At 35.0% G+C, this 121,896-nt stretch overlaps 2 protein-coding genes and 1 non-coding gene across 4 annotated transcripts; all 3 read left to right on the forward strand.

Moving 5' to 3' along the window:
• The first annotated feature begins 26,342 nt into the window (after positions 1-26,342).
• On the forward strand, positions 26,343-98,498 carry LOC136024821 (uncharacterized). The gene is made up of 10 exons (XM_065700300.1): positions 26,343-26,860; positions 31,808-31,938; positions 35,604-35,739; positions 38,249-38,389; positions 57,750-57,954; positions 63,646-63,791; positions 77,033-78,332; positions 88,030-88,141; positions 90,651-90,714; positions 98,293-98,498. Exons 1-7 carry the CDS (start codon positions 26,344-26,346, stop codon positions 78,073-78,075), a joined length of 2,319 nt encoding a protein of 772 aa, XP_065556372.1. The 5' UTR covers position 26,343; the 3' UTR covers positions 78,076-78,332; positions 88,030-88,141; positions 90,651-90,714; positions 98,293-98,498.
• Trnal-caa (transfer RNA leucine (anticodon CAA)) lies at positions 61,172-61,277 on the forward strand. The gene is made up of 2 exons: positions 61,172-61,209; positions 61,230-61,277. It is a non-coding gene; the product is annotated as a tRNA-Leu (tRNA).
• A 5,621-nt stretch (positions 98,499-104,119) lies between the features above and the next one.
• On the forward strand, positions 104,120-121,588 carry LOC136024822 (tubulin alpha-1 chain). Of its 2 annotated transcripts, XM_065700301.1 has the most exons (9): positions 104,120-104,316; positions 109,567-109,724; positions 109,996-110,043; positions 112,250-112,371; positions 113,345-113,589; positions 115,685-115,924; positions 117,261-117,404; positions 119,207-119,404; positions 121,200-121,588. In XM_065700301.1, the coding sequence occupies exons 1-9, from the start codon at positions 104,314-104,316 to the stop codon at positions 121,440-121,442; spliced, it is 1,401 nt and encodes a 466-aa protein (XP_065556373.1). In that variant the 5' UTR covers positions 104,120-104,313; the 3' UTR covers positions 121,443-121,588. The 2 variants fall into 2 exon arrangements, with proteins under 2 accessions (XP_065556373.1, XP_065556374.1); XM_065700302.1 differs by lacking the exon at positions 109,996-110,043.
• The last annotated feature ends 308 nt before the right edge of the window (positions 121,589-121,896 follow it).

Raw genomic sequence — 121,896 nt, forward strand, 5'->3', positions numbered from 1 at the left:
AATATGGTTGCTGCATGGTGATACATCCCCTCTTATTGCAGATAAAAATGTGTGTGTCACTAATATTCCAAATGCTAACTCCTGTTCCTTCTCCGGAGACAGTGATGCCTGTCTCCGGCATCTGCATGGTGATGTCAGTGATGCATGGTGCAAGCTGTAATATGGTTGCTGCATGGTGATACATCCCCTCTTATTGCAGATAAAAATGTGTGTGTCACTAATATTCCGAATGCTAACTCCTGTTCCTTCTCCGGAGACAGTGATGCCTGTCTCCGGCATCTGCATGGTGATGTCAGTGATGCATGGTGCAAGCTGTAATATGGTTGCTGCATGGTGATACATCCCCTCTTATTGCAGATAAAAATGTGTGTGTCACTAATATTCCAAATGCTAACTCCTGTTCCTTCTCCGGAGACAGTGATGCCTGTCTCCGGCATCTGCATGGTGATGTCAGTGATGCATGGTGCAAGCTGTAATATGGTTGCTACATGGTGATACATCCCCTCTTATTGCAGATAAAAATGTGTGTGTCACTAATATTCCAAATACTAACTCCTGTTCCTTCTCCGGAGACAGTGATGCCTGTCTCTGGCATCTGCATGGTGATGTCAGTGATGCATGGTGCAAGCTGTAATATGGTTGCTGCATGGTGATACATCCCCTCTTATTGCAGATAAAAATGTGTGTGCAACATAAAGTATGCACTAATGCGCACACCGGCACAGATGGTGGAGATTGAGGCATCATGAGTGCCACCAAAAAATTCCTCAAGAAGAGGAAGATGGCAAGTGCCACGTGAAACTTTGTTTCCGCGAAATTTAAAGGGAGATATTTCTCATTACCTCATTTAAATACGTTTTTTATATATTTTTTTTCATGAAGCGCGTTGAAACCCTTGTCCTCCTGCCGGCGTCCATTGGAGACGTAGCTACAAAATGGCTTGGTCTGAAAAACTCATCTTAAACCGTGGAAATGATAACCTTATAGTCAATTATCTATATTTTGGGCCCTTTCCGTCTTCCATATTTGAAGGGGTACACTTTTTCAGGAAGATTTTGTTTCTCGAAGCTTTGTTGTACGAATATTACACTTAAATGTAAAAAAAAAAACAGGGATAAAAAGAGGGAATAGTAGCCTCCCTCATATTCAAGAGAGCCTTATATCGAACAGTTGGCAGTAGTAAATTACGATTTAAGAGCAATAAAATATATTGTTTATCCTGATTCTAAATAAGAAAAATCTATCAATTTTAAAGTTTCTCTTCAAAAGTTTTTAGTGAATGAAAATTTGTACAATTTTGAAAAATGGAATAGAACTTCCCCAAAAAGGACGCGGTCTTAATGGAAATTTTGCAATTCAATTCAACATGTACGAGAACCCTAATGTGAATATGCACAAGAAGCAAAATTGCTTACTTCTGCAGAGAAAAGATGATCAAGCAAGTGACTATTCATAGTCTATAGTGCTAGATTGTTGAAATAGGTGTCGTTCGAATGAACACTTCAATATCTAGTGTCCTTTTTAAGCAACAAAAAGAGATCATGCCAAAGTAAATTGCCACGCTTCAGTATTTTGCCCGTTAAACAGTAATTTTGTCCTGAAAAGAGCCCATATACATTCTTAGATTCTAGATTCTGAAATCTAATTAAGGGGTACGGCCTCCCAGCCTCAGAGATCATACTGACGTAAAGTGTACCACTTATTTTCGAAGATAGAGCCAGTCCGTAGAAAAGGACTCTTATGATAGGTCATCAAATCAAACTGACAGGTTTAGGGTTTCGCGCAGTTGCTCATTATCTATTAGGGTGTTCGCCAATGGGTTTTCTTTCGGCGAGGGGTCTACTTAAGCCCGAAAAAGCGTTTTAGGTCCATTTTCTTTAAAACTTCTATGAAAGATGGCTCAGAGAATTGAATGCGTATCATCAGATTATGGACCTAACCTCTGACCTATCTTCATTAGGAATTTTATATGTATATATATATATATATATATATGTATATATATATATATATATATATATATATATATATATATATATATATATATATATATATATATATATATATATATATATATATATATATATATATATATATATATATATATATATATATATATATAAAATTGCTGAGGCAATTGCCATAAGAATCACCTCTTCGATCCATCCCTGCTTATTCATTGCGTTGCGAGAGCAACACTTTGGTCTTGTCGTGTTTTTTTTCCTATCACCCCGATTTCAGCTTATTCATAGAAAGTGGTAAGGGTCTAACCTCTGTATTTTTTACAGAAAGTGTGGACCTTAGGCCGGATTGATGAATATGACTTTGCATTTTTGGAAAGCTTCGTAGAACTCTTGCCTGGTGCCAAAAATCTATTGTTTCTACCCATTTCTGTTCGTGATTTCAGCTGAGTTTATCATTCGGTTTTTTGCACTAAGGATTGCGGTAGAGAAATGGTATCAGATGTGCCTCTTAAACTTTAAAAGTACTCTCATTGCTAAAGAAATTAGAGTCTATCCTTTGATCCTTTCTAAGTGATGATGTTAGAAACTTGGCCTATGGCAAAAAAGTCTACTTTTGAACTGACAGATGTACTTTTTTCGACGGCAGTCGATGGCTCTTGATGAGCTGATCAAAGCATATGTCATGGATTTTTTGGTAGAAAAATTCCTTCATAAGATATTCCAGTTTGAAAGTTTAAAGGGGATGACAACTCAGTAGTAAGGTACACACTGAAGCCAAAAATAGCCCAATACCAATTGTGAGAAATATAGGGGGGTTTTAAACAACAGTCGGCTGTTAGCTCATAATCACCTTCTGCAATGAGAGGTTCACAACTTTTTCTAGCTGGTGTACCTATTATTTGTTTCCGGTGTATTCGATGGTAAGACCAATTTGGTTCCAGTGGTAAGACATGTATGGGACTTGTAAGTAATAATCAGCTGTTAGGCTACAATCGCCTTCAGCGATTAGGGGCTTGCAACTTTTGCTAGTTGCAATGAGGTGTTTGCAACTTTTGCGAGTTGGTATACCTAGTATTTATTTTAGGATCCTTACAGATTAACAACTTCAGCATTGAATCGAAGCGAGGAAACAAAACTAAAGTGTTGCTTTCGCAACACTTTACTCGGCAAAGCCGAACAATGGTTGCCGCAACGCCTCACGTTGCCCATGCAACGTAGATCTAGTTTGTATTTTCTTTCAAAAATACGATTTTTGGCTGAAAATTTTCGGCATTCACGATTTTATCACAATACTATGAAACCTCAGCGTAAACAGTGGGGTGTTGATGAGAGGGTAGCCCCCTTTGTATGCGAAACGAAATAATTTCTATTTATTTTAAGTTTTCAATTTCGCTCCTTTAATTTTACTTGAATTTATTAAATGCCACCAAAAAAAAACATTTTTTGGTTCCTTTTCCCGAGTTGAGAGGGCTAGGATACAAAAAGTTCAACATTGAAATCAATATCGTTGGAGAGCGTTGAGCACAACTATAGCAATTGAAATTTTAAAACATTTTTATAAGATCAATTAGGTGAAAATAAATTTACTAACTTGAGCGGGTTCAAATGTAGTGAATTTTTCAAGGTTAAACTAAACAGTAAAAATTAATTATGGAAATGAATGATGAATAATCGTGGCTGCGGTATTAACTGCAACACAGAGAGTGAACCTCATCGCAGTAATTGAAAATCAGACAAGAGTCAAGAGCTCAAATGGCACTTGACGAGGTCAGATGAGCTAACATTTCGCAATGTTATCGTGGTAATGTTTTTTTTTGTTTTGTTTTTTTAGGCTATCATGATAGGCACCACTGCGTGGGATTTCTGCCTCTGAAGCTAAATAGCTTTTTCTATAAATTTTTGATCGCTTTAAATCCATTGCTTGATTTAGCTCCTTCTACGCTTGCTGGCTCATACTACAGCAAATTCCCGATTTTATCGCCACAGAACGTGATCCTATCTGATATTTTTGGAAAAATGTTAGCCAAAGCCAGACATTTCGAAAGAGGTTTTGAAATTAAACTAAAAATAAATACTAAAAATGCCAGAGTCAGAAAAAAATACTTTCGACTTTCGAAAAGACTTTCGCAGTAGAATACCAACAACGTAACCACTGCGCTATGCAGGCTTTCAAGGAACCGTTTTTTAAATAAATTTTCTAATTTTCCGAATTAACCGTCCCTCCACTCCCCCTTCTAGAGGGTTGAATCGGGGAAGTGACTATTTCTAATTTATTCCGGTCCGGTCCCTGATACGCCTGCCAACTTGCATCGTCCTAGCTTATTTGGAAGTACCCGAACTAGCAAAACCAAGACCGACGGACAGAAATTTCGATCGCTATATGGCACTTTACTGACGGACAAGTGCCATAAAAACGCCTTAAAAAATTCTAAAGATTAAGAAATTTAATTTAACACTGATTCAAGAAGGATGGCTATTATCAACACCAATTTGTTCCCAAATATTGCCTGCTAAGAAAAACGAAGTTCCATCTTAAATATTTGCATTGATTGGTTTAGTCACAGGTCTTATGCATGAAACTTTGACATTGTTCACCTCAACAAATCATGAAAATTTGCGCTGTAGTCATGTCTGGTTTTGATTTTATCTACAAGTCCGATTCTGAAGTAACCTATGCAGTATAATCTACTAGATCGTTTCTATCATAGCTTAACATGTAGATTCTTAGTCTTGCGTTCAATACAGCTTATTGTAATCGATCACAATTGATTTTTGTCATTGGCAGCCAATGAAAACCATTTTATTCTGCAAATAAGGATTTTTATTGGCTGCCCATGATGAAATCATTGCAATCGATAATCTGATGGAACAATGGCAACTGATCTACTAATTAGAGTAAGTGTAGTGCAATTGATTCTGCTGAACAATAAATTGGTCATCTGTAGTATCATGGAAAATCGCCTAAAAATTGTATCTGTTAATTTGCAACGGGAAAATATGTTACACTGCTTAAGTTTTTCCCACGAAGACATCTCTTCAAAAACAGTTACCCACTAATGCAAATGTTATTAGCGGTGAATTCTATTTTGTTTCAAATTAACGCCAGTTTAATGATTGCTTGTAATAGCTAGACAAAATTAAAGTTTTTCGTGGATATGAGTCGTAGAATTTCTTTTGTTGTGTGAATTATGTCGTCTTCTTTTAAGTTAATTTTTTGGGTCTTTTGTGAACTTACCTCTTCTATACAAGCTATTAGCCTAAGGGACAAATTTAATGACGGACCTTCGAAAACGTATGTCAATGGTAACGGTAATGTAGGTCAGTATTTATATGAATATACTACCATTTCGCGTTATTCTTAAGTTTGATACTATGTTTAGGAACATAAACCTCATCCTTTCCCTCCTTGTCATGAAAAATGAAACTTATTACGGACATATGTGTTTTGTCATAACCAGTTTTGTCAGTAAAAAGGTATTTTTGTGGGGTCAATGCCAACCACCTCAAAAACATAGAAAGGTGACCCATTCGGTAACATTAGACTGTGTGACTGTTTCATAAAGATAGCCAGAATGTCCTTTAGAGATTTAAAATTTATTTTAGTAAAAAAATAAAAGAGGCAAAATGCACAAAAATAGAAAAAAAACGGCACTTATCTCTAACGGCACACTCAAGTTCTTGGTCTGAGTAGAACCAGTTTTTTTCTGTAATTCACTATGTACTCAGTGATAATTAGCTTAGTGTGAGAGAGATAAACTACACAGAGGATTAATGTATATTTTACGTGGTATTTGTTAGGTCAAGTTAGAAACTACTACTTCTACTACTAATAGCTCAATGCAGCACCAACCTGCCTGAGGCCAACACAGCTACGCACACTCCTCCTCCATCTCAATCTATTCAAAGTCTCCCTCTTTACACTCTATCAGGAAGTTCCCGTTTCCTTTAAATCTTTCTTTATGACATCCTCCCACCCAACCGTGGACGACCTATTTTCCGCTTAGCCTTAGACGATTGGCCAATAAAGGCATTCTTTGGCAATATGTCATCCTTCATCCGCAGAACGTGCCCTAGCCATCTCAATCGTTCTCTCGCCCTAGAAAGGGGGATTGAACCACACTTTTTGTAGAGCCTACTGTTTGAAATAGGTCAGTCAGCCGGGTACCCAGAACAATTTATAGGCTATTTCTCTGGAAAACATCTAGAAACTCTTCATCCGCCTTTCGGAGCGCCCATGTTTCAGAGCCATGTTTGACCACTGCCATCACTTTAGCTTCCAATATATGATCCTGGATTGCAGACTTATCTTCCTATTCTTCCAAACTTTTTTTTAACTGTGAAAAAACACCCTGGACCTTGGCTATTCTACTTTTAACCTCTTCACTGCTCCCACTGTCTTCACTATTAATACTACCAAGGTAAGTGAAACTGTCCACCTGATCAATCATTTCGTTACCCAACGTCACCTTCTCATCTTCACTTATTTCTAGCCTTAATGACTTAGTCTTCGAAACATTTATTTTTAAGCCTATTCTAGAACCTTGAACTCGCAAAACCTCTAAAAGTTCATTAATTTTGCTCACGCTTTCATCTAGGTTGCTTAAATCATCAGCATAATCTATGTCCAGAAGAGTTTTTTCCTCCCCATTTGATTCTGTGGTCTCCCATTGTCTTTCCTGTAGTTCTTAAGACAAAATCAGTCAAAATGATCTGTATAATGGGGGATAGAACACAACCCTGCTTAATTCCTGATTTAATACGAAACCAGCTGCTAACCTCATTTCCTACGTCAACCGCAGCAGTGTTATTCTCGCATATTGCGCTAATCACTTAAATGTATTTGTCTGGCATACCATACAAGGATAAGACCTTTGCTAAAGCCCCTGAAACAACAGAACGCTTGCTCAGAAACAACAGAATATAATGAGTTCTGGGGGGGGGGCTGACTTCCATAATTCTTTGTTGCAGTTTACATTATTTTGTTACTAAAATATGCATTTTCATCATACTTAGGTTTTTCTTTGGGATTAATCTCACTTCACTTCTTGAGTGTGGTGGCTAAGAGATAAATACCAAAAAAACTATTTGGAAAATGTTTAAAATCTAAAGATGTCGAGGAGTTGGGAAGTATACCTCTTCTTCTCAAATTAATTACTCTTCGCAGTGACGAAAGTTCCAGAACCCTAAAACGTATTTTTAGTTCTCGGTTGTTTGAGTTTAAATATATAATCAGATTAGTAGGCTATCATCGTATGCCTGGTGGTCGCTTTCGTGACCATCATTAAAAAAAAGCTGGAGGCGTTGAAACATGGTAGCATACATAATAAAGGCATTTGTAGTGCAGATTTTTACTGTTAAAATATCAATAATTTCATAAAATATTTTTAAGCGGATAAAATAAGCACCTTCTAAAACAGGCTCATTAGTGCCTTTACTGGAAGCAGGCACACTTGATCAAGGCTATTGATTTAGTTTTATAGTATTTATGTCTTATATTCTATTAGTGTATATAATATTTAATATTATTACACATAATAATAGTATTGTTTAGTATTTATAGTTTTATGGTTCATATAACCTCGCCGTAAAGCATTCCACTCTAGCATAACTTGGGGCTTTATTCTTTTCCTGGTTGCTTAGATTTCATACACTAGGAAAATACATTAAAAAAAAAAAAACATTTTATTAGTCCTAAGTCTTATATAATTACAGACTGAAGAGTTGCATAAAAAATTGTATATTCGCTTCTTCAAAGTCCATATTAGCATAAATATTTACCTTTTTGGTTAAGACGCTGTTAAAAAAAAAGAAGTGATAATCAAACATGAATGTCTGAAGCCCTCTGTGCCCCTTGATTCTACTTATAGATTTACCCCTCTCCTACTTATTAACTATAGATTACCTCCCCTACTTGCTTAAAATTATTTAATCTTGTGAATTAAGTTTTTCAGACGCGAAGATAGTGTTTCAGTAGCGTAGGTTCAGTAGGTAGGTATACATTTATGTTACGTTAGGAAAAAGTTCATTACGGCAGCAGCAAAACGGAAATGCTTGATGGACAATCATTATATTTTGAAAATAAATTTATTTGTTTTTGCTAGAAAGCTTTTCACCGTTAATCAGGACTTGAATCTCTAGTTCACTCCAAATTGTTAATTCGTCAACAGTTTGCTTATGATGCATGTAATAACTTTAGACAGAGATTGTGATGGTTTTAGGGTTTTTTAATAGCCTTGTGTTAGTCTAGTGTGAAAGCACCCGTTTCTGCGTTATATGAGGCATAAATTGGGACCATGCCACCTTAGAACACCCCTCCCTCAATTATCGACCGGTTTTAAGCTGAAAATAAGAAAATTGTGTAGCACAAAAATTTTCGATCTTTATGATGAGAGGCACAAAGTGGGTACTTGGCCTTAGTAAGACAGCCTCTCATAATAACATTTTTGACTGAAAGAGAGGCAGCCGCTTTTCTTTCACGGATAGGCTTCACATTTACAGGACATGTACCCTAGACATGTTGGGATTGAGGATGAGTATTTTTATAAGTGCGCCCCTCTTTTCCGGCCTCTATTCTACTTGAACTTTATGGGGTAAGTTTTTTTTCAGCCGGTGAAATAAATCAGACAGATTTTCATAGGCATTCACCACTTATGAGCCCCACCTACCGTCTGCACTAAAGTATATCGTTATTCACTTTAAATTCGACATAAGGGTTTCTAGGGGTTTCCCCCGGAATAAACCCCCCTCTCATCTCGGAAAATTTCCCCCAGAAATTATTCAGTGGAAAATATCCCCCAAAGGAAAATATCTCTCGTGGAAAATTCACCCTCGAAAAAAAATCCCCCCAACAATTCTGTCACATGGAAAATTCTCCAACACGTAAAATTTAGCATCCAAAGAAAAAATACACAATAGGTACCTCAAAAGGTCGATCAGGTGTCTTAAGGGGTAACAAAAGGGCCAGATATCAAAAACAGTTTCAGGATAGGGGCGGATTGGTCCCTCTTAGAACTAATTCTGTATTTACCTGAAGGCTCAATGAGGGGTGAAAATGCTTGTATGACTTGTAAAAACGCAATAAAAATACATTTTTGGTGTGACTCCCCCCCCCCCGAAAAAATAACCCCTCATTTGAACAAAAATTAAAAGTTTAAGTGCCTCTTTATCTGACCAAACAGAATGGAGGGCAACTAGCCCCCTTCTTCTGCCCCTTTTTCCTCCAAAGACATTTGAATGAAACTCTGAGATAGCCATTTGTTTCATCATAATTGGAAGGTCCAGTAAATATGCCTCTGGAGATGACAAGACCCCCACAGCCCTTAGGGAATGGGGTGTAAGTTTTGCGATTTGTCCTGCGATTGAAGACCAACCAGCCCCTTCCCTAAAACTGCTTTTGATATATGGTCCTTTTGTTACCTCTAAGGACATCTGACCGACGTTTTGAGATGCATGTTTTGTAACTTTATCTTTGGCTGCTCAATTTCACGTGTGGGGGGAATTATCCATGGGGATTGGTAATTTCCGTGGGGAGAATTTTTCGTGGGGCAGGGGTACTTCTGTGGTGGGTGTATTCCGGGGGGTAAACACCAGCTCCCGCCTAAGTTTATGGAGATGCTATTCAGATAATTTTAAGTCATTGAACTTCACAGCTTACGTGATAGCAGGCTTCAAAATGTCATCGTTTGAACATATATCGCCAAAAGTAACTTGTCAGGTAAAGGTAAAGAATACGGCATTAGACTTTTCTCTTTCTCTTTGTTTGACCCTTTCTCTTAACTTTTCTTTTTAAAACAGTAAGAAACCTTAGCTTAAAGAGCGAGGCGTTGAGGAGGAAAAGTCCCTTTCATATATGGAGCAATTTCTGTTCGTTTTAAGTTTTAATGTCGATCCTTACTTACCGTTACAAAAACTTATTTTTTATATTTAATTTCTGGACGTTTTTGAATTAATGCATGTTTTGATCTTGGCTCTCCGCACATAAATAAACGAAATTTTCATATTAATTAATTACAATTAATCGGAAGATTTTGAGAAAAAAGAAGCGAAGGAGGAGGCCTAGTTGCCCTCCAAGTTTTTGATTCCTTAAAATAGCAACTAGAACTTTTAATTTTTTACAAACGTTTTCATTGGTAAAAAATATACGTAACTTACGAATTAACTTACGAAACGAACTTCTATATTCGTATGTTTTTATTGCGTATATGAGGGGGTTCAACCCTCGTCGATACCTCGCTCTTTACACTAAAGCTTAGATTGTGTCCCAATTCCTTAAGAATGACCTCTGAATCACAAAGGCCGTAGAATAAATAGTTGAAATTACTAAAAATACTTTAGCGGAAAAAGTGAGCTATAACGAGGAGGTAAACCCCTCATATGCGTAATAATTTTTGTTCGTTTTAAGTTTTAATGCTGCTCCTTACTTTCAGTAGAAAAAACTTTTCATATTTATTTTTTCATTGTTTTTTCAAATAAAGCTAGAAAATTCTATGCCCCCTTCATTGAAATTTTCTTTTACCATGAGAAGTCTCTCCATGGAAATATCCTCCCACGTAACCCCTCCCCTCAAATCTCCCCCCTAAACCAAAAAAATCCCCCTGAAAACGTCTGTACGCTTCCCAGTAACCATTACTATATGTAAACACAGGTCAAAGTTTTCAACTTGCAGCCCCTCCCACGGGGACTGCGGTAGAGTAAGTCGTCCCTAAAGACATAGTTATTAGGTTTTTCGACTCTGGTGAATAAAATGGCTATCTCAGAATTTTGGTCTGGTGACTTTGGGGGAAAATGAGCGTGGGAGGGGGCCTAGGTGCCCTCCAATTTTTTGGTCACTGAAAAAGGGCACTAGAGCTTGTCATTTCTGTTAGAATGAGCCCTCTTGCAAGATTCTATTACCACTCAGTCGATACAATCACCCCTGGGAAAAAAACAACAACAACAAAAAAAAAAAAAAAACAAGAAAACAAATAAACACGCATCCGTGATCTGTCTTCTGGGAAAAAATACGAAATTCCACATTTTTGTAGATAGGAGCTTGAAACTTCTACAATAAGGTTCTCAGATACGCTGAATCTGATGGTGTGATTTTCGTTAATATTGTTTGACTTTTAGGGGATGTTTCCCCCTGTTTTCTAAAATGAGGCAAATTTTCTCAGGCTCGTAACTTTTGATGGGTATAACTAATCTTGATGAAACTTGTATATTTAAAATCAGTATTAAAATGCGATTCTTTTGATGTAACTATTGGTATCAAAATTCCATTTTTTAGAGTTTCGGTTACTATTGAGCCGGGTCGCTCCTTACTACAGTTCGTTACCACGAACTGTTTGATATCAATTTCTGAGAGTCTCTGTAATTCAAGATTTTTCTTACAGAAGTTTTCGATTTTTAATTGACACTGATATACTGATGCTATATTTATTAATAAATATTGTTTTAACTCTTTACAGTTTACAACTACTGTACTAAAGGAAAAACTTATGTTTTTGCTAGTGTGTCGTAAAAACAATTAACATTTTTTTTTAAACACTAACAAAAAACATAAAAAATGAAAAAAAAACAAAATACACCAAACTCCTTCACATCATCACTTCCAAAATAAATAAATACCTTCCAACATCCCTTCTCTCTCCCTGCCAGTCCTGTCTTACATCCACCCGCTGTTCCCCGCTAATCCCCAATCAACCATTGCTCCCTACCACCACCCCAGATCAACTATCCCTCCCTACCAACCGACAAAAAATCAGAATTCAACCGTTAATATCAATGTTATAGTCATTCAAAAATTTAAAATTATGTTTGGTTTAATGTAAAGAGCAAATGACGCGATAGTCTCTAATAGGCGAAAGAGTGGCAGTAGCCATACTCGTGTTAACTATAATTACTATTCGTTTTAAGTTTAATTTGAATATTGAATTATATATTTGTTTATTTTTTATATACTTAGTTCTTATTTATTTATTTATGTATTTTATTCATATATACCAATATTTGGTATCCTTATGTTTGATACGATTATTCATTTAAATTTCTGTTTGTTTTGAGTTGCATATACACAGATACTTAAGGAGGAACCACAACGGAAAACCTACTGGTCTCGACTGACTTCAAGAATTGTGCCCGAAGCTTATTAAGAGCTGCAATGGGGTAGATAATGCCGAGTCGGTGCAGCACTGATGAATTCTTTGTATACAATTGTAAATTAAGAAGAAATTTATTATACTTAAGAAAAATCTGAACTCAGCTTACAGAAAAAATACTCTAAAATGTTGACATAGCTGAAATATGTTGTATAACCAAAGCCGGGATGTTTGGGGGATTAAGTCATCCCCATAGACATATTTATTAGGTTTTTGACTAAGCTAAACAGAATGGTTATCTCAAATTTTTGATCTGGTGACTTGGGAAAAAGGTGTGCGTTGGAGGGGGCCTAGGTGCCCTCCAATTTTTTCGTTCACTTGAAAAAGGCACTAGAACTTTTTATTTCCGTTAGAATGAGCCCTCTTGGGACATTCTAGGGCTTCTGGGTCCTAGGGTCCTGGGTCCTAGTACCACTGGGTCCCAGAAATGAATGCCCCTCCCCCGCCATATCCTGATTTACACAAGAAATTTTTTTATAATTTCTTATAGAATACTTTTTCCAAACAAAGATACAAAGAAGAAGGTAATTTTTAAACTATATGAGTCAATTTTCCCTTCCATTTGGTATCCCTGGCAATACTTAATTAATTTAAGGTATTTGCCGCAATAACGCCAAAAACTGTAAAGTTTTTCCGGATATTCTTTGTCAAGCAATGTCCAAGGGATAAGTTAATAATTATAACTTTATTTTTCGAATAATTTCAAATTTAAAATGCGATCGCTATTTGAATGTGAAGAATATGTTACAATATGATATTTCAGAATCTGTGGTAATACTTTGACGTTGATCCTGTATCTTTACTTAAACAACGCTATTGCGCTGTCTATATTAATGCTATTTAATAATATAAATCGGAGAAACCATAAACAAATCAATTTGATAAAAATCATAAGTAATACTTCAATAAATCACGTATATTATAAGTATAGTTCAAGAGTGTAGACAACACTCACCTTTGCCCTCCCGAAAGTTTGTTTAAGCCTTGCTACTGTCATCTGCAGCAGTTCACTGCTGATAATCAAAAAGTTCGTGGTAACGAACTGTAGTAAGGAGCGACCCGGCTCAATACGGCACAGGATTTTCTAGCATTATTAAAAAAACAAAACAATGAGAAAATAAATACAAAATTCTTTTTTCTACTGGAAGTAATGACCAACATTAAAGCTTAAAACGGACATAAAATATTACGTATATAAGGGGTTTTATCTCCTCCACAATATCTTGCTTTTTACGCTAAAGTATTTTTAGTAATTTCACCTCTCCATATGTCAACCTCCCCATAGTCCTCAGGGTATATAATCCGTCCATTATAATAAAAAATTATAAACTAATAAATTCTTTGGAAAATTCCTTGTACCGTGAGGGATCGAACCAGAGAACTCTCGCACACAAAGACTCGGCTGCTTCCACTACGCCGGTACAAGGTGGTTGACTACGTCATTTTGGGATATTATGATGTAAACTTGTTGTAAATATAGTGTAAATATGTATGATTTTGCTCTTGTATTTAGTGGAGGTCTGATTTATTTTGCTTCTCACCTTTGTACCGCGTTAAGCCAGTAAAAAGAAGTAGGCCTATCCATAAATTAACTCTAGTGGGGAGGGGCTAGGAAGCTAAGATGAAAAAAGTTGTTATGGAGGGAATTCTCTTGCCTTTCTTGTTTTTTTTCAACTATGCTGGGATTGGCAGTCCTCCAATCAAGGTTAATAGTTTCTTAGACCACGGTGCCCTGATTTTAATAAATTAATTTTGAAATGCTTTTCTGCAAAAACCATTTTATGGTTTTTCTTCCGACATCCCTTCTCTCTCTCTCTGCCAGGTCAATCTTCCATCCACCTGTTGCACCCCGCTAATATCCAATCAACCATTGCTCCCTACCACCACCCCTAATCAACTATCCCTCCCTAGCAACCGACAAAAAATCAAAATTCAACCGGTAATATCAATGTTATAGTCATTCAAAAATTTAAAATTATATTTGGGTTCAAACAGTTCGTGGTAACGAACTGTAGTAAGGAGCGACCCGGCTCAATAGTAACCAAAACTCTAAAAAATGGAATTTTGATGCCAATAGCTACATCAAAAGGATCGCATTTTAATGCTGACTTTAAATATATAAGTTTCATCAAGTTTAGTCTTACCCATCAAAAGTTACGAGCCTGAGAAAATTTGCGTTATTTTAGAAAATAGGAGGAAACACCCCCTAAAAGTCATAGAATCTTAACGAAAATTACACCATCAGATTCAGCGTATCACAGAACCCTACTCTAGAAGTTTCAAGCTCCTATCTACAAAAATGTGGAATTTTGTATTTTTTGCCAGAAGGCAGATCACGGATGCGTGTTTATTTATTTATTTTTTTTTCAGGGGTGATCGTATCGACCCAGTTGTCCTAGAATGTTGCGAAAGGGCTCATTCTAACGGAAATGAAAAGTTCTAGTGCCCTTTTTAAGTGACCAAAAAAATTGGAGGGCATCTAGGCCCCCCTCTCACGCTAATTATTTTCCCAAAGTCAACGGATAAAAATTCTGAGATAGCAATTTTATTTAGCGTAGTCGAAAAACCTTATAGCTATGTCTTTAGGGACGACTTACTCCCCCACAGTCCCAGTTTTGCACAATCCTATCCCCACTTACTCCCCAGTTTTGCACAATCCTACAAATAAACGAAAAGATCATCAGTCAATTTATTTGCGCTTGTTACCGAGAAGCAATAACTTATATATATATATATATATATATATATATATATATATATATATATATATATATATATATATATATATATATATATATATATATATATATATATATATATATATATATATATATATATTTATATTTACACAAGGGAGTTGACAATTTAGCTCCTTCATTGGAAGGCTAATCTCAAGCTATAATGTACCCCTTGAAATGAACTGATCTTTCAAACTGTATTCTACACGATTTTGGACTGGGAAAAAAGAATAATGACCAACTATTGATATGAAATTCGAACAAAAGATAACGGAAACTTGTGTATTAGGGCTATATCCAAGCTTTCAAAGGGAGTCGGGACACTTTGCACCAGCATTAATTATTGTAATTGGAAAGGGCGCAGAATACCAAATCGAACAATGTTTCAGCTTGGAATCTAATCAAACATTCGGCAAGTTTACCCCCTAAATCTGCTAGTAAGTTCATTAAAATTTTCTAATGAACTTAGGTACCTGATTTAATGTGAGTTTCTTTTTCTAGTTATCAATTTATTCCATATTGATGTTCACGATTCAAATTCTTCCGTCATGGCCACCTCAGTTATCAACGATTCATTGACTGATGATTTTAATAAAATATCGCAAAGTCTAAGTAAGTAATTTTTGTTTTTTGTTTTTACTTTTTCTCTTGATACTTCAGCGTCTATCTAAGATCAGTTCACTAAGTCCAATATGTCCATGTGATGATGTATTTGAATAAATAAATCTGGGAATCAGATGGCTAACAATCGTTACTTGAGGCAATTTCAGAAAAAAATGTAAATGTTTGTATTTTAAATGCTAATTTTCTAAATTTTTTAATATTTGAGGATGGTAAAAATGCAGGGGATGGGGAAGTATATGAGCCAAATATGGCCTTAGATTATTTACAAAAGTTGTTTTTTTCTCATCAACGCCCCGCTCTTTACGCTAATGTTTTTTACTGTTTTACAAAGAGAGTTGAGAGAAAGAGTCAAACTTTAGCGTAAAGAGCGGGGCGTTAAAGAGGGAGCAGCCCCTTTCATATATATATATATATATATATATATATATATATATATATATATATATATATATATATATATATATATATATATATATATATATATATATATATATATATATATATATATATATATATAAATATATTTATAAATATATATATATATATATATATATATATATATATATATATATATATATATATATATATATATATATATATATAGATTCAAAGAAATAAAAAAATTAAAACACATTTTATAATGATTAATATGAATTAAATTTTATGTATGCAAAAGTGAGATGTTGGGTTTTGCCTTACGAAGCCAAGCTCGCTTTAATACAAAGTCACTAAAAGTGCATTTTCCCGATATTTTTTGGGACTTTTTTTAAGTCTACAAGATTCCCAAAATTTCCTTTTTTCCTTTTGTTCTGTTGGCTATATCTAAGGAAAATGGAACTATGTAATGCATCAATGGATTATAGTAAATTTACAAGTGCCATTAAACTGAGATTTCGGTATCTGACGGTGTATCACATCAGCGAGAAAAAGAAATTGATGCTTGCTTTTGATTAAACTAACTTCAATAAAAATTTAAGTGTCACTTCAAATATTCTTTCCTTCTTCAACCAAGCACGAAAGGGGTAGAGTGACATTATCTCAAGTATTAGGGTGAGACTATTTACTATTAGCACGACACATGAAGTAACCAAATAATCTGCTTGCGACAGTTTTATTGACTGGCAAGCTAGATCAATGACGCTTCAATTGGTTGTCTAAACACCTTTCTTTGTAAACACAATAGTGCGGTCCTAAGAGGTCTTATGATAAAATTAAATAAAAAACGAGCTTTTTTAACTGCAAGTAAAGAGTGACATTAAAACTTAAAACGAACAGAAATTATTCCGTATATGAAAGAGGTTGTCCCCTCCACAAAGCCTCACTCTTTACGCTAAAGTTTGAATATTTGACACAACTCTACTTTTTAAAACAATAAAAACAATTTAGCGTAAGGAGCGAGGCGTTGAGGCGGGGACAATCCCTTTCATATACGGAATAATTTCTGTTCGTTTTAAGTTTTAATGTCACTCCTTACTTCAGTTAAAAAAACTTTTTTTTATTTAATTTCTGAACATTTTTGAATTAATGCATGTTTTGATTTTGGCTTACCGCACATGAATAAATAAACAAAATTTAAATTTTGTCAATACCTCTCTCTTTACACTAAAGCTTGAATTTTGTCCCAAATCTTTAAGAATGACCCCCGAATCATAAAGGCCGTAGAATAAATAGTTGAAATTATTAAAAATACTTTAGCGTAAAGAGCAAGGTATTGTGGAGGAGACAAATCCCCTTATATGCTTAACATTTTATGTTCGTTTTAAGTTTTAATGCTGCTCATTACTTCCAGCTGAAAAAATGTATTTATTTTCTCATTGTTTTTTCAAATAATGCTAGGAAATCCTGCACCTCTTTCATGGAAATTCTCTTCCCTCATGATAAATTCCTCCGTGAAAAGATCCTTGCACATAAACCCCTCCCCCCGACCCACCCCCACCCCAACGCGAAAAAGTCCCTCTGAAAACGTCTGTACACTTCATAATAACCATTACTAGATATAAACAACGGTCACAGTTTGTAATTTGCAGCCCCTCCCCCAGGGACTGTGGGGGATTAAGTCGTCCCCGAGGACGTAGTTATTTGGTTTTCGACTAAGCTGAACAGAATGGCTATCTCAAAATTTTGATCCGGTAACTCTGGGGAAAAATGTGCGTAGGAGGGGGCCTAGGTGCCCTCTAATTTTTTTCACTTAAAAAGGGCACTAAAACTTTTAATTTTCGTTAGAATGAGCCCTCTGACGACATTCTAGGACAACTGGGTCGATACAATCACCCCTGGGGAAAAAAGAAAAAAAAAAAACAAAGAAATACATCCGTGATCCATCTTCTGGCAAAAGTACAAAGTTCCGCATTTTTGTAGATGAGAGCTTAAAACTTCTACAGTAGTGATCTCTGGTACTGAATCTGATTATGTTATTTTCATTGAGATTTAGAAAGATAAATGGCTTTCTCATAGTTTTAATCGGAAGATTTTGAGAAAAAAGAGCGAGGGAGGAGGCCTAGTTGCCCTCCAATTTTTTGATTACTTAAAAAGGCAGCTAGAACTTTTAATTTTTTACGAATGTTTTCATTAGTAAAAAATATACGTAACTGACGAATTAATTTACGTAACGAACTTCAATATTCGTATGTTTTTATTGCGTATATGAGGGAGTTCACCCCCTCGTCAATACCTCGCTCTTTACACTAAAGCTTAAATTTTGTTCCAATTCCTTAATAATTACCCCTGAATCACAAAGGATGGTATTACGAGGAGGTAAACTCCTCATATGCGTAATAATTTCTGTCCGTTTTAAGTTTTAATGCTGCTCCTTACTTACAGTTGAAAAAACTTTTCATATTTATTTTTACATTGTTTTTTTAGATAATGCTAGAAAATCCTGTGCCCCCTTCATTGAAACTCTCTTGCCCCATTACAAATTCCTCCATGGAAAAATCCTCACACGTAATCCCATTTAACTTCTCCCCCCTCCTAAACCAAAGAATCCCCCTGAAAACGTCTGTACACTTGCCAATAACCATTACTATACGTAAACACAGGTCAAAGTTTGTAACTTGCAGCCCCTCCCACGGGAACTCTGGGGGAGTAAGTCATCCCCAAAGACATGGTTGTTAGGTTTTTCGACTATGGTGAATAAAATGCCTATCTCAGAATTTTGATTGGGTGACTTTGGGAGGAAAATGAGCGTGGAAGGGGGTCTAGGTGCCCTCCAATTTTTTTGGTCACTTAAGAACGGCACTAGAAATTTTAATTTCCGTTATAATGGGCCCTCTCACGACATTCTAGGACCACTGAGTCAATACGATCACCCCTGGAAAAAAAACAACAAAAATGCGAAACTCCACATTTTTGTAGATATGAGCTTGAAACTTCTATATTAGGGTTCTCTGATACCCTGAATCTCATGGTGTGATTTTCGTTAAGATTGTATGACTTTTAGGTGGTGTTTCCTCGTATTTTCTAAAATGAGGCAAATTTTCTCAGGCTCGTAATTTTTGACGGGTACGACTAATCTTGATGAAAATTATATGTTTAAAATCATTATGTTTTCATCATGTTAAGGTATATTTGATTAGGATTAACCTGACTTCACTTTTTGAGTGAGGTCACCATAACAGATAAGTACCATATAATCATTTGAGATTGACTTGTAGTTCGTAATTTAAGTTTAATTTTTTCAAGTTGATTGAATTCTGTTTCTACAATTAATGTTTGACTGACAGAGAAATGGCATTAATATGAATTTGTTTTTGTTAGGCTACTCTGCTTTAGAAGATTTTAGAAGTATTTTTCTTGTGAGGGATCTTTTATTAATAGGGAGAATGTTCCATGAAGGGGGGAGTAAATTTTGGTGTCTTATCTGCAAAAACAGTCTAGGATTAGATTTTAATAGTAAATTTTATCAATTGAAAGTAAGGAGTAACATAAAAACTTAAAACGGACAGAAATTATTCCATATCGAAGGGCTGTTCCATCCTCTGCCTGCTGCTCGTTACGGTAAAGTTTTCTAATGGTACTAGAAATTCTTATTCCATTTCACTAGTCTTCTTGTTTTACCAGTCATGTCGTAAGGGTAGAGGGGGGCTAAAAACCTTGTTTTTATTATATTTGACAATTAAGGTCTGACTCTTCAGGAGAGAATTTTCTTGGAGGGAATTTTTATTGGTAGGGAGAATATTCAATGAAAAGGGGGTGGGGATTTAATATAAGGCCGTATTTGCAAAAACAGTCTGGAATTAAATTAAAAGAGCTAATTTTCTCCGTTGAAAGTAAGGAGCAACAATAAAACTTAAAACGGGCTGAAATTATTCCACATGTGATATGGGCTCGTCCATCCTCTACCTGTCCCTCGTTGCAGTATAATTTTTCTAATGCAATAAAGAAATTAAGTGGCCCTTATTCCAATTCACTGACCCTTTTGTTTCACAAATCATTTTTCAAGGGAGGAGGGACTAAAAATCCTGTTTTTAGAATATTTTACAATTAAGATCTGACTCTTCAGCAGGAACTTTTTGGGGAGGAGTTTTTTATTGGTAGGGGCAATATTCTACAGAGGGTGACATTTGATGGGGAGTTTAAGGCCTCGTTTTTACAAACAGAGGGAAATTAAATGTAAAAAGCAAGTTTTTTTTAAAAATAGATGTTTGGATCAACTTTCATGTCCGAATTATCTCCAGGGGAAATAAAAAAAAAAAAAAAAACACAAAAAACAGATAAACCCACATTTTTGTTAATTGTCCTGACCAAAAAAAAATCCACATACTTTGCAGATAGGAGCTTGAAATCTCTACTATAGGGTTCTCTGGGTTTTCCGACAGAGTATTGAATGATTCCTCTCCCGATTTTATAGGATCATTGGTTCGATGCAATCATATCTGGCGAAAAGGAAATAATAATACAAAATGACAAACCCACATCCGTGATCTTTCTTCTGGCAAAAAAAAATCCGCATTTTTGCTGATGGGAGCTTGAAACCTCTACAGTAGGGTTCTCTGATATGCCCAATCTGATTTTGTGATTTTCATTAAGACAGCGAGACTTTTTGAGTGCAAAGCCTCGCTCTTTACGCTAAAGTTTGACTAAATTTTCCCAATTCTTTAAGAACGACTGCTGATAAAAAAAAAGGGCCGGTTAATTGGAATGAAAAGCTCTTTTATTGCATTAAAATATTTTAATGTAACGAGCGAGGATTAGAATCATTGGGTAGGCCTTCTCATATAAAAAATAATTTTCGTTTATTTAGCTTTCCTTTAAAGGAAATGCTTTTTAATCTCTGAAAAGTTTTCTTTTGATCTCTGATCAAAGATCATACTATTGTGTTAACAAAGAAGAATGTTTAGACAGCCCATTGAAGCATCATCAAGCCAGCTTTCGATTCATTAAAACTGTCGCAAACACAATATTTGATTACTTTGGCTAAGCATCAGTAGCGCTTACAGTAGTCTTATCTCAAGTATCAAATTATCATTCGATATTCATCCTATTAGCCATGATTATTCATAGGATTTAGCCCCCTCTCTTGGGTTTAGGTCTTACAAACATCACTTTAAATGGCAAGAAAAAATAAGAATAGACTGAATTATATAGAACCGAACAGGCAGTGCAAAAAGTAGAATATCGAAAAATTGGCATCAATTCAGGCTTGTTCAAGTTCTATGGAATTAATGTTACTGAGTCTATAAACTCTTCCTTTGCCTTCTGTGATTTCAAGCTTAATCGCATAAATGTACAGACGTCATAGGTGAACAGTACCTGAAAACATTTATATACACTGTAGCACACAAAGTGTCAACCTCTTTATTCTTTCTACCTGTTCATCCAGTTTTGAAACATTTCTTCAGGGCATGATTATAGGTCTGTGACTCATGCAGTGCTTCGTCATCCAGGATCCAGACTCTGAAAGAAGAAAATGAAACGAAACCAGGTGAACCGAGCACCACGATCTAGTTCTGGGTTTTAGTGGAATCTACTTGCATGTTCTGCGTTCCCTTGAAGCTCTTGAAGAAATAGTAATTAAAAACGTCTGTAAAGGAATCACAGTTGCCGTATACCAGGAACCGACCACAGTTTGTAATGCGTTGTGTGGCAATAGAGCTATTCTGCCTAACGCTTCCCTCGTGTAAGACTTTTCAGTCAGTTGGCTCTGATCTCTCTGCCCCTAGTAAACACAAGAAGACCGCCCTTTCCAGAATAACAGATATGTGAGAACTACTTGAAATGCTCTACTGCTTTCGCTTCTATTTTTAGCCAAGCTTAACTTTTTGACAGTACTTTAGGAGTTGAGATACCTTGTTTAAGAGGAGGGGGAATGAGAGGGAAAAGGGGGAATGATTGTGTGCCCGAATTATTCTGATCTATTTGCTCACTATACCAGTCACTCTGTTTATTCATCGTCTAGTCTAGTTCACGTGACAGTTGATAACTTTAGTTATGGATATCAAACTATTTTGTTGGTCTTGAACCTATTTCGTTCGCTGTAATGCATCGCTTTCCCTACATAAACCATAAAATAATTTTCAGATCTTAATTATTTTTGAACTTATCCTCTTTTCAGGCCGCCATTGTCGTATGCATTTCTAGTCTAGCCTCTCCATTTTTTAGTGAGCTCAATAAAAGAAAACTGACTCAGTCCAGAAGTATCAGCTAAAGACCCAATACTCCTTCCTCTTCAAATTTTCATTGCTTGCCACCTTAAAAGAAAGAAGGGATAGAATTCCTCTGTGCTTTACTTTATCCGCCACTTCTAACAACCAGCTTGAGGATGCTTCCCCAGAATTTTACAACCCTACTAGATTCCGTCTCCCCCACTATGTCTTTTCAATTGCTCCACATTGTTCGCCAATCCATGCTGTTCCTTATAGTTCCTAATAGCTTTTAAACGTTTTTAGTTCCCTTTGTTATCGAGCATCATGACAAGGGTTAATATCTTCTTTGGAATAAATAGGTATATTTCATCTCTTTTCTAGTATCATCGTATACAGTTACTTGTTTTAAACGTGTTTGTTTTTTTTCTCTCTCTCTCTTTAGGGCATCACAACGGTTTCATCATACTTGACATTACCGCATTTAACTTTTATCCTGGTAACTTTAAGCCCAGTTTCTTGTTGTTCTTTAGTGTCTGTATTAGTTTTAGGTTTATATAGTTTTGCATTTCTTGGCATTACTACATTTCCTTTCCTTTTTCGTTGTTCTTCCAGTTGTAAAATTATGTATCTTTTTTGTAAGACTTTTACGATTCTATGTGGCTTAGACCACAATCTTATACAAAGTGTTTAGCCCAAAAGCTAGGATAATGGTAGCATGCCCTAATTCTTTCAAAGACTTGGTAAGATCTTAGACTCAGTATAATTTACGACCTTTTTTAATTTACGAATTTATAATAGGTTAGATTGGTGAAGTTTTATGTTCTAAGCTGAAATTGTTTCTCCTATCTATTTCTCTCTTGATCGAAGTCTTCCTTCCATAGTAAACGGCTGGGTTAAGACGTTCACCGATGAAAGAACGGATAAATTAGTTTAAACTCTCCAAGAATTTTAGTAGAATTTGGGCTAATCGTAAATTTCTCAGTTCATTATTTATGTAAAACTGTCACTTAAGATGGGATTAATACAAGCCTTATCAAAAAGTGATTTTAAGAAAAGTTTTTAAATTTTCTATTATTAAAATTACAGGGTTAGATGAAAACTATAGATGTAGTGATTTTAAGAAAAGTGTTTACTAGTCTGAGGTCTTTAGAGCTCTGATACCCTGGGACCTTTGGTTTCTGAATTAAAGCTTATTAAACTCCGTCCGGTTTTCACACGTCCTAGAATTCCCATAGTATGTATGCCATGGGCAATTAAGGAATTTTGGTTGGATTCTAGAGTCTGTATTTTGATTAGCTTGAAAAACAAGAGGATTTTATAAGGATTTGCGCTTATAACCTTTAGTACCTGATCCCAGAAATTCTCAGCTTCTCATTCAACATAAGACAGTTTACTGTTACTTAAAATCGTCAGTCAAGGAGCGAAAGGAAAAAAGAGGGAGGGGGAAATTATAAGCTATATGTTGGCTTGAGGCTCGGTTTATCGACATATTGATCGGCCCAAGTTACACTCTTTGTAGAATTAAAGTGAGGGACTGTATTAAGAAAAGTAACACTCTCAGTGTGTTGCAAGGGAAAGACTTTATTGCTGAGTGTCCCCAAGAGGTAGAGTCTTAAAGGCCAAACTGAAATATTTTGACTTAGAAAAGCCAGCGCTTTATTAATTTGTTTTAAACTAGAATATCTTTATATCGAGAATAGTGCTGGTATTTCTTTTTAGAAGGGACTTGAAGAAGAGAAGCTGTTTGGATAAGAATAAGTGCGTAAAAAGAAACTCACTCGAGATCCGGTACTTGTAATTTTTTAATCAGAATTCCCTCCTCATTGCTCCTCCGACTTGGGTCACTTGAAGTCTGTGAAGGCAGGTAAATTCGCTATAATTCAATTTTGCGTTACATAAGCAGTGAACTCTACCGGTTTATGGAATAATGCGTCCCTTGTATTTTGCCCTCAATAACTTGAGAATTTATGGCTTCATGTGTTGCAAAATTCTTGGGTTTCTCCAATGGTACCTTCATATGGGTTTGTTTGTTATTTATTTATCCTGGATTTAAGTAATTTCAACTAGACAGTTTTTATTCAATCTAATCCTGTTAAAGCGATGAACATTTTTGAAAAGTTATACCTTTATAAGAAAGGCCCTATTTTACTCAGTGTTTTTTCGTCTTGAAAGTGTAAATTTTGCCCATTACGGCTTGGGATGGATTAATTTTGCTTAATAAATCTTCTTTTATCTTTTTTAGCTTCAAATCGTATTGGAATATCTCGTACCGGACCACTCATTCAAATTGTGCTGAATCAGGCTGTGGATCCTCCTACAGAAGATTTCGAAGACGAGCTTGAAGCCTATTCCAAAACCAACTCAGGCAAACCTGGTACTTCTGAACCGGAAATTCGACGAACAACCAACGATCTAGATTTACCAAATTCACCCAGCTTAGCTGACTTTGAAATAACTCTGCCATATGATGAGAAAAATTTTGTCACAGAAATCCCTAGGCCTATGTCCTTTCATTCTTGGTACCATGATCTTCTTTACAGTGACAAAAAGAAAATGACAAGTCGATACAGTGAGGATAGCATTATCGACATACCAAGGATAGAAAAACTTGAAAATTCAGGAACAAATAACGTTGAAAACAAAAACAGTAGTGTGGGTATGCAGGATTTGTTCAAAAATAATTCAGTTAATGATTCAAGCAAATTTAAAAGCAATCTCAAAGATTGGGTAAATCCAAAAGACTATATAAACACTAATTCTGAGGAAAAGATATCACATACTATTACTAAGATGCTAGACACTAAAAGAGACTTGTTTAAAAACATTGAGGTTGCTAGTATTGAGACAGCAAGTTCTGATTCTAAGATGCTTGGTTCTAACAAAGGTCCGTATAACATCTTTATGGCTGAAGATCAAGAAATTTCAAAAGTAACTAATACCAAAACACAAGATGTTACTACCAGCTCTGCATCCATCGATAATTTTATTGTCAAAAACGAATTAGAAGATACGGAAGATTCTGTGGAAAGAACATTCATGGGGGACACAACAGATGTACCTTTCATTGAAAATCTAAGCAGGGGAGATCCTAATTTTCTTGAAAAGTATCTTGACAACGACCCAAGTGTAAACGAAGATATTGAAAACTTTACTCTGAACATTGACTTTTCAGACTTTACTCCCAAGACTGATGCTAAAAGTACGGCCAATGAAATCACATCTCCTTATGCATCTTCTCCGGAAGGACTCTTAAGTAACGTCATTTCAGAGTATCCAAGCACAAATGAAGAAATTGAAAGCTCGACTCTGAATTTTGAACTTACAGATTTTGTCGTAAAGACTGATACCACAAGTTTAACTGATGAAGTGACACTTCTTCCTTATGTAGATCCTTCAAAACAGTTTTTGACTAATTCAACTTTCGATTTTGACAAATTCTACAGTGTATGGATTGATAAAGCCAATGAGCAATTTCGATCCAAGTTGGATAATCGTAACACTAACATTTTGACTTCAAGACCTCCGAGTTTCATAATGGAACAAAATAAGAGTAGTAACTTCGAAGAAATAGACTATAAAAATGTCTACGATGATGTACAAAGTATGACTACCCTGTCAGCTAAGCCACTCTCCCTTTATAAGGAAAACATTAACTTCAAAAACTATCCTGAATCAACTACTCCTTCTGAAATCATTGCAGATCATTCCAGATATGTAACTGCAACTGTGAGACCAAATTACTACCCTCCTTTAATGGATTATAATATTTACCCTATATTATCTGCGTCTTATTTTAGTGATGAATTGAACAGTCTTGCACAAACTAAAGAAACACCTAATCCTTCGTCATTGACATCAGCGATTAACATCCCTCCGAAAAAACTTTCGATAAAAAAATGGTCTTTTGACAAAGCAAATCTATTTCCAAATAAATTTTGGAAAGTAAGTAAGTTCAATTTTAATTTGACGAACCCCAAGAACACATATGGCAATGTAGAGGCTAATAATATTCTGTCTGTACTTGACAGACAGCGCACTGCTGATAATGCTATGGAAGCATCTGTATCTGATTTTACCATGCTGGAGAATAGTGTTCAAATGGAGAATAAAAATTCTGAAATTGACGCTGCTAAGACTGTTGCAGATAAACTGTTGCTAAGTTCGGAAAATACTTCAGCTGTTCTACCTGTTGCAGACAAAGAAGACGAACAAACTTTAAGCAGCCTTTCCAAAGCAGAACCTGTTACTTTAGGATTAAACATAAGCTTAGCCAATGACTTTGATAATACATTTCCGTATGCCATTAGTAAAATTTCTGGGAAACGTTTCTATCACCACTCAATCTAATCAATCCACCCCAACTCATTCAACTACAGTAGCTCCTAAAACAACAAGCCGGGTCAGTATTCTTGATTTTGTTTTCAAAACCATTGGAAACTCTGTAATTCTTAAGACCCGTCGAAAACCTCATCGCATAAAGCGAAGCACTAGAACCTTAAGAAGCAGAGAGAAAGCAAGATCATTTGGCATACTGGCGAGCATTAAGTCAGGCCTTCTTCCTCGTCCAGCTTTTCCCGTTGGTCTTGTTGTTCCTTTCCAAAATCCACAATCGAATCCGCCAGTATTCACCCTGCCAGCAGTGACTCAAGTTCCACCTGCGACGGAAGCTCCAGTTATGCCAGTCGTTTCTCCAAATCCATTGCCAATCTTGACCACTGTAGCTCCAACTACAGATGACTCTCCCTTTTTGCCTCCATCAACCTTAGAACCTGTTTTACCTCCCTTTCCGGCTACAGAAGAACCTGGGATTCCAAGTAAGTCTATTTTGTATTAAGGCACAATTTGGGCTCTTGGGAATAAAACTTGTTAAGAAAACATTTCCTACTCCATAATATGCAGACAAATTACAATTGATAAAGATTTGAAGGCGGTTCTGCTATACTTCACTCCCCTCCCCCCTATTGTGCAAATATATGGCCTATATTATATATTTTTCATTTGTTTCACCTTGTCTTGATTTCGTCAGCGTTGATTCAGTATACAGGTACTAAGCTGATATGTTCTTTTGCTTTCTATTAGGTTAAATATAAATTAAGGACTGGAATAGGCATGCTTCAAAATATTAATTTGATGAAGAGTTATAAAAAATAAAGGTGGAAAAATTTGGTTCCAGTTTAAGAAGCTTTGTTTATAAAAGTAAAGAAGTACTTGGCAAGAACACCGAAAAATGCATTACGTGAGCTTGCTTACTGCTTGGGAGACCAAAAATCAAACTATTAAAAAGGCAAATAAAGGAAATCATAAGTCGTAACATCTCAGACAGTGTTTCCTGAACAGCCCACGAAATATTAACCTCTTAACCTTTTCACCCCAATTGTCAGGAATAATACCCCCCCCACACAGGAGTAGAACTATACGTATAGAAACGTTCATTTTTCATCCGTGGTCTCCTAAAGTAATTCGGTTTTTTAACATTATGACTATGACGCTCAGCTACGGCCATAAAAACATTACCAAAATAGTCAGGCGTTTTGTATAAAGCCACGAAAAAATGCTTGAAAATAACATATAGCACGTAAGCAGGATAAAAATGGTACTTGCAAATTAAAATATATCTGGACTTCATTATTAAGATATATCCAGATATCACTAAAAACTTTAGTACATGTTGAAAGTTTAGGAGAAAGAGAGGGAGAGGGAGAGAGAGAGACAGAAAGAGAAAGAGAGTGAGTGAGATAAATTGACCCTTACAAAGCTCAGAAGTTTTTCATATAGTGCTTACGGTAATTTCGGTTACGCCCCAGACGACACCTTGAACTTGCTCGCTCCATAGCAATGTCCTATATTTAAAGTTTGGATTGATATGGCTGATTTCTACTTCAATGGAAAAGCGGTTTTAAATAATAATTCCGTTTACTTTGAGATTATTGCACACACCAGGTTGACCAATTTCTGATTAAAAAAGAAGATTACCACCCATCTTCAAGATTTTAAGATGTTCGCATTTGGAAGTTCGGCCTTACATATCTTTTACTGTTTTCAAATCTGGTTCATATTTTGTAAAAGCTGACAAAGTTGGAACTTCAATGACTGACCAATCAGAATTGCATGTTGAATTATACTTTAATAGATTCTGCGGTAAATGAAAAATATTTTAGTAATTATTGTACAAGATTGAAACACTTTTGGTTGTAATGTAATAAACATTTACTATTAAACCAAAAAAATAGTTACCATTTTTGAATAAGCAATAAACGATAAATATATCACTCGACAGTTTTTTAAGCTGTTTCTAAAAATAAGTTTGCTTCGGGCTACGGAACGCTCTTTACTCGTCGATACTGATGTGTTAGGATTCCATAAAAATTAAAGCGAAACGTTATTATGAGATCAAAGTAATGGCCTACCTCTGAATGTATTCAATTATTTATAAATTTTGCGTCTAATTAAGGTATAAATTCAAGGCTTAGGTCAAGTCCAACGATCTTTTTGGCATTTAGAAATACATTTACTAGCAGCTAGACTTGTGTCAGGATGCCTAACAGATGTTCAAATGCTCAAGCATGCTTGAACCTTCGGTTTGCTCAACTTTAAGTTATTCTTGACAGTTCTCGGCGTTTTAGTTGTTCAGACGTTCGAACGTTCAAACGCTCAAGCACACCTGAACGTCCGGTTGGCTGAATTTTCAGTTGTTCTCGACCTGTTGCAGCGACCACGGGGTATTAGTTGTTTTACTAGCTATACCTACGACTTCATGAGCTATCAAACAGTTCGTGGTAACGAGCTGTAAGTAAGGAGTAACCCGGCTCAATAGAACCGAAACTCTAAAAAATTGAATTTTTATACCAATAGATACATAAAAGAATCGTATTTTTATGCTGATTTTAAATATGAAAGATGCATCAAGTTTAGTCTTACCAATCAAAAGTTACGAGCCTGAGAAACTTTGCCTTATTTTCGAAAAAAGGGGAAACAATCCCTAAAAGTCATAGAATCATAGTGACAATCACACCATCAGATTCAGCGTATCAGAGAGCCTTCTGTATTTGTTTCAAGCTCCTATCTGCGAAAATGTGGAATTCTGTGTTTTTTCCAGAAGAAAGATCACAGATGCATGTTTATTTTTTGTTTTTTTTCGGAAATTAAAAGCTCTAGTGCCCATTTCAAGTGACCAAAAAAATTGCAGGGCAACTAGACCCCCTCCCATGCTCATTTTTCCCCAAAGTCACCGGATCAAAATTTTTAGATAACTGTTTTGTTCAGAATAGTCGAAAAATTTAATAATTATGTCTTTGAGGACACTTAATCACACAGGACAATTAATGTGCCCATTGTTTATGTATAGTTTTGGTTATTAAGAAGTTTACAGAATTTTTCAGGGGGATTTTTTCAGTTGGGGGGGGGGGGTCAAGAAGAGTGGGTATCATGGGTGAATTTTTCTTTGAAGGCATTTTTCATGGAGAAAGAGAATTTTCCTTGAAAGGGGTGCCGGTTTTCCCATAATTATTTAAAAAACGATCAGAAATTAAATGAAAAAACAATTGTGTTCAACTGAATGTAAGGGGCAATATTAAAACTTAAAAGGAACAAAAATTTTTACGTATATGACGGGGGTTTGCCCCCTTGCAAATACCTTGCTGTTTACGCTAAAGAATTTTTAGTACTTTTGAAAGAGTTATTTATTCTAATTAAACGGCCTTTGTGATTATTGAAGAATTGGGACAAAATTCGAACTTTAGTGCAAAGAGCGAGGTATTAGCGAGGGGGCGAACCCCCTCATATACGTAATGATTTCTGTTTATTTTAAGTTTTGATGCTGCCCCTTACTCTCAGTTGAAAAAATTTATTTTTTAGTTAATTTTGTGCATATAGGGTCAGGCCTTGGAAGGAAGGGAGGGGTGTAAGTAGATGGATTTGGGGGCTATAAATACATTAAACGACCTTTATACTTAAATTGTCTTTGAGGGGATGGGGTCCACCTGACCCATTTGCAATAATTCTCTGTTTCCTCTCCTTCCGATGTACAAGTAGGTGCACGAACTGTGGAGAAATTGTTATAAAAAACAGTATAACCCTTGGAAAATTCTAGAAGTTAAATTCCATGTATGTCTAACACGACCACTTCAAATAGCAAATAATTGAAATTCTATTTTAGAAGTCAATCAGCAATCATCATATTTTTTTATACGCTAGGCGTTCTCATTTCTTCTATATTACAACATCAAAATGTCTTGAAAGGTTAGAAAACGTTGGACTAGATTTCCTTTAACTGGTTTCTAATCTTAGGGTCTCAAATTAGTTTACCGATTTTAAAAAGGAGGTTTCTTTTTTCCCAAAAATTAGTAACAGTGGGATGGGCTTGCAAAAAGGAATTCTAGGAATCCAGCTGGAATTGAAAAATCAATGGAAATAGCGCACTTTTTAACAAATAACTATTAGTAGTCTCTCTTTTTCTTAAATATTAAATTAAAAAAACATTTTTTTTTTCAACTGAAAGTAAGGAGCAACATTAAGACTTAAAACGAACAGAAATTATTACGTATACGAAGTGGTTCGTCCCCTCGTCAATACCTCGCTCTTTGCGCTAAGTTCGAATTTTGTTCCAATTCTCTAAGGGAATGGCCCTGAATCACAAAGGCGATTTGACTAGAATAAATAGCTTTTTTGAAAGTACTAAAAAAAACTATATCGTGTCCTCTCGCAACATTTTAGGACACTGGTTCGATACGACCACCCCTGGGGAAAAAACAAAAAAAGAAATAAACAGACATCCATGCAAAAAATAAAAATCCCTATTTTTGCAGATAGGAGTTTGAAACCTCTACAGTAGTTTTCTCTGATACGCTGAATCTGTTGGTGTGATTTGCATTGAGATTCTATGACTTTTAAGGGGTGTTGAGAAAAATGAAAAATTCCAGTTTTTTTGAGTCGATGTCAAATTCTGAATTAACGATGAAATTTTTAAAATAATGTTAAGGTGTTTTTAACTTCACTTTTGTTTTGTCTAAGCTTATCTCGTTAAACCCCAGTCTTGATTAGTGTCTTAATTGATGAATACGATTAGTATTCTGTCTTACGACTATTTTCTGTCTTCTTTTTCTCTTTTTTCAGTCTTCTTCTTGTTTTTTCCTCTTTCTCTGTTTTCCTTTCTTCCTTCATCGGTTTAGTTTCATGTGTGTTGAGCAGCACGGTATGAACGTGGGTAATATTAGTTGAGCTTGGTTTAGATCCAGAGTCCCTATCTCCCTTATTACACTAATCAAGACGGATTATATATATATATATATATATATATATATATATATATATATATATATATATATATATATATATATATATATATATATATATATATATATATATGTATATATATATATATATATATATATATATATATATATATATATATATATATATATATATATTTGTATATATAGATATATATATATATATATATATATATTATATATATATATATTTGTATATATAGATATATATATATATATATATATATATATATATATATATATATATATATATTTATATATAATCGGCATTATATTTGTTGGGGGGAAATTTTATATTCTGAGATTGTCTGGCCTGAAAAATGAGCTAGATAGTTCATGAGTACATCAGTATTGTAATGCCGTCATGTAGTACTTAGAAAAGAACTTAGAAAAGAGGATTCTTCGTCATCTTATTATTCTTAAATCCAAACAGCCTTTCTTAATAAAAATACGCTATTTTATTCGGTGTTTTAGATCAAGCTTGTTGTAGCAGCACAAGATCGGCTCAAGCATATTTTTCAAATCCAAGATATCCATCTTCAGATGTTAGTAGCAATAGTGTATGTTCAGTCACTGTGATCCCACATTCTGAATCAATTTGTCAGGTAAGTTTAAGTTTTATTCAGCTCTCTAAAATACGAAGGATATTCCGATAAATAGGAATAAACTCATTGAAGTTCTGTTAAATTCCGGATCAAATAGTTCGTGGTAACGAACTGTAGTAAAGAGCGACCCGGCTCAATAGTAACAGAAACTCTAAAAAATGGAATTTTGATACCATTAGTTACATCAAAAGAATCGCATTATAATGCTGATTATAAATATATAAGTTTCATCAAGTTTAGTCTCACCCATCAAAAGTTACGAGCCTGAGAGAATTTGCCACATTTTAGAAATAGGGGGAAACACCCCCTAGAAGTCATACAATCTTAACAAAAATCACACCATCAGATTCAGATTCAGCTTATAAGAAAACCTTCTTGTAGAAGTTTCAAGCTCCTATATGCAAAAATGTGAAATTTCGCATTTTTTTGCCAGAAGACATATCACGGATGCGTGTTTATTTGTTTTTTTGTTGTTGTTTTTTCCCAGGGGTGATCGTATACTGGGAAGTGTGCAGACATTTTCAGGGGGATTTTTTGGGTTTAGGGGGGAGAGTTGAGGGGGGGGGGGTTACGTGGGAGGATATTTCCACGGAGTAACTTCTCATAAGGAAGAGACTTTCAATGAAGGGGGTGCGGGATTTTCTAGTATTATTTGAAAAAAAATGAAAAAATAAATATTAAAAGCTTTTTCTACTGAAAGTAAGGAGCAGCATTAGAACTTAAAACAAACAAAATTATTACGCATATGAGGGTTTTACCTCCTCGTTATACCTCACTCTTTACGCTAAAGTATTTTTAGTAATTTCAACTATTTATTCTACGGCCTTTGTGATTCAGAGGTCATTCTTAAGGAATAGTGACATAATTTAAGCTTTAGTGTAAAGAGCGAGGTATCGACGAGGGTTGAACCCCCTCATATACGCAGTAAAAACATACGAATATAGAATTTCGTTACGTAAGTTAATTCGTAAGTTACGTATATGATTTACCAATGAAAACGTTTGTAAAAAATTAGAAGTTCCAGTTGCCTTTTTAAGTAATCAAAAATTGGAGGGCAACTAGGTCTCCTCCCTCGCTCCTTTTTTCTCAGAATATTCCGATTAATTGCAATTAATTAATATGCAATTTTCTTTTTAATTATTTATGTGCGGAGAGCCAAGATCAAATCATGCATTAATTCAAAAATGTCCAAAAATTAAATATAAAAAAACAAGTTTTTAAATGAAAGTAAGGAGCAACATTAAAACTTAAAACGAACAGAAATTACTCCGTATATGAAAGGGGCTTCTCCTCCTCAAAGCCCCGCTCTTTACGCTAAAGTTTCTTACCGTTTTAAAAATAGAGTTAAGAGAAAGAGTCAAACTTTAGCGTAAAGAGCGACGCGTTGAGGAGGAAAAGCCCCTTTCATATACGGAGTAATTTCTGTTCGTTTTAAGTTTTAATGTTGCTCCTTACTTTCATTTAAAAAAACTTTTTTTTTATTTAATTGTATTTAAAAGCCAAATTTTATTCTGCTGTGTCGAATGAAAATTGAGCTGGAAAGAAATAAGCTGCTAAACTTCCTCCATTGTTTAAAAGAAAATCACGTTTTCGAAACAAAAAAAAGTATAGATGATCATTTACAGGAAAGGGTTGAAGGTATCGAAATTATGTTTTTATATGCTCAATAAAATTGTTTCTAGATATTTTTTTAAGCTGCTTAGCTTTTGTAAACTTACATTTTAATTTTTTTTTTTTTTAGTCTTTAAATTATAAGGAGCTACTGCTTTCTCAATAGCTCCTTATCGGCTTTTTTTTATTCCTTTGATGGTTGTAATGCAAAGTACCCACTGATTTCTCAATGGCAACTTACTGCTGTTCTTTCTTTTCTTTATTTCTGTTCTTTTTTTGCGACTCTGTGGCGCTTAAACTGCGAGATATGCACTGACTTCACTGATTGACATTTTATGTGCTTCTCATTTTCTTTTAAATTTCATTATTCAATTACTTAACGGCGGAAATGTCAGTTTACCACTGATTTCTCAGTGGCTACGCATAGTGCTTTTGACTACATTCTGACTAAGTGGCCATTATTTCCAAATACCAGGTTTATTTACGCCGTGTTGTTTAGCCACGTTCAGTCTCAAATTACCCCCCCCCCATATTAAGTTCGACTCGTTTAAGTTACACAACAAAAAGTGCATCTTAGTTGATCTTTCACCATAGCCAATTTTTATGATAAAAAATTGTACCATGTACATCTCTTTGCCAGTTGCACCATACATCTTTTATTCCTCCACCAGAGAGGTTCTAATAACCCTCTTGGTATTAATGCCAATCTCTACAAGCTCCCCTTCCATCCTTACTCCACTATTCATGGCACCTAGGCTCTTGATCAAGGAGGTATTTCCTTACTATTTCCTTATTTTTTCTTATTCAGATGAGTGATAGGGAATTTTGTACCATGAAATTGGCACGAAAAAACCAATCCGGGTTCCAATGGAATTTGGGAATTGGGATCAGTGGAATTAAGCTTTGTCTATTTTTTCAATTTTGCATCTGTTATTTTATGTTTGGTTTTGACCAAAGTTAGTACGTAAATGAAAATAGAAAATAAAACATATAAAAATCAGAATGCAGTAGAATCTTACAAATGCTGGGTTTTCAAAATTTTGAATTGAATCAATTCTTTGGAAATTTAATAAAATCTTCAACTTGGACAATACAAGATATTCAATATCTTTTTTCTAAGGAGTAAAAAAATTCGAGTATCCGTGATCAGTTTTTAGTTTCGCAACCAAACTCTTGCCATACAGGTGTATTTTAGACTAAGATGAGTAAGGGCCCATATCCCCCCCAAATAAAAAAAAATCAGATAACCCTTATTGTTTCAGACTAATAAATAAATTCAACAAATTATAAGACAAAAGCCATTGCTACAAAAATTAAGGTTCTGCTAGTGAGTTCATAATACAAAAATAAATTAATTTTCTGAACCGACAAATTATGTTTCTGTCAAATCCAAAACACCAAAATTTTGAGAAAAACTAACTTAAAAAATGCAGCGCAAAAACTATGATGATTGAAAATTTTGATTATTTTTTGCTTGCTTTTTCTTGCTACCGTAAAAATTTTCTCTCTATAAAACTTTTTTAGAAGCGTGTTTTTTGTCTTGATCAAAAGAGAAGTAACTGTTTACCTCGATACAAAATGAAAGGTATCTTTGATAAAAAAAAAAAAAAAAACGTATAGTTTCCATAACACAATTAATAGTTTTCAGCAACAGATAGGCTAATTATATTTTTTAGTAAAAGATGATCAATTAAATACCCTATTCAGCTAGAAAATCAGTTTTATACCATAAGGTAACCATTTTTTCAACTATGAAAGGAAGGGGCAAGGTGGGGTTATCTACACAGACAATCAATATATCTTAACAATCGTTATCTTAAACAATATAAAGATAGTTTTACTTGTTATAAGACCGATTCTTTTTATTGGGGGGGGGGGTCCAAATCAGAGGCAGAAGTCGAGGCAGAGATAGTACTTGTGTCAGTGTAGTAGGAAAAAAAAATTCGTTTCCTGAAGAAATTATTCTATTACCCTTAATCCAGAGGGGTCCTGAGGCTGCAGCCTGTTTTGTTAAATGTTATTGTACCCTAGTAATGTTGTAATTTATGTTTCAGCTGAAAGTTGAATTTCTTGTTGGTCGTTTCCTGCCTCCCTCTAAGGGTGTGTGTCAAAACCAGGCTCTGAGTTTTTCAGGAACTATTTGGCCCCTTGGCATCAAAGTAATTTGTGGTTTCAATGATGGACAACATAGTAAGACCGTCTTTATTATATTGTCTAATATTTTTGTTTCTTTTTTTTTGAAAAGACAGCCGTTTTCTATATGGGTCTTTTTGCCAATATCGAAATTCGGTCTGTTAAAAAACTAAAATTTTAATGTTTGTTTAATCTCGAAACTAGTCATTGCTGTAATTTCTGACGTGCCAGCACCGACATCGAAATTTATTCTGTTGAAAAGTAAATTTTAACTGTACAACTGTTCGTGGTAACGAACTGTATGTTAAGAGTGACCCGTGCAAACAGTAACTGAAACTTGAAAAAAATAGAGTATCTTCTATTACAACAATATGCGTTTTTACGAATCCATTTTTACGAAAAATTTTTAAAGAAGAATCCATTTTTACGGTGATTTCATATGCATAAAACTCAGTGTGTTTAAAGTTAACGATTAAAAATATTAGCATACGAATATTTTCATAGTTTTAAAAAAAAAGAAAACACCTAAAAAGGAGCGTGACCTATATTCAAAATTTTACCGTCTAATGCAGCATGTATTTGTTTTCAGCAAACCGATTATAGAAGTTCAAAATTTCTTGTATGCAAAAAATTAGTATTTTTTCTAGAAAATTTGTTTATAAAGTCTGTATAGTTTATGGGCTTTTTTATATTGGTGATCCATTTGACCACTGACCGTAAAATATTGCAAAAGGCTCATTCGAGCAGAAATTTTAAGACCTAATGTTATTTTAAATAATAGAAGAGATTATTCCATAGATTTAAGCTGTGACATAAAACCGAAATTTTGGCACATCTTGGGCCACAAGGCTGTTGGATTCATATAATAGATAGCAAAATGATTTAATCTATCAGAAAACTGCTGCTACTACTAACAACTTGCGACACGTACTGGAGGGTACTGCAACTTACTGGAGGGTATTTTAAAACTTCCCCAAAATTTTTAAGTTTCTTTGAATATGTTTTTGCAATCTCTTCCAGCCCCATTCGAAGACGACCTGATCTATGTTTTACTGTGATGGATTTTCGAAAGGTAGCTCTTTGGCAATCTTTCATCCTTCATCTGCAAAATATGTTCTAGCTATTTCAACACCCAGTTTGTGCCACAAAAGAGTAATTGTGGCCTGACTGCATAAAAAATGCTATTGAGGAAAAATATAATGTTGTCAGTTATTTTACAACTATCAAAGAGATATATAAAAAAAAAAACAGTTTCAGAATCTATTCTGCTAGATGGTGGTAAAGTCATCCAATTGGTAAATAAAACATTTGTAATTATCAAATTCAATATTGGTTAAATTTGTAGCCCTAAAAAATTTTCAATTACGCATTAATCAAACATTAGCTTATAGATTGGGGTTAAGAGAGGTAGTAACACCCATATATATTGGGTAAATTATTTTCATTTTGAATTTTAAAGTTATTCCTTCATTTTTTTTTATTTAATTCCCCCAAGGACCATTTTGCCATTGCCGAGGTTCCAGTCCGTTCAGAGACCAAGTTTTAGTCTTTATTTAAATATCGAAGGCAATCATTAATGTAAATTCCACCAATATAATGATACGCCAGAAATTTAACCCATAGACGTATCCACCCATGTAATTTTTAAGTCTAGGTAATTCCAGGCCAGACCCTCCAGCTCTGAAAACAACCACGTGACTTTATTTGACTGGTTCATGAAGCGAGTATTTCTCATTACACAGGGGTAGTCAGCAAATTTTCGATCCTTACAAGAGAATATACTTTATTGTTGTTTTATTTTGTTTTGTACCTGTCGTTTAACAAGCTCTGTTGATATTTGATTTATAGTACATGTAGATGGCGCGCGCTTTTGCGAACTCCTTCAGCTTTTCTTCCGCACCATCAGGAAAGTTTGTTTTTTTTCGGGTTTTTGTAGCAGTTTTCAAAAGAACAAAACCGGCTTTTAAGGACTAATTGTCTGAATCAACATGTTAGTTATTCAGTGAATAACGGTAATAAAGATTTTTCATTCTTAGGTGATAACGTGAATAAGGAGAGCAGCGCTGATAAAGTTAAAGTAGAATACCGTCCAGTTTTTACTAATAAAACAAAGGAAACGAGATTTTTGCGCGCTGATCAACGGTTTGTGTAACGCATGTACTGATCTCCTGATCCTCTGCCTACTGCCACAAGTACAATTCGTGGCTTGTGGAATATCCCTGACGCTTTCCCTGTTTTTATCCCAGATTTCTCTAGGTACCCATTCGAAACCTGGCTGTCTCTGGTTGGGCTTACAGTGTCACAACGCTCATCCCCGTTCCAAACTAATTTATCAGCGGCGCTAGGACATAAAACCCAGCCCTTACGATACAGGATTTAAAGTCCAGTGTGCCAAGCACTTGGCTAATCCGACTCGAAACACCTTGAAAAGGGTATATAAAAGTAATAAATAGTACATGTTTCTTATAAGAAAAGCAACTAAAAGTTATGTGTGGCTGTGAAACATTGTTCGCACTATTTTGCTGATATTTTCTGTCTTTTGTTTTTCTTCTTTTCTTTTTTTCAGTATATATTCACATCGATAGAAGTTTCCCACTATCTCAGCGGTATGTCAATTTTATTCTTCGAACTAGTACATCAGGTCAAAATTACAATATGTACTTGTCGATCCAGCAAATTGACTGTTCTTCGAGTTTTGATGTACAAGGTGGGTTCAGTCTTAAGATTCATTTCATTTCTTATGATTTTAATGTTAACTCTTAAATTGGGGTTAGGATAACCTTTAAATTATTTTTCTAATTTTGATATAAAGTGAATGCAATAGCGTTTACTTGATAAAGAGTGACGCATCTGTATTTGATTCACATCATCGTATAGAACTTTAGAAAAATCCTGAAAGGCTCGATCGATCGTAAGTTCAGAAAAGTAGTGCTCTTTCATAGTGAGCAAACCAATTAGAGGAAACGTACCAGCCTTTCCGCTTTCGTTTGTGCACAAGGGCGTCTCTATGGTTCAAAATAGCGTTGGATGAAAATTTGAGTTAGCATTTTTAAATCAAGTCTCCCCTAAGGTGCTACAAAATATATTTCCAGAGGTAACAAGATACGCGCAGACAATTTGTACTAAATTAAACAAATAGCCGCTTTTAAAATAGAACCTTAATGACGGAGAAACTTTAGTAGAGAAGTGAGCTTGTCATGTCATGTCAAAACTAAGATCATGCAAAGATTTTGGTCTAACTAATTAAAGAGCCCGATCTCCTGTACCCTCTCCCTGACTTCAAAAATAGAAAATACTCCTCTAATTGAAAGTTCTAAGCCCATCTTTAAGTAACAAACGAAGTCACAGCAATTTGGGTTTCATTTGCAGGGTATACTTCAAAAATTATCCAAGGTCTGGAAAACATGGAAAGAAAGTATCCTTACATCATATCCCTAAAACAGAAGCTCGAGGATGAATCTATGTTCGGATTCATTCAATTTATTTCCTGCCAATCGCCACTACCTCTTTCTTTACGCTAAAGTTTTTTTTTAGTACTTTCAAAAGAGCTATTTATTCAAATTAAACGGCCTTTGTGATTCAGCGGCCATTCTGCGAGATGTTGACGAGGTGTTATGATTCAGTGAAGTGTTGACGAGGAGGTGAACCACCTCATATACCTAATAATTTCTGCTCGTTTTAAGCTTTAAGGTTGCCCCTTACTTTCAGTTGAAAAAACTCATTTTTTTATTTAATTTCTGATTGTTTTTTAAATAATACTCGGAAATCCGGCCCCTCCTTCATTGAAAATTCCCTTCATCCATGAAAAATTCCTTCCTGGAAAGATCCTCTCATGTAACTTTCTCCTCTTGACGCCCCCACCAGAAAAGATCCTCCCTGAAAACGTCTGTATACTTCCCAATGGCCAATTTTATATATAAACAATATACAAACTAATATACAAACTAAGGAATCCTTCCGTTCAAATAGGAACAAAATTGGAATTCCCGTTGCAAACAAGGACTGAAAATTCGAACGGGAGACAGTTTAGTACACAAAATGATCTTGATACTCATCGAAGAGATCCTTGCACAAAAACCTGTCAAAAGTTAAAGAGTCTTTGTAAGCCTGCAAGCTATAGCAGAAGAGATTGAAATCTTTAAATCATCTATGCGTAATATGTTAAATGAGAATCTCAACATAATAAAAAGTCTCTACAAAATTGGTGGCAAAAGTGTTGAGCAGTAAATAAAAAAAAAATACAAATTGACCTTTTGTCGTGAAATGGTGGAAGTTTTCTACCATTCACGAAGCAAATTTCGTCACAAATAATTGTGATGTGCCTGTCCCTCAAATAATCAAAAAGTTATTTTATCATTTGTGCTTTACTGAAAACTAAATAAATAGGTGAAAGTCAAAATTTAGTTTATCTAATTGATTTAAATTAATTGATTTAAAATTTTCTATGTATTTGAGAGCATTATTCAAACGGAGAAATCATTACTAAACAAGCATATCCATAGAATTAGACTAATAAAACTAAATTGATTATCAAAAATATTTTAACGCAAAACAAAAATTCTTGAATATATGTGTAGTATATAATTTTTTCCGTTTTAATGAAGAAAGAAGAACTACAAAAAGCGTTTATTTTTCAGTAATAGGCAAATAACTACCTTGACCCTAGGGACTGTGGGACAGTGCGGAATAAGGCAGATCCACCCATATTTCTGGTATTCGTTTTAAGTTTTGCTTCACTCTTCAATCCATAGCAATTTCTGCTTGTCTTAAGGGCTGTAAATATATGAATTAGTCTCTACTCGTTTACAAAATTTTTCTAATTTGTTCTCAATCAAGTATTCGTTTTTTGCCTAATTTTAGTTTGTTTTTTAAGTAAAGTAGTTCTGTGTCTATTAAAAGTTGTGATCTTTGCTAACAAGTTCTACCAATAATCGTGGCAGTTAATATTAATCAATAGTAGAAACCTGGTGGTAGCAGTCGCTGTGGGAGCTGTCGCTGTGGGAGCTGTCGCTGTGGGAGCAGTCACTGTGGGAGCAGTCACTGTACGAGTAATCACACAGTATTTCGGACTACTGTGTTGTATTATTAGCGTCTGATTTGTAATGATCAACCTCGGAAATCTCTTAAAGACCAACTGTGGGCCAAAATCAAAACTTTATGAAATATACACGTAATGTGTTTTGATACTCTGCTTTTAAGGTGTCACAATAGCCTCATATTTGTGATCAATAATATCACACATTCTTAAATGCCAATTTTAGTAAGAATCAAACACTGTCTGTTGAATACATACTTGACATCTAGTGATTCTGGACATGTGTTGAATCACGGACTTTGGATTTGAATCAGGGTCTGATCCAAGACTTGTGACCAATGAGCTGAGAAACTCTCAGATATCAATTTCAGTGAAAGTTGAGCTCAATTCTTGAAATATGTGCTGGCCTTGTTTTGATTAATAACATCCATACTGTGATCCTAGTGATGTTAACTGTTGACATATGATGTCTTATGATCGTTCCCAAAATAATTCTGCATTGATTATTACACAAAAGTGGTATAGTCTGTCAAAGCTTGTGAAATTGGAGTAATGAAGACGACAGAGGGAGCACAGGCGAAAGGGCTTAGCTTCACTCCAATTTCAGAGGGTAGTACATATCTATCGTTTGTGAATACTTTAGACGTCTGCATTTCAAAACCGGGGCTGAAAAGACAATGAATTCAGTGGCTTCACTTTCCCCCTTCGCACCTTTAAATCTTCACATACGGCTGAATTCAGAATAGTGTAATACGTCTTCCTTCCTATAAAAGGAAAAACTGGAAGAAAGGAAAATGAAATGGGTTGTAGTAAGCCAAAGAATCTGTCTTTGAACCAAAGAACCTCTCTTTGGTTTTTGAACAATACACATTAAAAATGTCAGTATGACTCTAATTCCAAAGATATGTAAAATGTTTTTTACTTACTTAGGTCCTCCACTGCCTAGTGGCGTATAAGTCAGCAACAGTGGATCTTCATGTCAGACCATCCAGAGCTAAAAACTAAAGCTTGTTGAGGGAGAACGTAAATCTCTTGCCACAGCTTAAAAAGGAACGATCAATAGTGGCCCGTTGTCTACCACTCTTTCAGAGACTTGAAGGGCTCTAGTACTACACATCATATCGAAGTCTTCCCTATCGAATAAGGGTCAGGTGATCCAAGTACCACCGCCCTCTTTCTCTGACTTAATCAGTTATTTGTGGTTGCTTGGCCCATTCACAATGAGATTTTCATGCTACCAATAGCTAGTTCTAGCGTGAGCCACTCAGATTTTTCACTGATTTTCTAATTGGATGAAAAATTTTGTAAGAAATTCTGGTTGGCTCCAGCTAGCACTAGCTAATTCTAGGTATAAGTTAGACTACATTGTGAATGGGTCTTTAGTGAAAGACCTATTCTGGGTCTTAGGTACTCAATCAGTCCAGCTAGCATGTAAAGATTTTTCGCAGGCAATTGTTCTGAAATCCAAGCAGTTTTTTTTTTCTAAAACTTTGGATAGACTCAAGGAATCATATTCATATATGATTTTGGATTCTACATTGCTGTTGAACAGGCACAGCTTAAGCTTCGGAGAGTATTTGTATCATCTCCAATCAGGTTACCCTTTGTATAAAAAAAAGGGTGGAATAGGGATTGAGAGGCATACAAGCCAAAGACTGTCCTGACTCCCTCAAACATACCGAATGAAATTTCTTGAAAATTCTAGGGGCAGAAGGGGTATCAGCTCAAGGGTCTCACTTTAGGCCGTTCAAATATACAAATTTAAAATCAGAACAATGTTCTGATATCCGCAAGTTGTAACATATCTGTTTTTTTATGTTTTTTTTCTGCTAAAATTTATCTTTGATGTCACTGTTTTATAAAGGTTATTTTCAAATATGGGGCATTTACCCGTTGCCGTAGCTCCAGCATTTTTATTGGAGAATTTGAGGGTCCACGTCCGGAGAGTCAAGAGGCAAGGGCTATATAATAATTTTTTCGTCATATGATTGGGGGAGCAACTGCCCCTTTGTTGATCTGTGGCTTCTTTCAAGACTAAAAGCCATAATAAAAATTTTTAAAAAGATGTTTTAGTCCCCAAATGTACTTAAAGGTAGGAAAAAAAATCCTTGCTACCCTTAAAAAGTTAGATTTTTTATGCAAAAATAAAAGCGTTGCATGCTTATGACTTAGAAAATCTTTGGCTTCTTATTAAACATAATTTAGCTGCATTCATGTTCCATTAAAAGACACGATATTGTCAAAGTCTTTGAATAGTTAGAAGATATGTCATGACCGGCTTTTCATTTTTAGCTTAAAAAACTTCCAATTCCTCTAAGCATCACGATTCTCTTTTTTTCATGGAATGGGGATGATAACTTGTATCTAAAAAAATTCGGTATTAGAGAAAAGGTTTTCAACCTTGAGTTTATGATTTTTGAAATTGAGTTTCTGATTTATCAGATTCTTATTTCTTTGAATGATTTAGCTTTAGGGATTTTCCATTGTATCACATATTCCCCGAATCGGTTTTTCTTAAACATACGCTCCCTTGTAAGCAGTGGTACTAATTCTTGAAAATACAGGGGGAGGAGGGGGGCAATATGTTTCTTTGTTTTGTCTAGTCAGAAGCAAACTTGTCACTGCTAAAAAGGGAATTTTGTAATAAGAATATCCAAAAAATGTATTTTTCGAAATCTATGAGAAAGAGCAAGCAATCTGGGGGGACAAATGCCTCCCCCCAATTAAGGCCACTGCTTACATAACTTCCATGAAGCTATAGTTATTTCCTTAAGCTATAATGAAAGAAAGGCTATGAAGCCTAATTCACTTTTCAAGGATGAAGTCATGATCCCAAAGGCGATTACAATCTTTGGTCCATTGCCAAAGAAAGCGGCGAATCGCAATACCCTTGCATGTGTATTGGGAGAATCTCCGACAGTAGTGAGGAGCAGTGTGGACAGATGGGGTGCATTTGCGCCATTTGGGCGCTTTTCGACATGGTTGCGCATATTTTTCAGATTGGTGCATTGCGCCGATTTTGTACAGATCAAAAAAATTTCCGACGCAAAGGGAGCGCATTTTACTTTCACAACTGCAATGACAAAACTCAAAATCTGTAATGTTTAGTCTTTATTGACACCTTCCGTTGCCAGATTCAGGAATAAGTCAATATAGACAGATGGAGTTTTCAGAACACAGCAGAGATTTTCATACCGTTTCCCAGGGTCCACCATGGAAATAAAGACCAACATTTTGAATTATAAAAGCTTGCATTGTCGTTAGTTGGAAAAACCAAGGGAAACCGGGCAAATTTTGATAAAGAAAAATGCAGAAAAGAGTGGGAAAAGCTGAATGAACTAAAAGACCGGCTGAAACATATTAATTGTGGCGTTAATTCAGCATACTCCCCAGTATTTATGTTCAATTTAAGGGGTCACTTGGCTTACCTAAAGTTCCATGAAGAAGGAATGAAGCACAAGACAGAGATGAGAAAAATATTGCCACCAGAAAAAAACACTAGAGGGTAATGAAATGATGTGGTCCAATGCAGTTAACATATATCTATATATCCTTTTTTAAGAAATTCTGGTTGACTACAATTGGCTTAGAACAGGCTTAGGATTACTGCCCTCATATTTGACTCTTTACAAGTAGTTATTAATATTTTCTATTTATGTTATTTATATTATAACTACGTTTATTTATATTTGTTATTTATATTAGATATCAGTCAGCGAAGATGAAAATGATGAAAAATTCTTATCTTTGAATTGGTTTTTCTTGTTGTTCTAGTTTATATTCTTGAAAACTGCGAAAACATTTCGTTCCCATAACTCAGTTCGATAATTTACATCTTCTCGAAGCTTATCATTACAATGTCTTAAAAATATTGTATAAGAAAGAATAATTGGATAGCACTTATCTAAGTGACAGAGGGAGGCAACCTTCAAGGATCATGCTTCTCTTTTGTTTTTTACACATTTCTCTTTTTTTCTTCATCAAAAAAATCTCATCCAATAGTTATCTTTATCAAATGGATATTCAACTGCCCCGTTTGTGTGTAATCTAATCTAAATTGTAAGAACAGTATACAGGGTCCGTTTTTCTTTTTTTTTTTTACTTCTTTAAACACAGTTCCCATTGTTGATAGGGAAAAATTCTGTATATTCGTTAGAAAGTAATGCAAAATACAACCTTAGATATTGGCAAGTATTTTATTTATATATATATATATTTATATATATATATATATATATATATATATATATATATATATATATATATATATATATATATATATATATATATATATATATATATATATATATATATCTTCTTTAAAAAAAATCTTTTTCAAACTAGAGACTGAAAACAGAAATTTTTTACCAACAAACGTGCACGTAAGTTGTCAAAAAATACTTACTGTTTCAGATTCCGGAATTTAGTGCAGCAATCTGTCAGTGAAGACTGAATTTTACTAATTTTCAGTTTTAGCTTTTCTGAAAGGCAAAATGCACGTAATATGTGCCCATCTGGTAACATTGTCTCTGCCCTTTTTTAGTTTTTGTTTGTTTTTTGTTTGAACTCATGCCCGTAATATCAAATTTCCCCAGAATTTCTAGACCAGAATTTTGGACTACACCCAAAAATTATATGGCAAAAATGCGCCGATGGCCCATTTCACTTCCCTTGCTGTGCAGTCTCATGCCAGGCATCTGGCCACATTGGCGATAAAAGCTTCAGGAGCACAATAATATAAAAGAACAAGCCGTGAAAAAAAATCTTTCGATTCACCGATGGTTATACCGAAACATTTTTTTGAGAATCTGTAAAAATTTAAATATCCACACGGCCATTGGTAAGGGATATCTTGATACGCCGCATTTAGACAAACTAATTGAAAGGTATTTTTGATATGTTTGATCAAATTTTAAAAAGAGATAAAAGTTCCAGCCGAATCAAAGTGGGATAGTATATGGGCTACGTCAAAGACCACTGTTAGAATTTGCTTCGAATTTAATGCTTGAGTTTGTATTTTCTTTTATTCTTGGACAGGTCATAATTTTCTATAGGGCAGGGGGTAACTGCCCCCTCCAGACCCAAGTTTGCCCCCGGACCTCAGTTTCCTCCCCCCCCCAGCTGAAATTTAGTTTCTGCAAAAAAGCTTGTCAAAACTAAAATAAGCCTGCATAATTCAAGTATCCAGAAAAAGAGGTCAGTTTTCTTAGTATATCTTTGCATTTGTGGTAACATATGGATCATTTTTCAGTTTTCAATGGTCATTTTCACTTGATTTAGTAAAATTGGCTCCAACTTTAACCCCCCTCCCAGGACTTCGACGAAATTACGCCACTGTTCTTGGATTCGGTCATTTCTGGCTTTGTTTTTACTTATTCTTGTGTTGAGTTTTTAGTAGCCCTTTTTTATGGAAAATTCCTTATTTAGCTATGCCGCATTTATGACAATCTAACTGAAAGAGATTTTTTAACTGTTTGATCAAATTTTAAAAAGAGATAAAATTTGTCAGTCGCATCAAAGTGGGATAGTATATGGGCTACGTCAAAGACCGCAGATAGAATTCGTTCTGAATTTAATGCTTGAGTTCCCATTTTCTTTTATTCTTGAATTCGGTTATTTTATTTGGTATTTATGGTATTTTATATATATATATATATATATATATATATATATATATATATATATATATATATATATATATATATATATATATATATATATATGGCCGAGTGGGTTGGTGCGCTGGATTCGGGATCCCTTGTCTGAGAGGACGCGGGTTCGAATCCCAGTGTACCCAATTCTTCAGTTTGGGACGGGGGTCAGTGGCGTGCTCTGTAAGCTTAGCCAGAGTCGACCCAGCTCTAAATGGGTACCTGGAGAAATCTGGGGAAGGTAAACAGGAAGGGTGTGCGAAAGCACAGGATGGCTGGCCCCCAACCCCCCATTACACTTCCTGGCTGAAGGGCCAAGAAACGGAGATCAGCACCGCCGGTACGGACTGTAAAGTCTAATGCCGTATCCTTTACCTTATATATATATATATATATATATATATATATATATATATATCTATATATATATATATATATATATATATATATATATATATATATATATATATATATATATATATATATATATATATATATATATATATATATATATATATATATATATATATATATATATATATATATATATATATGTATATATATATATATATATGTGTGTATATATATATATATATATATATATATATATATATATATATATATATATATATATATATATATATATATATATATATATATATATATATATATATATATATGTATATATATATATATATATATATATATATATATATATTTATATTATATATATATATAAACATATATATATATATATTTATATAATATATATATATATATATATATATATATATATATATATATATATATATATATATATATATATATATATATATATATACATACTAGCCCCCAACACCTAGTTGGTGGGGGCGCTTTGCGCCCCCCCCCCCCCCCCCCCCCACGCGCGTAAGTCGTTACGCGCCATATTAGTTACGCGCCATTGTAGTTGTGTCCCTGTGTCCCACCTGTGAGTATAGATAAAAGAGAAAAGATTTCTCTTTTCGTTATAGATATATATGTTTTTAACTACGTAAAACTGGCGAATATACAACATTCTTCAATGTCCCATTGTCGGTGCATATAAAAAGATTGTCAGGTTTACCGACTCTTGAACATGCAACATAAAATTGTCCATGGGAAAAACAATTGCATGGAAAATAGGCTAATCTATATGTCTATGTTGATGCTAGATTTGAAACCACCAAAGTTAAGTAATGAGGAGAAATAAAAAAAAAAGTGAAAGGAGATTTAAAAGAACCACGTAGTAAATTAGTTATGAGCACCATTTTCTGAGGGGTCCCTCACCTCTCACCACCTGCTGTACATCTTGGAATGTCACGTGTGTCCTACAGTTCCGTCATGCTTGGCACAGTTCTGCCACGCTTGACACATGCCACCCTATGTATATGATTTCTTAGACTGGGTGCCCCCTCTCAATTTTATGTTTAAAAAAAAAAGAAACCCGTTTCTTCTTTTGCTTCAAGTTTTTCTAGAACAAAAAAACAAAACAGCAGTACTGATTTCCAAAAATATAGGGGAAGAGGCAAAGGATTTTTTTTGTGAAGTTAGATATAAAGGCATGTCTTCAAATCTAGGGGGTAAAATTTTTGCCCCCTTTTCCTTTTATGATTGGTGCCCCAGTATAAAGCTGCAATCATTGCAGAAATTGGAATTTCTCATTAATAGAATAGTATATACTAAGGGTAGAGAATAGGCACAATGTTAGCGGCAATGTAACACTTGTCTCTTCCTTTTGTTCTATTTCAGCTTTTCTTCTTCAGAAGCTAATTTTTTCTTATTTTCTTCCTCTAAATAAACTCATTATTACATAAAAAATAAAAACATGCTTGTGAGGTAATACAAATTTATTCAAAAGTATAACTGGACAATATTTATTTACAGAGATAAGTGCTCTTGACCCATACAAATCTTATACACTGCTAACATGTATTCACATGTATATATATTTTTTGTATTCGTGTGACTATTGTCGTTTGTTTGGCTGGTTATTAAATCAGCTCTTACATTTTGAGTTTTCAGTTCACGGTTGTAGCAAACTTTATATGTTAAGTAAAGAAATCTCAAGTAAATTTCAATTAAATAAATTACCAAAAAAAGGAATAGGAACACCAAAAACCATACTATGTCCCAAGTTGTGCGGCTTTTTGTCGCTCTATGTCCAAAACTATTCGCACCTTTGTTTAACTTATTACTTGTCGGGAAACTCTGTTTCTCTTCCTCAGTTTTTCTTTTTATGTCGTGCTTGTAATAACTTCCTCTGTTTCTATTAAAATAGGGCGTGCTACTGTGAAAATCTGAAGTTTGTCTGCCTTGGTTAAGAACTGATCTCGCTCTACCTTTGTTAAATCCTCCATTTCTTATGCTTGTGTCCGCAAAATAATTACAACCTTCTTTTTGGATATAACTCTGCATATCATTCTTAGTCCCCCTCTTTACCCCCTCTTCCTTCTCGTTTTTGTATTTCTTTTTCGCAGCAGGAGTGTCTTCAACCGCTACAACTGCTTCTTTCATAGTAGAAGGCCGAACAATTTCCTCTGATTCTATTTGCGAATCCTGCTCAGTAACGATATCTTTTTTTACTTCTGTCCCCTTATTTTTATCATAGTAGCACTTTCAACTTTAATTTGAGGTATAACCCGAATCTGTTTCATTGAGGCAGGACCATTAACTGTAGTATCTTCAGCAGCTCCAATCACCTTCTTTGTAGTCGAAGGTCCAATAATTTTCTCTGATTCTTTCTGCAACTTCTGCTCAGTAACAACTTTTTCATTTCCTTTTTCTATCTTCTTTTTATCAGAAAAAGTACCATTGTCAAATTTAATTTCTGACTTAATTTGAATTGATTCCTTTGAGGCTAGAGTATAGAAAGCCTTAGCCTCATGGCCTGGTTTGTGTTCAATCTTCTTCCTTGGGATTTGCAGTAGGATTTGTGAATTCTGCTCAGTAACGATTTCTTTTTTTATTTCTGTCCCCTTATTTTTGTCAGTCAGAGTAGCACTGTCAACTTTAATTGTAGGCATAACTTGAATCTGGCTCTTTGAGGCAGGAGCATTAACTGTAGTATCTTCAGCAGCTCCAACCACCCTCTTCGTAGTCGAAGGTCCAACAACTTCCTCTGATTCTTTCTGCAACTCCTGCTCATTAATGACTTTTTCTTTTCCTTTTTCTATCTTCTTTTTATCAGAAAAGTACCATTGTCAACTTTAATTTCTGAGTTAATTTGAATTGATTCCTTTGAGGCTAGAGTATAGGAAGTCTTAGCATCATTGGCTGGTTTGTGTTCAATCTTCTCCTTTGGGATTTGCAAATCCTGTTCAGTAACGATTTCTTTTTTTATCTCTCTCTCCTTATTTTTATCAGTCAAAGTAGTACTGTCAACTTTAATTGTAGGCATAACTTGAATCTGGCTCTTTGAGGCAGGAGCATTAACTGTAGTATCTTCAGCAGCTCCAACCACCTTCTTCGTAGTCGAAGGTTCAACAATTTCCTCTGATTCTTTCTGCAACTCCTGCTCAGTAACGAAATTTTCTTTTCCTTTTTCTATCTTCTTTTTATTAGCAAAAGTACCATTGTCAACTTTAATTTCTGACTTAATTTGATTTGACTCCTTTGAGGCTAGAGTATAGAAAGCCTTAGTCTCATTGGCTGGAAAGTGTTCAATGTTCTTCTTTGGAGGTTTAAGCCCCTCTTTACCTTCAATTAGGTTTTCACCCATTTTGTTTTCTCTGTACTCTTTAGTGGCCCACCAAAGTGCTAATCCTGCATAGAAAACTGGAATACCAATCGGAATACATCTAATCATGGACATTTTGCACGTATCACATGTTCTTTGTTACTAATTACTGCTGCCTGGACGACTTATATATATATATAGTAAAAAATGACGTCATAGTAGTTACACTATACTGGCACTTGTGCCAGAAGTGATGTCATGCTATCTGCACTCACATAATGTTTATACAGCTTGATGTGACGTCATCAATAAAATGACGTCACCGATACTGCTATTCTGAATGCAAGAGGAAAAATTAGATTGACGATACCGAATTAAAAATCGTCAGTTATTTTATCAGTGCTTTTTAAACAATAAAAAGTTAAAGCCATAAAAGAAACTGATAATTGCTTAAATTGCGATGAATTATTTAATTTTAGAAAGATAAACATACACGTTTTGTGTCATATGTGCCAAATCTTCCATGTTGCATTCAATGGGGCATCGATTGTAGCTTATGTGCCATACATTTTTCAAGATTTAGCAGGGGGAGATTTTTCAATATAGGTACCCAAAAAAGAATGTATTCAATAAAAAAACGAAAAATATATTTTCCAAAATCTACTGGAGAGGCCACAAAAAATCTAGGGGTAATTAACCCCTATTCTTCCCTAATGGGCAACCCCACCTAGAATATTTCTGACATAAAACTTGTCAAACAAGTATTCCATGAAAAAAAAAACAGGCAACATTTCTGAACTAAAGAGTATCTGAATTTTTAGTCGGGATAAGAATCTTTTTATAAAAGGCAACGAAAAATTGTTGACATTATTCATTTTTTTATTGTTTACGGGTTGGAAGAAAAAATTAGGGGGGAGGTTTGAACCCAGCCCCGCCCCCACCTCCCAGGCTACGGCTTTACTATTCGTACAATTTGTCAACTTTCCTACGTTTTTTTAAAACGTGCCTAACCTGGCCAGAAAAAAAAACTCTGTATCCTCAATGTCACTTGTGCAGTAGGTCACCTGCCAGTAGAGACGTCAATTAGGGGGAAGGGCTTTCACCCTTAGATCTTGGAAAATAGATTTGTTTTAATATTTGTATTAAAAATGGTTTTTGGTGTTTATATTGAAACGAGTTGCCCCTGTATTTAAAAACATTTTTTCAACTAACGTTTTTCTTACGTTTTTACGAGTCGAACAAAAATTTCGGGGAGGGTTTAAACCCCGTAACTCCCTTCCCTGGATACGCCCTTGTGATCACGTAAATTTTTCTGAAATTATTACACATGTAGTCTGATATTTTCGGCTCAAAGATGGTTGACACCCATATTTGTTAAATGGATTTCAATCCATACAAACTTATATTGAGGGTGGATTTTAAGAGTTTTCCTTTTGATTTTGAACCTTCTATAGGGAATGTTGGGGAATCTGAAGATCAAATAAAAAGTCTATCATTTGATTCTTTTACACTATTAAGTGGTGGTGCCAAATGGAGCGAGGGAGGTATTTGTTCCCTAGATATTGAAAAAACATTTTTTATGCTGACATTGAGAAATGCAGTTTCGTGAGAGTTTGCTAAAAAAAAATTGCTCCTCCCTAAATTTTGAAATATACACCGTCTCCCTCCCCCCTAACTGTATTCTTATGAATTGTCATCACTGACACAGATGTCAGAAATTCATGGACAAGGTCGATTACGATAAAAGAACTTGTGCCGTTCTGTCACTTACAATTAAAAATAATAAAAAAATTATACTGCCGGTAAATACTCAATGGGAACAGGAAAGTAGTTAGAAAATATAAAAGAAAGCGACTAAAAGCTACTCAAATATGCAAATATTCTGCTAGAGGCTTTTGAACTTCAAAATTCTATGGAAGTCATGTGATCCATAGAAAAGATTTTCTAGTGTGTTCCGTTGTAGTTTATTGTAACACCCCTAATAGATTGCAATTCTCTTCCGCAAATCGACCAGTCTTTTCTAAGCAGACAACTTTCAGTCCGCCATGAGAACAATTTTAAATTTTTTTACTATGGCTGGCAAGGTCTTATCCTGGGGGGGGCTTCTGGGTTTGATCTCCCTCCTAATAAAACACTCCCTCCTCCAGAAAAATATCCTGGATACGCCCGCGCTTCTGGGAATTCTTAGATCAGTAAAGTTTGTTGTCGGATGGGATTTTATGTTTTAAGTTTTCGTAAAAAAAAACAAACTTGAAGGTATTTTAACTCATTTTCTTTTCTTTCTTTTTTCTTTTTCTACTGCATTATTGATATACCATATATAATTATGTGTCGTGTATTATAGGAAATTATATTTTTTCATTTATTAGATTTTTTGTTCTATTAAACAAAAAATTTTTGTTAAATTGGGCAAGGGTTTACCCAACGACATTACTGCATTTACCCCAGGAGCATCATTGTTTAATGTGCCTTTTAAGACACGCCTTTGGAAAGACCTGGTCAAATTTTTATCAAGTGCTGTGTGTGCGTGAGAGCCTATGGGGTGCTAATCGGATGGCCAATTGTCCTCCATTGAGGCTAAACGTTTTGGTTAGTCTTCAATTAGCCCTCCCCAAAGTTTGTACAACCATTTATTGTATATGATGAGACCAAGAAAAGAGACAGAACAATGGAAGACAGTGCACTTTTTATTAAGTCTCCACTAATAGATAGGCTATAACAAAAAAGTTCACTGCACAGCGCAGTTCCGATTTCTCCCATTACTGCCATTAAACAACGATTTTGGCCAGAATAGGTGCCAATGGAGCGAAAATCTAAAGATGGCCAGTTCATTTAGGCGTATCAGCTCTTTGAAGCTCACTTTCAGGTATGGATTTTCAGGCATAAAATGCTCATTTAAGTAATATTTTGATCTAATAAATGATTGCCTTTTAAGGGTTATGCTGATCTATGCAGCGTATTTAAATTTTAATTTTCCGTCCAAGCACAATCCAAATTGTATGAGCGTTCTATTGTTGGCATTAAATCACCTTTTTGAATCACATTTTAGCAGAGAGTTTGAATTCAAACAAGCCTAATGACGCGGTGGCAAATCAAAGGTCAAAATATTGCTTTATTGAACAATTGATGCGTAATAATCCAAATAATTCAGAGGCCTATTTCTTTCAGGGGGCGGCACACATCTGCTGTGTTTGGTTTGGGGATGGTTTCTTGGGTAATGATGGTGCTTATTCTGAATATCGGGGGGAACGGGGTCGCGACTATTTAGAACAGATCGATTTTTGCCTGTAAGTCGAGAATTGGCGGATTATGACATCTTATTTTCTGAAACTCTGAAATTGAAAGAGTATCCTAATAAACTGTCTATATTACGAATCTCAAAGATGAGTCGTTGTTGTCTTTTTTGGGGGGGAGGGGGACTAAGATAGATGTAGCATGCGTTAGGGGTCTCGAACTCCCAAAAATTACATTTTAAGGATTTTTAATTATTTTTTACTTTTCATTCGACATTTCTTCAATACATTTCTACTTTTTTACTATATTTTTGAGATTATTTTGAGCAAATGTGAAAAAAATCCTTGTTGAGGGAGCTGCATAGTGTCTACCTCTACCCGTGAAATGATCATAAGACCTTCGTGGTGGCGCCTATCAGCTGTTTTTCACAGAAATGACGAAAAATTATGCCTATGGGATTCAAACATGAGATGAAGTAAGTTATGTGACATCTGAGAGATGGTGTTTCGTCATGTACGCACCTGGTGGTCCAAAATGATGTAAAGAGAAAGGGTAAAAACATTACTTTTTTGGGAAAAAATTAATTTCGATACTTCCTACTGCCTTGTTACGTTGAAGTATGCGCTTAATATTACTGTTCTTTCAGATAGACATTATGTACTGAGCCACCAAAAGGCTCAGAAATGCCTCGCATATTCCCGGATGAGTAAGACAGGCCTAGATAACTTCGAAGACCACACTGCCTTTCCATGACGAAAGTAAAACAGTTCAAAATAGGGATGAAAATTTTTAATTGACAGTGAACAGATATAAAAATTTTAACTGGGCATTTCGAACACATATACAGTGTTCATCATCAGTTTTACTGTTGATCATGAACACTGTATATGTGTTCGAAATATCCAGTTAAAAATTTTTATATCTGTTCACTGTCAATTAAAAGGTTTCATCCCTATTTTGAACTGTTTTACTTAAGACAGGCCTAATTCCTCGAGATGGTGATTTAAGACGAATGAAAAGAAATTTTCTTAACAGGTGCTCGAAAAATTACGTAGACATCCAATTTTTTTAATGATGTTAAAATAATAGACAATTAAAAAACGACTGATAATGTATATTACCTTTATTAATATTGGAAAAAATATCTTAATTATCTTTAAATCTACCAATATATCCAATAACAATATAATGATAATATATAATCTAATTAATGATCTAATAATAATCTAATAATACATTCGCTAATAATATCTAATACCTTTTTTTAAAAATATTTATAAATATCATATATCTTAATAATTCTGAATCTCTCTATAAATTCGACTCAGAATCTTGAAATTTTTCCAGAAAGCGTCTCAAGTCCTTAGTTTCATAAAAAATTTTATCTCATCAAACAAAAGATCGCTTAATAACGAATCAGACAATATTTTCTTTTTTGAAAATCTTATCAAACAGTTCGTGGTAACGAACGGCAGTACGGAGCGACCCGGCTTAATATTAAACGAAACTCTAAAAAACGGAATTTTGATACTATGAAATACTTCAAAGGAATCAAATTTTAATGCTGATTTTAAATATATAAGTTTCATCAAGTTTAGTCTTACTCATCAAAAGTTACGAGCATGAGAAAATTTGCCTTGTTTTGGAAAATAGGGGAAACACCCCCTAAAGTTATAGGATTATATACAGTTATTTACTGTTTTACAAAGTAGAATTGAGAGAAAGAGTCAAACTTTAGCGTAAAGAGCGGGACGTTGAGGTGGGAACAGCCCCTTTCATACACGGAGTAATTTCTGTTCGTTTTAAGTTTTAATGTCGCTCCTTACTTTCAGTTGAAAAACTTGTTTTTTATTTAATTCTCTACCATGGAACTAAAGTTGAACAAAACATGTCTTTTCTTTATAGATGTCCCGTTTCTTGAGCATTTTCTTTTTTAAAAACATTTTTGTTGTCTTATTACTAATTACTTATTATTACTTCTCAACCAGGACAACTTTTTAAATAGCTTTAAAATGACTAGGTACTTATTACTTATTATTATTATTATTACTTATTGCATTATGTCGTATGCAAAACCTAAACTCCTCCTCATCATACGAGCTATTTTGCCTGTCACCGAACGTTATAATTCAACTATGCACAGAACAAATTACCAAAAACAGAACTGACCAAGGCCGTATTTATAGAAAATATATAATTGAAATATATAGAAAATTAGAAACTACATTACCCCGAAAAATTTGAATTTTAACTATCAAGAATACACCAAATTATTCAAAATAACTGGGAGAATTTCAAAATGAATCAAAAGAGTTGAGTTGTCTTGAAGAATTTTAGAGCGGAAAATTAAAAATTTTCAGAAATACTTGAAAAATGCAGTATTTTTTGGAGTTAAAGACCCCTAACTTGTGCTACATTCTCTTAGCGTGAAACGAAGAAAAATTACTTATATTTCAGATTCAGAATGTAATTACAGGTTGTTACAATTCGCTTTCAGTTTCAGAAGTTGAGGAAATGAACTGTGCAACGATTTTTTTATAGGCCGATTTCGGGCCTGTAGGCAGAAATCGACCAGTTTTACATGTTTACGAGCCGATACACCCCAAAACTCGGAACGAGCACCATCGGTTGCAATAGAAACCACCCTTTTTTTGTTTCTTTTTTTTTTATTCCGTTTTCCCTTGGAGTTGATGTCTCTGGATTGCTTTGGATATTTAATTGAGTTGACGAAATCATGTACTACCCCCTGCCTAGCTCGTCATTTTTGGGGATTATTAAGGTGGGAGACTCAATTTGTTTTTGGATTTTGTTTATATTTTTTGTGTTGGTATTTTTTCTCCCCTGTTCTTTCCCGGCCATGGAGCCTTATGGGTGAGATTGTCTTGAAGTAATTTTTTGTCTATGAATTTTATTGTTAAATAAAGAACTCAGAACCTTATAACAACCGCAGCAGATTTGTGCCACCGAACCCCTTTTTATCGATAGCCAGTCGTTGATCATAGACTAATAAATGTTGGGAAACTTAAAAACTCTCTTCTTTTATCGCATAAGTACTCTCGCTAGTTTTCATCTTCCCAAGAACATATAAAACATTTTTTTTTAATTGATTTAATTATGTAATTTCATTAGTTATATGACTTTACAGTATGTTTATTAATTCCACTGGCTTTCTATAATTGAAATTGTTTCCAGCTTTTATCAAAGCAAAAGAGATATCAAACACCGTATTTCCATATCTCAGTTAGAAACCCCACAGTTATCTAAAGAGCCTTAGAGTTGAAGACTTAAAATATATAATTAAGCGGACACGAAAAACGTTTCAAATCCGAAGGTGAAAGCCATGGCTTACTGTAGAGTGTAGATAAATAGTAAACATTGAATAAATGGGAAAAGGAAGACATTAAGGTTTTTCTCATAAATCCGCAGTCTCTTGTTCAAATTTATTCACAGACTAAACCGTATCGAACTGTTAAATAAAAGAAACAACTTCTATAATGGTATTTTTGGTACTTGTATGATATACCCCCTACCTGATATTCTTCTAATATGACGCTCAATCTGACGCTCATTCCTAATGAAATATACCAAAATGAGATAAAAATATAATACTCTAGAAATTGGGTTGTATGTTTGCACATTAGGGGGGGGGGTGTAAAGTATAGCGGGCTCGCATACCTAATGTGCTAGATACAACTATTCTGCATATTATGTAGTAAGAATAGTTTTCTAACTTTACACTGTCCAAATACCTTACCCTAATGCCCTAAATATTGCCTTAATGTTCAAATATATAGACCAAATTATCTATTTTCCCTCTATTCTGTCACTTCTGTTTGTCTTGTCTCAAGCTAAGCTGAAAGAAACTAACGGGAAAAAACTGGGTCTATAATGCATCAATGAATGAACAACTTGAGCAATCTTAGAAGTGCCGTATTTTTTGTAGAGCAGCCCGGGGATAGAGGTCTTCACCTAGGATTGCATCTTTGTGCGAATTCCCCACGTGTAGACTGTCTATTTCACATGCTTATATATATATATATATATATATATATATATATATATATATATATATATATATATATATATATATATATATATATATATATATATATATATAACGCAGTTACACTAATCCATTATCTGCTCCAACTGCATATCAATGTCTCTGTTCCAGACACGCATACAGGCAAGATCTTAACCAGGGGGGGGGTGGAGTTGGAGAAATAGTTGTTTGTTTGTTGTTTTTTGGGGGTGGGGGGTCGTAACCGATAATTCCCGGTATAAGCGTGACTGGAATACTGTTTTATGTATCTATCTCTACAGAAATTCTTCCCGAAATCTCCAGCTGAAGGAATAACTTCTCATACTCCGAAAGTTGCGTGTACCCACTGCTGGAAACCTCCACTCAGCAGGATTGCATTACTTTGATGTTTCTTTTTCTTTTTGGTAGCACCTCCTGGTTGTCTTCAGTACTTCACTGCCAATTTTGGATCATTTTCATCATTTAATTTTGCAAATGGACAATATTTAAGTGATACGAGTTACAAAATATGTTTTTATACTCCAAGAAATTTCTGCAAAATCGTCTGTTCATCCTCAAATGGTCACTTTATGCTAGAAAAGTTTGGAAGCAACGAACTCATACCTTATACCCAGTAAGTGTTTGCAGTACCTCATTTTTAAATTTGAATTCTATAAAATTATTTATGTTTATTTTTCTCAGTAACCCGTCTAAAAACATAGAAAGAACGAAGGATTAACAAAATAATCGAGCATTTACATTAAGAAAAACAAAAACAAAAAACGACAAGATAAAGAGCGAAAATACGCTTGAAACTATGGTCTATAAGAGAAAGTGAACAAAATGAGAGCTTATTTATAATTCAGACAAGAATAGAGAACTGAAGGGCCATCCACTCTTTGTCACCTGGTGTACATCTTTGGGCGCTACTTATGCCGCACAGATGCGACACGCGTGGCACGATCCCCGCGACGCTTAACACAGTATCCGGAACGCTGGGCACAGCTGTGCCACACTTGGTGCACTTTGCCCACGCAGTACTTGGCTTACGTGATTTCGGAACGTTGGTGCCCCCTCGTAGTTTAATGATAAATAAAATGTTCTTTTCGATATTTTTCAAAAAGTTTTGATTACATAATTTTTGAATCTACAAGTGTATGCACATTTTTTTTTGCAGATCTGAAAAAGATAACCGGGCTTTGCATTATCGTTTTAAGTAAATCTTTTCAAAAAAGCAGATAGTATGGGATGTAAGCCAGTGGACTGCATTGTAAAGACTGACAGGTAAAAACAATGTGTGATTCGACTTATGGGGCTTTTTCTCTCCTTCTTGACATGTTTTATTGTGCCAGGTTCATCAGTGCTTGAAAGTGCTTGATTTATTGTTGTCTTTTGTCAATTTTAATGCTATTGTTGTCTTTTGTCAATTAAAAACCTTCACTTGAAAAAAAAAAATTGAAAGCAACTAACTCCTTTAAACCCCAGTTCCAATTAGATTTTATTATTACCAAAGTTTAGCAAGTGTTAATTTGAGCCATTTAAAATTCTCCATAGAATTTTTCAGACAATCAGAAAATTCTATGAAAATGCGATTGGCTCGAATTAGAGCTAGATAAACGTCGGTATAAGTAAAGTCTGAGTGTTAGCGAGCCTTTAGTAACACGATTCTAGATCAAACATTTCGTGGTAAAGAGCTGCAAGTAAGGAGCGAATCGGCTCAATTTTAGCCGAAACTCTAAAAAACAGAATTTTAACCACAATACATGTATCAATGAATTGGCTTTTTAAACTCATTTCAATTATATAAAATTCACTAAGTTTGGTATTACCCATCGAAAACAACGGGCCTGAGAAAATATGCCTGATTTTTTAAAAAATTTTAGAAAATCCTCCAAAAAGGCAATTGATATCAGTGAAAATTGCACCTTGAGGTTAAGCACATCAGAGGACCCTATTTAGTAGGTTTCTAGCTCCTATTTACGAAAATGTAGAATTTTGTCGTTTTTTTTTTTTGCCTTACAGATGCGTGGATGCAGATGTGTGTTTATTTTTGTGTGTTTTCCCAGGGATGATCGTATCGAGCCAATGGTTCTAGAAAATTGGGATAGGGCTCATTTGAAAGGAAATCAAAAGTTCTAGTTCGTTTTCAAGTAACCGAAAAGATTTTAGTTCCTGTAGCCCACCTCCCACACCCTTTTCCCCCAAAGACATCCGATCGAAGTTTTGAGATAGCCATTTAATTCAGCATAGTTGTAAGGTCAAATAGCTATGTTTTTAGGGATGATTTTCCTGGTGCCCTTTTTCCCTGTTTTTTTTTCCTTTTATTCACGCGCTCTCAGGCTGTTAATCTATTTCTGGAGGTTTATTCACCTTGCATAAAACGTTTCCTAGTTCATGAAGAGTCAACTTGCTGGAAAGGGGCACCAATTTGGGAGAAATACCTGGATTTTGCAAAATATCTTGGTACTTATCTCTTGTAGATACCACGCTAAATTTCTTCATCCATTGACACATTGCGGAACCGGTTTCAATCGCTAGTTTCTTTCAGCTTACCGTGAGAAAAGAGGAAGGCATGTGACAGAATAGATGGGAAATATATAATTGGGGCTGGCACTTACGCAGGGGGGGGGGCATTCGGGCCCGCACCCGCCCCTCCCGAAATTTTGTGAAATGTTTAATTTCCCCATGGTTTCTTAAGATTTCTGGCAAAAGTAGGACATTTATTAAGAATCTAGATACATGTGTGAAGTCTTTTTTGGGGGATTTTACACCATGCAATTATCTGGTCAAGTCACTGCCCAATAATTAACCCATTTTCTGTCTAACTTTTTACCCTCTTTGAAGTAATTAGCGATCGTACTTTTTTTTCTTTTTTTTATAGAGGTTTTGCTTTCCACAGCAAAATAAAATTATCCTTGGTATTAGAGCGTTTATCCCCCCTTTTCAGGATAAAGTACAGCTTTTAATGGATCAATTTTGGAAACTATCATTTTTCATTAAAATTGACGTGTTCGCAATAGAAGAACTACCCCCCCCCCCCCCCACAGCACCCATATTGCACTATTAAACCTAAAATTTCCCTTTTAGTGGTATATAATAGATTAATCACGGGTTCTAAATCGCTTTGAACGTAACCTGAGCCTAAAACGTACTTTTCAGGCTTCAGTCTCCTTCCCCCATCCGCTACAAAACTATAGATTAAAGTTAATCTGTATTTTCCGATATACGTGCTTTTTGCATTTATTTAGTTACTAAATAAAAAAAGTACTACTTTATATCTGCTGTTTCGAAGGTTTTGCCACCACCCCCGAAAAAAAAATCCTGCGTACGTGCCTGAACTGAGGCTATATTTTTGTACATTGGGGGGGGGTAGGGGTAAAGTATTTTGTCAGTATAAAGTCAGAAAACAATTCTTACTTCATAATCTGCAGAATAATTGTACCTAACACATTTTTGCCTGCAGACCCGATATACTTTACCGCCCCCCCCTCCCCTAATGTGCAAATATAAAGCCCATATTCCGTATCCTCCCCCCAAACAACGCCCCTTCTAAGGTCACTTCTTGAGTATAGTGGCTATAAGACCTAACCCTAAGTACCATATAATATAACCCTAAGTACCAGTATCTTTTTTGTAATTCCATTGAAAAAATAGAAACAGAATAAAATTGCCCCTACCGTGGTTCAATTAAGAAATAAATGCATCGTTGAAATTTGACAGTCACTTTTTCCAGATTTGTATATCTATTAAAAACTTAACCTTAAGGTAATAAACCTCTAATTAAGCTTCTTTTAGATGGCAAACATAAGAATAAATATAACATATTGTAATTAAAACATCCATCTAAATAAGTCAGGATGGCCGAGTGGTCTAAGGCGCCAGACTCAAGGGAAACCTTGCACATGAGTGTTCTGGTCCGTGGGTTCACGGGCGTGGGTTCAAATCCCACTTCTGACAAAATTTTTTAAGTTGAAGTTTTATTTTTAATAATTTTCGACTAATCTCTAGAAAATATGGTTCATTTCAGAAGTGGCATTATTTAATGAAAATTTCTTTAGTAGTTCAATTTTGTTCTTAGCCAGAATCAACGTACTAAAAACTCATGCAGTAATTCAAAAAAGTTGGTAAATTTAAGATGTTTTTATATTTATTTGCAAAAATGCTAAACGACAGATACTACTTGATGCCTTATAATACTTCTTCCAAATGCAATAATCCCTACCATTGAAATTTTCGCTTTAAACCTCTAAAGAGGCACCAAACCTCAGGGTAGCGCATGATTCCTTACGATTTTTCAGTTGTAGAAACAAGTTCAATAGAAACATACTCTTCAATTCAAATATTAAAGCTTGAGGATGTTTGAAAGCTGGCTTTCAAACTGGCTTTTGCAAACATGTGTATTTTTCTCTATCGAATATGGTAAACTTCTTAATTTAACTTTTTGTAGCTAGCCGATTAATATTTAAAAAACAACCCTAAGTTGATGTTATTGTTAAAACCGAGCTGTTTGTAAATCAGAATGGCTGAGTGGTCCAAGGTGACAGACTTGGGGAAAACTGGTATATGAATGTCCTGGCCTTCGAAACAAAGCGTGGGTGTTAATTTTGAAAAATTTTTGATCATGTTCAATTATTATCAAATATTATATTTCGGAAGTGACACAATTTAAGAACCATCTTTAGTAGTTCAGTTTTTAATTTACACTTTATTAGAACACTAGTGGCTATATGATGAAAAGTGAAAAAGGCATCTATACTTCGTATGTGTGTTTTTTTTTGTTGCTATTTTTTGGAAAAATTTTATGGAAACAATGGCGGTAATAACTTGCGAGGGGGCCGTTTCGAAAGAATATTAAAAGTTATGGTGCCCTTTTTAAGCGTTTATAGTGACTGGAATTCATTCAGGCCCCTTATTCTTTTATGTCCCTTTAACTGCTCATGGATTAAAAGTGAACATAGCCATTTCGCTCAGATTAGTCAAAAGGTCAATAAATACGCGTCCAGGGATAACAAGACCGGCTTAGCCCTAAGGGTAAGGGGTCTAAAGTATGCGTTGTTCACACACAGGTTTTATCAAAACCTACACGCAAGTGTGGCCATTTTTTAGCGAGCTTTTAGCAATTTTTTTACGTGTTTCCGGCCACTTCGTATTTCTGGAACCACAAAGGTGGTCATAGAAACTTGGAGGGGGGTTCATTCAATCAAAAATTGAAAGTCTTTTGGGAGACTTTAAGGTCAAAAGTAAAAAAGGGGCAATCAGCCTTTCTTTTGTCTTCGAGCTGCCGATTATCAGCCCTCCCCCATGGCACCAGGTCAAAATTTGTAGATATTCAAAAAGTTCAATAAGCATGCCTACAGAAATGACATTACCCTCATATCCACAAAGAAAGTGCCCTAAATTATGTAAATTGCTTTTGGTTCAAAGAAAAATTTAATGGCAGAAATAATAAAGCTTTAATAAGGAAGGAGTGTTTGTTCTTATGTGTCTGTTAAGCTTGGAATTTTCAGGGATTGTTCCATAAGTCCTTAGGCCAAGGAAACCATAATATATGAACCGATTTTCCCGAAAAAGGCAAGCATTTGAGGTTTTTTTATCGGCTTGAGAATTACAGTCTTAAGTCCTTAGGTCGAGTTGACCCCAATGCACAAAGAGCTCCGCTCGGTCCCTGGTACCTGGTACGCGGCATGCTTGATGGATATGAATCTGACGTCACTCATATGAGAGATGTTTTTGTTTTTTACGCAAGTCAAACTACAGTTTTTAGTGCTACATTTAGTACGGTTTCGCAATAAGAGGGTTGCTGTTATCCCACAAGACCCATATTACAGGCCAGTTAGTGTTCCCGAGAATCAAGGGAGACGAGTAAAAAAAATCATCTACTCCCTCTCCTTATATGTTTATCTGAGTGCCAAAAAATAATTCAGCCTCCAGCCCTCCTACACACACACACACGCTGAAAGAACCACTGGCCCTCCTTTCTAACTGCTTTTGCACAACTGTACACCAGAATATATAATTTTAAAAATATTCTATTAAGCTTTCAAATGAGAATAACCAGTTTACTAAAGCTCGCAATTATTTTACATTAACCGTTTATTTTTATAGACTGCTTGCATGTTCAGAAAGAAACGCGTTAATGTGTGGTATTGCAACCATTAGAAAGAAATCAACAATCAAGAAGTTCTAATTTTATTTAGATGGTAGCAGAAAAAATCCCCCTTCCCTACATTTGAAAAAACTATTTGCACCTGACAACTATTTGATGACAATCATACCTGGTTGATTACATTTATTTGAAAACATATTTTCTCTTTTCATTTTTTAGCTCTGGAGTCTCCTCCAAATATTGTGTCCAGGACTACCTTCTAATTCCCAGTGGTTCCGCCAATGGAGAATCACCTACACAAGACAGGTACTGTGGTGGTACCCTGAATCCTAATCATGGAGTACGGAGTTATCAGCCGATTGTAGGTACGTACCGATTTATGCAGATTTTGTTTATGAGTAGTAAAAAAAACTTTCGCAGAACTAGGACATAGATTTTTAGTCAGTATTCTGAAAAATTGTAATTCACAGCTGTCTCTAGTCTTTATCTAGTTTTCTAGTCTCTAAAGCAAGCTTTCTTTGTGTTTTTGAGTATCATTAAAGCTTTCGTTTTTTTCCTCATCGGAATCAACGAGGTGGAGCTTGGTAATGGTAAGAAAAGGAAATTATATAGTTGTGGGGGGCCCTTGGACTCGTTTGGAGCATAAAACTATCCCTTCGATCCAGATAAAAATTTGATACCTTTTTTTATTTCTCGCAAACAGTTTTGGATAGATCAATCCGGAAATTTAAATTTCTGAATTTTCTTTTAGAATTTTCGATTTTGATTGAATTTTATGAAATTTAGTCTCCAGAGGAGATTCGGGCCCAGAAGTTCATTGAACAAGCTTCTAGTGGTAATCTGATTCTTCAATGGAGGGAGAGGGGTTTTTGAGTATTTTCACTTAAAATATCTATCAGAAGTTGTTGTCATATCTTAACTAAACTTTATAGAAAAGAAGAGCTACTGTCCTAGTTGTGCCTTTGGGCTGCCCATCTATAGCTAAGCCTCTTTCGGGTTGTGGAGGGTCCATCAGTTATTTTCATCGGGATATCTGTCCAAGAAATCCCCAGATGTTAACCAAGCTTTATTTCTACATTCTGATTTTTTAGGACCCAGATGAACCTTTTTCTTCAAGGGTCTCTGAATTCTTGTCATCGGAAATATCCATCCAGAGATTTGTTCAATCCCAACATGACTTAATGAGAGGTAACAAGCAACATCGTAGATTATTTTTTAGGGGTCTCTGATTCATAAGGGATCTCTGAAGGGCAACATGGCATCTGAAACATATTCCCCATCCTATATACCAACAAAAGAGACTGTTGGATCTTAACTAAACTTTGTCAGCAATACTACTTGATGCATAAGTTTTTAGGTTTCGGGCACTACTCCACCCCTACCCCCAAAATAAACACTCCACAAACATTATAACCTCCCCCCAATCGCTGATGTTCAACCTAGAAATACTGCATATGCGTTCTATGTTGCACTAGCTCGTTTACACTGTGCCGTAGAACCTTACGCACTAGCATAACTTAAGAATTTGTATTACATTATTTAATATTGTGGAGCATATTGTAAGCATTGCTAAGCAGACTGGGGCTGTACTTAGAATTCTACGCTACGCAAATTTATGTTCTGTTCTGCAAAAGTAAATGTAGCTGCAACAGAAAGGAAAATTCTGAATGAACAATTATTAATTTTGAAAATAAATTAATAATTATTTTCTAGAAAGCCTTTCACGCTTGATCAGGGCTCGAATCCCCATCTTCATTCTACATTTTGATTTTTGAATAGTTTGCTTAGAACGATCAGGATGAGCTTAAACGATAATTATGGTGGTTGTGTTAGTAATTATCTTAGTATAGTGTGTAAGTACTTGTTTAAGTATAAAAGGTTACAATGAACGGAACGTAAGCTAACCGCTTAGCATAGAAAATTACGTAGTTAGTGCAGCATCTGCTTCACTCTTTATTTTTACAAAATGTTTGTTCAGTGATTCTTGCACCACCGTTTGGTAGTTTGACCTGTAATCAGGTCAAAGTTACATGTAAGTTTGACCTCTTAAACTGCGAGGTTATGTGTATACCTTTCCAACAATTCAAAAATTATTGACTGCCTCAGAGTTTTCGGTCAAAAGCCTGGCTGAACCCAAATTTTTGACGTTGGGACTCCCCTGTGACACGAGCTGAGCTTTGTAGTAGCTTTCTAACCCTTATAAATTGATTGGCTATCGCTTAATATTTACTCGAAAACAATTCGACCTCTTAAACTGACCTCTTAAACTGCGAACAATGACCTCTTAAACTGCGAGGCTATGTGTATACCTTTCCAACAATTCAAAAACTATTGACTGCCTCAGAGTTTTCGGTCAAAAGCCTGGCTGAACCCAAATTTTTGACGTTGGGACTCCCCTGTGACACGAGCTGAGCTTTGTTGTAACTTTCAAATCATTATAAATTGATTGGCTATCGCTTAATATTTACTCGAAAACAATTCGACCTCTTAAACTGACCTCTTAAACTGCGAACAATGACCTCTTACACTGCGAGACTATGTGTATACCTTTCCAACAATTCAAAAATTATTGACTGCCTCAGAGTTTTCGGTCAAAAGCCTGGCTGAACCCAAATTTTTGACGTTGGGACTCCCCTGTGACACGAGCTGAGCTTTGTTGTAGCTTTCTAACCATTATAAATTGATTGGCTATCGCTTAATATTTACTCGAAAACAATACGTGAGCGTTTTAAATTTGCTGATGATTTAACTGTTTTATCACTGCGACTAAGCCCTCCGACTACTGAACAGTCTGACTTGATCAAAATCTGTCATGATCTAAAAGCTGAATTAGGAAAGGTAAAACTGGCGGTCAGTGAAACTAAGAGCTCTTATATGACATTTTCCTTCCTAAAGGGTAACAACCACTCTTCTCATAATTCCATACTGCCAACAAAGAAAACTGTTAAAATACTTGGGATTCTTTTGGACGATGATTTAAGATGGAATTCGCACGTTGACTATCTGACTAAAAAAGGCGCCTCGCTTTTACATTCATTTTCCAACCTAAAAAGATTTGGTACACCAACTGAGGTTTTAAAGTCTGTATACTGCAGCTATGTTAGACCTTCTCTTGAGTATGCATGCCCTGCTTGGCATCCGGGATTGACAAAAGATCAAACAGATAGACTTGAGACGATATAAAAAAGAGCTGTAAAAATTATACTTGGACAAAACTACTCAACTTACGAAGATGCACTGAAAAAACTCAATTTGGACTCACTTGATAGTCGTAGACATGGCTTAACATATAGATCTGGACTAAATTGTTTAAATTCCCCAGCTCATTGTCGTCTACTACCCAACTTTGCGAGCCCCCCAACTGGAGGACCAGTTACTAGACTTCGACAAATAAAAAACAATTAGTACTGAGAGATATCGCAAATCATTTGTTCCATATTTTACCCGTCATTTTAATAATATTGACGCGACTAATATTTAATGTTTGATTAATATATTGTTTGTTTAAATTTTCCTGTGAGTGTTTTTGAAGGTATAAATTATTTTTGTCATGACATGCTAATGCTAGCTCCGGCTATTGTAGTGAATAAATATATTCTATTCTACTCTATTCTATTCGACCTCTTAAACTGACCTCTTAAACTGCGAAAAATGACCTCTTAAACTGCTAGGCTATGTGTATACCTTTCCAACAATTCAAAAACTATTGACTGCCTCAGAATTCTTGGTCAAAAGCCTGACTGGACCCAAATTTTCGACGTTGGGACTCTCCTGTGGCACGATCAGAGACTTGAGAGCGTTGTTGTAACTTTCTAACCATTATAAATTGAATGGCTATCGCATAATATTTATTCGAAAACATTTCGGCTGTGATAATTAAAAATACGACTTAAGCCATTTTGGTGGAAAATTAGTTTGTATGGGTCATGGGTAAACTAAGCACGAAGAATCGATTGGTTCAGTCAGGATTGTCATAGCTTGTACCGTTACACAAAAAAAAAGAGACAAAAGCCTCCAAGTGGCGTATTTCTCTTTTTTTTATCACGTCTTATTTCAATTTAGAATGACAAAAGAGTGACGAATTATCTTATAGAGCTATAACATGGGGACCTGGTGTTTGTCTCCTTTTTTTTCAAGGAAAAAGGAGACATCTGCCATAAAATGGAATAGCTTGGATTCGGTCAGAATACTTGAATTTAATTTATACCACTGAAACAAGCATAAAAAGTTGGTTTAGTATATATTCCATTTATCCCCGTTAGCCTCACCCTTCAGAGTGGCCACTTCCGACAAATTTTTTTCTGTTTTTTGGCTCTCCTGAAAACTTACAAAAATGGCATGTGTCACACTTTGATAGTCACAACCGATTTCTGCTCTGTGCGGAACAACATTTTTGTTTTGCAGCACAAAATGGAAGAATCGTTACTTTCCAGAGGGTAATTTTTCTTTTTTTGGTGCTCAGTAACTCAGTTAACAGTAATTATTTACTATTAACTTTATTCTATAACAACAAATCTAAACTAAAAATATCCTTATAATACATAAAACAGTTTGCATAATATATTTTGCATAGACATCATGTAAAATATTGCTATGCTCCACAACTGTCATTTTGTGCATGATGTGGGTTAAAAATAAACTGTTATTATTATCGTTCAAAGGGGTTGACACTGCAATCTGTTCTGCGTTTTTAGTAGTGCAAATTTCATCTATTTTTGGTTATTCGCTGTTTTAGGGCAAAATGATAACAAATAATTAATCATCGTTAATAATAATTGAGCTCTAATACATTCCCACTACATCATTTTATATTATATGCCATTTATCCACACACCACAAAGTGCCTGTCCCTTAATTCTACGCTCTATTGGAATTTTACTCCATGTATCAAACAGTTCGTGGTAACGAACTGTAGTAAGGAGCGACCCGGCTCAATAGTAAACGAAACTCTAAAAAACGGAGTTTTGATGTTAAAATATACATCAAAAGAATCAGATTGTCATGCTGATTTTAAATATATAAGTTTCATCAAATTTAGTCTTTGTCATCAAAAGTTACGAGCCTGAAAAAATTTGCCTTATTTTAGAAAATAGGAGAAAGCACCCCCTAAAAGTCACAGAATCTTAACGAAAATCACACCATCGCATTCAGCGTATCAGAGAACCCTGTAGCAAAATTTTCAAGCTCCTATCTACAAAAATGTGGAATTTTGTATTTTTTGCCAGAAGACAAATCACGGGTGCGTGTTTATTTGTTGTTTTTTTTTGTTCTTTTTTCTTTTCCCCAGGGGTCATCGTATTGACCAAGTGGACCTAGAATGTCGCAAGAGGGCTCATTCTAACGGAAATGAAAAGTTCTAGTGCCCTTTTTAAGTGACCAAAAAATTGGAGGGCACCTAGGCCCCCTCCCACGCTCATTTTTTCTCCGAAGTCAACAGATAAAAATTTTGAGATAGCCATTTTGTTCCGCATAGTCAAAAACCATAATAACTATGTCTTTGGGAATGACTTACTCCCCCACAGTCCCTGGGGGAGGGGCTGCAAGTTAAAAACTTCGACCGGTGTTTATGTATAATAATGGTATTGGGAAGTGTACAGTCGTTTTCAGGGGATTTTTTTGGTTTTCGGGGTGGGGTTGAGGGGAGGGGGCTATGTGGGAGGATCTTTCCTTGGAGAAATATGTCATGGGGGAACAGAAATTCAATGAAAAGGGCGCAGGATTTTCTAAAATTACTATAAAAAAAACAATGAAAAAATAAACATGGAAAAGTTTTATTCAATTGAAAGTAAAGAGTAGCATTGAAACTTAAAACGAACAGAAATTATTACGCATATGAGGGGCTCTAAAATATTTTAGCATAAAGAGCGAGGTATTTAGGAGGAGATAAATACCTCGCTCTTTATACTATAGTATTTTTAGTAATTTCAACTATTTATTCTACGGCCTTTCTGATTCAGGGGTCATTCTTAAAGAATTGGGACAAAACTTACGATTTAGTATAAAGAACGAGGTATTAACGAGGGTACAAACACCCTCATACACATAATAAAAATTAAAGAATATAAAAGTTTGTTACGTAAGTTAATTCTTAAGTTACTTATATTTTTCACTAATAATAAAATTCGTTAAAAATTAAAATTTATAGTTGCCTTTTTATGTAACCGAAAAATTGCATGGCAACTAGGCCTCCTTCTCCATCCCTTATTTCTCAAAATCGTCTGATCAAAACTAAGAGAAAGCCATTTAGCCAAAAAAGGAATTAATATGCAAATTTCATTTTAATAATTTATGTGTGGAGAGCCAAAATCAAACATGCATTAATTCAAAAACGTTCAGAAATTACATAAAAAAACTAGTTTTTTTTTTAACTGGAAGTAGGGAGTGACACTGAAACTTAAAACGAACAGAAATTACTTCGTATATGAAATGGGTTGTCCCATCCGCAATCCCTCGCTCTTTACGCTAAAGTTTGACTCTTTGCCACAATTCTGCTTTTTAACACAATTAAAAGCTTCAGCGTAAAGAGCGAGGGATTGCGGAGGGGACAACCCATTTCATATACGGAGTAATTTCTGTTCGTTTTAAGTTTTAATGTCGCTCCTTACTTTCAGTTAAAAAAAACTAGTTTTTTTTATGTAATCCATCTTTCAGAATTAACGCCAATGATTACAAGCCTGCATTTACCTCCCTTTTAGTAGCTAAAACGCTTTTTACTTTACTCTAGTCTTCAGGGAATTTGAAAACAATTTCCCTAGTAAATGCTAGTACAACAGTTAAAATTTAAATGTATGTTTACCTTGGTTGTCCTCAAAGATTACTTCGTTTTGTCCAATAAATCATTCGCACACAAAGTTACTGGTTCTCATTGTGTCAGTAAACATCAAATACTGATTGTTCAGTTGTTTGCTGTAAAGTATTACAGACAATGGCAATCAGTTGCAAACGGAACACTTCGGTTAAAACCAAAGGAAGACAATTACTGTTTTCAATTCCGTGCTTAAAAAAAATAGCTTTCAATTCAGTGCTTTGGATGTCTTTTGTTAGTTTGAATTTTTTTTTCGCTGTTAATCGATTTTGTTTTAGTTCAGTTATAACGCTCCGTACTTTGTGTTTTTTTATACTTTTACGGGTGATAAAGTTCATTCATTCACATATGCGACGGTGTTCGCCATTTTTAAAGGAGACCCGCCTTTTTATATTTGATTGGTATAAAACTTCTTGTTTGAAATTTTAAGCCAGAAAAGAGGCAAGAAAAGTTGAATTCTTCTGGTTGGTTTTTCTGTGTGAAAATTTACTCCTGTAAAAATAATGAAAAACCTCAGTCATAATATTTTTATAAATAATCTCCCTGTTTCAATGTGGCTAAATTTTTTATTAATATTGATATGATTGGTTGTGTATTTCTGTTTCTCATTTAAGTCATTTGCACCTTTTATAGACCCATCTGGCCCATCATGAGCTAGATTTGTTAGCCCATCATGGGCTAACAAATTTCGATCTTTCATCGTAAGGGGAAGTGACTTACGAATAAATTAATTTATAACTCACGTCCTGTATTTATACTCAAAAGTTTCTCCATCTTTTTACAGGCTAAAATGCTCATATAGAAGAACCAATCACGTGGAATTTAACTTTTTACTTTCGTTTTATTGGCTTAAAGTTTCACACAGTAAGTCTTAAGACCAATCAGGTCCTTAAAAGGTGATATTGCTCATCCCTCTAGAAATGAGGAATAATGGCTTGAGGAATAATGTATGCTACAAAAAAGCAGATTTCCGATTTTCAGTTAAAATGAATTACAAGAACATTTTATACATTACTGATATCACGTCTTTTTACAATTTTCTGCTGGTTATTGCACATGGTCGTACTCCCGAGTCCCTTATTGGTATCTCCAAGTGAGTGTGTGAGCTGAGGTAGACTCAATGACGCCATGGGCTGCTAACAGGTTTTTGTCTGGATATTTGTCTTTTTCCTTCTTTTCTTTTGAGGGTGTTAGATTTTCTCAACTGTCATCATTTGATTTTCTTATTTAGTTTCTAGAAGACTTTTTACATTTTACATTTAGTCCATATGTTTATTACAATTTTTTTAAATTAACAAGGGCATTGAAAATGAAATCCGATTGCTTAAATTGCTAAAATGGAAAGTTACAACTATGCGATGTCTTAGAAAATTAGGACAAATCTGGAATTCCATTTTTCAAACAGTTCGTGGTAACGAACTGTAGTAAGGAGCGATCCGGCTCAATAGTAACCAAAACTCTAAAAAATTGAATTTTGATATCAATAGCTACATCAAAAGAATCGCATTTTAATGCTGATTTTAAATATATAAGTTTCATCAAGTTTAGTCTTAGCCATCAAAAGTTACGAGCCTGAGAAAATTTGCCTTATTTAGGAAAATAGGGGGAAACACCCCCTAAAAGTCGTAGGATCTTAACGAAAAAGACACCATCAGATTCAGTGTATCAGAGAACCCTACTGTAGAAGTTTCAAGCTCCTATCTACAAAAATGTGGAATTTTGCATTTTTTGCCAGAAGACAAATCACGGGTGCGTGTTTATTTGTTTGTTTTTTTTTGTTTTTTTTTGTTTTTTTTCCCAGGGGTCATCGTATCGACCAAGTGGTACTAGAATGTCGCAAGAGGGCTGATTCTAACGGAAATGAAAAGTTCTAGTGCCCTTTTTAAGTGACCCAAAAAATTGGAGGGCATCTAGGCCCCCTCCCACGCTCATTTTTTTCCTAAAGTCAACGGATCAAAATTTTGAGATAGCCATTTTGTTTAGCATAGTCGAAAATCATAATAACTATGTTTTTGGGGATGACTTACTCCCCCACAGTCCCTGGGGGAGGGGTTGCAAGTTACAAACTTCAACCAGTGTTTACATATAATAATGGTTATTGGGAAGTGTACAGACGTTTTCAGGGGGATTTTTTTTTATTTTGGGGGTAGGGTTGAGGGAAGGGGCTATGTGGGAGGATTTTTCCTTGGAGAAATATGCCATGGGGGAAAAAAATTCAATGAAAAGGGCGCAGGACGAATCTGGTCACGTTAGAAAAAAACGTCAAATTAAGAGCTTAATATACAATGCTGGGTGTTCGGAGCCTCTCTATTATGGAGTATAATTTGAAAATAACACAACTATACGAGCGATAAAACATATATACCACAACCATAACTTAACTAACGAAAGAACTGCCAAGAGATAACACAACTATAAAGCGAAAACAGGTGAAAACTAACGGGAAAATAAACGAACTAAGAGGTGGAAGGGGCCCAGAGAAAAAATATAATCCTTTTTCAATTTTGAGCCTAACTTCCGTAAAGGAGTAATAATGTCAGAAGCCCCGAAATACCGAATTATTTTCTTTTCAAACAGTTCGTGGTAAGGACCTGTAGTAAGGGGCGACCTGGCTCAATAGTAAACGAAACTCTAAAAAACGGAATTTTGATGCTAAAAGATTCATCAAAAGAATCGAATTTTTACGCTGATTCTAAATATATAAGTTTCAATTAATTTAGTCTTTGTCATCAAAATTTACGAGCCTGAGAAAATTTGCCCTATTTTGGAAAAAAGGGGGAAACATCCCCTAAAAGTCAGAATCTTAACGAAAATCACACTATCTCATTCGGTATATCAGAGAACTCTATAGCAAAAATTTCAAGCTCCTATCTAAAAAATGTGGAATTTTGTATTTTTTGCCAGAAGACAAATCACGGGTGCGTGTTTATTTGTTTGTTTGTTTTTTTTCCCAGGGGTCATCTTATCGACCAAGTGGTCCTAGAATGTCGCGAGAGGGCTCATTCTAACGGAATTGAAAAGTTCTAGTGCCCTTTTTAAGTGACCAAAAAAATTGGAGGGCAAATAGGCCCCCTCCCATGCTCATTTTTTTCCAAAAGTCAACAGATTAAAATTTTAAGATAGCCATTTTGTTCAGCATAGTCGAAAACCGTAATAACTATGTCTTTGGGAATGACTTACTCCCCCACAATCCCTGAGGGAGGGGCTGCAAGTTACAAACTTTGACCAGTGTTTACATATAGTAATGGTTATTGGGAAGTGTACAGACGTTTTCATGGGGATCATTTGGTTTGGGGGGTGGGGTCGATGGGAGAGGGCTTTGTGGGAGGATCTTTCCTTTGAGGAATATGTCATGGGGGAAGAAAAATTCAATGAAAAGGGCGCAGGATTTTCTAGCATTACTATAAAAAAAAAACAATGAAAAAATAAACATGAAAACGTTTTTTCAAATGAAAGTAAGGAATAGCATTGAAATTTAAAACGAACAGAGATTATTACGCATATGAGGGGTTCTAAAAATACTTTAGCATAAAGAGCGAGGTATTTAGGAGGAGATAAATACCTCGCTCTTTATGCTAAAATATTTTTAGTGATTTCAACTATTTATTCTGCGGCCTTTTTGATTCATGGGTCATTCTTAAAGAATTGGGACAAAACTTACGATTTAGTGTAAAGAGTGAGGTATTAACGAGGGTACAAACCCCCTCGTGCACATAATAAAAATATAAGAATATAAAAGTTTGTTACGTAAGTTAATTCTTAAGTTACGTATATTTTTTACTAATAAAAACGTTCGTTGAATATTAAAAGTTCTAGTAGCCTTTTTAAGTAACTGAAAAATTGGAGGGCAGCTAGGCCTCCTTCCCCACCCCTTATTTCTCAAAATCGTCTGATCAAAACTAAGAGAAAGCCATTTAGCCAAAAAAAATTAATATACTAATTTCATTTCAATAATTTATGTGCGGAGAGCCAAAATCAAACATGCATTAATTCAAAAACGTTCAGAAATTAAATAAAAAAAAACTAGTTTTTTAGCTGAAAGTAAGGAGCGACATTAAAACTTAAAACGAACAGAAATTACTCCGTATATGTAATGGGCTGTCCCCTCCGCAGTCCCACGTTCTTTACTCTAAAGTTTTTAATTGTTTTAAAAAGTAGAATTGTGGCAAAGAGTCAAACTTTAGCGTAAAGAGCGTGGGACTGCGGAGGGGACAACCCATTACATATACGGAGTAATTTCTGTTCGTTTTAAGTTTTAATGTCGCTCCTTACTTTCAGCTAAAAAAACTAGTTTTTTTTTATTTAATAATGGAAAGGATCTTCATGCGTAGTCATGCAGTTTTAGGCAGTAGTAGATTCCAGATGAAAAACAGAAACATGGTTAAAAAAACAGCCAAAAAAAGCTAAAACTTATGGCACCAAAGAGTTAAGAAGGTGTGGCTTTCCTTTTAAGACGCAGTTGTTTTTGGTGATCACCAGATTGTATTGTATTGTATTAGATTAACGACGCTTCTTGGCTACTAAGGTCCCTGCGTCGGCCCTGCAGTGCATTCCTGCAGCATGATTCGATCTCTGGGTCCCGTATTATCAAGCTAAGGTCAAATCCACTGCGCCACCACAGGACATCACCAGATTATTAATGTCGGAATTCTTATTTACAAAAACCGTTGCCAAATTTAATGAATTAATTTTGTTGATTTATTTTCTTGATTCAGCGTGGCAATTCTGACGAAAATGTGAATACTGCCTTAAAACTCAATAAGTTTAGAATAACTGATAGATACAAATTGTGGCTTCCAGATCGGTCCAAAGGGCAAAAATTGTTTTGATTGTCTTTGATACTTTAAAGAGGTAATATGGATATTGACAGGTCATATGGATCATTGGTTATTCATCTGATACTGTTTCTTCTTTAGAGAAATAATTTCTCTCTCTTGAAAAAGGTAGGATCAAGATCACCAACAAGAATTTACTTCCGTTAGAAGAATATTTTGAGAAAATTTTAAATTATTTTTGGATTCTTTTTAGCTCAAATTCTCTGAAATATTATTTAGGTTAGATTTTAAGGAAAGCCCCATAGAATTAAGAAAAGGTAGATAAGTAAATAATCAATAGTCATTTTCAGCATCTAAAAAAAAAGATTTATTTTGACGCAATTTAACGAGATTGACAATTTTAGCCAGTTTTTTAATAATTGTGCTTTAACAATTTCGAAATTCTTTCTAATAAAAGACTCATTTTGAAGTGGTTGAAATAAGAATTACATTTTATAGCCTATTTGTCTAATATTTTTTTTCGGAACCTTGGTTATTGGGAGATTTTTCTTGCATTTTATCCCTTCGTTATTACATTCTATTTATAATATTTTATGAGTTTTTTAATGTTATATATAAACATAGTTTCTACTGGCAACAACAAATAAAAACAATTAATCCCCTATGACTTGATAGATGGTCGATAAATTCAGGGATTACTGTCATATTAGTCCATTTACAGATTTAGCAGTAGCAGATATTGGTTTTATGTCTCTAGCTTAATCGGCCAAGTATAGAAGTACTTTTCAAATTTGGGTTATGACTCAGTGGCAAGGAAAAAAAAAAAATTTTCTCTAGTTGTATGCTTTAATAAGAAAATTAATACCAAACGCAACTTTGGACTAATAGAAAAATTTTTCGGGGGAAATTTTGTTAATTATTTTAAAGTTAGTCTTGACGCAAAATAATGTCTTGTTTCAGTTTAGATTTTCTTTTTTTGCGTCTATAATATAATGCAACAAATAAATTAGAGGATTATTAATATAAAATTTTCTTGATTTTCTTGGTTTTTTCATTCCTTTTTTAATAGGAGTTAATTGGTATCTGATTAAGCTACAACATCTTTATTTTATTTCTTTTGCTCAATCAACCCCATACAGAACTTGTTTTCCAAATTGCGTGTCACGACCTACTTGGAAGAAATAGAGCGTTTTAAATAACATATTTCTCTAGTTGTGTGTTAATAAATATGCTTAATATCAAATAAAGTTTCTAGTAATGAAGTAATTTTTCGAGAGCTTTTTTTTAATTCAATCCGAATTAATTTTGCAGAAAAATAAACTTTTCCATTGCTTGATTTTTCTTTTGTGTTTACGTGTACAATTTACTATAGCAAAAATTAAAGATGATTTAGTGTACAAAAATTTTTATATTCATTTAATTTTCGGTCTACTATTTGAAATTTTGAGGAAAAATTCTTGAGTGTCATAAATGACTTCGAAAGAACAGATACTGATATTCTATCATAAGATGCTCAAAACAAGTTGGGGTACTTCCGTATTAGCCAGTACACACTTGAGAAATTTGCTGAATGTAAGATCTAAGAAAACCGGTTTCGTAGCCACAAAGACAAATGACGTGTGACAGAATGCATTTGACTTACGTAATTTAGGCTATGTATTTGCGCATTAGGAGGGGGTGGAGGTAAGGTTAAGGTAGGTTACTTTACCCCCACCCCATAATGTGCAAATATACAGCCCACATTATATTATTATATAAACTAAAGTATTATATTTTCATCATATTTTGGTACATTTCATTAAGATTAACCTAACCTGACTTGGCGAGTGTGTACTGGCTAATACGGAAGTATCCAAGTTGATATATGCTATGTTATTCTTCTTTCTCCCCTTTTTCCGTCATGAAAATTATGGAAACACGTTTTTGACATTTTAATATGACAGACTTCATAAACTTCCAGCATTTTCTTGTTTCCTACTTTTTAAGTCTTGAAATCTTAAACTAATCTTGAATTTAATATTTTTAGCGAAACTGAATGGTCCTATTTTTACTGTAGAAGTAAAGACTGGCATTTCATCAAGATTCTTTGCTCCTGCGCACACAGGATTTTCAGTGAATTACCAACTAATTTCTTCAAAATGTCATAGCTCCGGAATTTCAGAGCCATGTAAAGCGTCTGAGGCAACCATCCCATCCCATACAGTTGATTATACCATTACAAACCCTGCTACTAACGCGCCTCATTCTTCTGTAATTACAGCTGCACCTCCTATCCCGACCACGACGGCAATTTTTACTCCGAACCTTGCATATGGATTGCCAAAACCGAAGCCAGTTTATGGCGCCCCTATTAACAGCTACGGTGCAATTACACATGGGCCTAATTTACATGAAGGACATCATCTACCTCTGCCTTCAAAGGGAAGCTATGGAGTACCACAACCCCCAAAGCAAAGCTATGGAGTGCCTCAGCCTCCTAAGCAAAACTATGGAGTGCCTCAAGATGCTTACAGCGTGCCTCAAAGCAGCTATTCTGCTTTAGCTAATGGGGAAAATCAAGGAAAAATTGATATAAATGAATTGTTCAATTACTTTCAGCAATTACAATACTGGACAAACCTATTTCAAAATTCTCCAGGATCCAATAACCAAAACCATGGTTCTCAGTGGCTTGAGAACAATGGTAATTATGATACTGCCTACAACTTCCCATCGAATCAGTACGCAAGTAAGCAAAAACTCAGCTATGGGCCGCCATCTAATCAGTACACGAATTTTGGCACTCCAATCAATTCATCATCGAATGAAACTTCTTCAAGCTATGATGCACCTATGAATAGTTCCAGCTTGTCCAGGGGAAACGACCCTTTAATTTTGCCACAGTTTGGCCCCCCTTCGCTTGCACAACCACAATTTCAGGGGAAGTACACTGCTCTCTCTCCAGGCCTTTTACCTCCTGACCCAATAAAACATGGAGATGCATCGGAAGAAAACGAAAAATTGCTGAGAAATGAAATTCGAAAAAAAAGTATTGATATTGACTCAGATTATTATGACGAAAGAAGATGAAATTATTATGACAAATTTATTGTTAAAATATTCGTGTATATAATTTGTGCATTTACTATTAGATCTCATTTTTGGCTATCTATTTGTATTCATTTGACCTCCTACATTTCTCTCACTGGTGAAGCTTCAGCCAATAGGAATGCGTATGTCTAAGCTGCGGGAATTGTTCCTGTAAAAATCACAGTAATAAGTAGAATTTCGATCATTTTCCAGTTTACTACCTTGAAGAGTACATTTGGCACTGAGGAAACTTTAACGTAAGTAATTTAAAAATATCTTCCAGTGTAGCTCAAAGATTAGATTTAAGTTATGAAGGGCCAATGTCATCTAAATTGTAAAATGAACCACGTACCCAAGATTTCCTCAAAATACAACCTATTTTACTGAAAAGGAAAAATAACACAATATATAGGCTACTATTAAAGAAAACTTCCTTAACCTTTCATAGGCTGTCTTACAAAACTGTCAATTATCATTGGGCTATGTTTGATCGTTTGTTACTGAAAAATAGTTTGTTTTTAAGAAAAAAAAACTATTAACAAATTTAATAAAAAAAAGTAAGTGATGGCAAAATATGGTGTCATGTATTCCCTAAAGTGAGTTTTTCACCGTATTTCTCGTTGTGTCACGTAAAATCTGTAACCATCATTTACTGGGGCGCTGCTATTTAGGGAGTGAATCAAATCCTTGAGGGGGACAGTTCTATCAAGATAAGGTTCAGGAATATTTGGGGGAAATGTGTAGGGCAATATGATGTTGTCGAGGTGAATGGATATTTTTTTCTTGGGGTATTTTCCTCGTAGGAAAACGTGTCTAGGACTTCACAACAGAAAATTTCTTTGGAAGCCAAAGTTCTCTAAATCTTTTATGGTTTTTAATATTTTAGGTTCATCATAAGCTTTTAGTATAAAATAATATTTGCTATTACTTTTGAAGCAAGTGTTATTGTTTGAAACATAAATTTTGAAATAACCTTTCGATTTAGTGACTTCGTTTTTTATATTGCCATTCCTTGACAACCGAAAATGTTGATTAAAGCATTACAAACAAAGTTTTGCTCAATATTCATTGATTCTCAGTGTTTCTTTACACCTTTGTCTTCATTTTACAAGCATTTCAGTTCTTCGTTTCTTTATAGTACCAGGGGCAGTAAAAAACGAAGCCTTACTGTTACAGCACTGTACTGTTACTGTATTGTATTGTTAAAGTACCAAGGACAGTGAAAATGATATCTTACTGTTGTTGTTACTGCTACTTTACTGTTACTGTTAAAGTACCAAAGAGACTGAAAGTGAAATTGTACTGTTACTGTTGTTTGTTACTGTACTGTTTATGTAACAAGGACAGTGAGAGCAAAATCTTACTGTTACTGTTACTGTACTGGTGCTAGTAAAGTACTAAGGACAGCGAAAACAAAATCTTACTGTTACTGTTAGTGTACTGTTACTGTTAAAGTAACAAGGACAGTGAAAATGAAATCTTACTATTACTCTTGCTGTAATGTTTCTATTACTGTTGAAGTATCAACGACAGTAAAAACGAAATCTTATTTTTTGAACTTGGTTTATTAGAGACTTACAGATAACCCTATTTATTTTTAAAAGATTTGAAAAAAAAAACAGAATTAAACTATGAACGAAAAAGTCCCACATAAGCAGTATTGCACCTTGTCACTTGTGGGTGTCAAATTCATTTGAAAAGGAGAAACCTGGGTAAAACAAAAAATAATCTAAAAACGCATGGTTACTAACAGATTAAGAAGATATAGCTTTCTTTTGAGGTTGTTGTTGTCTTTGGGAATCAACAAACGGTTACTGCTTGAACTTTTGAGGATGTAAAACAGTGTCAAATCAAACTAATTAATTTTACTTATTTATTTCCATGATTCGGCGTGGCAACACTGCCAAAAATGTGGCACTGCATTAATAGCTTTGTAATTTTGAAACAATCAAAAAAAAATCTTGTATTTTGTGGCTTTCAGGTATGAATAGACCCAAGATGGTTTTGGAGCGAAAAACTTTTTGCTTGGTTGTTTGGATAAAACAACAACAAACTCAGTTTTTCTTCTTTTTTAAAATCATAACATAAGATACAGACTTCTAACTACAAGGGAACCTTTGAACCCATGCCCCTCCCCAGATATCCAAACTTTCCACAGTTTTTTCATAATAACGACCGTTTCAATATACATCTAGCCAATAGTTTGTGTATAACTCCCCCTCCCCATATAAGATCAATTCCTTCATACTTACTATCTGGGATAAGATACGTTTCCAAAGCAGGTATCCCTAGCTGCTGGGCATTTGAATTTGTGTTTAAGTCAACAAATTAGGCAGAAAAAGTGTCGGTATGTAGAAATAGAAAGAAAAGGATGAAATAGAAAATTGTTTGTTTGAAAACAATAAATAATCCTAGCGTGAATATAAAAAAGAGGTCAGATGAATTTCCTGCGAACACAAAATATTAGAAGAAGTAGGCAAATGTTATTCTTTAATTCCATTTTTCTTAAACCATTTAGTCCTCTAAACCACCTGAACTTTTTATAGTGGTTTTGACTTCAAACTGTCACAGCGAGAGTAGTTTAGAGCAAAATAGTGTAGCGTCTGACAACTTCATTGAAAAAGTAGGAAATATAAAGGAAAATTTGATAATTGGTATGATTAATCTGCAATTTATTGGATTAAAGCTAAAAATCTGCTCTAAAAAAAGATTTTTTTCGCTTTTCAAGAACTATTTTATATCAGATCCACTCAGCACAGAGAAGTTCTAAGCTAGTTAAAAAAAGCTTTACATGTTATGTAGTCTAGTTGAATTTTAAGCTTGTAGGTCTACTGGTGACAAAATTCTGCTTAATTTGCCCTCTTCTATATTTTAAAGTGCCTGAAAAGACAAGTATGCCACAGTTTAGAGTAGGCTATAGAAGTGACAAATTATTTAAAAAAAAATAGAAGAAAATTAACGTTTAATCGAAGATTCAACAACAGGAATAGGTTGCGAGGTTTTAATGTCCCTAGTCAAAATTTGTAATATGCATTCAATGTATTTTTAGTTTCGTAATGCTTTTTATCAACAAATAAAGGGCTTCCGCATTGGGGCCACCTCTATCCGGGTTATTAGCGAATATTTATGTAGAACGCCTTGAAAATTGGGCATTACATTCCTATTTTTTTAAACATATCTGATTCTCACATCACAGATGAATTAGAGACATACTTTTTGGTAACGGTTATCCTATTGTCTTTATCAAACAGTTCGTGGTAACGAACTGTAGTAAGGAGCGACCCGGCTCAATAGTAACCAAAACTCTAAAAAATGGAATTTTGATACCAATACCTACATCAAAAGAATCGCATTTTAATGCTGATTTTAAATATATAAGTTTCATCAAGTTTAGTCTTACCCATCAAAAGTTACGAGCCTGAGAAAATTTGCGTTATTTTAGAAAATAGGGGGAAACGCCCCCTAGAAGTCATAGAATCTTAACGAAAATCACACCATCAGATTCAGCGCATCAGAGAACCCTACTGTAGAAGTTTCAAGCTCCTATCTACAAAAATGTGGAATTTTGCATTTTTTGCCAGAAGGCAGATCACGGATGCGTGTTTATTTGTTTTTTTGTTTTTTTTATTTTTTTGTTGTTTTTTTTCCCAGGGGTGATCGTATCGACCCAGTTGTCCTAGAATGTTGCAAGAGGGCTCATTCTAACGGAAATGAAAAGTTCTAGTGCCCTTTTTAAGTGACCAAAAAAATTGGAGGGCACCTAGGCCCCCTCCCACGCTAATTATTTTACCAAAGTCAACGTGTCAAAACTCTGAGATAGCCATTTTATTCAGCGTAGTCGAAAAACCTTATAACTATGTCTTTGGGGACGACTTACTCCCCCACAGTCCCCATGGGAGGGGCAACAAGTTACAAACTTTGACCAATGCTTACATATAGTAATGGTTATTGGGAAGTATACAGGCGTTTTCAGGAGGATTTTTTTGGTTGGGGGAGGGGTTGAAAAGAGGGAGATATGCTGGGGGAACTTTCCATCGATAATTTGTCATGGGGGAAGAAAATCTCCATGAAGGGGGCGCAGGATTTACTAGCATTGTTTAAAAACACAATGAAAAAATAAATATGAAAAAATCTTTCAGCTGGAAGTAAGGAACAGCATTAAAACTTAAAACAAACAGAAATTATTACCCATTTGAGGGGCTCACCTCCTCCTAATACCTCGCTCTTTACGTTAAAGTATTTTTAGTAATTTCAACTATTTATTCTACGGCTTTTGTGATTCTGGGGTCATTCTTAATGAATTGGGACAAAATTTAAGCTTTAGTGTAAAGAGCGAGGATCTGACAAGGGGGCGAACCCCCTCATATATGTAATAAAAATATGAGAATACAAAAGTTCTTTACGTAAGCTAATTTATAAGTTACGTAAATCTTTTACTAATAAAAATATTCGTAAAAAATTAAAAGTTCTAGTTGCCTTTTTAATTAACCAAAAAATCGGAGGGCAACTAGGCTTCCTCCCCCGCTCTTTTTTTCTCAAAATCATTCGATCAAAATTATGAGAAAGCCATTTAGCCAAAAAAAAATGCAAATTTCGTTTTAATTATTCCTCAGCGGAGAGCCAAAATCAAAACACGCATTGATTCAAAAACGTTCAGAAATTAAATAAAAAAAACAAGTTTTCTTAACTGAAAGTAAGGAGTGACATTAAAACTTAAAACGAACAGAAATTACTTCGTATATGAAAGAGGCTGCTTCCTCATCAACGCCCCGCTCTTTACGCTAAAGTTTTTTACTGTTTTAAAAAGAAGAATTGAGAGACAGAGTCAAACTTTAGCGTAAAGAGCGGGGCGTTGATGAGGAAGCAGCCTCTTTCATATACGAAGTAATTTCTGTTCGTTTTAAGTTTTAATGTCGCTCCTTACTTTCAGTTAAAAAAAACTTGTTTTTTTTATTTAATTAATAATAGAATTAGCCGAAGACTGGCAAGACAATCCCGTAAAATCAAGGGTCTTTTACCATGCAAAGCTCCCGCTAAGCCCTCAAATATAATTTACTTTCCATATATTCCAAAAGTCACTACTTATTTAAAAAAAAGTTTGTATATAAAATGATTTTTATTTACCAATGATTTTAAAATCATGAACTTCCTAAACTCTGGTAAAGATATAACCTCAGTTACTCACCAAAGAAGGATTTGTCAAATACCAAATGACTGTGGCAACCACTATGTTGGTAGAGCCCATCAAAATTTGGAAAAACGCCTACAACAGCGCAAAGATGACATAACTAAGGCTTTAAATTCTAATAGTACAAACATTTCTTTTGATTCTGCCTTAAGCAGTCATATCTTTGATAATCCTAGCCATTGAATGCTTTGAAGAAACTTCCCTTATTAGCAATTATTTAGGCATAAAACAGGTTGTTCGAGAGGTAATTGAAATTAGAATAAAAACAGATAGAAATACTTATTTAAATAGGGATTTGGAGGAATATTCACTTAATCCCTTACATACAAATTTTATTAAAAATTATTTAAATAATTATATTAAAAAACCAGTAAACAATTCCACTGAACCTGTTACGGATAGACCTTCTAGGCTGGCTGCCAAGAGCTTTTTTGTAAATGTTTTTTATTCTATTTGAACGAATTGTCTTTTTTCACTTTGCTTGATGTACCAGTCCTCGTTGAACTTCCTTGACGCAATGATGCTAGGGTTGTTTTGAAAATATTTTAGTTTTAAAGATGGTATTTTAATCTGAGTTCTTTGATATTCGCTTTTTCCTCATTTGTTTTGCTGATGACGGCCCTTGGATATAGGGTCGAAATATTCATTTAAAGTTTCGTTCCTCTGTCTTAAATTTCCCTATTGTTCTACTTGTTGTTTATGGCTTTTTAAGGTGTATTTTTTTCGTGAAACCAAGGATTTAGTGACAAGGCTACAACTGCACCAAAGGCACAATATACTTATATCTTGGATTCCTTATTTTCAGGTCTCCAGTCATTATCTCTATTCTACGGCCTGAAATAATGATATTGCTTAGACTTTTTCTAAGAAAATGATCTGGACTTGCTTAAAAATACAGAATTTTTCCTTGTTTCCCATGTTTCTGACATATTTTTAACTAATTTTTCAATCTAAAATAGAAATACAAAGCGAATTTTAAAAGGTAATTTGGTAAATGGATAAACTGAATCTCATCTATGAATGATAACCAAATTGTCGTCTTACGTTGAAACACTAATACCACAGACCAAAATTTACCAATTTTTTTAATTTTTAAGAACCTAAAAACAAAATTTTGATGTCTTATCTTTAAATAAACAAAGAGAGAAAAACTCAATGAAGAAAACAGACAAAACGAGACTTCGGCCAGTAGCGAAAAGACAAAAAAAATGACGCTACTGGTCAAAGTCACGTTTTGTCTGTTTTCTTTCTTTGTCATCGGTGGCCAGTTCAGCTTAGGACTTTTCATTCGTCTTATTTTTATGCTCTTCTACAGTTTTTGTATATCAGCATAAAGAAGACAATTTTGATAACATTTCATAGTTGAGGTTCCATTCTATCCATGTACCAAGCTATATTTCTGGACTTCGCTTTACAGAGTTGTTAGATTGAAAATGCGCTGAACATCAGCGGAAAATTTTTGAAATAGGAACAATTTTCCTTTTTTAAAGCTAATTTAGATCTCTAAAGGAAAATTTTTTTCTACAAGTTTTTTTTCTCCAAGAATAAGTTTAAGCTATGCTGGGACGGATCTGAGACTATGAACCCAATGATATAAATTTATTTTCCCTCTGGCCTAAGCTACAGCTACAAGATTGTCATAAAATCAGTATTTTCAGGGAATATATATGCCTTAAGAAATAAAAAAGAAATTGAAATAAGCAACAGTTACTAATGAGAGAGATTTCAAAAGTATAACAAGCTAAATTCTAATAAAGCCAAGAATAGAACCATTTCTGATACTCTTATGGGTAAAGGAATGTTGGACTCTAGGAACTCTAGATCGGACCAGAGGGTAAGGGAAACTTCCAAGAGTGGAAGCCATCAGTGCTGAAAGGAAAATCACCAGTGCCATCTAGCATTTTGTCCCTACTGCGAAGCTCCCGCCAAGCCCTCAAATATAATTTTTATTTTCCACATATTCCAAAAGTCACTACAAACTTAAAAAAAGTTTACACACAAAATCATTTTTATGTAGTATTTATCAATGATTTTAAAATCATGAACTTCCTAAACTCTGGTAAAGATATAATCTCATTTACTCGCCAAAGAGGAATTTATCAAATACAATGTGACTGTGGCACCTACTATGTTGGTAGAACCCATCAAAATATAGAAAAATGCCTACAACAGCACAAAGATGATATAACTAAGGCTTTAAATTTTAATTGTGAATTGTGAACTCCCTATGAGTTCCTTACCTATCTTGGCCTCCCTATTTCTTCTACATTGGAGGACACACGCTCAGCACTGACAAACCACTTCTGTTCCCGTCTACGAGCGTCTTACGGATTACTTGTTGCCAATAAGTGTCGTTTCAACTGTCCTCTCCTTGCCCGGCTATACAATGCTTTTACTACCCCCCCATCTGCTTGCTCTGGTTCCCTTCTGGAAAATATTCACAGCTACCGAAAAGAAAGCCATTTGTAGCGTATTCTACAGATATGCCAAGTTTCTCCTGCGTCTCCCTCTGTGGCACAGCAATGGCGACATCTCCATGAAATACAAGATCACCAACCCTTCCATGGCCATAGAGAGAAGAATCTCCAAATTCAGTGTCGATGTATTAAGAGCCAACCACCCTTGGACTAATGTTATTTTATAATGTTTGTAGTTGAAGCGTATTTAAATTTTTCTTTTTTATACTCCGTCTTTTCCGTTTTTTACGGATAATAAATTAATAATAATAATAATAGTACAAATATTTCTTCTGATTCTGCTTTAAGCAAACATATCTTTGATAATCCTAGCCATAAAATGCTTTTTGAAGAAACTTCCCTGATTAGCAATGATTAAGAGGCAATTGAAATTAGAATCAAAATAAATAGTAATACTTCTTTAAATAGGGATTTTAGGGAATATTCACTAAATACCTTGTATACAAATTTAATAATAAATGATTTAACTAATTATGTTAAAAAACTAGTAAACAATTCCACTCAACTTGCTACGGATAGACCTTCTAGGCTGGCTGCCAAAAAGTCAAGATTGGCTTTAAGAGCTTGTTTTTAATTTTTTTTTTATTCTATTTGAATGAATTGTCTTTTTTCACTTCGCTTGATGTACCAGTCCTGATTGAACTTCCTTGAAGCAATGATGCTAGGGGCTGTTATGAAAATATTTTAGTTTTAATGGTTGTATTTTAATGTGAGTTCTTTTATATCAGTTTTTTCTCCATTTGTTTTGCTCACGATGGCCCTTGGATATAGGGTCGAAATATTCATTTAAAGTTGCGTTCCACTATCTTAAATAAAAAAAATTCCTATTGTTCTACTTATTGTTTATGATGGAAAGATAGTGTAGTTTTCATCGCTATTTACCGTAAGAAGCTGCTAATGCAAAACCTTATTTAGCATTGTTTCGTCCTCTTCATCTATTGAAGTTCTTGCTTGTGTTCTTATGATGGAAACTAGAGGTTGCTCTTTCCTGGTTGGCCTCAGTTAAAATATTTGGTTTCATTTTCTTATTCTCTACACCTACTCTGTCAACGCACTGTCTCAACCACTGTCAAACGCACCTGAAAAATTCTTCCCTTGAATATAGATTTTATTTAAAAGCCTGGCAAAGTTAGTTCTCTAGTTTTCGTGTTCATCTTCTACTCATTATTCATATTATTCGTCTTGTATTTCTCATATTCTTTGTCTTGCGTTATTCATACTCATATTTTCAATCTCTTCTGTTATTCTTTTCCCGCTCTTCTGTCTACTGTCCGCTCTCATTAGGGCTTAGAGGCCATAGTCTTGCGACTAGGTTGGTTTTGGTGGCTAACTTTTGAAGTCAAGCTAGTCTACTTTGTATGAATCGTCACATAGAAATAAAAGTTTTGAAAAAACTTTTTAGGGTCGGTATTTGGGCTAGGGCTTATTTCTGCAAGTAGTGACAATATGTTATAAATACGTGTACGCCTTTCACTTTCTTGCAATAAGGTGACAGATAAATAAAAATGGTAATTAGAATTATTCATGCTGTTCACGCTGCCATGATACTCGCACTGCGTCAATTGGTGATTTTTATTTTGTATATAAATCTACTGTTAACTAAGGTGAAAAGAAACATACTCAGCATTTGTTAAGTATGGTATAGTGCAGTTTTAACACCCTGGCTTTTTTTTCCTTTTTTAGGTAGTTCATTTGAATTCTGTCTTTATTACCTCGAATAATAATTGAAAATATTTTTAACTAATTATGAGCTTCATTATGCCTTGAGGGAAAAAAGCTCAATTTTTTTTTGTCCTCTCTTGTATGTTTTATATTTTTATATTAGGCCTCTTCTAAGGGACTAATAGGGACGGTGTGAAGTGTGGTAAACGACGGCAAGGCAGGCAAATCAGATATTTGTCAAACTTAAATTCTTCAGTTTTTTTAGTTATTCTTTCAAAATTTCAATTTTACATTTGGTTGGGCTACAGTTTTAAAAAGTTCTTCAAATTTCTTTTGGCCGGTAAATGTGAATGTGTAACCAAAATTTCTGCGTTGTATTTGCTGGCACCAAGTTTTAAGTTGCCCTCCACTAGGATTTGGAACATACCTCTTTTGGCATTCTCATAGAAAAATGTTTTTTCTTTGTATTTCCATTTAAAAAATTAACGAAAACAAAAAAAGCACCGTCTAAATTTTGAAAAAAAATACAATTCCCCCCCCCCCCTGATGTTCGTGAATTGACGCAACTAATTCTATAGCTTTATTATTTAACTTTATTTACTTATAATAAACTTTATTTATTTTCAGGTGCACCGAAGTCCTATTTATTTTGCAAATGAAAAGTCTCAAAATGGCACTAGCTTCTTTTGTATTTCTTAGCTGTATATTGCTGGCCTTCTCTCAAGACTCGGAACAAATGGTAATGTTTTCTTATAATTTGATAATTGTAAAAAATGGTAATTTGTATATAGTTTATTGAGTAATCTTTTGCATGAGATCCTTTTTTGGATTATCAATTTAGCTTTACCGTAGGGTAATGTACCTGTTATCGGCTATTATTTCACTAGTACTATCTCATTGGTATTTTCATCATACGTAATTGACAAATTTTTGTCTGTTATCGGCAATTTTTTTAAGGTTTTCAGGTTGCCGTTAGGTGGCTAAATAAAATTAATTTATAAAAAAGAAACTTTATGGAACATAAACTTTCACGTTCAGATGGTCAATAAACAGAAGTGCAAAAATCTTACAGAAGGTAGTAGCCACCGTTGTAGGGTGGAATCATGAGCACTGGATGGCGAGTTTACCTTTATTTGGAATTGGAGTGAGATCTCCATTCGAGAAAGAAAAAGTTACAATTCCTTGGGCTAACACCGAGTTAGCGGGTACAGAGTAGCTAGCAAAATTATTGTCAGTTTTTAGAAGGCCTATACTATGACTCGTCAAAAAATGTTCTTGCAAGCACAATACGTCACACTTCGAAAGCAAACCTTTTATCACAGGAAGTTTGACTAAAAGTCCACCATTAATATTCCACGAAAGTACAGTTTGTGCAGTAGTAGACAGATCCATATCATACCGTTGGCTTTGCTCGTTGGCTGTTGTTATTGGGACACTTTGCACTGTAACAAGTATGGCCAGCAACTTTACATTTTAGACAGAATATTTTTTTCCGAACACGGAGAGGCACTGTTAGAGATGTGACCACCTGATCCACAGCGAGATCAGAGGGCCTGATTGGAGCGCTGAGAGACAACATGCCCGATTTTATGACACGAGAAACAACGCTTTGGGAGATATACAAACGCTTGTGCGGAAAGCTTTTCGCAGCCAAATTTCACAGACACTTTCAAGCACTGATCCATGTTTTGTTTCGACTCGAAGTAGATCTTGAACACTTGGGACTTTCCACACTTTGAAACTTTCCGACAGTTTGGTACAAGAGATTTGACTTGATTCTCATCGTATTCGGACGGTACGCCTTTCAGGACCCCTATAAACAGTGGGGATTTTATACTCACCGAGATACTTGAGATACTGTTCTTAGGATTCTCGGCAATTTTGTTCGCTGCACGCTTTGACTTAACAACAAGTTTCTATTCCAAGGCCGATGTTTTAAGTTCAGTTATTTTACCTGAGGCCTCAGGGCAAAGTTTATCGATGAAGTCCTTACGAGCACTAGGTGAGGCAAGGTTTGCAGGACAGTTCTTTAGTACAACGGCAAACGCAGGAGCTGGGGCAGGGATAGTTGTAACGAGTAAAAGAGTTTGTTTACTTTCTTCTGTAGCAATATTTGATTAATTACTTTTTGTATTACTTGTCATATCATTTATCTTTATCTTGGTATTTTAACTTACCATATAGTATATGCTCCACCTCTTCATTGAACATTCATGTTTGTATGAATGCATCCCTCTTCTGTTCCTATGCTCGGTTCCTAGTCACCCCATTTGAGTGTAGGAAATTAAGAATGTTACCCTACTCTAATGTTTATAAAAGGTATATTAAAGTTTGCTAAAAAGAATAGAAACAAATAAAAACCATGTACAAAATTAATAAAGAAAATAAAAAGTGAATAATAAAAAAGCTTATACAGTACCTAAGAAAATGCCGATCTTGATAAAAAAAATGAAAAAAATGATCACAATTGAATTTTGTATTTAATATGTTTTGAAATCACTAACCATGTCCCACATACAATGCAGACTTAGGAAAGAGTGATATTACTTAAATTCATTCTTTTCATCTCAATTGATTGGTCTATATAACTAGACAAATTCAAATTTAGTTTGAGTATTTAGTTAAAGGTAAGTAAGCCCTAGCTAGTCTAGTAGTTGTTTAAGAAAAAGGAATCTACTTGCTTTGACAAAAATTCTGTTTATGCGTTAAAAACATAAACTTTGACATTTTATTAAGATAAAATTAACTCCACCTCTGTAGTGTTGGATTCCACCCCCATAGCAATTGGAAACAGTTTTTTTTCCGTTTTGGGTCTTAAAGAAGAAATATTTTGCTCACAAATGTCTTGTTCGATTTAGTATTCTGCTAGCTTCATCACTGTAAAATATGAAAATAAAATCAGTTTTCGGGAGTTTTATTCCTACAAGACCTCGACTTGAAATCAGGAGGGACTCAACCTCTAAACCAACCTGATTCTCAAGGATAAAAATCAGGAGTATATCCTCTACAGAATTTCTACAGGCTATATAGTAAAAACAAACTACAGTAATATTTGGCTTGTTGAATCTTGAGGCTGCTTTGGAATCAACCCTTTAATTGATGTACTCCTGTGAGGACCATAAGAAATGCTAATGCATTCTTATTAAAATTCGAAATTATATACATTCATAAATTCAAATAATTATTTGAGTTTCCGCCACTTCCCCCTCTTATCAGTAAAATAAAGTTGAATAAACCTTTATTTTCAGATTGATTCAACAGAGATAGTCATTCCAAGGATGATAAAAAGGCCATTTTGCAATGCTTTTGCAGGTTAGTTACATCGTTTTCCTTTCTTTAAAAGTTTTTTTTACCTATTCAACTGACTTTAGATTGTGGTATACTCCGTGTGTCTAAAAATAGTGTGAATATTTCATAGCTACTTTTTTTAAAAAGTTGTTATATCCAATTAAGGTCCGGAGAGACAGGGCGATTTTAAAGCAAAACTACAGCGTTTGTTGTGGGCGTATTTTATACCAGCTTTTAATTAGTTTTGATCCTAATTTCTATAACCCTAACGAAACAAAGGGTAGGATTGCTAGACTATGCCATCAAATGATGGATTATAGGCTGCTGAAAAAGTTCCCTTTTTCAGGGAACCCTGAAAACCTGGCGATCCCTCTGAGGTCGAACAAAAAGGTTTTCGGACGAGGTGGAAGAATATTCAGACTTCTTGGGAGGAAATAAAGAGTGAAGATTTGAACGGAACGGGGTAGAGTAGGAGCTTTTACATCTGTGTTGGCATCAGAAGGCTCGGTGCTGTTGTTATTTTTCCTCAGTAGTATTTGTAGTAGTAATTGTAGAAGTTCAAACCAGAAATTCTTTTTCAATTAATATGGATTTTCATATTTTTATGTTGACATAAATAAGTTTAAGGCTATCATAGGCAGTGCAATAGCGTTGCCTAAGTAAAGAACAATGTTGGTACAATGGTTTTTTTTTTGCCAAGCTTTTTTTTTGCCAGGACACCTAGTATAGAAGTTGTCGTAAAAACTTCAAAAGGGGCTCATTCGATTGGAAATTGAAAGGACCTGTGCTCTTTTTAATATTCGAAAGTGATTGGAGGGCAAATAGCCCTCCCCACGCCTATCGTTTCCCCAAACACATCCAATAAAAATTTTGAGATAGCCATTTTCTCGAGCGTAGTTGAAAGGTCCAGAAATTATGTCTTTGAGAATGACGATCCCCTCCCACAGTAGCCCCCAGGGCAAGGGCTGTAAGTTATGCCCTAGGTTCTAGTTCCCTTTTAAGAGCAAATGTGAGGGAGAGAAACTAGCCCCCACCTCCTCAACTACCCTCTTTTCACCAAATGCAGGTTTTTTTTATATGAGTGGTTATATAAACTTCCGATTGAGCTCATTTGCTTTGAAATTGAAAGTTATGGTGCCTTTTTTAAGAGCCAAATGTGATTTGAGAGTAACCACCCCCCCCCCCTCCACGCCCACTATTTCCCAAAACAAACATCAAAACAAAATCTTGAGACATCTATTTTTTCAGCATTGTTGAAAGTTTCAGTAATTATGCTTTTGGGGATGTCAGCCCCCCCCCCTCGAGGCCTCGGGGCAAGGGCTATAAGTTAGGCAATTTGTTGAGTGTTTACATGTAGGATATGTTGTTGAGAAAAGGTAGGCATGTCTTACTTCTACTTCCCTAAAATATGCAGGGCATTAAGATAAGTCTTTCAGGGAATGTAAAGGGGACTGTTGAACTAAACCAAACATGTTATGTGTATATGGGTTGTCAAAAGGACCTAATTCAGCGAATGACTACTGAGTATATTAATTTGGAACTTTCAGGAAATGATAAGGGAGGAGAATAATTGACTAAAAAGGCAATGTTTGCACGCTACCACTACCACAACTACCACTGCTTCTATTGCTACCACAAATACTACTACTACTACCACTACCATAACTGAAACTACTACTTCTGTAGCGAGTGCTACTAAGGCTGAGGATATTGAAATAAACATCTGAGGAAATGTTGAGGGGAAATTTGAACTAAAACAAAGCATATTATATCCACACAGGCTGCTAATACAATAACCGCATCCACAATATGGATATAGTGCTCATATATTCATATTTTTGGAACGACCTATAGTATCAAGAGGAATCTTCAGGGGCATCGTGAGCAGGATGTTCAGTTGGCCAAAATGCAAAATGTACTTGCTAATACTGCTATTAATACTGCTGCTACTACTGTGACTACTATTGATAATAATACGCTATTACTGCTACCACTGACCCTACTACTACCACTACTACTATGATACTAGTACAAATAGAGCTATGTGTATGAAAGTGAAAATTCGTCAGAATATTAAGGGGGAATTTGAACTAAATCAAAATACACTATGTACATACAGAGTGTCAAAATGGCGTATCTCAAGAATGGATTTGGGTATTAAGTTGGAACTTTACGAGAATACTTAAAGGGGAAGATAAATTGACAAAAGGTAATATATGTATGTTACTACTAACACTACTACCACAGCTACTTTTACAAAAACTACTACTGCTACTAAACTACTCCAGCCACTACTTCTATTAAAACACCTTTTAAGACTTAGAGTATTAGATGAAAAGGGCGTCAAAAGGGGGTCAAAAGCATATATCATTAAGAAATTTTGGAACGGCTTACCTTGTCAAGGTGAAACTTTTGGGGCATCATGAAAGGGATATTCAACTGACTAAAAGGCATATCAGCATTATCTTAGGAACTGTTTTGTGTGTGAAATTAAAACTTGCCTTGTAAGCTTTAAAGGCATGTTGTGGGGGATGTTGAACTAACCAAGAGACAATATTTGCATTATAAAACTACTGCCTCTACTCCTACAACTACTACTACTGCTACTATTATTTTGCTACTTCTACTACTACTGCTATTAAAGCTAATACTACTCCTATTAATTCTACTTCTACTAATAATACTGCTACTACTATAACTAGTGATGCTACTACTACTGTTACTAAAGCTAAGGGTATTGAGGCGAAAATTTGGGGCAATTTTGAAACTGTGTTGAACTAAATCGAAACACACTATACCCACATAGGTTGCCAAGAGGACGTATCAGCAATGTTTCAGAGATGGTTGATAGTATTAATTTGAAACTTTCACCGTGTATTGAAGAGAGTTGAAAAAAATAAAAGCTGTTATTTGCATTCTTCTACTAATGCTACTACTGCAGCTACAATTACTGCTGCTACACAAGCTAAGGATATTAGGGTCAAGTTTTCAAGGGATATTTAGGTGGATGTTGAACTAAACCAAAATGAACTATGGTCATGTAGATTGTCAAAAGGGTGACAATGCAATATCACAATAACGGCTTGCAATATTAAGTTAAACCTTTCAGGGTAAGTTGTGGTGGATTTTGAACTAGCCAGAAGACACTATGTGTATACTTTTAATAATACTTCTACGGTTACTGAAACTAATGACACTAAAGGCATTAAGTTGAACCTCTTAGGAATCGTTTAGGGGAAGTTTATTCAGTACAAATGAATGTGGATTGTCAGTTCAATACATGTATCCTGATATCTACTCCTTAAAATCTGAATAATTTTTTATTTACTAAAGTTATAATAGTGAAAATATTTGAATTTTTTCAGTAAAGTCCAAATTATGTTCTGGCCTTGAAAAGGCGTAGGGAGTTATGAGCCCTATTCATGTTAATTTCTACTCGTTTTGAGTTTTACTCGGTTATTTATCTTAATTTCTGTTCGTTTTGAGTTTCATTTATCTATTGATGCTGATTTGTGGTAGTTTTACGCTTGGTAGGTTATTTTATTCTATTTTTACTCATTATTTTGTTTAATGAAGTTCTTCACTTTTCTTTGAAAAACTTTGTTCGTGGGAAAAGTTTCTTTAATCAATTAATCATTAAAGCTGAATATTTTACATGGGGAATTTATCGAAACACGTACTATGGAGATTTAAGCTCATTCAGTTTCAATTAGAATGCTGTTTGATGGCTTAGCCAAAAAAAATTCGTCTCAGAGTGACGTCCATATTTTAAGAATACAAAATGTTCACCAAGGAACGCTGTCTTTTTCCGTGAAAAGTCCAGTTTGTTGATCACAGCTGTACCTTAGAACTCAGACACTTATGTGCCTCCAGAGCCGCATAGGGCATCTAAGAAGAGTTGTCAGTCATCTCTCATAGATGGGCTGCCCGAATTGCTTCCCAAGGGAGCAGAAATGACGCATTAAAACTTTTCAAATCAGTGTGTGGCAGCTTTTAGGGCTTGCTTGGAGTTTCCTCTGGTTTTGAACCCCATGGCTGCTACTGAAGAATGGCCTTCAGAAGTCAGGTTTCAGGTATGCAAATAACGTGTCCTAGATACCTTCCCTTCCTGTGCTTTATGACTTCAGTTATTAGAAGGTGAATGTTTTTTACATCATGTTAGTATTTGCTACTTTTTATTTCAAATACACACTAAGGATCCATCTTAAGAATTTTTCGGAGGCCAGGATTGTCTTTTCCATTTGTTGCACTAATTCCTATTTTTTAGCCACAATAGAGCCGAAAGAGTACGTTTTTATTGAAGGGTCTAAGCTTTAGTTACAGAGAGCACTGTTGGCTGTTCCAGATGTTTGATATCTTAATAGAAGAAGTTTTGGTCTATAAGATCCTAAGCTTTACTTCCGTTTCACATGATCCCCTATTATGTAAGGATTTTTCCAATGTATCTAAACTGCATAAGATATTGGGCCGTCTGGTTGTTGCACTGGAGATCTAACAATTATTTAGATTTTGCCATGGTTTTGCTGGAGTTTTTGCTTGCAGAGCACTAGGAGATCGAGTTCATCAGGAAAATATAGGTCTTCAAGTCACTTTTCATGTAGCTGGATTCTGTGACCACCAAAAGTGCGGAAAATATAGTTGTTAGTGAGGATGAGAGGCAGTGGTTATTGCCCACAACCTTCATTTAATCCCGTCATGATGCAAAAATATTGGGTATTTCCATCAGGGGTTTCACGCAAAACTCTGTACTTTCATAATTCGAACAAGCTTGTCAGGGATGCTCTAACGTTTGATCACTTTCCGGAGAGTTTGGTGATCTACGGAATCAATGCTTTCTCAAAGGTTATGGAGACTAGCTAAAGCTTATTTCTCTATTTGCTTGCTTCTTCTAAAAGCATTCTAAGGGCAAATATAGAATTGGCACACGACCTATTGGGTCAAAATCCATGTTATTCTTCGCCCAAACGATCTTTCAGTGCTTCTTGGATCTTACTCAGGAGAACAGCTGCTAGTAGTTTGTCTAGTACTGACATAAGGTGATACCTGTCAGGTTTTCACACTTGTATAGTCAGCTCTCTCAAAGGATTATACGGCAGTGTTTTTGTTCCAGTATTCGGTAATTTCTTTGCTTTCCATGTCCTTGGAAAAAATGTGTCCGTATCGAGATACGTACGAACACAATAGCGTTTAAGCATATCAGCCTAATCATATTTTCTCCTGGAGACTTCCTATTGTCACCTTTTGTATCTCTTCCCCAGATGGTGCTTAGACATCTATGGCAAGATCTAGGAATGGCGTGTCTGGCATACATGTAAGATCAGAGGGTGTTGGTCTCTTTAGCAGCTTCTTGAAGTGAGCTGCCCAGACTTCATTTAGTTGTTCAGGCTGAGCTTAGAGCCTTTTTCATATCAGAAAGTTCCATTTCTCATCTAGTTTTTCCCAATTATTGGGCTGGTGATACGGTATACACCTTGGAATCTCCTTGACTAGCAGCTTCCTCGGTCTTTTCATTCTTCAGTTCAAGGCATCAACGCTTGTCCGCGCAAACGTTCTTCCTTACAATTTTGTCAAGCACGGCGTATTTTAGTTCGTGTGAATAAATCTATCCATTTATCTATTATATAGATTAGATTATGCGCCTAGTGATTAGGAGCTCTGGAATCAATTCCAGGCTGTCCTGTTCTCCAGAACGTAATTTAGATTCAAGAAAAGAGCCTAGTTTAACTCCAATATGAATCCTTAAATACTCCTTACACTGGAGAATATTGTTGGACCTATGCGTAAATATTACCTAACTGGGCTGCATTGACGTTCAAAAGGACCCTATTTATGTCCTAAACTACTCGGAGAAAGGATGGGAAACATATATAAAGAACGTGCTCCTCTTGTCAAAGTCTCATACAAAAGGAAACTGTATCTTGGGTCAAGCTTAGTAGTGTGAAGGAAACACCTGTCAGAAGGAAACGATGGAACTGTTGCTAGTATGCTCAACAGAAAATACATATCTATTAGTTTCTCTAGTAAGACCTAGAACATAAACTTATTTCTAACATTGACGAATGTGACACTGACTTTAGCAAGGATGATTATCAGGAACTTTCCCAAAACTTCTTGTCTGGCCGAAGCAAAAACCAGCCTCTTGGTTACCACGAAAGCGCTGGTTAACTAGAAATCAGAAGCATGAAAATACTGGATTACATGAGCAAAACGCCTTGGTTATCGACGTATTATCAAAGAGAGGGGAGAGCTTTATTCCACAGCTACATATTTTTAAATTACCTTGCCTGGTTAGTATTAGAGACAAGATCAAAAAACTTTTCATTATTAAATCTCAGTTTTCCTTACATTTTCTTTTCTGGGAAGTCCCCATTTCCCTTAAACGTGGCACACTTGCACCGTTTTGGGTACAATTTTAGAGGTCCTGCTACAACTCAGTACATTTGGATATATATTCGCTAAAATAAAAATTTCCCGGTACATTTTGGATTTATTAACTCCTTTCTGAATCGGATAACTGTTCAGGCTTCAGTTTATTAAAAATATTTTTCTTGTTTTGGCAAATTTTTAACATCCTGTTTGCATGGTACAAATTAATCTATTGTTGTGCAATTTGAGTCGAAAAACTGGAACAATTTATTTCAAAGCGTTGGCAACGATGATACTTACTTGTACTAGCAGGAGGATCAGGTGTTTCCGCCTCAGTTTGCACCCTAACAAGGCTTATGAACACCCGGGTTTAAATCTTTGGTGACCCTAGGTTCAAGCGTTTTGGCACCCCTAATCGCTATAAATTTTTTGGGGGGGGAGACACAGGGATTTACGGGAAAATCCGAGAAAATTCTGGGTTAGTGAAAGCCCTGAACAGAAGGCAACTTATGACTGATGAACCCAAAGTAATGCAAGAGATAGGTGGTAACGAGCTCTCAGCTGCCATTTTTGGGAGAGATCTGATAGATTATAAGCGGCTATGGATTTCCTATGTTGCTTAAAATCTTTTCTGTGAATAGGCAGCGCAGCAGCAAAGTGCACCTGACACTTTGATGATAAATCATATCAGTCTAGTTTTTGTTAAGAAAAAATTACTCATTATTGTTTTTGTTTTTATTTTTTGCGCCCCTCAGCATTGTGCGTTCCTAGTCCCGGGCTTAGTGGGGCTATGCATAAATCCTGGCCTGGTCCTGGATGACGGCCACTCACTTTATAAAACAATTGAAACTCTCCATGTAGTCATTCGTTTTGTTGCACAGAGACACCTAAAAACTGCTATTTTTGTGAAGCTAGATGGTATTTTTTTCAGATATCATTTTTGTTCAGTTACATATATATCTTAAATAATTGAAGTGAAATCAACTTTACAAGAAAATATTTAGTTTCTTTCTTCTCCCCATTTCATGTTTCCTTCAAATTGGGTTTCTTGTTTCGTGTTTATGCTTTGCTTTCCTGTTGGAAAAGATTTCCTGTTATGAAACCGAAGCTTTAGAATTTTTCTTGCTCATGCCTTTGTTAAAGTCATTCCGTAAAGTTTCGTTAATGTAGTAAAACAATTTTTAAGTTGGTAATGAGTCGTTAAACTGGATTTCTCCTTTTTAAATTTATTTGCAGGCTGTGGAAGAAAACGTTCCATTGGGAAGTTTGATACTATTTACGATGTAGACGATGGTGTTGTACCAGATGCGGTATCTCAACAACGGGCTGGCGCTGCTTTGAAGATATGGGAAACGTTGCTAACTAAACTCCGCTCACAAAGAGCCAACTATTAACTCTTTGGTTTCTATTATTTATTTTTCTGAATAAATTAACTGCTTAGACTTTGCAATGTCCGAACGCTACGCAGGCACTTCGCAATTTCCGGTGTTTAAATTTCTGTTCTTACATAGAGAATGTATGAGTCAGTTGGCCTGGCAAGTACATAGCCCTCCCCACCCATCACAAACTTCAACTCTTACTATTTCCCTGTAACTTTTGATATTTTTCAGGCAATTCCATTATTGAGTGAAATTTAAATTATACCCCCTAACCAAAATTTTACCCCTATCCCAAATCAGAATTTTTTTCTCATGTGTCTGCAAATTGATGCTGATAATTTAAGCAGCATTAACTTTCGAAATTAAACTTTTATTGTTGGTATGCAAATAGTAACTTGAAAACCAGAAGAGGAAAACAAAGACAGAAACGCTGCTGTTCATGAGACAACTCCGAGATAATAAATCAATACTTGTTTTTTTTTTATGTATAAAAGCCGTTTGGAGCTGGCTTTCGCATCTACTAGCCCAGAGGCTGGTAGCAATCGCTTTCTGTCTAGTCCTAGACAGTCGGCCAAAAAGGACAATCTTAAGCAATCTGCCATCCTTCATTTGTAAAGCGTGCCCTAGCCACCTCAACTTTTCTTTTATTGTAGCCCTAGAAAGTGGGATTGAATCATACTTGTTCTAAAGCCTACTGGTTGAAATACGGCTAGTTAGTCACGTACTCAAAGCAATGCACAGGCAATTTCTCTAGAAAACATCTAGCAAATCTTCCCTCATTTTTCAAAGCGCCCATGTTTCAGAACCATATTTGACCACTGTCGTCACTGTAGCTTCCAATATTCTAATTTTGGTCCGCTTTTTTATCTGTCAGAAAACATCCTGGGCCTCGGCTATTCTACTTTTAGCACCTTTTCTGCACCCACCATCTTTAACAATAGTATTTATGATTTAAATATCAGAAGATTAAAAAGAGACAAAATTTAAATATAAAAGAATAACCCGGATTTAATATGGTGAGATCGAAAAAAAATCGCGACCTCAGCAATATCAGTTATATTTCGTTAGTTTTGGTGCATATTTTGTTGTTGTTTTTTTTTGTTATACCTACCAGCGTTGCAATCGTGGTACAATTGCACCGTTTTTGGTACAATTTTAAAGGTCCTGGTACAATGCAGTACTTTTGGATATAAGTTTGGTACCATACAAATTTTCCGGTACAATTTGTTTTTATTTACTCCTTTCTGAGTCGGATATCGGTTCAAGTTTTAGTTTATTAAAAATGTTCTTCTTGTTTGGGCACATTTTTAACCTCCTTTTTGGATGGTGCAATTTAAGTCGGAAAACTGGAACAATTTATTTCAAAGCGTTGGCAACGATGATACTTACTTGTACTAGCAGCAGGATCAGGTATTTCCGCCTCAGTCTGCACCTTAATAAGGCTTCTGAACAGGACCGGATTGAATTCTTTGGTACACCTACGTTCAAGCGTTTTGGAACCCTTAGGCCCAATTTGGGTCCCTAGGCCCGGGCCTAGTGGGGCTATGCGTAAATCCTGGCCTGATTCTAAATGATGCTCACTCACTTAATAAAAAAATTGAAACTATCCATTTTGCCATTCGTTTTGTTGCACAGAGACACCTAAAAAACTGCTATTTCTTATAAAACTAGATGGTATTTTATTCAGGTATCATTTTTGTTCAGTTACATGGAGATCTTAAATAATTGAAGAGTAAAAAATTCTTCAAAGTAATATTATTCAGCTAGGCTGGGCTATTTTTAAACACTTATAGGTATTTTACGTCTTTTTCTGAAGCTCAATCAAGTCAGTGGCAGAAAACAAGGTCATAATTTGTGGGTGGATTTGAGCGTTTTTAAACGCTGTTATTACCAAAAGCGCTCATGGGAGGGCATAATTGAACTTTTCCTAAAACGCGCTTTCTTCTAATAAATTACGATTTACAGCAATCATGAAATAAAGAAAGGATTAATTTTTCACATTTTCGCATTCTTCTACTTAAATGCATGAAGGATGACGGATTGCCAAAGATAGTCTTTGTCGGCCGACCGTCTAAGACCAAACAAAAAGCAGTTTGTCCCCGAAAAATGTGGAAAGATGTTACGAGGACGGATTTCAGGGAAATAGAAACTACTTGGGAGGGTGTAAAGAGGTAGACTTTAAATAGATTGGGATGGAGGAGGAGCGTGCGTAACTGTTTTGGGCTCACGTGGCTAGGTTTTGCAATGAGTTGTTAATACTTAGTAGTAGTTTTAAATGCTACCCTTAGTTTCGAAGCTTATTTTTTACAGTAAGATGAAAACTTTGTAATAACATAGGAGTCCTTCATCGATTAAAGTTTCTTTTTTCATCGAATGTACTAAAAATACTATATTTTGTACAACTGGTGTTTATCTTTATTCTTGGTCAGTCATTTTACTGGCTTTTGATTCGCATGTAGAGTGTCTGAAAACTATCCAAAATAAGCCTAAAATTACGGAAAACTAACTTGTTCATTCCACCTGTCGTTTTGTAATAGCTGGAATGACAGAAAAGTAACTTTTAAAATACAGTTGTAGTAACTATTACTGAAAATGGTTAACATGTATCTACTGTGAGGTAAATCTATACCATTATAATTATTGGTATTACTATCATATTGAAACGTATGGAAAACATTATTCAGAGGCCGTTCTTGCCTCTCTAGCACCCAGGGCAAAATATTGATTAGCACCCTCCCCCCCCTCTGTCACCCAAGAATTTTCAAGCCACATTTTAAGTTTAATAAGCCTTTAGCAACTTCATAACCGTTCCCGGTGAATATCAACTTTAAGTAACTTGTGTAGCTAACATAAAAATACTACCGCTTAAAACCCGAAATGCACCCTTTAACTCTTAGGCACTAGATTCAACTCCTGTTATCAATATGGTTTTTTGGGATTGGTATGGAAATAATTATTTCTATGGGCAAAATGTACTGACAAAACATTGAGCGCTCTTCCGACTCAACAAAAAATTACTAAAAAACAATAAAAAATAATTTGTCTATTTCAGCTGATGTTGTCATAATAGTTGAAACAAAAAAGTAACTTTTAGTTTACTTATGCAGTAACTGTTACTATCTATGGTAAATTGCGTCTTGTAAAAAAAAAAAAAAAAAAAAAAAAAAAAAAAATTGAAGATATCGTGTCACTCTCCGATACATGAACCTATTACTAGCAAGTAAAGTTTAGAGATTTGCCATATTGTTGTTTTAAGAGGAGGATAAAAACACTGTTTGAATAAATTTGAAGACATGCTAAATTACAATTTTAAAATGGGACTAGAAATCCTTGAATATCCTTGCAAGCACGGTCGGGTAAAAATATTTTAAAATGATTTGTAGTATTTATTTTTTGTCTCTGTCTATTTATGCCTAGCATAAACCAATTCTCTATTTTAATAAACTTTATTTTGTCTTATTTTCCCCGAAATCAAGCTTTTCTCTCGAATCAGGCCAGTTGAATTATTTATTGTCCCATCTTCCGTGTTTTGAAAATAAGCTTATCTTACTGTTGAAACTTGAGGAGACAACAATATTTTCCTCTTCAATAGTTATTGAAAGAGCAGAAAAACATCAATAATCATACTTATTGTTGTGTTTTCTTTCTTCTCTTCTCTTATATTATTATGATTATAGTGAATTAAAAAAAAATTAAGTCGACGCTCAGGCCACAGAGACCCACTGCTTAAAATACGCCCATAAAAAAATACCCTCTGATATAATTTTGTTGGTTATCACTGGCTTCAATCTATCGAACCTTGGTGGAGTATTCCACAAAATATCCTGTCTCGTGGTCAGACCTTGAGTAAGACGGCCATGCTCGACGGTGTTTTCCAATTAATATTACTTTTTTTCTAATTTGAGACTCAATATTTCGCAAAACCTTTTCTAGAGTTCTCGAATGGCTCTAAAATTAGCGTTAACTGCTCTAAAACTTAAAAATAATGTAACACCACCTGTAATTCAATTATGTGACGAGTGTTCTTTAAGTAATGACAACATTTCTTCCAATGACACTCAATTAAATTAAAATATAATTTCAGTTGGAGTTTTAAGCGTTCCCTAGCTCAATCTCATAATGGTTTTGAATTCTTTTTAAAAACGAGGATCAAATCGAGAATCTGCAAAAAGGGATACGTAGAACCATTATTAGCGTTAGGCCAAGATAGTTTGTACTCTAAGTTAATTGCAAAAGTCTAGACAAGAAACTATTTTTTGAAAGCAATTGAATTAGGTGAATGAAATCTTCAGAAGGATTCCCGAAACCTAAACTTCTGCATGGGAAGATCTCATGAATTATCTAATTATGTCCCTTTCCCCCTCCTAAAGATACACACCTCTAATGAAGTTACAAAATTCGTATAAAAGTGAAACATTTCACAATAGATGTGCAGCGCATTCAAAACTTAGGCCAAGGGAAGTGTTCTAAGCGTTATAAATGGACAGAATCAAGATTTATATTTTAATGAATATAGAAAAATGTGTCTTAAGTTCAACGAAAAACAAAAATCTAAAATTAAACGAAGGCCTACTTAGATCCTAGTATATATAGTTTTCTGACCCCTTATAAATAGGAAAGAAGTATTAAAAACCAAAAACAGTTTCCCTGGGAAGCTGTTTTCTGCCTGGAAAAAAGAAAAGAGCAATTATTGCACCTCCCCTAACCTATGAAAAAACCTTCTTATTTCTATTTTATAGCTATTTTCTATTTTAGCTATGTGTTATATTAAAGCATTGAGACTGTCTAATTGGTAGCTTTTGTTTGTCACTCCCTGTACTTTGTTTTATCAAGGCTTTTAAATAGCACTTTACTCCTACAGCTACTAAAAATGGTGTCTGGTTGAAACACCCCATTAGAACTGCCTTGTCCGAAAGAGCTATAATAAATCTTACAGTCCTTGACTTGAATAGCAAGGAAAACCCATTGGCTTGAAAAACAAGACAAGTGATTTTTTTTTCATTAAAAGAATGGAGGAAATCCTTGCCCCCCCTAAATTTTCTTGAATCGGCGCCACTGGCTTCCCTGTAATTGCAATGCTATTTTACTCCTTGAAAGTTTCATTCTCTTAATAAAACTATTTTCCAAGATAGGTGTCATAAAAAGCTCCTCTTCTGGCTTTTTATCAGTCTGAGCAAGACATCTTGCAGAATATGGCCTTTGTTTTATTTCTATGTATGTAAGTATGTAAACTGTTTTTCTGATACGTAAGTTGTTACGTAGCATTATCAAATGCTCATGCAAAGCCGTTCAAGGGGGATGGGTGACCAGGGTAAGCTGTCCTAGGCCCCTTGGCTAGGAGGTTGATCATTTTGATCAAAATTTTCACTTTTATGGGATTTTTTTGCTTATATATGAGTCAAAAGGGGGCATAGTAATTAATCTGTCCCCATGTACAGCCAACCGTGGGAACGGCTCTCGGCCCGTGAGCCCCTTACCCGTTACAAAGCAAAAAACCAAACAATTCAATTTTTTGTTTCAAAAGTAAAGGTTCCCAAATCATACTACTGTGGCAGTATGCAAGTTTTCCTCAAGAGATTGATAATAAATTTTCATCCTGCTAAAGAGCAGGATGAAAATATTTATAGAAGAAATGAAGGAACGAAACTTTCGAAGAATACATGAAAATGTAGACACACCTTTATCGACCGTTGGATACTAGCGTCGAAAATAAAGCATTTGATTGGCTTGTCTCTTTCCGCAGCTGTCTGAGCCAATCAAGATTTACCATGTGTTAAGTATAAGTATAAACACAATTTTCAAAAATTCAGTGAGATAACATTCGCTAAACAAGTAGTATCTGTGTTGGAAATCGTTACATTCCGAATAATACAGCAAAATGGTAAGATTTATTTTTCAGTTTCGTTGTAGCCTTGAATGAACTTCCTTCTCTATTTTGCAATAAAGAATTACTCGTTTATTAGCTGTACGTCCATTTTATATTTAAAGGCAGGCTATTGCAGTTGAGTAGACTGGCCATAATAGGCCTATTGAGACAACCATTTGTCCCATCTTCTGAACTGAACAGCAGGGCTACTTTGACAAAATTTAAGTAGTTTATATTTAGTTTACTGAAAACCTACTTGTTTGGTCTTAAGGGGGTTACCAGACTAACTGCATCGCCTGCTCATTAATACCAGGATATAGCTTTAGGCTATAGGTCTGTGTCGAAATTGCTTAAAATTGACGTTTGAACCAAGTCTGTAGGAAAATTAGGTTTTGTGAAGCAAAAAAAGCTCAAACTAGCCCATCAAAATTGATAGACTAGATCTTCGTTTAGGCCTACAGTAGGTAAGCCTATGCTACAGCCTTGATGTATAGGCCTATCTATGTAACAGGAGGAGAGGCTAACTGGAAGTGACCATAGTCAAATAAATATAATTTTTGAACTAAAACCTAGGCTAGCAGCCGACTGAAGTTAATAATTTTGGTTATATGGTAGGTCTAGGTCTATTAACCTGAGCCTAGTTCAGAAGAGCTGAGAAACTGCACTGTAAGTCTGTAACTAGTTGGCTAGTGCCTTTTCAGGTCTCTTAGATAAGAAAGACCCTTAGAATTGATCTTGGAGTGATTCCTCCTTTAGTTTAGCAACTTTTTGCCTAGGGTATCATGAATTTGTTTATGTGACTGGATTCTTAATTAATTTCCTAGAAACATGTTACAGGCTATCCTAGATTTGAGGCTGTGGGTCCATTCAGAAAATTTTCATGCACAGAATCCTAGGCTTAGTTCTGAGTTAGAAAGTAGTAAAAACAGAGCAGTTCATATAGGCCTAATTGACTTATGAATAACGTGACTATAGTACTTGGTGCCATTTTTATGCTCTTTCTGAATATTATAATTGCTTTTCTTGCAAACTCAACTTTCAGCCTTATTTTTAGACCCTTGAAAATAATTTCTTTGGTTTTTGGGTAGCCAATAAAAATGGTTAAAATATTGGTTTGAAACTCACTTTTTCATTATGAAATCCATTCTGTTGAAGTTACATAACCCACAAGTATCTATTTGTCACAATTATGTTGTATAAACAAAATTAGAACTAATTTTTCCATTTGGCATGTTTCTTTTTGTCAGCTTTTATATTTTTCAACATGACAAATCAATGTTTTTGATTATATAACAGTTACAAAATTGATTTGTAATGAAATAGTAAGTTTGAAACCCATTTTATATAAAAAAAAACTAGAGAAATGATTAGTTTTAGGCTTAAATAATGGCAGCAAGTGATTTGTTAGCCTACTTATTTGCAGGTCATCTATATGAACTGCTCCATACTAACCTAGAAAGCTGATTTTCTATATTTCTGTAAAGCAGCCAAACCCTTGTGTTGTAAGTTTTGTATTTTAAAGCTTCATTTGCAATTCCATTTAAGTTTTACCTGTTGTATGTTTGTTTGCTTTTATTATTTATTTAATTTCTGCTGGTATTGTGCTTGAATTATTCTAGGAATTTATTTCTGTTGATGTTAAAGTTTAATATGGTACTTACATTTCTTTGAAAAGCTTTATTTAACAAATTGAAATGATTGATTGAAATGATCTATGCAAAATCAGTAAACTTGGTCAGAGGGCTGAAGTATAGTTGAGACAGCAGTGATTGTTATATTTAGGAAAAGCTTTTCATAGAGAATATAATTGTATATTTCTTTTTCTATTCTACAATGTTTCTTGCCACATACTATAACTTTACCCCTAGGGTTGTGTCTAGCCCATGTAGGGGGCAGTTCTGGGAAGCAATTGTGATGGGTGTGAGCTTTAAATTTCTATAATAAAATTAATAAATTACTAAAATGGAAAATTTTTTACTCTACCATCTGAATTCTGTTCCTCCTTGTGCCTTTACGACCCTGGGCTATTTGTAAAGCTTTATGAGATAATGAAAAATTCTTTTTCTAGACTTTTTGAATATAAATTTTTGCTCGTTTTCTTGACAGATTTATTATGACGCATGTTCCTGAATTCATAGAACATAACCATGGTACTTTCATGTTAGAGCAACCAGTACATGAATTTGCTGCTAAAAACCGGTTTACCATACTGTAAGTGGAGACAATTAGCTTCACTGAAATAAACTATGTTGAAGCTATATTTTTATTAAATATTTAATATATAGAAAGTATTATGACCATTTTGCAGGGAAGAGGGTGAAGGTAGGATCGGAAAATGCTTTTGGGATCAAATGGTGGTTTAGATTTACTTTTGATTAGAAAAGTTGTGATAATAAATGAGAAGCTATACTATTAATATTGATTTGCAATGATAGCCTACATAAAATTTAATCATTAGCTAATTCATCTGATTAAAACTGATATCCATCTTTTGTTTGCTTAAAGTCAAGTAATTGCTAACTTTATAGAAAAGGACCAAAACCCTAATATTTCGGTAAGGAGCAACATGGAAACTTAAAACGAACAGAAATTATTACGTATGAGAGGGGTCGACGTCTCAATTCCTCGCTCTTTATGCTTAAGTTTGATTGTTTGCTCCAGTTATTTAAGAATGACTCCTTAATCACTAAGGACGTTTATTAAGAATAATAAGCTCTTTAATAAAAATTTTAAATCTTCAGTGGAAAGAGCGAGGTTACGAGGAGAGGGCAACCCCCTCATATATGCAATAATTTCTGTTGGTTCTTGAGTTTTAATGTTGCTCCTTACTTTCAGTTGAAAAAATTAATTTCTGATCGTTTTTTTTTAATAATGCTGGGAAATTCGGATCCCCTTCATGGAACATGATCACTCCTGGAATAAAAAACGCATCCGTCATCTTTCTTCTGGCAAAAAATGCAAAATTTTACATTTTTTATGGCACTTGGAATCTACCAGGTGACATAGGAATCACAAATTCTGTCGGTCCCGGTTTTGCTAGTTTAGACACTTCCAGGTAAGCTAGGACAATGAAATTTGGCTGACGTATCAGGAACCAGACCAGATTAAATTAGAAATTGTTTTCCTGATTCCGACCATGTGGGGAAGAGTGGATGGACAGTTAAACCGGAAAAAATAGAAAAAATGAGGTATTAACTTACGAATGGGTTATCGGATCTTAATGAAATTTGATATTTAGAAGGATATTGTGTCTCAGAGCTCTCATTTTAAATCCCGATTGGATATGGTGACATTTGGGGGAGTTGGGGGAAACCTAAAATCTTGGGAACTGATAAGAGTGGAGGGATTAGGATGAAACTTGGTGGGAAAAATGAGCAGAAATCCTAGATACGTAATTGACTTAACCGGAAGAGATCCGATCTATTTGGGGGAGGTTTAATTCTGAAAAATTAGAAAAAATGAGTTATTTTTAACTTATTGTGCTTTAGAACTCTTATTTTAAATCGTGACCAGATCCGAGGACATTTGGGGGAGTTGGAGGGGGAAACCGGAATTCCTGGATAACGTGAAAATTGAGGTATCATTATCTTACGAATGGGCGATCGGATCTCAATAAAACTTGATATATAGATGGATCTTATTTCTCAGATGGTCCATTTTCAATTCGATCTGATCCGGGGACATTGAGGGTTGGAGGGGAAAACAAAAATCTTGGAAAACGCTTAGAGAAGAGAGATCGGGATAAATTGAGGTAGAAAAATTGAGGCATTTTTGACTTAAGAACGGGTGACCGGATCTTAATGAAATTTGATATTTAGAAGGAAATCATATCTCAGCTCTTATTTCAAATCCCGACCAGATCTGTTGACGTTAGGGGGGGTTGAAGGGGGAAACCGGAAATCTTGGAAAACGCTTAGTGGAGAAATCGGGATGAAACTTGGTGGGTAGAATAAGCAAATGTCGTAGATGCGCGATTGACGTAACCGTATTGGATCCGTTCTCTTTGGGGGAGTTAGGGGGTGGGGTTCAGTGCTTTAGCGAGTTTGGTGCTTCTGGACGTGCTAGGACGATGAAAATTGGTAGGCATGTCAGGGAGCTGCACAAATTGACTTGATGAAGTCGTTTTCCCCAATTGGACCACCTGGGGGGCCGAAGGGAGATGAAAAATTAGAAAAAAATAGGTATTTATAACTTACGAGTGGATGATCGGATCTTAATGAATTTTAATATTTAGAAGGACCCCATGACTCAGAGCTTATTTTAAATCCTGACCGGCATTAAGCTTCTGATTTTCCTTTTAAATCAATCTATTGATTCTTAGAATTTTGCTAGAGCTCATATCATATGAGCTCTTGGCTCGTCCGGCCTCGTTACTAGTGCCATATGAGCTCCTAGCTCTTGTTCTACATAGAATATTGAAACCTTTACAGTAGGGCTCTATGCTGAATCTGATAGTGTCATTTTCATTAGGATCACTTAATGTTTTATGGGTGTTTCTTCCTTTTTCAAAAATCGGGCAAATTTTCTCTGGCTCGTAACTTTCGACGGGTAAAATTAAATGTGAAGAATTTTACATATTTTGAATAAGCATCAAAATGTGATTCTTTTCATGTATCTATTGTTATCAATACTTAGTTTCTTAGTGTTTCTATTACTATTGAGCCGGATCGCTCCTTACCTACAGTTCGTTACAACGAATTGTTTGACAAGATAGTTTAAGGTCTAATAATGCAGCTTAGTATATAATGCCATAGCTCTTGATTAATGCTGTCAGATGTATTACTTTACTGAGGCGTATTTTAATTCAGCATACTAAAATGAGCTTTCTAACAATCGGAACCAGATAAGTCATAAGTTAGGTAACTTCGTGGTAGTGTTTCCAAAATCCCCCAATTTTTGGGCCGTTTCCTGAAACGAACCAATAGAAAGTTAATGTCTTTAATGTTTCCTGAAAATTAGCAATTTTAATTTTGTCTCAGGCCATTTTATACGAAAATGTATTTGAGAAAGTTGGAGAAAATCAATTTTTCTCTTGGACAGATTTAGGAATAGTTAAAGTAAGATAGATCCTTCAAGTCTTATGTGAACTTTTCATTTTTAAGAAAAAAGGGTAATGGAAGGCCCATGAAGAGGTATCCTTGGGTATAAACCTAAAAAAACTTCATAGAGCCGAAACTGAAAGTCAGCTAATAATCCTTTCTCCCTAACCCAGAGCAATGATTTTTGTTTTCTTTATGCAAGAGCTAACTAGGGCTTTTTTTGTAGCGCGAATGCATCTCTGTTCATGTTGGCCAAGCCGGTGTCCAAATTGGTAATGCTTGCTGGGAGCTCTACTGTCTTGAGCATGGAATCCAACCTGATGGACAAATGCCATCTGACAAATCGATTGGTGGAGGCGATGACTCCTTTAACACCTTTTTCAGGTAATTTGCAGGGTTTTTTTTTCTGAAAGTATTTCTCGTCAAAAAAAGGTTATTCCAGTATCAATGTCCACTGTATAAGATCCCTGCCATAATCTTGGATAGTGGGAGGTTGTTTGGGGAATTAGTGTCTTAATTTTTCGTGAGGTGGGGGGGGGGGCCTAATACATAATGCTCAGAACACCTTTAATTTTTTCACGATTGAACTGTTCCATTCCATAAATTAGTTTATATTCCATTCCATAAATTCGTTTAATTTATCATCTTTTTGAAGGTCCAAATCGATTGGTGGAGGCGATGACTCCTTCAGTACTTTTTTCAGGTAACTCGACGCTTCTTATTTTTCAGCGGCATTTCTGTTCCTAAAAAAGGCACATGCACACAATTTCACAAGAATAGTAAATTCCGTTTTCATTTATACTTTACTTTTTTTCGTCAGATCTTTTAAGTCAGTTAAAAAATAATGCAAGAAGTACAAAATATGAGATACATGGAAGCCATTTTGAAATTTTCCGTTGAGAATGCTGGTATTGATTTTTCAAGCTTGTCTGCCTGGCAACGGGACAAATAGCTCCGGGGAAGAAATTGATTTCCTGTTTGTCATAATGAATTCCGGTTTATGAGTAATTCGTTGAACAAAGCGCCTACGCTTTTGGATAAAAGCAATGAATGCCAAGACTGAAGTTTCGTGAATAAGAAAATTTTTATTATCATGAAGATTGTATCATTTAAAGAAAATCAAGTTGGCAGTATATTTGAATACCAGTAGAATTTCACTGTAAACAAATTCATATGTGCCAGGAATAGTAAAGCTACATCGTAGTTTGCTTTTAACATATAGTTATTGCATGCAGGTACTTACGCTGGGGGAGTGAGGGTTTCCTCTCCCAAAAATTATTTTCACCCCCTCCCTCTGAAAATTACCCTGGGTACGTGCCTGAGTGTATATATTCCGAAAGGTGGCTTTGCTTCCCTTTACCCCTCCCTAAGGGACAAATAGTTGGTCCAAACTATACATTCATTGTATTTTTTAATTGTGACTGCTTCATATTAATTAAACAGAAAATGCTAGATAAGCGCTGGGAAAAAGGCGAGCGCTATTGAAAATGAGATGAGTATGTTCAGTTTGGGGTACATTGGTCCATTGTGGGGGGGATGTGGAATGAAAGAAAAATTATGGATGATACAAGCATTTTAAAATGTTTTCAAGTAGCTTTCAGAATTGTATTTCAGTAGTTTAGGAATGTTTTAGAATTGTATAATGGTTCTTTTAGAAGTAGTCATGCACAAGAATGATACCAAATAAATTCCCTGCCCACTACCCTCAACGGTTCAAATTTGTTTATAAAGCAATTGACCTTTTTTTTCTAGTGTTTATGACAGGCAAAGCTGGTATAACTCCATTCAGTTCTAAAAATTATTAATTTCACTTCTTGATGATAGTCTTATCATCCATCCTACGCGGAAATACTAAGGTAGATACGCATAGAGTAAGGACAATTCAAATAGTCTCAGTTCTGTGAGCCATTGGCAATTGGAGACCCAAAAATAATTCAAAGATTTATGGCTGGACAGGGTTAGAAGACAATTGGGCGACCGAGATTGATCATATTCTATGAGGTTTTGCCTTTGGTGAAGCCCACTGGAATTACAATAGGGGTGACCAATATTTTTGGGCTGACTGAAGACGGATAGTGTCCACTGGTCTTAAAGGGCAAAGACTTTCCCATAAAAAATTGGGTACTTGTCTATTATATCGCACACACTCGAGAACTTGTATCGCGAATTTGTGACAATACCCGGTTTTCACGCTGTCTATATAAGACAATTACCTTCGGCTCGTTCGGAAACTACATTATAGCTACATTTAAATTAAAATATGTAGTTGGTACTTTGGTTTGGTTAGTGCTCTGGGTCCCCCCCCCCTCTCGATATTTCTTCGTGGCTGTTTTCACAATTTTTGTTACTAGATTGATTTTGCTGATCCCAATTATACTGACTAATTAGAGCATAAAAATTTCATTGTCCTTATAGCGTTATACCGTTTAATTTTGCAACCCTTTAACAAGATAAGTATTGAGTTACTGGTTCTAAGCCAATGTTTAGACATGTATATATGGTGTTGTTTGAAAAGTTAATGACTCGTATCCTAAATGCAGGGGTACATTGACCTTTTTTGATGAAGTATCATTTTTTGTTTTATTTCAATAGCATTAGCCAAGCTTCACTTATCGACGGAACTTGAGTATGGTGGCCATAATGCACAATTGCCGTATATTCAGTCGGGGAGGGGGGGGGGCTCACCTTTGATTTTTCAATAAAACGGACAAGAAAGAGAAGGTCTCGTGTCCCCCTCGTAATTTTTGCATTAAGGAGGGGGCTGTCATTTAAGTGGATTTCGTAATTTTTTTTTACAAAAAAGTTATTACCGGTTCTAAGCCAACGTTTAGAAATGCATATATGGTCTTTCAAAAGCTGATAACTGGTATCTTTAATGTAGATGTTGATTGACCTTTGTTGTTATTTAGCGAAACTGGGAGTGGCAAACATGTCCCACGTGCCGTTTTCGTCGATTTGGAGCCCACTGTCGTCGATGAAGTGAGATCTGGCACTTACCGTCAACTTTTCCACCCAGAGCAGTTGATTACTGGTAAGTTTCTTGATATTCCTGGTGTTTTGTTATTTTTTTTTATTTCACTTTACGCAGAAAGTATCCGCAGAGTATAGAAAAATTATTTAAGTTCGCAATTTTAATTTTTAATTGTCCAATATCCTCATTCATGACTCACAATTGTATTAAATCGGGAAGGGAAGGTTTGTCTACGCTTTGAATCAATAAAAATGCTTGTATATAAACGCGACTTCTATGTTTATTTCCCCCCCCCCTCCCCCTTATCTTTACTAAGACATACATATTGAGTATTTAAATACTTCGTCTAATAAAACCGCTTACGATCTTAAAGTTGAAAGCTTGCTTTTTACTGCTAGCTTACTTTGATTAAAACCTTTTACACTGCCCTGCTGATCCTTGGCTTTAAGAACATCTTAGCAAGTGAGAAGAAACCATAAAAATCTTATAGATACGACTTAAGGCGTGATAGTGACAATGTCGAAATATACTATGGGTGGCTGGAACAATTTTTCAAGGGGTTATAAGCCTGTAAATGTTATTTAGAGGGAGGAGGGGAGAAGGCCTAATTTCTAGAAGTTCTATATTCATTCTGGACATAACATGTTGGTATCTTATGCATGTGCATAACATGTTGGTATCTTAGGCATATTTGTAATACAAGTGGTAGGGGGGGATTGAATGTCAGCCCACCTTGTCTTGGCATAGGAATAAAAACAAATTTTTGTCGGAGAATAGGGGAGGGTAAGCTTTTTGTTGGGGGGGGGGTAGCAGAATAGTTTATTCACGTGTCTGTTTTTCAGGATAGAGTACTAGGAGATATATTCCTAATGAATTCTTTCCCGTTTACTTCTTGTTTCGAAGCAAAAAAAAATGTATTGTCTGTCTGAAATCTAGTAATGAGCTTGGTCACTGATCTCAAGTGTCCAAAGTGTTGTACTATTAGGGTTACCCCAGGAAATGGTGTTGTAGTCTACCGACTTCTCTTTTTTAGGAAAGGAAGACGCAGCTAACAACTATGCCCGTGGTCACTACACCATTGGAAAGGAAATCGTTGACATCGTTCTCGACCGTATTCGTAAATTGGCCGATCAGTGCAGTGGTCTACAAGGTTTCTTGATCTTCCACTCCTTCGGTGGTGGTACCGGATCTGGGTTCACTTCCCTCCTTATGGAGCGCTTGAGCGTCGACTATGGAAAGAAGTCCAAGCTCGAATTTGCCGTCTACCCAGCACCACAGGTCATTTTTTTCCCTTCCTTTTTAAATTTTCATCATATGGGACTAAGAAGATTCCTTTCTTTAGATGTATAATTTAACAAGGGATCAGCTTCAAATATAATTTGATTTTTTATTATAGAAATTTTTGTTTTATTGCTTATTTCAGCTTAACGGCACTACGGACAAAGTTGTTTTAGGATAAAACGAAAAAAAATGTTTGAGATAACCCCGGAACCGAAGGAGTAAACGTTTTACGGGTGCAGAAACTTGTGTTTAACAAAGAAAAGAAGACGATTTCGTCTTGTTTACGATAAGGAATAAGTGAAACTCTTAAAGAGTTAAAGTATAAACTCTGCATTGCAGTTCTTATGTACTGTACCACCAACACTCCAAGTGCTTCATCTAAGTTGAACCTTTTTCTTTCAATCCTAATGAAATATCACAAAATATGATGATAATATAATGCATTATTAATAAAAATTATAGAAACTATGGAAGAAAGGACAGACACTATTCTCTATCAATACAGATGGCAAACTAAATGAATTTCATACACGGTCATAAGACCTGATTCGACTTAGGTTCTCCTTAAATGAAGCACTTGAGTTGTGGCGGAATAATACATAAGTACCTGCGTTACTTTATGAGTTCATTAAGCTCAAATAAACATCTATGGGTAAACCTAGGAACTTGATGCAGTCAAGAGTGGCTCAGTATTTTGGACTTAAAGGTTCTAATGCAAAGTGCTTATTTTATTTGAGGGTTCTAAATTTAAAACCGTTTATATGCCCTCTTCCAGACTAAAAAAAAACAATCCAATAGAGTTCAACTGTCTATTTTGTCCTTGGGAACAAAATAGACCGTTTTGTCCCCAAGGACAAATATCGACCAAATAGTTGGACAATTGCGTTTCTTTTTTTAAATTTTCTTTTCTGTGGCCCGAGTATTGCGCCTGGTTCACTTTTAATTCGTAAAATATTATTTCGAATTATTCTTTCTTTTAATTTAGTAGTTGCAGTTTACGTCAGAATTGTGCAACTTACGTTATAATCTTTATTATATTAACAAGAAAGATATTTTTGAGTCCTTGAAAAAAAAATCCAGCTAGATTTTTCTGTTGCAAATGAAAGTTCTCAAGAATTGTTATCTAATTTATCATGTGATTGTCTTCTATTCTTGATTTATGTACCAATAGCCTTTAATTTGGAGTTTTTAACCCATTTTCGATTTACGTCAGAGGTCGGACCTAAAATATAATAACAACAGATATGAGGGTAGTGTGTTGTGAAGGATAATTTTACTTTAAAACTTGACTAATCCCTTCAAATTTCTTAATATCCTAAAAGCCGATTTTATATGAATCGATTAATGATATAGAAGACAAACAAGTTTGGGCAGTTTGCCACAAAAAAAAATATTAAGTTCAGTTTTCATTTATTACAGTTGATGTCTTTAAATTAACCTAATAGAATTTAGGCATTACTTATCAATTTATTACAAGGAAGACAGAAAGGTAAGTTTGAATTCGTCTCCTCCTTAAACACGGAGAAACAAACCAACAACAGGTCCAAAAGTGCACCTTTTCCCATAAAGGGGAGGGGGTGTAACTGGAAGAACAGTTGATTAAGAAAAGAATGACAATCGCTATAAACAAAACATTAAAATTGCCCCTCTGTAAGTTCAAAGAACCATCTTTCTTCAGCCCAGATAAGTGAACAGCAATTGTGATTCGCATGCAAAATCAGACAACTTGCACTTATTAACCATGAGAGGAAGTTGATTTATTATAACTTAATTTCGACCACTCAAATAAAATTTTTTAATTTAAAGCGTTAAATTTTAGATTTAGTGATGAAAACAACATAAATGAAGTGAAATAAGTGGGGAATTGAGTGTACACGTAAATAACTGTAGGATCCTGTTGGCAGGGCCGGATAAACGGTGATTAGTAATATGGCCCAATCGGGCCCAATGTTACCATCAAAATTAAAAAAAGGAACTTTAAAGTAGTATTTTTGACAACAAGGGATAAATTATGAATTGTAATTAAATTTAAATAAGTTTATATTCTATTGAATTTAACCTTTCTCAGAATTAAAACGAGTTTTTTCTTTAGGTCTCTACTGCCGTTGTTGAGCCGTACAATTCCATCTTGACAACTCATACCACCTTGGAGCACTCTGACTGCGCTTTTATGGTCGACAACGAGGCCATCTATGATATTTGTCGCCGTAACTTGGACATAGAGCGCCCAACTTACACCAACTTGAACAGACTCATTGGTCAAATCGTTTCCTCCATCACCGCCAGCCTTCGTTTTGATGGCGCCTTAAACGTTGATCTCACTGAATTCCAGGTTTGTTTCTTTTTCTCTGCATTTGAACTACGGTGGAATGCCACCTCTAAAATTCCAACTTGATCCTCGAGCCGTGACCCAAAGGAGGACAATTGTCAGCCTTTAATAAATGGTTGCACGCAATTTGTTGTCAAGTCGCTTTCTTCAGACTAAAAAAAAACAACATGAAAACGCAATCTCTTCTGAGAACCAAAAACCGCCTGACTGAAATACGGTACCGGTACTCCCCGTTTTCAATTGTGGAAAGTAGATGTAGTTACAACTTGAGGATAATTTTTGAAATACTGAGTTTATTAATTTTGGAAACCTAATGTGTTTTCCAAAGATTTTATAGTAAGGTTTTTAGACATCTTTATCATACGTGATACTCCACTTTTCTTGCATGGGAGGAAATTTTTTTTTTTTGTCACGGACCGTAAATTAATGTAAGTTCATAGGAGGCTGATCAACAACCAGTTTCAGCACGCTTTGTTTTGCTCAGTGGTACGAATAAAAATACGAAGAGAAAATCACAAAATATTTACAAATGCTTGCATACGTCTTGAGCAGTGTCAGTATTTTGCGGCATGAGAAGGAGAAATTGAAGTCACCCTTCTCTTTTTCCATGAATTCTGCTCTGCATAATTTCTTAACTGTCCTAGGCTATTTGCATACCTTTTCAGAGACATTGAAAATCACTTTCTAGACATTAATTGCTGAAGATTAATTGAGAAGAATTAATTAATTAGGAATAATTAATTAAGAAGAACTAATTGCTGAAGTCAGATTTATTTAATTGTTGAAGGCAGATTTATTTATGACGCATATTTCTAAATTCATAGAAAGTAATGATTTGAAGGGAGGAGGGTGAAGGTAGAATTGGAAAATACCTTTTTTGGGACCAAGTGGGAGTCTAGATTAACTTTGATTAGAAAAGCTGTGATAAAAATTAACATCTGTACTATTAATATCGATTTGCAATGATAGCCTACATAAAATGTAATTATTAGCTAATTCATTTGATTTAAAATGTTATGCATCTTTTGTTTGGTTTTAGTCAAATAATTACAAACTCCATGGAAAAGAACCAAGTCTTATATTTCAATTAAGATTTATAATAGAGTATAGGTTGTACAAGGTACTACGCTCGAATAGTCTACCCAAGTATGTTATGCCATAGCTCTTGTTCTGGCATAATATATATGGCATAAATAATGCTGTCAGATGCATTCTTTTACTGATGCGCATTTTAGGTTTTTCGACCATTTTTCGAATTCTGTTGTTATTATTAGTTTTATTTTCTTAATATATCTCAATTGTTTTCATGGTGGGCCTAATTTTTTGTTTCGTCTTACAGACCAACTTGGTGCCATACCCACGTATCCATTTCCCATTGGTTACCTATGCGCCTGTCATCTCAGCTGAGAAGGCTTACCATGAGCAGCTCACTGTTGCCGAGATCACCAATGCCTGCTTCGAACCCGCTAACCAGATGGTTAAGGTAAGGCTACTATTGATGATTTCATATAGTTTCAGTGTCTGACAACATGTGATAACAGATTCCAAGTAGGTTTTTTCTGTGCTGCTTATGTGGGTGAGGGGATGAATGGCCAAAATGGTGGATTGACCTTTATTTTTGTCTGGGTCAGATTTTGATGCTGCAGCTGTATTTCAATAGAGGCAACTTCACATTTCTTAATGTTAAAATTTTTTTTGTCGTCTGTTGTTGTGGTCTCTTAAAATTTTTGGATTGTAGGTTCAATTAGTTATATAAGTTTATTTAAAGATAAGTAATTAATTACTACTTTACTGAAATTATTTTGCTTTCGCCGTTTCACTGTAGGCGTGAGCTCTGAATAATCTTCTTGTAAAAATATATATTTTTAATTTCTAGCTTTCTTCAATTTTAGTATATGAAAAAACTAAGCTCGGAGTCTATTTACTTGTTCAATATTTAGAATCGAAACCACATAATTTTGTCTAATTAGGTCCACTGAAACAAGTGATTTTGCGACAGGCCTTCAGCTGCAATTTATACCGTAAGGATAAGATACTTGCATGATTCATTAGTCTCAATTCTGCCTATTGACTGAGTCAGTTATGGTACTACTTGGCTTTTCAACTTATATTCAACGTGTTTTCAGTCTTAGAACATGCACACTGAAGATCGGAAATGTAGTTTGGTAGATGGATAGAACTGTATCTGCCACAGAATGAAAGATAAATTGTCGTCTTTCGTTAATATAGTAAAATTGTAGAAGAGCCGAAAAATACCGAATGCTACAAGGAATATTACAAACCTCAAGTTCAGATCGAGACTACATTTTAATTCATCTCCAGTTTAATTAAAAAAAAAAACAAATAAGATCACCACAGCCATTGGATTGCCTGTGTCTAAAAACCTAATCATTTTGTCAAGAAGTATTATTTCTTATTTTTATAAGCTTCGTGATGATTTTTTTATTCAGTTTAAAAATTTGTCTAAGATTTATGGCCTTTCTCTGAGGTAGATACAAACTGTATAAACTGATCGTGGCAAATTCAGTTTTCTCAATTTTTCATTGTGGGAAAAAAATGAAAGAAAGAGAAAATGAGTGCTTGAAAATTATAACGATGGAGCTGAAGTCTTAACTGAGGCGTTCTACTAGAACTACTAATGAAACATTATATTTTTGTTGTATCAAATACCTGTAACGCTCATTTGTGAATCCCTCCCCCCTCAAAAAGGGAAAAGGCGAGTTGTGGGAAACATGTCTCCTTAAAAGGTGTCAACGCGCTTGTAGCATAACTACTATCAAAACCTTGATTGGGCCATTTGAATACGTTTATAAGGGATTGTAACTCGTTGAAAGATGTGTAAATATTTGGGTTTTGACAGACAATTGTCCCCCCTCCCAAAATAAAAATTTCTTGGAAGTTCTTGACTCTTATTCAAATTTTTCAATAAAATCTGAAAAAGTACATTGCTGAAGAACTGCTAATATCTTGATACTTTGAGGAGGGCGGCATTTATAAGCACCCGCAAGCTTACATATATTAGACTATTAGTGAATAGTCTAAGGCGAAAAAAAATAAAACCAGTGGTGTAGCGCTTCCCTAAAATTATGCATTTTTTTTAGTGACTTACAAATTTTCGTTTAAATGATATTGCTTTTTTTTTAATATACGGTTCTCCTAATGTTTTATAAATCTGGTGTACTTGGGAAAAAAATTGGTAATAATTTTTCTACGGGTTTTGAAATGCTTTTAGTAGGTATAAGCTTGTATTCTTAAATAAGCAAGATCGTTCTTTTGTTTTTTTAGTGTGACCCACGTCACGGAAAGTACATGGCCTGCTGCATGCTGTACAGAGGAGATGTCGTACCAAAAGACGTCAATGCAGCCATTGCCACCATTAAAACAAAGAGGTCTATTCAATTTGTTGACTGGTGTCCAACTGGCTTCAAGGTCGGCATTAACTACCAGCCACCCACTGTTGTCCCTGGTGGTGATCTTGCTAAGGTATGTTTTAAAATCTGACGCTGTACAGAACTTGAATTTACACCAAACAAATTTTTTAATGTTTAAAAGGAACATCTAGTGGCAAGTCTGGACTCGGGAAGCTTGTTTTTTAAATGAAACTTGGGGTTTTCAATAATTTAAATTGATAAATGTATTCAAAATCTTAATATTTTTTAGCTATTTTTGTGTGATTTGAAATAATGTCTGCTTTGTTCAATCTGAAAGTATCTTACATCAACTCTTGACACTCTTGGCTGCTGAAAGTATCCACGGAAATTGAAGGAAGTGTGTAAGAGGGTGTTCTGCAACTCAAATCACCATTAACGGTCCCTAACTTTGTTTTTTTAGTAGTACTTTCAGTCTAAAATGGCAGATAATACAAATTTTAGCCATTAAAATTTAACAGGGACAACCGTTCTATTTTTATTTTTGTTCTGCCTACAGTAATATAATATCTCTTTAGCTTCGTGTTGTCTTGCTATGGAATGAGCATAATTAGTTATGATATGTCATTTATTAGTTTTAGGTAACACCTGCAGTGATTTTACATTATAAAGTCTGCCCCTGTTCAATTCTCATGTTCTTAGTTTATTTTCCTAATTGTGGCTAATGTTTAACCCCATCTTTGAAGTTCAAGCTATTGTGGGTGATGCTCGCGATACTGGCCTGTCTGCACGTTCGAGGAAGCTATCAAGGCCGGCCCCTAACAATTTACTATGCTTTTTACATTTGTTCTATTGTAATTCGTATAAGTATATTCGATGGCATTACAAACGAAAATTTCTGTATGAATGAAATTTTATAGTCCTATTGCAGAGGATATACAATATCTACAAATGTTATTTTTGACTTCGGAGTACCCAGCTAAGGGCCCTAACGTTTCAATTTCAATGTAGAAATATAGAAAGTAAACTATTCTGAACATAAATTAACATGAGTATATAGTATAAAAAGTGAATAAAAGTAGGTATAGCAGTAGAAATGAACGTTTAACGTTTTTAAAATTACGTGGATTTATGAAAAGCCCAAGATAGGGCATCGAAAGCGTTTTGTCAATTTTATCTAGAAAGGTTCAGGCTAATTAATAATTCTACTTTTAAAATCTGTTGATGTAAAATGTTTTATCAGAAAATAAAACAAATTATTAAGGTTTGTGGTACCTCTGAAATATGCCGTTTTGTGACACTACTGCCAGCAGGCTCGTTAAGGTTTAGATCCATCCACTCAACGAACCATAATAATGGTATTACTGAAACAACGGGAAATTTCTTGCCTAACAAACGGCAATTTTTTTTTTACCAACGATTTTCAATCAATTTGTGATTTGTTTTCTATCTAAAGAAAAATCCGAAGTGAATTTCAAAAATGTAATTTGTTAGATGGATAAGACTGACTGAATGGTTAAAGAAATTGTGCTAGGATGCATTTTAGTTATTTGATTTTAACTTCAACTACATATATGGACTAATATATTGTCAAGATATCAATTTTGGCTTAAAAAATTGAACAAACCATAATAATGGTACTACTGAAACAACAAGAAATTTCTTGTCTATCCAATGGGAAAATTTTCCTATTTCTAATGATTTTCATTAAATTTGTGACTTGTTTTCAATCTAAAGAAAAATCTTACGTGAATTTCATAATTTGTTAGATGGACAAGCCTGACTGAATGATTCGAAAAGTTGCGTTAAAATATAATTTAGTTATGATTCTAACTTCAACTACAAATATGGACTAATATATCGTTAAGATATCAATTTCAGCCTTAAAAAATTGACCCCTTTTGTTATAGGTACAACGTGCTGTGTGCATGCTTTCCAACACTACAGCCATTGCCGAGGCCTGGGCCCGTCTTGACCACAAGTTTGACCTTATGTACGCCAAGCGTGCTTTTGTCCACTGGTACGTCGGAGAAGGTATGGAAGAAGGTGAATTCTCTGAAGCTCGTGAGGACTTGGCCGCCCTTGAGAAAGATTACGAGGAGGTTGGCATGGACTCTCTTGAAGGAGAGGGTGAAGCCGGCGAAGAGTATTAGTGCGCTGTGCTTATATCATTATGTTCTTATTGATGAGTTACCATAAATGTGAATTGATCACTATTCTTTAAATGAACTAATGATAAAAAGATGAATTAATCACTTGATGAGTTAACATAAATGTGAAATACATAACAAGAAAATTATATTACGTAGTTTTATTTTATGCAAAGGGTCTACCGGTTTTAGGAATTTTTCTTTGCTTGATAATGTAGGCCAGTGGTTCTCAAACGCATTTAGAAAATCTACCCCTTTTTACCCTTGAAACGTTTTATGAACCCCTTCTCGGTTACCGGTACTAAATAAACTAGATAAAATTGACAGTCCTAAAGTGAAAGGGCTGTTGCTTTTTTTTTGGCCAGCCGTGTACTCACAAAAAAATTCCGTACCTCAAGGGGTACGCGTACCATAGTTTGAGAACCACTGATATAGGCTATTGGGTATACTAACAAAA

Source organism: Artemia franciscana, chromosome 3 (assembly GCF_032884065.1).
Source record: "Artemia franciscana chromosome 3, ASM3288406v1, whole genome shotgun sequence".
Taxonomy (NCBI): domain Eukaryota; kingdom Metazoa; phylum Arthropoda; class Branchiopoda; order Anostraca; family Artemiidae; genus Artemia; species Artemia franciscana.

What these genes read in the sequence shown, in the direction of transcription:
- LOC136024821 (XM_065700300.1), top strand. Translation starts at nt 26,344, where the DNA reads ATGCCATTAGTAAAATTTCTGGGAAACGTTTCTATCACCACTCAATCT. An exon ending in TTCGAGTTTTGATGTACAAG is followed by an intron (nt 38,390 to 57,749) that starts GTGGGTTCAGTC and finishes TCTTTTTGGTAG; the next exon opens with CACCTCCTGGTTGTCTTCAG. An exon ending in GAACTCATACCTTATACCCA is followed by an intron (nt 57,955 to 63,645) that starts GTAAGTGTTTGC and finishes TTCATTTTTTAG; the next exon opens with CTCTGGAGTCTCCTCCAAAT.
- LOC136024822 (XM_065700301.1), top strand. An exon ending in TCCTTCAGTACTTTTTTCAG is followed by an intron (nt 110,044 to 112,249) that starts GTAACTCGACGC and finishes GTTGTTATTTAG; the next exon opens with CGAAACTGGGAGTGGCAAAC. An exon ending in CCCAGAGCAGTTGATTACTG is followed by an intron (nt 112,372 to 113,344) that starts GTAAGTTTCTTG and finishes TCTCTTTTTTAG; the next exon opens with GAAAGGAAGACGCAGCTAAC.